The sequence below is a fragment of the Pavona decussata genome, unplaced genomic scaffold (assembly GCF_977016875.1).
Source record: "Pavona decussata unplaced genomic scaffold, jaPavDecu1.1 SCAFFOLD_175, whole genome shotgun sequence".
NCBI classification, from domain to species: domain Eukaryota; kingdom Metazoa; phylum Cnidaria; class Anthozoa; order Scleractinia; family Agariciidae; genus Pavona; species Pavona decussata.
In genome coordinates, this window is record NW_028145586.1 from 2,332,501 (window position 1) to 2,455,000 (window position 122,500).

General features: G+C 39.3%; 9 protein-coding genes across 11 annotated transcripts in view; 4 read left to right on the forward strand and 5 right to left on the reverse strand.

Moving 5' to 3' along the window:
- The first annotated feature begins 20,027 nt into the window (after window positions 1-20,027).
- Window positions 20,028-22,854, forward strand: LOC146463647 (uncharacterized). The gene is made up of 2 exons (XM_085084117.1): window positions 20,028-21,326; window positions 21,379-22,854. The coding sequence occupies exon 1, from the start codon at window positions 20,703-20,705 to the stop codon at window positions 21,084-21,086; it is 384 nt and encodes a 127-aa protein (XP_084940243.1). The 5' UTR covers window positions 20,028-20,702; the 3' UTR covers window positions 21,087-21,326; window positions 21,379-22,854.
- Window positions 22,855-40,729: 17,875 nt separating this feature from the next.
- On the reverse strand, window positions 40,730-48,892 carry LOC146463648 (cation channel sperm-associated auxiliary subunit theta-like). The gene is made up of 6 exons (XM_085084057.1): window positions 48,718-48,892; window positions 46,717-46,820; window positions 44,875-45,058; window positions 44,231-44,316; window positions 42,311-42,389; window positions 40,730-41,125 (listed from the first exon to the last, which is right to left on the reverse strand). The coding sequence occupies exons 1-6, from the start codon at window positions 48,830-48,832 to the stop codon at window positions 41,049-41,051; spliced, it is 645 nt and encodes a 214-aa protein (XP_084940183.1). The 5' UTR covers window positions 48,833-48,892; the 3' UTR covers window positions 40,730-41,048.
- A 2,304-nt stretch (window positions 48,893-51,196) lies between these two features.
- On the forward strand, window positions 51,197-55,056 carry LOC146463649 (uncharacterized). 2 transcript variants are annotated; one of them, XM_085084188.1, is made up of 4 exons: window positions 51,197-51,552; window positions 52,524-52,532; window positions 53,003-53,653; window positions 53,770-55,056. In XM_085084188.1, exons 1-4 carry the CDS (start codon window positions 51,288-51,290, stop codon window positions 54,909-54,911), a joined length of 2,067 nt encoding a protein of 688 aa, XP_084940314.1. In that variant the 5' UTR covers window positions 51,197-51,287; the 3' UTR covers window positions 54,912-55,056. The 2 variants fall into 2 exon arrangements, with proteins under 2 accessions (XP_084940314.1, XP_084940312.1); XM_085084186.1 differs by lacking the exon at window positions 52,524-52,532 and having other exon boundaries at window positions 53,012-53,653; window positions 53,770-55,033.
- Window positions 55,057-61,304: 6,248 nt separating this feature from the next.
- LOC146463650 (protein Abitram-like) lies at window positions 61,305-64,257 on the reverse strand. The gene is made up of 5 exons (XM_085084046.1): window positions 64,184-64,257; window positions 64,032-64,083; window positions 63,421-63,624; window positions 61,958-62,027; window positions 61,305-61,860 (listed from the first exon to the last, which is right to left on the reverse strand). The coding sequence occupies exons 1-5, from the start codon at window positions 64,248-64,250 to the stop codon at window positions 61,735-61,737; spliced, it is 519 nt and encodes a 172-aa protein (XP_084940172.1). The 5' UTR covers window positions 64,251-64,257; the 3' UTR covers window positions 61,305-61,734.
- Window positions 64,258-64,259: 2 nt separating this feature from the next.
- On the forward strand, window positions 64,260-75,668 carry LOC146463651 (trafficking protein particle complex subunit 5-like). The gene is made up of 7 exons (XM_085084045.1): window positions 64,260-64,372; window positions 64,456-64,544; window positions 74,415-74,541; window positions 74,759-74,816; window positions 74,968-75,027; window positions 75,166-75,230; window positions 75,347-75,668. The coding sequence occupies exons 1-7, from the start codon at window positions 64,304-64,306 to the stop codon at window positions 75,443-75,445; spliced, it is 567 nt and encodes a 188-aa protein (XP_084940171.1). The 5' UTR covers window positions 64,260-64,303; the 3' UTR covers window positions 75,446-75,668.
- LOC146463652 (cell division cycle protein 20 homolog) lies at window positions 75,573-83,471 on the reverse strand. Its single transcript, XM_085084043.1, has 7 exons — window positions 82,905-83,471; window positions 82,511-82,642; window positions 81,012-81,199; window positions 79,904-79,998; window positions 78,521-78,755; window positions 77,822-77,947; window positions 75,573-77,291 (listed from the first exon to the last, which is right to left on the reverse strand). The coding sequence occupies exons 1-7, from the start codon at window positions 83,338-83,340 to the stop codon at window positions 76,998-77,000; spliced, it is 1,506 nt and encodes a 501-aa protein (XP_084940169.1). The 5' UTR covers window positions 83,341-83,471; the 3' UTR covers window positions 75,573-76,997.
- A 133-nt stretch (window positions 83,472-83,604) lies between these two features.
- LOC146463653 (uncharacterized) lies at window positions 83,605-86,280 on the forward strand. The gene is made up of 2 exons (XM_085084044.1): window positions 83,605-83,751; window positions 85,706-86,280. The coding sequence occupies exons 1-2, from the start codon at window positions 83,617-83,619 to the stop codon at window positions 86,144-86,146; spliced, it is 576 nt and encodes a 191-aa protein (XP_084940170.1). The 5' UTR covers window positions 83,605-83,616; the 3' UTR covers window positions 86,147-86,280.
- A 5,503-nt stretch (window positions 86,281-91,783) lies between these two features.
- Window positions 91,784-102,795, reverse strand: LOC146463654 (uncharacterized). 2 transcript variants are annotated; one of them, XM_085084072.1, is made up of 11 exons: window positions 102,612-102,795; window positions 100,846-100,952; window positions 99,503-99,573; window positions 99,369-99,414; window positions 98,442-98,627; window positions 98,288-98,343; window positions 97,290-97,455; window positions 97,161-97,194; window positions 94,574-94,625; window positions 93,376-93,489; window positions 91,784-92,334 (listed from the first exon to the last, which is right to left on the reverse strand). In XM_085084072.1, the coding sequence occupies exons 1-11, from the start codon at window positions 102,688-102,690 to the stop codon at window positions 92,253-92,255; spliced, it is 993 nt and encodes a 330-aa protein (XP_084940198.1). In that variant the 5' UTR covers window positions 102,691-102,795; the 3' UTR covers window positions 91,784-92,252. The 2 variants fall into 2 exon arrangements, with proteins under 2 accessions (XP_084940198.1, XP_084940199.1); XM_085084073.1 differs by lacking the exon at window positions 102,612-102,795 and adding an exon at window positions 101,124-101,307.
- A 3,823-nt stretch (window positions 102,796-106,618) lies between these two features.
- Window positions 106,619-122,500, reverse strand: part of LOC146463655 (rapamycin-insensitive companion of mTOR-like) — a 36,866-nt gene continuing 20,984 nt past the window's right edge. The window contains exons 29-41 of the mRNA XM_085084064.1: window positions 122,181-122,249; window positions 121,545-121,621; window positions 120,192-120,270; window positions 119,102-119,211; window positions 117,319-117,406; window positions 116,568-116,660; window positions 115,586-115,692; window positions 112,061-114,154; window positions 110,786-110,960; window positions 109,635-109,871; window positions 108,493-108,704; window positions 107,612-107,750; window positions 106,619-107,108 (exon numbers count right to left, since the gene is read on the reverse strand). Of these exons, the coding sequence (XP_084940190.1) occupies window positions 107,073-107,108; window positions 107,612-107,750; window positions 108,493-108,704; window positions 109,635-109,871; window positions 110,786-110,960; window positions 112,061-114,154; window positions 115,586-115,692; window positions 116,568-116,660; window positions 117,319-117,406; window positions 119,102-119,211; window positions 120,192-120,270; window positions 121,545-121,621; window positions 122,181-122,249 (3,516 nt within the window). The 3' untranslated portion in view covers window positions 106,619-107,072. The remainder of the gene's footprint in view (window positions 107,109-107,611; window positions 107,751-108,492; window positions 108,705-109,634; window positions 109,872-110,785; window positions 110,961-112,060; window positions 114,155-115,585; window positions 115,693-116,567; window positions 116,661-117,318; window positions 117,407-119,101; window positions 119,212-120,191; window positions 120,271-121,544; window positions 121,622-122,180; window positions 122,250-122,500) is intronic.

A 122,500-nucleotide genomic window follows, 5' to 3' on the forward strand; every position in this document is an offset into this window, starting at 1 on the left:
TGGACGACGCCTTATACACTTCAAACGCCGGGAAGAAAAATTGTTAAAGGTTTTTTTTTTCTGTTTTCTTACAAGAACAACCGGCTAACATTTGACTAAGCAAATAAAAAAAGTCTTTCATGTACGCTTTAAGTTATTACATGTCATCCTGTACTACTACTGCTGGTCTGAAATGTCAGCCATCTCCTCCCCCTAACCCACAGGGCGCGCAGGTTATTGAGAAGGAGACAGCTGACATTTCAGACTATACTACTGCAAGTCGATCGGAAATGACCTATTTTGGGAATTTGATTAATAACAGAAACTTGGGGGGTAATTTTTCATTTATGGCCGAATGAAACGCTCACACTCAAACTTAAATTGCTATATTACTGTGGTCAGTCAGGCAAAATACAGCCAACTGGCTGGGAAAATAATAAGAGGCCACTTAAAGGAAAAGAGACGGTGCGGCAGAGCACGTATTTGAACTGAGAAACTTTCATGCGTGAAATCCAAATTTTATTGAAAAACTGTCAATTATCTCGCGCGCTCGTTGGCCGATTTTTAGAATAATATCTGACGGATGAGTCGGAGAGCTGGTGCAATTGGCCAAAGTTTTGCCAAGCAATGTCCTAAAAGCCTTATTCTAGAGCTAACTAAGAAAACTACATGTTTCTATAAATAACCAAATTTTGGAGACTTCAACAATATACACTTTCACACAACGCATAAACATATTCTTGCAACCATGACAATCCTTAATCCTTCATTAAATTTATAGAGAGAGATTTTGAAGTTGTACCAGATTACGCTTTGGTGACTGAAAAACAATCCTAAAAGGTTTATTCTCAAAGTAAAATACATGCTTCTAAAATTAGCTTGATCTGTTGCTTGTCAACAAAGCACATACACTTACTTCCGTGACCATAACAATCCTTAACCATTGATTAAATTAGTAGAGAAATTTTGGAGTTGGACCAGATTGCGCTTTGCATGGTGAAAAAACAATCCTAAAAGGTTTATTCTCAAAGAAAACTACAAGTTTCTATAATTAACTTGACCTGATAGTCTTCAACACTATATATATATATGCACTTACTCCCGTAACCATAGTAATCCTTAATCATTGATTAAATTGATAGAGACATTTTGGATTTATGACAGATTAGCTTTGGAGAAAAAACAAAGTCCTAAAAGACCATTCTAAAACAAAACTACACGCTTCTATAATTAATCCTGAACAATAAACAAAAAGAATGAAGCACGCTTGGTGCCAAGCGGTCTTTTTAATCAGAACTGAAGATGGAATAGAATTTCGAAGAATTCAACTTGGGCAACGTACCATACTGAAACTTCAAACTTGTAAAAGGTACTTACTTGTATGTTCTATTCCTTTTCTGCAGTTTGTTCACTGGTAATAATCTCATTTGCTTTCATCTTCATGTCATATTTCTCTCAACTTTACTAAACAATGGTGTATTTACATAAACGTGTGGAATGTTTTCTCTCTTTCCAATGTAGACAAAACATTATCTGCCTATCAATTTAATTACCCTCATTAAAATTTATCACTTTTAGTTAATAAAATTCCTTGAGACGTGCAGGCTAAACGTTTGAACCAAAGCGTTTGTTGGTGAAGTCTCTCAATGCCCAAGGACTTATTTAAGGACTAAACGTTCTCTTTGGATACCACGAAAATTGCTATCATGACAATCGACCTTTTCAAAATATTTACGCTTAATTCACTTTATCTTCAGTCTAGAAACTGCACTGCTTTAAGTTCAGACGTAATTCATTAACGATTGCAGGATCACAGAAACCACTCGACAACGCAACCAGCCGACGGTTGGCTGCTCATAATCAATACACAGGAACAGGGAGGCGGTGAAACAGCAGTCAGCAGACAATTGGAGGGTATTTATCTACGTGCTGTGTTGCTGGTGCCTCTGTTGACTCAATTCGCAACGTTCTGCAATTGTCCCCGTATCAGAGAACCTAGTGAGAACTTGGCAATCGATACAGGGTGCACGGACCTCTTGGAAAGGCTGACAGCGCAACTTGTCCTCCACGGAAGGTTAATAATCGTTCGTAGCCGACAAGCAACTAATAACTTTGAGAGTAATCAAGGCAAAGTAGAGAGACATGAACGGCGCTGTTATCCACCCTGGTGATAAGGTAACCATTGCTTTCTCTTTAAATGATGAAAAAGATTTACCCGACATAAAGGAAAACGCGATTCATCGCAGCAAAACAGTACCTGATGGAATGAACTTGAAAGATCAGCCAAACCTGAAGAAGAAGGATGGCAGACCTTCACTTATTTCGCGGCGAACCAGCTCATTGTTGAGTTTGAATATAGAAGGACTTTTGGTTGTGCCCGAGTACGAAAAGAGACTCAGGAGAAGGTCGTACGGTGGCCGCGAATCCGACAAAGATGCACCGAAGGAAACCGCTGTTGATCCCTCAGATGGGATGCTGACCACGTCGCTTTGTACAACGGAACTTTAATTTAAACGAAAATCAAAATGTCGCGTAAAAATCTTAGTTGCAGGATACTCAAAAAACACATACCTATTCAGAAACAAAGTTCAAAATCTTTCATTTGAATGATCACACTTAATACACAGACATAAAAGTTAGACATACTTAACAGCGACAGGAAAGAGCTGCTCAGCAGTGTTTATTGATATGGTCACACTTTCAGGACCCAGACTCTAAAGATAAAACCGCCTTACAAAACATAGTAAACAGTACCTAAAGAAAGTACTGCTCCGTAGCTTTCATTTGAATGGTCACACTTTGGGATTTCATCCACAGACTCAAAGTAATTACTCATGTAAACAGTTCGCTGTGGAGAGTGAAAGCTTTACGTTGTAACTCATTATGGGTTATGCAATATTGAAAATGCAAACAGCTTTTGAAACAGTTTAACTCGCTCGGTTCAGCGTAAGGTTACCATACGATCAACTTTCTGCATTATTTATGGACCTTAAAGATTTGTGTTCACTTGGAGGAAACCGAGATGAAATGGATCAGACCGCAACCGGAGGAAGTAGCAGGCTGGAGGGCTGTAATTTGCAATTGATCGTTCACTGTCAGCATCTCCACCGCATACCGACAGTTGGAAGCACAGAAACTTTACTTGACCAAAAGATTAATTGTGATACAGAGCAAGGACGCATTCAAAAGACTACGGAAGAAGCTGCATATTCTCTGGAGCAATTGGACTACGAAAAACTTTAAAGAGAGAACCATCAGAACAGTCAGAAAACTTTAAGGAAACAACATGGCCACCCGGCTCGTTTGATCTTGACGAAATCACTAATCGTGTTTTGCTAATCCCTGCTTTGTTGATTTTTCATTTATTAGTGAGCTGCAGACGCCATTTCTCTTACTTCAGCAGTCTCGCATGGCTAGCAGTGTAAATATTATGGCATGAGGCGCTTGTAATACAAGGATCTGCTTCTGGCGCTGTTTCTATTTTGCGGCTTAATGAGATGAAGCTGTTCAGTTAATTACATTTTTGTGGTGAGGTATGTACGAAATTTGTAAATCATTAAGAAGGAATGAACGAATTTAGATCGCTATTGAACGTTGTATTTGTGAATCAATTGATTAGCAACTTGGAGAAATTAAAATATCAAAATTCTGGCTTAACCTCAGCGGGGTTGCTTCAGTTTCGAGTTCTGTATTTCTTAGCGTTCAGCTTGTACCAGCATTTCATGCATCAACTCTATTGTCGCGTCGCAGTAGCTTTACAATTAAAACAAATAAAAGAAAATGAAGTTAGCTTTCTGGCGGTTTCATATACTATAAATGCCACAACTCGTTCAAACGGGGCCTGCATGCTGTGGAATATTGATTCCCACTGAGACGGGAAATTACATATAACGGTAAATTTCACATCGGGGGTTCTACTTAATGTGTTGAACATAATAGGACGCCCTTACAAGACTATTAGACTGTATATAAACAGTTTTCCATAAATTTGGATACAAATATTTTGTTGGTTTAATGAATTAACTGCTGTTTGTGAGTTTTCATCGGACCATTGGCGTGAAATATCCACATTTATTTCCTTAGAAAAAATGTTCCGCATACCAGCTGATTGCGCATGGCTACGTATTTAACCTGTGATAACAAGTGGTCTGATAATTTCATTATCATTGTTATGCATGTTGATTCTGCCTTGATCTTAAAGACCTTCAGGCCCGTTTGAACGGTTTCAACATTTGCCCAACATTCGTTCGACAAATATTGAACGGTTGTTGGGCAAATGTTGGATGAACGGAGTGTTCAAACGGTTTCAACGCCATTCAACATTTTCAAGAACAAAGAAAATGTTGAATCGATGTTAAATGAAAATTTGAACCAATTTAAATCTAATTCAACACACTTTCAACAAGCTTTCGACATTTTTTACGCTTTCAACAATGTAGAACGACCTGTTCTTGAACGTCCCCGACATTTGGTTCAACAACTGTGTTGAACGCATGTTGAAGCAAATGTTGAAACCGTTTAAACAGGCCTTTAGTTATACTAATTACATTTTTAACAAGTGAGAAAATTAATTTAAGTAGATGAACGTAAGGCAACTTTATACTAATGATCGAAACTGCAATAACACTGAATTTACTTTACGGATTTCAATACTTGAATGACACAACAATATTAAATACTCAGTCATCATAGGCTGCGTCATAGAGCAAAGTGGATCCGACTCGTAAACAGTATGGACATTTCTAACCAACACTTTTCAGTTATAACTAAGTAGGCACAGATAAGAGGAGATATTAAAGGGAGATAACTAATTCTTGGTGAATGATCCAGGCAAAGCTATATGCAGCTATTGCTGGTTGTCAGTTATGGATGCAACAAAATCTACGAGATTCAAAAGGGTTGTTACTAGAATGGATACACCAAAACAAGGTTGGAAACCTTACGATCATTCCAATAATCACCGGCTCCGGATCCAAGGATTTCATCTCCATACCTATAACACTTAGGTCCTCGTCGTTAACATGTGGATAAAAACTAAACCTATATTCTAAAAACGACCTCTCAGTGACAAGGGGAGAGGCCTATTGTTCCTCCTTGGCCAATCTCGTCCACAAAGCCCGCGCACGTTATGGGCCAGCGGAGTCCACACGTCCACGGGCTCGTCTTGTTTCCTTGGTGCTGGCCAAGAACGCAGCCCCTGGGAACGAATATGTTTGGTTTATCAACAGAGTTGATGCCGGCTGAACTAAAGGGAAGGAGATTGTTCCTTACCGTAAGTAAATAAGGTAGGTAAAGTCGCCCCACGAACCAACGGAGCTTAGCCCGGTTTCTGTAGCGTGAAGCAACTAGGACTATTGCTACTCACCCTTGGATGCGATTCTACCCCATCGCAGGGTAACCCCCTGAGCGGTTTTTTATACACCTGGGCGATTAGAGCTAAGTTAGAGAGACAATGTGGAGCAACGTTTTATGTCTATTAAAGACCGGAAACAAAGCTAAACAACACAGAAATACAGAGACCAGCAGAGGCCTCGAACCACCGACCCTCTGGTTAATTCCGACCGTCCGATTAACCCTCTGATCAATGCGGACTGTCCGCTTAATAGTGCGACATGGTAACCACTACACAACTGCGCCTCCGCACAACACCGTAAGTAAATAACATTTAGAGAAAATAAATAAAAAAATAAATAATATTAAAATAAATGGAATTTCAGTAGCACATCCACAGAGTGGATAATTAGTTAGGTATGTAATAAATATGTTAATAATAAAAAAACTTGCGGTCTTTCGTACTCAGAAGGCTTTTATCAAACCCAACAATTATTCCCGACCTAATGACTTATGTTTAATCCCGCGGAATTCCTTGTTTATAAAAGGAAGTTGCACCAATTTGTACCTTTAGTTGTTAACATATAGTTAAATGTACGAAAACATCTTTTTTACTAAGGATTACTTAGGTTTTAATGCTGTTATTTATGACTATCCTTCGGTCTCACGGACTGTAAAAATATCGTATTTTGGAATTGCAAAGACGCGTACGTGTGCTCATAAAATCAATAGCTTTTCCTTTTTGGTTTGCTTTCATATTTGAGGCAAAACTCATGCAATTCAGGAGGTCTTTTTAAATAATAACAAGCTTAGTCTCGAGACAATAAACTTTGTATAAAACAATACTTCGACAAACAATGACTTTCTTTTGTCAAGTACTTCCAAAAATGTAAACCAATGGTATACTTGAAAAAGTACTCGATCAAAGTCTTTCCCTTGCTGTAAGCTAACATGCCGCCATACTGTGTGGGCGATAAAAAGCTTATGCCGGGTTCTTATTAACCCAGGTATACATATATCCCCTGCGATACGAGAATTGTCCCTGGTGGCTTCTCAGGTGATAACAAGGTGTTACAGCCCTTGAAATAATCTTTAATTGGTCCGATAATTGAGTATATAAAAATAGTTACAACAGACTCTTCAATGGCGTTTCGTTTTCAAATTTTGTGATAACAGTAGTCAAAGAAAGATTACCTGAGATATCTTAGAGGTACAAAAGCCCAAAGTAGTTTCCGTAGTAATTATATAATGAAAAAAAAGACAAAGCGTAAGTTTTTTGTCTTTTGGCGGTAGATGAGAATGAAGGCATTCAAATTCCAAATGATGCGTCGGCTAGGCTTACTATTATGGTAAAGCTAATTGAGTCCAACAGGTTTTGAAAGTTGATGATCCGTGGACAAAGCAATCTGTCATTTGTTTATCAATTGCTCGAGTCTCGTGCACACATACGGAATTTTCGTAAACTGATTACGTAAACATTACAAATACACGCTCAAGTCGAAGATAAGCCAGTGAATCCTGGCGCAAATATGACGAAGGAAGGATTAAAGCACCGCTTTTCGGAAACTATCATTAAGCTGGGACGTGGGATGAGTTGTGTACAATCACAGGCTGTTTCTGACTGGGACAAGGACGGCGAGCCGCCTTTCTTGAAACGACGCGTAATTGCAAACCTAAAGGAGGTTGAACCAGTTATAGAAGACTCAGGATGTATAGGAGAAGACGAGGAGAGAGAAATACTGGACACTTTTCAGCCCCAACGGATACGAAGAAGCATTTCGTTCACAGGTTTTGGGGTACACGAAGTTCAGAGACTGAGACGTATCGCCGAAGATCGTAGCTCAAACGAGAACCCCTGCTCGGTTGTAACCGAGACGCGACGAAATAGATGTCATTCGTTCGCTGGGGTTAAGAACAAGAAGCTTGTGGAAGTTACACGAGGGTTGCAAGATACCTCTGTGGTAGACGGACTGTTGACTACAACGTTCTGCTCCACCGAACTTTGAAGAGTAGACAACGGGACAGAATTTATGGCTTTTTTATGATAAACGAGCTCGTAGTCAGTTAATAAGTGTACGTGTACGATACAAGAGAGAATACAGTGCCTCGTCTGGGAAATAGGAGAGGTCACCCAGAAATAGAAGGAGTATCTTCGGTTACAGTTTTAATGATACTTTGATGCTACTGTACCGTAAACAGTGTCCAAAGGAAACGGGTTTCATTAGACTTTTGTCTCTATTTTCGGCGCACATAAAAAGACGACTTTGGGCAATTCTAGGGTTTCATGTTCGCGTCTGGCGACAGGTTCAATACATTTTGAGTCACTGAAACTCCATTGCATGGACGCCACTGGTACTGGAGAAAGGTAATTGCAGGCGATAATCAAGTGCTGGTATCAGGGATTAGACTTTTGAAGGGCGAATTGTGAAAGTTCAAGCGCTAGCGTGGGATGATCTGACTGGGTAAACTGTTGTTGGTGATTCTTTAAGATGAAACACACAGTGTTAACATTCATTTGACAGCTATTCCGCAGTACCAGTTCCTGTGAGCACTGTTCATTGTGCCATAAATGTGGTGCTATTTATTATGCGGTAGAAGGTGTTTCCAACTTTTGAGTCTGTGGATGAAATCCTAAAGTGTGACCATTCAAATGAAAGCTATTGAGCAGTACTTTCCTGTGGTGCTGTTTATTATGCTGTACAAGGTGGTTCTTACTTTAGAGTCTGTGGATGAATTCCTAAAGTGCGACCATTCAAATGAAAGCTACTGAGGAGTACTTTCCTGAGGTTCCTTTTTTTACTGTGGTGGTGTTTATTATGCTGCAGGAGGCGGATTTCAAAGCCTGCCCTTGGTGTGGTCATTCAAGTGAAACCCACTGAACCAACTTCTTTGTTATAGTGTCTTGTTCTTTGACAGTCTTTTGTAAAACGAAGGTCAGATCTTACGATAGTTTTAAATTAAAGCCAATTTTGGCATAATATTGAAAGGGATAATAGAAAATAAACTTTTGCATACATTTGTCTTTCAAACACCCCGGGGACAGACACCGAACCGCCGGTACAATATCGCAATCTAATGCACGGTCGATCAGGGAATACCGTTTCGTTAATCTGTGTATAGCTGATAAAAACGGCAGATCAAAGTTTAGCTGCTTATCTTTGAATTTATAAATATGTATTATAAACAATAGATAAGTTTTCGAGGAACTCAGTCATTATGTAGACAAAACTTGTAGCCTGTAATTATATGATCATAATTTGTTTTATCAGAGTCCAAAAATACAAGTTCATTATGGCCTATAATAAGAATAAAAGTATTCATCACCTCAATACAATTGTATTGATTGAAATACAATTCTCTTTGCAAGTGTTGTACTAGGAACATGGACACTCGATGACAACATCTTACTTGTTCCATATCTCAAACTGACCTAGGACACCTTATGTGGTTTACACAACGTCGTATTCCTCGAGTGTGGCGCTTCATTCAGAATTTGTTCCCGGTTTTGACTCAATAATCATAAGAATTGGATCTCTCAGGTCTAAGTTAGTGGTCATTTTTCCGTCACATTAAATGAAGGGGCAACCTACACCGTACGAGACAACCCATTCATGTTCAGGAAAGATTGGGGGGAGGGGACGGTGGGGGTTAGTAGACGGAGGCTATTAAATTATTTGATCTCTAAACGGGGGGCTTATTAGAGAGACCAGCTCTGTGGTCGGTTTGGTTTATTTACATGTAAAGTGACGTCTGGCACGTGCATTTCTACTACAAGAGATACGGCAACGGAACGTATTCAGAACAGTTTATTTGTGGGTTGTGTGGTCCGCTGCATCCAAAAGTTTCTGAGTAGAGCTTTTGTGGTAATTCCTCACGTAACTCCTCATTTCTTAGTTCTTGGCTTGAGCTAATTTTGGCCCGCTGTCAAATTTGCACCTTGAAGAAGAGGTAGTCATTATCACCCTCTTCACAAACAATGAAGCTAAGGGACCGTTCATTTTTTATGAGCATGGGGGGGCTGGTGGGATTTGGTTAATTGCCACTACGAAACTGTATGCCCCCCCCCCCTAGCATGCAATTTTTTTCCACATGCCCCCCCCCCCCCAAGCAGAAACTATTTTTTTCTGATGACCCCCCCCCCCCCTCCCGCCCAACCAGAAACAAATCATACTCCTAACTTTAGCAAAACGCTTATGTACTGTTTATATCAAAGATAAACGTAATTGTTACTGTGATTTCTTTTCAGTACTATTAAAAAGTTACCGTTCTCTGCTTAGGTAGACTGTTCACAGTCCCCCTATTTTTCCGTGGGATTCTCGAGACCGGTATGCTTCGATGGAGCTGCCGCCATCTTGGTTTGTAAAAGCGAGCGCGATCTGGGGAGACTGTCTAAACTACCGAGGGGAGGGGAGTGGAGTTATCCCCAACTATACTAACACCCACTCCCGCTCCCCTCGGTAGTTTAGACACTCTCCCCAGATTGCGCTCGCTTTTACAAACCAAGATGGCGGCGGTTCCATCGAAGCATACCGGTCTCGAGAATCCCACGGAAAAATAGGGGGACTGTGAACAGTCTACTGCTTAGGTAAAGATTTCTCTTGTTAAAAAAAAAACGTTTTATTGATAGCAACACGTTTACGGCAACGGCAAACCCTAAATTTCCATTTAGATTCTTATAGGAACTATTAAAATAATCAAGCAAATGTTTAACGTGTAATTACTCCCCTTCGAGTAGAAACAATACACGTACAGATCTGACTAACAAAATACGGATCGAAGCATACCAATCAACGATTACGAGTCATATTAAACAGAAAAAGAAACAGGGGACACGCAGATATCAGGCGCGCAGGTGAGGGTTAGATAGGGGTGTTTGTTGAGCGCCGGAGGCGCTCTTACTAGGGGGTCCGGGGGCATGCTCCCCCGGAAATTTTTGAAAATCTAGGTTCCCAGAAACCTCATTTCCTGCATTTTTAACATTTTAGGCAAATCACAAATTTGTTTTACAGCAGCTTTTTAAGCTATATACATCATTTCTGCGGCATAATTGTCTCAACTTAAACAAGAAAGTTCAATGTACATTCTGCGCCCTGTCAAGTTCTGATAGCAATTCGATCTGCTGATAGTCATACACCAAGCTGGTAAACTGCATCATTCTCGGGTGTAGGCCTTCAAACAAATTGACTATCTCGTCAAGATTGACAGGCATATCATATTTGATATGCATTAGAACCAGGGCGGACATTCTACTCTCTCGCATGGTACACCTCATGTAGTTGTTCAACCTCCTCATTGTGCTTTTTCTTCCGCCATTATTGATCTTCAAAGGGGGTTCGTTCAAACCCCCCCTCCTACACGCCTGGATATTAAAGTACTGCTATTAAAAATGACAGTTACAAGCTTTTCTGAAGATGGCCTACGGCTCAGATTTACCGTCAACTGAAGTCACCAACAACAGTTCTATTACTAAAAACTCATCTGGATGTTCACACTAGGCATACTACTGAGTCTACTGATAGTCCTGGGTTCAAATAATTTACTAATCAACAGTCTTTATAAAAGTGAGTACTATTAAACAGAACATTAAACAATCTATTGATATAGTTCCGAGTACAACCACTTAATAGAAAACTGCTCCCCCACGGATGATTCAATAGTGAGACTGTTACTTTTTTATTTTAATTTGAACTTGCACAAACATAGGTGTCTACTTCAGTTTATATTCATTATTGCTTTTCCAACAGATATGCTTCATTTCCTCAGTTGTTGTTAATATGAAATGCAGATTTCGACCTCAGTATGTAAAACAAATTAAAGGTAGTTAGGAAAATCGTATTAAATAAAATTGAAATAATATTCAATTTCTTCATCTGTTTTTGTGTTGAGCCACTTTCAATTTCCCCTACTAGCCAATTATTGCTGGTGACCCCCCCCCCCCCCCCCTCTTTCACTCAATTTTTTTTGGTAGCCCCCCTCCTTTAGTGCCATTTTTTTTCTCGTGGCCCCCCCCCCTAAATCCCACCAGCCCCCCCCCCCCCCCCATGCTCATAAAAAATGAACGGTCCCTAAGGACACGTAAAACTTTAAATCACCACAGCACAGAGATTTTGTATCTTTTATCGGTCAATGTCGTTTCGAGATTTTCACTTACTAATTACCTTTGGGCTTAGAAAAGAACTATCACTGATCTGTAAAGCTTGCCGATGAAAATACTTCTAGGCATGATAATTAGTAACTGTATCAGTGAATTCATTGTCTTTCGCAGCAGGTAAATCACTTATCTGTGTATTAATCAGTTGCCCTCTCATCAATTTGTTAACAGGACAAAAACGGAAATAATAAAATACTGTATCAATCACTGGCTACAATAGAACAAGATTAACATGCAAACAGAATTGTGCATAGATGTTGCATTGTGCACACAGAAGCAACTGTCAAAAACCTAAAATAGAAAGCTGTGTAAACGACATTGGATCTTGCCTATAGTCCGTATTTAAGCGACACGCTTTAACTTAGGCTTAATTTAGTCGAGGTTTTTGCTCGCAGTTTCTCGTTTCCTTATCAGCTTATCAGTTAAATTAACTCTTTCAGACGTGTGTAACATTAACAAGGCGATACCTGACTAAGGTCGAATCAATCCCCAGAAGGTCTAGTTCTTTTGAAATAATCTGTTTCCTCTAATTAAATGATGGATCAGAAAATTAACTCTGCAGTGTTTGTCAATAAAATGCTAAAGTCAACCCATGAATTTCCCATTGAGCGTTAGCCCTAGTGAAACGGAAGATCGCACGAGGCATATACGTTTGATTTGAAGGAAGTTTCCTTCTTCTCCACGCACCTCTCGCTTTGCGCGCGCGCCAGTATTCCACACGCACCTCTCGCTTCGCGCGCGTGCCAGTATTCCATAGTTTTCCCTCCCCACACACGCAGGCTATTTTAGTACTGGAATTTGTAAGGCTTACTTGACCAAGTCAAATCAATTTCGCTCTGTTTATTGTTCATGTTGTAATAGTATCTAATTGCCTCCTGTTTTTTCTCCTGCCATAGCTCCTATCCAAAATATCAGTGACAGCAGACTGATCCAAACGGCGGAGGTGACGAGCTTGATAGAATAAACAACAAAGGCTAGAATAACTCAAATAAAACAAATAGCTGAGATAGAAAATATTAACGGCAGACTGATCCCAACGGCGGAGGTGACAAGCTTGAGAGAGCAAACAACAAAAGCTAGAATAACTGAAATATATTTGTTTTTTAAAAAAACAAATTTTTTTGCCCGATATTTCGGTTTGCAATACAAACCTTCCTCGGGGGCTGAACGAAAAAGAAAAGTGAGAAACATAAAAGGAGATACCCTGAAGAAGAAAAGCGGTGCCTATCGAAAAATTTATAGAAAAATATATTTCCCTGCCGTTCTCTTTTCTATTATATGTTCTACAATTTGTTGCTGATTGGATCCTTTGCTACAAGATCCGGTACTTTTATTTTGACGCAATGGTCCTTCCAAACACATGCGCAGTAACTAGTTTTTACTGAATATTTTCCCGCGCTTTGGCATGGGCAGGTTGCATGTTTTTCCCGCGCTTGGGACAGGCCGACAGGTTTCTTGTTTCCTCGCGCTTGGGATGCATTGCGCGTTTCCTCGCGATTTGAACAGTTTACGTGTGTGCCGAGCTTGCTTTCATTGCTTGTTGTGATTGGCCAGACGCTCTAAAGTAGTATCTCATAATTTCCTAAATTAATTTATTACTATCTGACGTCATCGTTGAGATATGACTTTTCTCACAAGGAAGAAATCCTTTGGATTCTCTATAATTCTGGCGTTTGGATGCCGTTTAACACAAAGTTTTGTAGTTACACAGTACAGTAAAAACCCGCACATAAGAACCTAGTGATATAAGAACCCACAGGCTGCAATTGGGCATTTAAATACCCAAAAATATAAGAAGCTGTTCAGCCTGGCAAAGAAAAATAGGTTCTTATACAAAAACAATCGCTCCAATTTTAAAGGTCAAAATTCTCTATTTTAATTGTGTGAGAAACTTCTGACAAAAAGATATTGTGTAAGTGTTTTCTTTGATTTACATTTGTTTGGGTTTTCACTAGAAATATGTTTTCTATAAGCTACAGTGCAATATAGACGATTTTGTATTAGTAGTACAATTTTTCTGGCAATGGTTACACTACGACAACCTCTGAAAAATAAGAACCTATAAGAACCTAATCAGCCTGAATTGTGAAAAACTACCCTAAAAAATAAGAACTTGTTCAGCCTGACCTCGAAAATTCTAGGTTCTTATATGCGGGTTTTTACTGTATCTTGAAAGATACGTAGTATGATATCATGATACTGAGAATATTATACCTCTTACGAAATTACTACATCTAACCTTGTTTAAATCATAGTGTGAACGGAACAGTCTCAAATAGATGGCTATCGGTAAAATATAAAGCGCTAATTTTTTTTTCTAAAAATGTCCCTTTTGCAGAAGAGTCGGTGAGCTAAAATTAAACTTTATTTTTTGTGAGGTATAATCTGATTGCACTGCCGGATATCATAAGATGTGGTACAAGAGGCATTGTTTCATTTTGGATATATTCCACTGTCCAGACGACGATTGAGACATTTTCCCCTTCTTTCTTCACAAGTTAATTCCAGTTGTGATGGCAGCTTTCCTAAACTCTTTCTTTTTTATAAGAATATATCTTATAAGAATATCGAGGCTGAAATTTGCGAAATTTTAAGAATAAACCTGAGGCTGAAATTGTGAAAAGAATATAATTTCGTGCGTTGAAAATCTGTAAATACTTAACAAATCGACGGCAGTTTTCTATGGTCTATACTCTTATAGACCGTAAAATGACGTCAAAAAATGTTCAAAACTCAAGTGGAACCACGAGCCGCAGGCGAGTGGTTTTCACTGCCAAGTTTTGGACATTTTATGGCGTCATTTTAAGGTCTATAAGAGTATAGACCATAGAAAACTGCCGTCGATTTGTTTTTACAATAACATGGAAAAAGTACGAGCGGAATTGGCTATTTTTTTCGTTGAGAAAGCCCACGCGTTACATTTGACGTCATTTTTATTGTCTGTACTCTTATAGACAATAGCTACGAGCCAATCAGCGCGCGGGAATTTGGACAGTTATTGTAAAAAAATACAATGATATGTTTTCACTGAACTGTATAAAAAAAGTACCCAATATATCCTTAAACGGAAATGTCATAAGCTATAATTAAGAATATTACAAGAAAATTTCAGCCTAAAATCGGCAGAAAATAGGAATATTCAGCCTTGGCCGGAAAAACAATATTCTTATAAAAAAGAAAGAGTGTACGTTCGGTGACTCTGGTCCCACAACTGATTATGGTATGGAGTTCATTAACTCGCTTACCGTGATCAACGACAGTCCATGTACGTCATCTAAAGTATATTTAATGCATTAATACTGACATTGCTGCAAGCTCAGTTCTCCCTCCTCCATAACCCAGCTTCAAAATACAGCATCAATTACCTCCCCTAGAGATCTGTAATCAGATCTTGGCTGAATATTTGTTTTGTTAATCACGGCCGATGGGCGATTACGCGCCACAAAATCGAGCCACTAATCAATAACAAGATTACCCAGCGATATGATCCATGATCCAGCGTCAAAGCTCCGTGGAACACAGCGTTGTTGTTAGTAATCCGTCTTCAAGCTGCGTTTCTTGTGCTCCCCAGTTTGTAAGCGGAATAGAACTAACTCTTCGCAATTTTATCTTCTCGTATTGGCCGCTGTCCGCCTCATCAAGAAATTGCTTGAGCTGTCGTAAATTGCTGAGCGAACTGCTTCGCTTTCGTCCTGGTTTGGGTGGTTCCTCTTTATCATCGGCTACACTCGACGAATTTTTTTCCGTTGGATTGTCATTGCCATCTTGATTTTGAGGGCGCGCTCTGCGTTTGTTTTCGAAAACGCTGTTATTAGATGAAGCATTATTGCATTCTTGTGCTGTATAAATTGTCTGATCTGGGCTCGTTTTCTCCATATTTCATGCATACAATAAGTAATTGCATTCGACTGCTCTATCTGTTTGACATTACAATTGGAACTACACACAGATTTTCAACAAGCTGTTCATGTTTTAAAGTCTGTGAATGAAGGCGATCAGAATGGTAATAATAACAATGATAATAATAATAATAATACTAGCAACGCTTTTGATTAATATAATTAAAATTCTATTCTTTTGAAAGCGTTTTTTTTCACTGAACGCATTATTGAGTCAGAGTGAATGTCAAACGCTCTTTTGTTCCAACGGAATTACCATCGTAATTAATCCCTTTTTCTGTATTGCTTTCGTCATTAGGTAATGTTAAAATCTCTTTGTGGATAAATCATCAACGGTGCGCCTTTGTTTCCATATTTATGCAAAAAAAAAATTATAATATCGAAAACAAGACTAGGAATACTGTGAAATGCGGCTTCTAAGCACCGAGCCAGAAACATGAACACAGCACACCACTGCATGTAAGGTGCATAATTCGGCATCATCTTTTCCTTGGATTCGTTCCACATGATCTGAACAATTAAGTTTCTACGATTCGGACAGGCAGAATGATTCAGTGGAGGTTCTCGTGACACCCAGTCTGATTTTATCAGTTACCATGTGGAACATCAAACTTGGCACTTGAAGAAGAAGTGGTAAATTATTGAAAGAAATTCCCAGGTTTTTGACACAACTGCAACTACTTCAAGACGCTGTAAAAAAAATTGCGAAGGAAGAAATTGTTTTTTCGAAATCACAAAGGATTCTGATGAATGACCGTGTGAAACTGTTGTTTCCTAATGACAGGTAATCAATTCTCTTCCATTTTTCCAATTTGACAAACATTTTTTCCGTTGTTTGTGGAATTGGCTGTGTTCTCGAGGGAGTATAAATAGATTGTTTATAAAATTAATTAGATATTATGTAAGTTCGATTGAGACAAAACGAAATTTAATTTCAAGCTCGAGTGACGCTCGTGATAAACGTAAAACCGCAAATCTACTCTGCAAAGAATCTCTTCGATTCAATTGAATAGTTCTGATCTTCATCAACTGACGACTGTCTGTTTGTTTGTTTGTTTGTTTGTTTGTCGTGTCTTTTGTTCTAAGACTTCTCCTGACAACCCTACGAGTGTTTAATAGGCCATTTCACAGTTGTGTGTTTAGTGACCTGGCCTTGGATTGGAAGCGAGGCTGGGTGTGACCTTGTTTCGACACAAACCTCACTGTTTTTCATATGTAAATGCAGACCAGTTAGCATAAGAACAGCATGATCTACCTATGAAAGGCAGTGAGGTTTGTATGAAAACAAGGTCACCCCCAGTCTTGCTTCCAATCCAAGGCCAAGTCACTAAGCACACAACTGTAAAATGGCCATTTTCACACAGTTGAAACACTGCTCAGTAAGTTTCACATGAACGGCCACACCTTAGGCACTCGTTCTCAAACTCAAAAGATAGAACCACCTTGAACAGCATACACTGCCCAATTGTTTCATCTCACTGAACAGGCTACACTTACACATTTCTTCTGCTAACTAAAACGTTGAACATCTTGTACAGAATAATGAACAGCACAGCAATGCTCAGTTGTTTTCATCTGGAATAGTCACACTTCAGGATTCCTTCCATGATCAGAAAAGTTATGCGGACATTATGAAACGGCAGTATTTGAATATGCAAGAAGATGGGCTAAGAAAAGAAGCTGCAAAAATGAGCGATTTAGATCAAGATCTGATTTACCATCCGCAGAGTAATTAAGTCACAGCAAAAACTGTTTACAAACACAAATGGGGTTAAACAGTTGAAAGAAAAACAATCGATTTGCGCTCTTGAAAAATACCGTTTTGAATCTTGAGACATAACATATTCCCTTCGTGTAAAGACCACAACAGTTGTAGCTTCTTTTGCTACTATAAGAATTCAAAGATGGTATATACGCATCCGAACTGAATCAAACTAAGTAATGTACTAGTATATACCTTTCATAAAGTTGGGCTCCGCGCGACCTCCATTTTGAATATGAAGACGTCACAGGCTTCACTTAGTGCAGCAATCTGGTCCCCAGTGTCAATGGCGGTCGCCATTTTGAACTTCGAGAAGAACTTGGGGACAAGTTTGTTAGAGTAGCAAAGATCCAACCTCGATCCCAGGACCTCTTTAACACTCACCTCTCTTTGTATTTCGCAAATCGCGAGTTAATCGAAAGATTAGTCGTTTGACTTGTTTCTACACGAACCTCGAAAGACGTTTTTATTCAAATGCAGAAATAGTTTATTTTAAAGCCTATAAGGTAATTTTTAGCATTATTATAAGACAAGTTTAACATTATTTGCATAACTTACAGAGTGTTTAGCCGCGCGGATTATAAACTTCCTCTAACATCACGTCAGCAGTGTTAAATGTCGGTCATGAAAGCAAAACATTCATCCAAATAAACAAAAAGTTGGCCAAACATCATCTAACGTAGGGTGTTAAACGTTCTAACAGTTGTTGAACCAACAGAAAATTGCACGTGTACAAAAATGTGAGAATGTTTAGACGGACCTTTTGTCTACTGCAGACGAGTTGTTCTCTGGGATCGGGTTGTTTTCATGGGTACAAGTCCCTTTTTTTGGATTTCCAATAAAAAGGGATCACTTACATTTTGCAAATGAATACACCCTAATACGTCTAGGCGCGGCGCTTAAGACGGAGGCGAGCGAGAAGATTGTGGCGGGTTTGATTATTATCACTCATTGCTATCGTCTAGTTTTCTCAAGACAAGAGACTATACTCCATATTGTCTCTCTAAAGTATCTAGAAAGTGCAAAGCCCGAAATAAATGGTGGCAAAGAAAAATAGAGAAAACGGAGGAAAAAAAGTCACTCCTTTTCGAGGTAGAATTCTCCATTTTGGATCACTCGGAGCTTACATCGATGGAAACCTTACTCAATGGTTCCCCCCTCCGTTAGTACTACACAGAAACGGCAGATGGCCGGAATTGAAATGAAATGCAACTTGAAAGATAGTCCCTTTCTTTCAAGCTTTTCCTTTGTCCGTACACCCAGCGGACAGGAATTAATTTTTATGAAGGTTACGACTTCTTTTGAGAGTTAACATGTTTGGCATGAAAGTTCATCCTTCTTCAGTACAGGCAACAGAACCCGCTAGCTATATTGTATCCTTCTTGTATTTATATCACACCCACTAGCGGGTTCTGTTGCCTGAAGATGGATGAAGTTTCATCCGAAACCTGTTTACTCTAAAAAGTCGTCACCTTCGTAAAAATCTATTCCTATGTATTTTGGAGAAAACCGCTCAAAAACTGATCAAATTTTGTTCTTCGCAGGAGAATTCGAAAAACTGCTCAACATTTGCTTCTCCATGGTGCTCTAAGAACAATTTGACGTTAGAGAAAAGATAGCTTGTCAAATATTTGAGCGGTTTTCACCAAAACACAGAGAATCTCCCTGATAATGTCCCTTTTAGGTGCTAAGGATTCATCACAAATCAGTCAACTTCAACACGCTGTTTGCTGTTTGTTTCACGGACCGTATCGCCACCGTTACAGCTCTTATCAACTGAACATTGTCGAAGGGAACGTTTAAACTCAAGATCAGTCACGATAAATCACATGTACAGCTATATAAAAGACGTGCCGGATTAATTTGCGAATTATTACCGACTATTAAACAGAGTGGAAGATAATTGACTGTAAGCGAAAACAATTGAAAAACAGGGAAACACAGTATACTATTCGCCATAACGTTTAACACGATAAAACTTATTTTGATTATTATCATGTTAATAAGTATAGAGACAAACTGAAACAATGCACGCTGCTGGTCCAAAATCTCGCTAATGAGGTCAGAAATGAAATGTTTCAGAATTTAATAACATTCCTCCCCTACTATGGCGTTATTTTCTTTGACAAAATTGAACTGGAACAGGCTCCTATAGCTCCCGCGCCCCTCGCCGTAAGTCTGCTCTGTTTAACTTTTGAAATGGAGAATCAACAGGTGTTCCTTCAAATAAGCTATAATCGTATGTCCCACCCTAAGAAATTCGATGTATAGATTTAAAAAAAAAACACACACACACATTTTGGCTTCCCCGGGGAGAACCTATGGTTTCAGCTAACTTTGACGTTGTAGAGTAGGTCATTCGCGAAAACTGTTGAGCATCACTTTGCTGTGATCTTGGTATTTTCATTTCGCAGTAAAGTCCCCTATATTGGAAGTGGATGTAGATAAATTCCTAAAGAGTGACAACTTATATTAATTTCAGCTTTAATAGCACCCCTTCTTGATGCTACTGTAACTAGCCCTCTGACATCCGGTAACGATATTTGAACTTTAGTACCGTCGTGTGTACAAAGCCCAGTCGAGTCGATAAAAACGAAGTACATGAAAATAATCATGTAGTTTTATATTTAGCTAATCATTAAAACATAACGGTTCTCTAAATAATAAAAGCAAGTAGGATAATAAGTTACACTTCATTTCCTCTAGTCCGTAAACAAATTAGACAATGGCAGCTCGATACCGATACATGTATTCCGTCTGAATTTTCCTTTCCTTTATACCTCATCCTTCACTACTGTAAATCTTCATCGTCTGGATATTTTTCAACTTTCGTGAAGTTATCAAGTAAACGTTTCTTCGAGTCGTTTTGAAAAGAATTTTACGAGTTGAAAAAATAACTCCAACTAGCATGACTCAGGCTATGTGTACACTAAACGTAATGAGCTGAATCAACGAGAAAAACCGGAAATCAGACGGGGAGGCTTGACAAAAACATTATTGGTGTGTTTTGCAAGACGATAACACATGTTCCTCAAAGGATAGAGATGTGATTAAACTTCTCACCCGAGAAGATATCTGCGATGACAAATCTAGATATAAACCTGTTAGGTGATAAATGATAATAGAAATTCAACAAACAAGTCCAACCTTATGTCTCATTTTTTTTCGAGTTGCATTCTAGAAGGGACAAAGGGGGTCCGACACAATGCTTTTCGCTAATGAAGATCTATTTTTGCTGATAGTAATGTGACAGTAATTGTCTCCATACTAAAAACAGAACAAAAGAGCATTGATGTTTGCAAACAACTTAACTGATGTGATTAACAAAGATTAGAAATACACACAAATCGTTAGCGTGCAGTACGGATATACTCCGCTTAAGAGTGAAAGCTGGAACAAGCTGACGTTGAAAACTCAAGCCTTCTGAAAACTTCGCTTGATCAAGCACGAAGCTTGCCGGGGTGGGGTATCCGTGTCCTAGTCTAGACGCCAACAAGTCGGCGCAGAAGAAAGAGTTTGAAGAAGTTCAAGTTGAACTGAACTCGTTTCAAGTGAATCTTGGCTTTATTACTGACGAAGGATGAAGTCTAACGGATCAGTAACGTCGCCCACTCAAGCTGCCATGTTAAGCGTATCGCAGGGCATCTTTGCCATGTCGCTCTCTGAAAAGAACTGCGTGACCTTGCAGCAATCAATCAGGTCTTGCAAGGATACAAAGGACACACCAGTTACTGAGCAGAAGATAACGAAAGAGTCGTTTGGGAAAACTCAAGAGAACTTGCTCAAGAAACAGAGGAACATACTGGGAAGACGAAGGCATTCAACGACACCCGCACCTGTGGACAGACAGACACCTCCGCGACCTCGAACTTTCCGTAATGCGAAATCACTTACGGAGATTGAAGTTGACACAGAAATAATCGACGGACTGTTTACAACGACACTGTGCTCCACGGAATTGTGATACACATTGTATGAATAAATCACGCGGGAACAAGACTCGTGAATTCTACAAACAACTGAATCAACGCTGGGTGATAAACAATGTGCAGAATTCAAAGGCGTGGAACACATTGCAAGTAATAATTCAATAATTCTACCAGGTTAGATTAAGCTTATGAAAAGAAGGATTCAACAACGAGAAAATTAAAACTAAAAAAAAAAAAGGAGAAAAGATTAACCGCGTATAGCAAACGTTTAAAATGTATTTAGACATGAACTTTGGGGCAAAACGCGCGCATATTCACGATGTAAAGATAACCAGAATAGATAATAATCAGTATATTTTATCAGTAACAGTAAGATCATTTGTTTTCATGCAAAGTGTATCATGAATACAATATCTCTATTCAAGACAGTATATTGGGAGGTTTCTAACAGTTCAGTAAATAAATTAGCAACCTCTATTCACGGAATGATGTGAATAGAAACACAATTCTTAAAACGATGGAACTAAAAACATTTAAGGTTATCAAGTTCTTGACGAACAACTGTTTGGTAAACATTCAACTTTCGTTTTCCGAGAACTTTTATTAAGTAAAAGTTATTCAATTTATACTTCAATGGCAATGTTGTTAGCTGTATAAAGGAGCACAACGTGACTCCAAAGAGTGGAAAAGAAAAATCCTTAAGTGAGATCAGCTATTGGTTCGTAAATTGTTATCATATTGGAAATGATGTGCAACCATTACACCATTACTAGACATAGGTTACCAGCTGCTGGAACAATTAAATTGCAAACCAAGTTAAAATTGGACTAAAGCTGTTTCTTACTTCTTTGTCAAAAAGCCCTTTGCAAACGCAAGTTAACTTGTTTTAACACCAGTCGCAAAAACGTTTGCTCGACATTCTGTTATTAACATGCTGTAACATGACGACAAACAAACTTAAAACCCTTCAAGTTAAAAAAGTGACCAGCATCAAAGTTCTCCATACAATTTTCCGCACTACTCAATCAAGTATACCGGTTATGAGAATAAAGTAAATGATCACCAAAGATGATCATGACTTGATGTTGAAGCAAATGAAACTCTCCCAACTTGTGTCAAGAGAAATATGTAACGGACAGTGAAGAGAAAGTGCATGTCGAATCCAGCTGCAAAGTTTCCACAAACCAAGTTAGCGATGGCAAGAGTCTGTATATGAACTAACTTTGTCATGAAAAGTTGCCTTCAGTTTGCTTTCATCATATGTTATGTGCCTTTGCCACAGTAAAAAGCGTGATTTAGCTTGCGTGTATAAATGGTCTCCGTGCTTAAGTAAAAGAAGCAGCCTGTCGCCAAACGCTTTGTTGTTAATTGGAGGTCATTAGCACCTCATCCACGCGACTCCCTTCATCTCCCAACTCACTTCAGCAAAAAGCACGAAATAAGTTTCACTTTTAGTCACGCAACTGAATCACGAAGAAAGAAAATACTAAAATAAATCTGTCAATGATCAGCAAAGATGAAAAAATAGCTTAGAAGAAGTGATATCTGGTGCTGTTCAATTTAAACCCCTGGTGCGGTCACCGACAGTGTTACTTGCAAACATACTACATCAGTGTGTGTTGACATCTATTTTTGATGCACGGCAGACAAGTGGATAAATTCCGGTATCTGCCTGACCGTTCTAGAAGACTGCTCTTTTGAGATTTTTCGACCAAATGTGTTAATGACAAGGGCTGTTGATGTTAAATATCTTCAACAAGCTCTCGAGAGCTGCAAAGAATACGCAAGCATTTCCGTCACTTAAACACTTTCGCGCAGAAAATAAGTACATACAAATTCAATATCGATGATCTATCTTATCAGTTTGAGTTCTTATCCGAAGCCACACACAAACTCACATAAACAAGACGCAAATACCGGCAAGCCTTTGTCTTTTTAAAAAGTAACGCATTTCTTGTTTATGGTCAGATGGTTCTCGCTTGGATAATTCTAGTATTACCCAGACATTAACGATATTCCTTTTTAAATTGCAATTTCTGCAAGTGCACGAGGTTAATAGGGCCTTATATCTTGTGACACATTTAAGGTTTGGCACGAAAAATCTACTCGGAATTAATGCAAAACCTGCTTTAAAGATCAAGTTTACAACCTTAAGGAAACTTTCAAACTACTTTTTTTTTCCTTCTAGGTTTTACTTAAGACTAAATCAAGCGTGATTAAAATCACCACAAAACCTTTTCGTGACTATTACATTTCAGACCAGTTTTTTTTTCTCTCGTTAAGTTAATTATAATACGTTCTAATTGGAAGGATTTTATCAACAAAGTACCCTCCGTATTTAAATTTTAATCGCAAAGCTACCCAGACATTCTTCCACTGCCAAGTCGTTTATCCTCCAGGTGATTTTTCAGCGGTACCCATGCAACAAAAACATTTATGCAACTGAATACTTAAAATGTTGTCTTGTGTGTTACCAGACCGTTTTCTGCCCTTTGAAAGATATTTGTGTGAACTAATACAGATTGATCTGTTGGGATGCTTCAGCTGAACTTTTTTCGCTGCAGAACGTAATAGGAAACGGAATTTTATTCGCCGAATTTACTATGGCTAGCTGTTGTTGGTTTTACGAAAATGCCCAGCTACGGTGCGTGTCCCACAGCAATCGCAGGTGATTTAGGTACATTAATTCGTGCGGAAAACATCTTTTGTATTCATTACATAGTATTTTAATCAGTTTTCATTTTGCAATAAGTAGTGCAATAAACTTCGAAATCTATCGCGTTTTATTCCTTTTCACTTCATGTTTGTTTAATATTTTAACCCCAATGCAGTTTTTTCGGCAGAGCCCGCGCACGTTTTAGATCAGCATAAATTGAATGCTCTTTTGTGGTGCACGCTGGTGAAAAGGAACGCTCTATCTGGGAGAGACTTCAATGTCATTTCGTGCTCCTGCGCATGCGTGTTCAACCATTGCTAAACCTCGTTACCAAGGTCTTTCACTTCACCCAACCACTTTTCGCAAAGGAACCTTGGGTGTAGGTTGATACGTGTTTCTCTTGAATACGTATCCCTGGACATTTCGCTAAACTGGCTAGCAAACATCGCTGCATGTTTTAAAGGGTCATAAATAACATTCTGGCATTGTCATGGGAGCGACTGAAAATCACGTATGTTCGTCAAGGCGTGCTATGCCTAACGATACAATGTTCAACAAGACAATAAAATCCGTACGTACGTAGTAAATATGATCACCGGTGGACGGCTATAAAAATGTGATTGTATTTACTGTGTGGTCGGATAATAGGTTTTCCGAGATTAAGAACATAGCACATCATAAGCTTTTGTTATTAAAAGCCAAGATCTGGTACACGGGGTATTAATGAACATTAGTCGGATTAACAGGGTTTTCGGATAAGAAAATGCCTGCATGCCGTTCTGTTTATGTCTAAAATAATACGCGAATAAAGGGATGGTGGCCAGTATTTACGATGCTTTCGTAAAGGAAATTACACTGTTAATAATTACATCCAATCATAGAACAAAGTGACGCAAAACCTTTTGGGCCGAATGAGTGCCAATGCAACATAATTACTGAAACGTGATGTTGTAGTCTTAACGTTGTAGCACGTGTTTGCTAAGTGCTGTCGTAAGACTGAATTGTTAGTCAGCTGAAAACAATCCAATGCAGACTGTACATATACATGACTTTAAAGATGTGCTGAACGTGCACTGCACGCCAGAATAGTATTTCATCAAAAGCTACTGATGGCAATAACAAAATAATAAACATCACTGTTCGAAGAGATTGAAAAGGGTGGGTCTCCGTCATTGTTGCGGCGTGGGGCTTTTCATGTTTATACACGGTTTGGGAGGGGCAGCTACAATAGCATGTGCATATTTACATGGTGATGAGCGATCTCACTTCTTAGTTGAATTAAAACGCCCATTGGGCATCTATATTTGAATTTGCGCCATGTAAACAGTGCACTACAAATACAATACAGAATCCGCAGAAAACTTGATTAGAATATCTACAAAACTGGTCTGTTGAGCCTCATGCAAAATGCTGAAAGGTTAAGAATGTGTCCACTCAATTAACATTACGCTTATCACAACAATCTCAAAGATGGGGTTTAATCCTTTAGGTATAATGATGGCTACATTCACGTTGCCTTCCCAGATTTCAATTAAAAAAGAAGAATGTATTCAGTGGCAATATCTTAAACCAGTCGGGAAGGTTGTTATACAGCTCGTAAAAACCCTCCCGGTCAGTTAGAAGCCCATATTTCATACCGTGAGTATTAAACAACGATTTTATGCCGTGACTGTTTGCAGTGCATGTCTACTTTTCGGTAAAGTTACCCTAACTGACAAATGAAAGGTCAATTGGTTAAGGAGCTTTCTAACGCTGATCGCGCGGCGGATAACGGAGGAACATGAGCCTGACGTGAGGATAACAAGTCGTTCTGGGCCGTGCCTTGGTTATTTTCGCGTGCAGATATTGTTAAGTAAACAATCGCGATATCACGAACGATTTGCCTCCTGTCTGTTTCATTGTTAATGCACGATGGGGGCAAATAAATTGATATATCTTTCTTAAAATAACTATTAACTCGGTTGAAGTATAGAAAACCCTTAAAATAATTATCAGGCGCTGTTGTCATTGACCAGTTCAATTTGTCTCTAAACCTCAAGCCAAGGATGTGGTGAGGAAAGACAAAAGACTATATTAGCTTTCGTTGTTCTGTAAGCTCAAGACTTCCCATTTGCGTGTGGAGAGGAAAGGATTCCTAGTCGCTATTCTGGCAAATGAATGACATGTGTCGAGGCTTGAAAGAACAGCCGTGGTACAAAAAAGATGACAGTTGCTAAAATTGGACAGTATTTACGTAAACCGGTTCGTTTACTTGGTTAGAGAGCATTTTCAAGTGCTGGTGCAAAGCTCTGGAATGCTCTTTCCCTAGAGCTGCGAAACTCAAGTTCTGTTGACATTTTTAAATTGAAATTGAAAACGATTTTTTATAGAAATTAGTCCCTTAAAGTGTCCTTCAAGGAGTTCTCTAACTTTATTTATCTTTGGTTTCAATCATGCAAAGCTTATTCGAACATTTATATAGAGAATGCGCTCAACAAATACTATTATTATTAATTTCTCTCTTTTGCGTGTGAGGAGGAGCGAATTCTTTTATTCTGACAAAAATGACGTGTCGAGGCTCGAACGAACAGCAGAAGTACTAAGAATGTGACGGCAACTACAAACACCCAATTTTACATCATCCTCGAAAACCGGAGGTTTGCGGTTGTCAATCGTTTGCTTTTTTGTAGCTGCAAAGGAAAGTAGAATTTTGTTTTTTCCTTTAATTCACGATTTTTACAAATTGCAAGGATACGATAAGTGTAGCATTGATCGTGCAGCTTAACTTGACAGCACACTGATTTTAACAATAGCGGACTAACTTGGAGTAAAAGCAAACGTAAACAACGCAAACGGTCAGGCAGGAGCCCATTAGAAACTCCTGGGTCAGTACAAAGTACAGGAGGGGGTAATCCCTATATAAACTACATATCATCCGTACGGCACAGAGGGTGTGGTTTGAGGCAGTAAATAAACAGATAAATGACTTTATTTAAGTGCAATGTATTTAGCGCAGAGTACTAATTGGGGACACTTTCCAGATCGAATTGGAATTGAAATGTTGGTTTTTGAGGAGAGGGGGGAAAAACCAGAGCATCCGGACAAAGTCTTCTCGGAACAAGGACGAGAACCCCGGGACGAGAACTAACAACAAACTCATGATCAACCTACATGTGACGCCGAGTTCGGAACTCATCGAACCCGGGTCACACTGTTGGGAGGCGAGTGCACTCACCACTGCGCAATCCTTGCTACCACCAAAGTACAAGACTTAAATAGGGTGTTTTTCCTAAAAGGCTTGGAAACTATGAGAAAGTAAGGTTTAATATATGATGTCAAAACCATGAAATCATATAAGGTTTAGTTTTCGAGATCTGGTAGGTTCCATCAGAAATTTCTATAGGCATTTCCTCCCGGAACTTTGTCGGTTAACCACTTGCTTAGCTTCTTTTATTTCATCTTTACTATCAGTCTAACTACAAAGGTTAACCCACCACTGTAGATGTTTTAAAAATAGGTAAATGTGGCCAGAACCTGAAGATAAAAATGACACAAGGTTGGCTTGAAAGGCCTCTACGCTGGGTTGGTCGATCACGTAGCGGGTATAAGGAGTTCAAGACGGAAATCGTTCTTATGCACTATAAAGCTCAACTATATCTAATCGGATCAGTACAGTTCTTGCTATAAAGCTAAAAAGAAAAAAAAAAAAAAAAAAAGAACTCGCTCACTTGACATCATTTTACAGTTTTGAGAATTCTTGGTGAGCGTGTGTACAGTCCACCGACGTTAATAGAATTTCTGCCGGTATACTACTTCGTCATCATAACAACCTTTACCTGAATCAGCAGAATCCAATTATCGTACACTCCCCTAGAACGAGCTAAAAGGAGAAATAACGACGACAGTGGGAAACAAACACCATGGGTCAGTCTAGCTTAGGCCCCGGCTTAAGACAATCAGTGGACCTCCAAATCTGTGTATAAGTGGTTTATTTTAAGTAGATAAATAGTTTTCTAGCCTTGGATACAAGCCTTCTTGTAACCGTTGGCAATAGACAATGTTTAGATATGATTTTTGTCAAAATTGAAAAATGGATTAGAACGTGGTTTTGAAAAACACCGTCTAAACTGTCTTTTAATAACTGACCCTAAATTTGTATTGCTTTCAATTCGTAGCTCACGCTTCGGGGTTTCGTTCAAGGACTCAAACGCTAGAAATACATTTGCATAGATGGCCGTGTGACGTTTGAAGTCAGATAAAAGCCCGAAACTTTTTAACAGATTAAGTACGGACAGGACATACCAGCTTGGTTACCCTTATCTCAAAGGATCTTCAAAGATGGGATTGACATTCCTTAAAACCCGATAATCTCTTTTGGTTCAATTAAACGTCATAGGGAAAAACAGAATAATGGGGTGCAAATTCATCTAGACAGCTCAATGACGACCTAATCGGTTATTCCTCTGCAACTATTTCCTGCGTCGAGTCTGTGAGAGCACGTTTTTGTTAGTTGTTTCTTTCATAGCTATTTTTATGAAGATATAACCATCCACAGGATCCACAGGGTCAAAAATCTCGTATGGTGGGTTAAGAACTCAATTACAAGGTGGAATAATGATTAAGAAATAGTGATTTGTGTGTAAATCATAGCTTTAAAAACTAATGTTTCGAGAATGCACCCTCAACCAGTGAATTTGTCAATTGGAAGTTAAGCTGCTGATTAAAAACCTTTTCAATGTTGATCGAAATGAAGATAACGAGAATCTGGAGGTTGCTAACGTGACCTCTCTTTCGTTTCGTTTTTTTCGTTCTTTTCATGGGTGGCAAAGAAAAAGGGAAACAACGTCGAACTACCACGAACAAATTCCCTGCATCATTGTATTGCGCAGGCTGCGTATTGATCTGGCAAACTTCTTACAGCCCTCTAAATAAGTTTATTGTACTTCATTCGTCAAGAGAGCGAAAATTTCTCTCCATTGGCGGGCCAGTTCACGGCAGGTTGAGCAAAGCAATACCTTACAACGTTTTCTAGTACAGTCGAAACTCCGCGAACGGATATCGCCCGTGGGCGGAAACCTCTCCGATGCTAACCTTAATGGTCCCATTTTAACACAAAGACAATGTACTCTTAATCCCCCGTAATCGCCCACCTCCACTAAGCCAAATGCGGTCCCAAGTGCAACAGAAAACTCCACTTACGGGAGGGAGGTCGGTTTGCTGACAGCCGATTCGCACCAAGTTTTGGTCGATTCGAACCCAACTTAGTTTTGAAGCACTTTTGGAAAGGGTATTTTCATATCATTTAACGTGTTTGCGAAGCTCGGTTATTTTTAATCCCTTACGGTTTTCGCTGCGGCAAGCAGAGGAGAGGTCACGTTTATTTTAACTGTTTACTTTACGAGGAGTGCTCGTGAGATAAGTGACCACTGGAATACTGTTGATTTTGCAACTTCCTGAGCATCGATTGATCTCAAGATAAAGAGAACCTAGAAGTTACGAGACGGTTCCATGCTTTTCGTGTTGTCTTGATTATATTTTCGAGATAAACAACTTCAGTCAGTCCACGAAGGAATTCCCTGTTTTCTTGTTAACCATTTAGATGCATGCTGTGTAATAAACGCCTTTAAGCCTTCTTAAAATAAGCTTGTTAGGGTTTATATGTGGTTACGCAGCAAGCGAATTCCCGCCATTCTTGACCTAGCTGATTGCATGATGGGTAAATGAATGACCGTCTATGACGTATTGAAAATGTCAGAAAAAAGTGGAACGTGACTCTAAAAATAGAAGTACGGGATAGGAACAAGGATAAACGAATAAAATTAAAGAGGTTGATGTTCCGTGCTCAGTAGGATAAACACATCTCAACATGCAATTCATAAGCGTGGAGGAAGCCTTGGGTTCTGCAACACCATTCAAAACCATGTTCAAGACTTTGAAGCTTTTGGTGAAAAACAAGGACAGGATGACAGCCCGGGAAAAGAAAAAGAGGCGACATAACGCGATTGACAAAGATCAAAGAACCAGTAGTGACCTTGTTATGTTTCAAACTATCATCTCAAGAAGCAGATTGGAGACTTCACAGAGCAAGACACCACAGAACAATCCAAACACGTGTCTTCGTGTAGAAGAAAGAATTGTGCAACGAAAATTGTCTCTGCCTTGCGGGAAAGTTGAAGAAGAACTGTTTTATAGTCGGTGCGTCGATGTTAGGAGCTCGGAGTCCAGACATAAGACTTTGCTTGACCTTTATGAAGAAAAACACACACAAGAGAAGATATCAACTTCTCAGTTTCAACTATTCAATGCGTTGAAGGACCATTCAGATACAAGACTTGTCGATGGGCTTTTAACGACAACTTTGTGTTCGACAGAATTGTAAAAAGAAAGCGGTTTTAAACCGATTAACGACCATTAATAACGACAACTTTGTGTTCGACAGAATCAAGTGTAAAAAGAAAATCGTTTTTAACCGATTTTAACCGACTAGCAAACATTATCGTAAGTTGAGTCTCGTTTCGCTGGCCGTTACGAACTTATCTCGAGAAACAGTGGAATCAGAGACTAGAAGACTAAAAGGTCCTGGCAGTATTTAACTTTAACAATACGAGACGTAAGACGTGGCGTAATGCGTGAAATGACATTGTAAAAATATTTCTATAAAGTTAGGTAAATATTGCCTGCTTTTATGATGAACATAAGGTAAATTTGAGCAGAAAAAAAAACCGGCGTTTAACTTTAAGCCATGAAAGTGACGTTATACAAGGGTGCGGCCTTTGATTGGTCGGTGGACATTTACATGATGTTTTTGAGCGCGCAATCAAATGCGATATGAGAAATAAACAATCCTTCAACAAAAATTGTTTCTTTGTTTTTCGCACACAGGCCTTGCCGGAATATAAGTTTTATTCTCGGCAGAGCACTCATGCTTGGGTTTTTGACGGGAAGATTAGAAATTGTATGGACTCGCTATTTACCCATGCGTGGGGGGAGGGGAGAGGGGTTGGCCAAAGGAACCCCCCAAAAACTGTACTAGAATTTTCGCCTCCCCCACCCCACCTCCCGGGAAATGAGTTCACGTTCAGAGCCAACGGAACGCGCGAAATGAAAATATGTAGCGGTGTTTTGTGGCTTTGTGCCTTGCCTGTTTTCTGCTCAGTTCACAAACGTTGCTGCATAGGTCTCGTGTGTTGGGGGAGGGGGAGATAGGGCTAGCCACTCGCTTGTGGTTGCCACGCAACGAACGACTGTTGGAATTGTCAAAAGCGGTTGTTTCGCGTGAATAGTTACACGAAAAAATAAATACTATTTAACTATTTCGTGATAATTCCAACTCGTTCAACTTGAAGCGGAGTTGCCCGGCCAGGAGCTGAATTGAGCTCACTTTCTTCATAAAACTTTGAAGGCAAAATAACGATTGTTTTGCCGATATGACGAAGAGATGTACCAATACTTCTAATGCCCGTGCAGAACTATTTTAGTTCGGATTTTACGGACTGGCGAAATATGAGAATGCTTGAAAAAGACAGTTTGTACTTGTGTTAGACGGCGTTCTACCTTTACGATCGCCTGTGATCATGATAACAGATCACAAGCGACAAGTCTCTTTGATATAAGATGATCGCAGAATTTTTGGTGACAGATTTTTCGACCGTCTGCGATCGTTGACGTTCATGTGAAAACCACTTAAATCAACCGTTTCAACATGAACGTGTGGCCCTATAATAATTCGTTATAAAAAATTAAATTTAACGCCGCATTGGAATCGAACTTAATATAAACTTAGACAATAACAAATTAATTAGCGAAAAAGTAAACTTCTAAATACCTTGTTTACTCGGCGAAATGACGTCGCTCTCCTCGAGCCCAGCTAATCCGTCTTCGGCTATAAAAAAAAGCAAGCCAACTTATTGCCTGAATAGGAATCCAGTTCCCTTCTGAGTACTTCATATTTATTCAAGCACCAAGCTATCCACACAACATATCTAAGTACATCACAAAGAGCTTCAAAACTTCCTATACAGCTAAATAAATGTTAGTATTTAAAAGTTTGAAAGCTTTTTTAAGCGATCCATGTTTTGATTAAAAAAATCATGACAACTCTGCTTTTGCTGTGCACGTGCGCACGCTTTTTTTAAACAAAGTTTTATGCATAATAAATGAACCCGAAACACAAATGACAGTTTGTATGTAATTTTGAACTGAATATTCTTAGCAGTAAATAAATCTATAACACGTTCTAAAACCATCGGGGATATTCTAAAACGGCGATTTTCTGGTAATATTAAGCTATTTTAGTCATTTTCGTGCCATTTCCTCTCCAAAGAGTTTTAAAGGTGGCAATATTTAACAAAAATGCTTATTATTTTGCCATGTTTTTACTTCATCCGGTAAATATTAGCTCATTTTATCATTTTCCTTCCAATTTAATACAGTGAAAGGAAATTTATTTCAAAATGCTTAACTTTTCGCCCGTTCTATTCCAGGTTAGACAGTTGGTATACCTTTACGATTCTAGAATGCAAAGGTACATGGAAATTTCCGTGTACCTTTACTGTTCTACAATGCAAAGGTACATGGAAATTTCCGTGTTCCTTTACGGTTCTAGAATGCAAAGGTAAATGGAAATTTCCATGTACCTTTACGGTTCTAGAATAAAAAGGTACACGGAAATTTCCATGTTCCTTTACGGTTCTAGAAAGCATAGGTACACGGAAATTTCCATGTACCTTTACGGTTCTACAATGCAAAGGTACACGGAAATTTCTATGTACCTTCACGGTTCTAGAATGCAAAGCTTTGCGGTTCTAGAATGCAAAGGTACATGGAAATTTCCATGTTCCTTTACGGTTGTAGAATGCAAAGGTACACGGAAATTTTCATGTTCCTTTACGGTTCTAGAATGCAAAGGTACGCGGAAATTTCCATGTACCTTTACGGTTCTAGAATGCAAAGGTACACGGAAATTTGCATGTACCTTTATGATTCTAGAATGCAAAGGTACATGGAAATTTTCATGTACCTTTACGGTTCTAGAATGCAAAGGTACACGGAAATTTCCATGTACCTTTACGTTCTACAATGCAAAGGTACATGGAAATTTCCATGTACCTTTACGGTTCTAGAATGCAAAGGTACACGGAAATTTCCATGTACCTTTACGATTCTAGAATGCAAAGGTACACGGAAATTTCCATGTACCTTTACGGTTCTAGAATGCAAAGGTACACGGAAATTTCCATGTACCTTTACGATTCTAGAATGCAAAGGTACACGGAAATTTCCATGTACCTTTATGATTCTAGAATGCAAAGGTACATGGAAATTTCCATGTACCTTTACGATTCTAGAATGCAAAGGTACACGGAAATTTCCATGTACCTTTACGTTCTACAATGCAAAGGTACATGGAAATTTCCATGTACCTTTACGGTTCTAGAATGCAAAGGTACACGGAAATTTCCATGTACCTTTACGATTCTAGAATGCAAAGGTACACGGAAATTTCCATGTACCTTTACGGTTCTAGAATGCAAAGGTACACGGAAATTTCCATGTACCTTTACGTTCTACAATGCAAAGGTACATGGAAATTTCCATGTACCTTTACGATTCTAGAATGCAAAGGTACATGGAAATTTCCATGTACCTTTACGGTTCTAGAATGCAAAGGTACACGGAAATTTCCATGTACCTTTACGGTTCTACAATGCAAAGGTACATGGAAATTTCCATGTACCTTTACGATTATAGAATGCAAGGGTACACGGAAATTTCCATGTACCTTTACTTTTCTAGTATGCAAAGGTACATGGAAATTTCAAAGTGCTTCCCGGCCACGAAATATAAAGCTAGAAAAGTATAAAATGTCCTGTCATAAAAATTTATATTCAAGTAAACAGTGGTACTGTTGTTAAATATACTTTATTTTGTTATTAAGCATCTTGAAATTGAGTGGTATAAGATTAAATTATGCTATATAACAATATCAAATGTCGCACATCCTACTGATAAGCGTCCATCGAATTTTCGTCCCCGATATGTCTCGATGTACTTCCACCTCATAACTTTTAACAACAACAACAACAACACAAAGTTTCGTAATTGTCGAACAGGAACAAGTTACTTTTTTGGATGGAATAACTGCATTTACTCCAGTGACATATGAAGAAAGGAATCACATCCTGAAGAAGTTTATTGTTTCCTTTAGTTCTAAATCAAAGGTTCAAGATTAGATGAAATTACCTCATACGTGATGCTCAGTCATCAGTTTAAACATATCATCATTTAATATATTGTATAAGAATAAGAGCGAATTAAAAGAACGAAATTATTAGACCTGTGCTCCATTAGCCAAGGTTATAAATACCTATAATGGTTTCGACTGAGAAAGGTGGTCAGAGATAACAGGTAGTTGAGGCCAGGCGCTGGAAAAGGTATGATAGAAAAAATGTAATGTTGCCTTAGAAGCCGTTTTGAGTCGGTGCTAATCAACTAGTCTGTGTTCTCTTTTAATCATCTGGCTTCAGTTCCTTTGGCCTTCCTTACACGATCTTATAATTCGGACATAGAGCACGTGTGGAACAGCGGCCTGTATCGTTGATCCTATCGAGAAATCAACAAACAAATAGCGTTACATTTGATGAAAGTTTAGAGTGAGGACAGTATGACGAAATGTTCTCTATTCAGCAGAGCTCCTTCATAAGGAGCGAAAAGTCGGAAATGGCTTGATGTTCGCCTCCGCTCAAGTGCGATGGCGTCTGCGGAGTTGAGAAAGACAAGTGGGTTTCTCAAGGGGCCACACAAATTTTTGTGCGAGTAAATTTAGCTAAACGCAATTATCCGGGTCAAATAGTTTACTGTGAACTAGAATCTTTAATTCCGTAAGAAATGGGTTTGAATACAATTAATCACTTACCAGCCAGACGGGTTAGCATCTATTCATGTCAGTATTACGCCAACTATATTCTCTGAAGAAAGGAAGTTACCACTGTATGTTGTTCCAGCACAACTCGTTTTTTCGGGCGCAATTCTCTCAACCGTTTTCTTAGTTCACCACAGTCTCGTCAGGAATGTTTCGGTAACAAAAACCGGATATATGTAATGATTACGCTTTTCAATAGAGGGCCTTGTTATTTTAGATTGACTGAGACCACAATGCGGCCTCTGCTATTTCCGTTGGAAATGCCTGCTCGGACAGACAGCACGAAAATGTTATTTCAGTTTTAATATTTCAAAGCTGAAGCTAATCTATTTCCACTCTCTTGAACGACGGTGGATACTTGTCCTGACATAGCTGTTGGACTATCTTAAATGAAAAAGAAAAAACCCTGGGTTGGTTCAAGATGACCATGTCCGAACAAGATGGAACATAATATTCAGAGATAAACAGCGACACGAATTGCGGTGGATACGCTTTACCTTCTTCACGGTAGGAAAACTACATTATTTCTCTGGATAAGTTTAACAGAGTTCGTAATACGGAGTTATGTTGTAATTACGTTATGGATCATAACATTCCTTTCGGTCTCGCAAGCAATTAACTAGTAAATACAAATGTGAATACGATATATTTCAGGGACACCCAACGACAGTTTTCTCTCAGATGCTTTAAAAAGCTATTTGGGACCATCTGGAGTGCCTATAAATCTCTGTAGGCTCATTTTAGACAGCGCTATAATATTTTTATCTGTTCGGTCATTCTAGGGCAAGCTGAGTCTTTTCGAAATTATTAGGGCATCTTTGTCCATTTCCCGAAAACCTTAGGTCATACTTCCTTTCCGAAAATCTTAGCTGACCTTTCTTCGGTACCCGAAACGACATTTTTATTAATCGGAAAACACTAGGCGTTAAATTTCCCTTATCACGAAAGTTCGAGATGTAAATTCTCTTCAGAAAATTGTAGGGGATGAAGGGCCTTCCGAACAGATAATTTACCGAAACGACCTGTTGGGTGCCCCTGATTTTTTCTACGCAAAAGTATAAGTTTAGAGGTGTCTCGCGCCCAAGCGATGTAGCGCGTCCGATTTAAACTAGCTATAGTTACATAATCCCCTGTATCAACTGAAGCTTATAGAGCTGGCTATTAAACTATACCAAAAAAATTAAAATAAAATGAATTGTTGAATCTTTACCGCTGTTTTCTCGAATCAATGTTTTCACTTGAAGGGGACACTTTAAAGAGCTAAAACTCAAAAGGGAATTTCTTCGTTTAATTTCAATTATGGACACTAGCTGTAGTTTAACATATAATAAACAACAAAAACGTTTCTGCCAATTTTTAAGTTCGAAATATTTTTTTCCCCGAGAGCGATTTTTGTTCAATCACTCCACATTTTTTTAATCGTATTTCGTAAATGTTCTGTAACTTTTCACACGCAGACACGTTTGCTTTGGGTCCGGAAATTGAGGAGCAAATTAAATTAGCGAAAAACAAAATTCGCTTTGACCTGTAGCTTTCAAAAGGTGATTCGGACGCTCGCATTTAGAGGTCGTGAAAAATTGGACAATTCATTTTATTACAAAATTCTCGGTATAGTTTCTATAGCCAGCTCTACAAGCTTTAATTTGATATAGGGGTTTAGGTATCCACAGTTTAAACCGGACGTGCTACATCCTTTGGGCGCGAGAAACCTCTAAAGGCCGGTAACCTTAATGTGCAATGGTGTAGAAGAGACTTGTAATATTGCCATATTTTCCCATTACTTTAAATGTTATTTCGTACGCGTTTATCTGCTCGACCACAACACGAAATATTATAGGGCACTAATTTTTTTCCTTGCGGTTTTAAAAACGGGTCGGTTTGCAATCCACAGGAAACGTGCGGTTGGTGCGGGAATTACCTTCCCATAAAAGAAAAACTTCACATTACCTTAGCATTCAAAAAGAAAACCTTATGTGTTGGCGAAATGTCGAGAAGTAATAAAAAAAAAAAAGCTTGAAAATGTAACGAATTGTTTTTTGTTTGTTATTTAAAAAAGAAGAATGTTTTTGCTAAATGTTTGGGATTTTTTCAATCAAGTCGCTTTTAGTCAACCGGTTCGGTAGAATACAGCATTTTATTTAAGCGGACCATAGTAATGTCATATTAATATTATTTTCAGGTGCAGTTTACTTTCATTGGGTCCGGGCAGTCGCGGACATTACACCTCTCATTAGAAAAAGTGTTGTTCACGCGGCTATGAGTTAGTACGGAACTTAAAACTGCTGAATCTGTCAAGATTAAAACCGATGCGGGCAGTAAAAGCTTGTAGCAGAAATTAGTGACGATGCTTTACCATTGATTTAGGCCACAAATGTTATACCCAGATCTGGCCTTAGTTATTCAAAGAGCGGATAAATCGTTATGTACTGGATAGTGGTACATAAGCATTTGTACTGGCTAAGACTCGCGGTATTACATACCCGATCTGAAGTATTGATCATGGTTATACCAGAGGCCTTCTTAAGGTATAATATCCATACCCGAGACCTACGGTAAAACATCCATACCCCATCTTTATCTTTTGCTAAAGGTACACAAACATTTCCATGTACCTTTCAACATCCTTTACTCAAGGGTAAATAGAAATTTCCATGTACCTTTCTTGTCATCTTTTGCTTAAGGTACATGGAAATTTCCATGTACCTTTCGAAATCTCTTGCTACAAGGTACACGGAAATTTCCATGTACCTTTCAACATCTTCTGCTACAAGGTACACGGAAATTGCCATGTACCTTTCGAAATCTTTTGCTACCAGGTACACGGAGATTTCCATGTACCTTTCAACATCTTTTGCTACAAGGTACACGGAAATTTCCATGTACCTTTCGACATCTTTTGCTACCAGGTACACGGAAATTTCCATGTACCTTTCGACATCTTTTCCTAAAGGCACACGGAAATTTCCATGTACCTTTCGACATCTTTTTCTACAAGGTACACGGAAATTTCCATGTACCTTTCAACATCTTTTGCTACAAGGTACACGGAAATTTCCATGTACCTTTCGAAATCTTTTGCTACAAGGTACACGGAAATTTCCATGTACCTTTCGAAATCTCTTGCTACAAGGTACACGGAAATTTCCATGTACCTTTCAACATCTTTTGCTACAAGGTACACGGAAATGTCCATGTACCTTTCGACATCTTTTGCTAAAGGTACACGGAAATTTCCATGTACCTTTCGACATCTTTTGCTAAAGGTACACGGAAATTTCCATGTACCTTTCGACATCTTTTGCTTAAGGTACACGGAAATTTCCATGTACCTTTCGACATCTTTTTCTACAAGGTACACGGAAATTTCCATGTTCCTTTCGACATCTTTTGCTACAAGGTACACGGAAATTTCCATGTACCTTTTACCATCTTTTGCTAAAGGTACACGGAAATTTCCGCGTACCTTTCGAAATCTTTTGCTAAAGGTACACGGAAATTTCCATGTACCTTTCAACATCTAACACTTTTTATATGTATTTTGCCATTTTTTTAAAAACTTGGCAAATATATCATCTTAAATTGTGTTTTTTGCAGTAGGAAACCTACATCTTAATATTTTGTTGGAGTTTTTGGACAATAATAGCGAGACATTGCGATTTTTTGCCATGTTTTCACTGTCTATGGCAGAAAACAACAACTTCAGTTCAATTCATGCCACTTCCTCGTCGGCACAAATTTGCACTTTTTTTAAAATGATTACCATGATACATCAAAGACATCGATTTCTGGTAAGAAAAGATCAAAATTCACTTATTTTTGAAATGTTGCAATTTTGTAATAGTTGGCAATAATACATACGAAAACATGTTTTCTTACCATAGTTTCTGACAATATGGTAAAAAAATGATAAAAAACCCTAATTATTGCCACAAATCAGTATTTTTTATGGAAGAGATAATAACAAATTCCTTCATTTGTTCCAAAAAATGCATTTTAGAATATCCCCGATGGTTTTAGAACGTGTTCTATATAGATTAGCAATAAAGAAATCTGTGGATTTTAAAGTAAGTAACAAGAAAGATTACCCGATGCTGTTTGTCACCGCTACTATCTTTCCACGCAAGCTGACCAATTTACATCTATCTCTCCGAGAACGCTTATTAAATAGGAGAAAAGTTTGTGTTTTGCTTGTTCTTTCCGAATTGGGCGAAATTATCTCAACATTTTGCACAAAAATAGTTTCCACTCCCTTTGTGCCACGTCGTACTCATAACAGAATAACACAGAATTGTTTTTCGTAAAACCAATACTCACATACCTTGTAAATTTAACGAATTCACTCCATCCACTCCACAAGATGGATAACACTTCAAAATTCCCGCCACTGGAAATTTGTGACGCGAAGTGATGAAGGTCGGGTTACAAGAGCGCGGTCAGCACTGGGAACAAGGGTCAAATTAAATACGCTCGGGAGAGGGCACAGTAGTTTTGTCCCCAACAAGATGGTGGGTACAACAAAATCTTACATGAGCTATTTAGTTACAGGCAAATAAAGCAAAGGTGGAACTCATAATAATCACTTGAATTGACCTCAGTAGTATATCTTCTAAAAAACACCAAGGCTAACTTCACGGTTTGGGAAATATATTGATTCCAATATTTCGAAAGGCACGGTCTCTCTTCTAAATTGGTGAGCTTACGCAACAGGACGGATGACGGAAGGGGACGGTAAATTATCGTTGTGTGACCAACATGACATCTTAGTACCTTCACAGTTTTAGGCGATTTGCGACTAAAACTGGTGTTCTCTCATCTGTTACAACGCGAAGACCACGAGAGGAAGGAATGTTACAATCTAGAGTCCTAAATACTTGGACGCCACGTTGGTCACAAAAGGACAATTTGCCGTTCCACTACATCAGCCGTCCTGTTGCGTAAACTCCCTATTATAAACTTTTTGGGAAATTTTGGGGAAACATTGGAGATTTTGGCGTGTTTTAACATAAGCCCTCAGCTATCAAAATTTTGTCCTGGCGTTGCTAACAGACCACCACGTATTTTCTACCACAACGGCTGGCAGGATAAAGCTCAGAAGTTGTTCATAAATTTTCCAGAAAAAGTACTGAAAAATTAGTCTTCGTCCACAGTTCAATTTAGGTTGCTTGCGATGTGTGGACAATGCTCCCCACCATAACAATGTCTCATCAACATCAAACCCGTTGGAAGGACACGCGATTTTCTAGGCTGTGAACATGCTCCTAAGTGGGTTTTTGGGCGAAGAGCTCCGTCTGCGAACGAGAAATATTCTGAGAAGGAATTCAGCTTCACAGCTAAAAACTTAATGAATAACACATGATTTTCTAGCTTGCTACTTTTATCTATTTAACGTCCTTACGCCATGTACATGTACCTAACTTAATTATTTACAGACAGCTAAAAGCCCCGTTCACGCCAACAAAACATGTTTAATTAAACCAAGTTTAACAAAATGAAAATTGCTAACAGCAAGCTGAACCATTGGCTTTGCCATAGGATTCAAGTAAACTTTAACTTGTGGTCTCATTTCTGCTAAATCTGTAGTCGACAAAAATCCAAAAGCAGCTTTTATGAAGGAAACAATTTTAAACTGTGTTTAACTGAACATCTTTTGGTTTTTATTGGGGAGTTCGAATCATGCCTTAGCTTTCAAGTTTCTTTTCGGTCTCCTCGCCACTTTTTCTTTGTAACTTAAAGGGACACTGTCACGTCGATTTTGCTGTATTTTGGTCAAACCTGCTCAAACATTTGACAAAGAACCTGTTTTGTAACATGAAATTGCTCTTACAACATTGGGAAAGAAACATCAAGGTTTTTCTCGTAGGAAGAACAAACCATAATCAATTTTTAGCGACTTCTCTAAAATACACAGGAAGAGCTTGAAAAAATTGGCCAATTTTTTCAAGTTGCAATCCACTTCCATCCTAGCCATCCGTAGCCAACCATAATTAAAAGTAGTTTTTGTGCACTAGTAGGGTTATTGTTAATAAACCTCTACCATTATTTTAACGATTCCATTGAAATAAATGCGTTTTTAGGCTATTCATATAGTGACACTAAAAATAGGTGATACTGCTCCTTTAATAGTGTCTTGTTTATAATTTCGCTGTGTGGCAAAATGATGAAAAAAAATAAAATAAAAAAACAGCACTTCGTCGCTTTTTTATTTCCAGGCAAGGTACCGCCAGATGAAACAATCTCAACCCGGCAGCTGCAGATGATTCCTGTAAATGACTGAGAAACAAGCACTTTCCTGGAAACAGTGAACCAATCGCCATCAAACGGATGCATTACTTTTTTTATTCACAGAATTTACATCAGCGGAGCATAAGAAAATCATAACTTTATTTTCAACTTATTTCAGCCATCCAGCCCCCTTTTTGTGGAATTCATATCATGCAGTCACTAAACTGGTTCAGCTACATTCACTTCGCTGTTATTGACACTTCCAACTTCAACCGTAGGACGGTGACGAATAACATCTGACTTGATTTAAGGATGATAACAACTTGGGGAGACCTGCACCGTCTGCAACGTCTTATATGATTGGTCGAGAGAACAAAGAACGAACAACAGAACAATGTTCCCAACCCTGAAAACAATGCAGCTGCAGGTTATTAGGGTCCAGTGAAAATAGAGCTTTTGATAGGAACAAGAGACATTGGGATCGAACAAGAGCGGGAGTTCACCTGATGTCGAACATTGACGTCATAGTTGCAATCCAGTTTTCTTGTTTATCATAAATAAAACTGAAATAAATCAACTTTGTTTACCAAGGGTGTCACTTAACAGTCTGACGACTGACAAACCTGTGGCCCTCGGATTCCGCATCGAATTGGAATTTGGAAATGTTGGTTTTTGTGGAGGGAGGAAAACCGGAGAACCCGGAGAAAAACCCTTGGAGCAAGGACGAGAACCAACAACAAACTCAACCCACATATGACGTTGAGTCCGGGAATCGAACCCGGGCCTCATTGGTGGGAGGTAAGTGCCCTCACCACTTTGCCATCCCTGCTACCCATTTTGCTTTTGTTTATTTGTTGTATACGTGTCTCTTGTTGTTGTTGTTGGTTTTGTTTTTACTACATCAATCTCAAACTTAAATGAAAAGTTAGCTGTGGGAAACCCTTCATAGTAAAGACTGATTAATACAGGCGATTTTTGCTCCGAATTTCAAACTGCAACGAAACTTGCATCAAAAATCTTCGGTGTCTAAATTATTGTTTAAAAAACGAGCAGGAGTGTTTTATCGGGTTTAAAACCACGAGGCGCCGAGTGGTTTGAGACCTGATAAAACACGTGCTGCGAGTTTTTTGAACGGCTTCACAGACATTCCTGGAAAAGCGTGTGTCAATAGAGTTCATAACAATTATGCTTTTGTGAACGTTGGAAATTAGCATACGAGAAAAACACCGCATACTAATGAGGAGGAGGTTTATCGATATAAAGTTACTGCACGTGATGTATTATCGACCATTTGATGGGCCAATGGGCTTATGAATTATTAATGAGTTTTTGAATGGACTTCAAGGCACACATAAACCTTGGATTCTTTCGAGACGAATCTGATAATTTAATGGTATAGGAAGGCTAAGGTTGTAGCTAGGGAAAAAATGAATACTCATTACGCAATCATGGGGACTTCACAGGTGTGGTTCAAAGGATACGATCCTTAGAGTTTGCTTTGACGTCAAAGTAGTTGAGGTTGAGGTTTTCTGCTAATCTCTTCGCCAAAACACGCAGCTTCTAAACAACAATGAAACCAACAAAATGATTTACGACATCATGACATATCGCTCTTTTCAGATGGTAACTATCTTAAGGCCGATTGAGACTGTACAACTTTTGCTTACGACTGTTGCATGCGATTTAAAGAGCGCGCGCTGCTCGGGTCACGCAAAAAATCGCACACAAATCTCGTCATTCAACATTGCCTGTATCTACGGTCGTCGTAGGATTTTAAAACATGTTTTAAACTCCTACGAAATTTTTTGTGACGTACACGAGAGTTGTAAGCGAGTTGTAGGTTTGATTTACACGAAACAATTCGTGCTGTACGCCTGTCGTAAGATTGTTGCATGCAACAAAGTCGTACGATAGAATTCATCGTACCGAAAAATATGGCGACTGGTATATTTACCCATAATTCTTAGCGTACGAAAACCCTAAAAACGCTCATAAAGACGCACAGAAGGGTTCATAAAACCTCAAAACCTAGCATACACAAAGTTGTTAGTACAGAAACGAATTCTGCAAAAGGAAAATGGTTTTCTATAGGCCTAGCGGTTGTGATAGGTTCGCAAGATATTGTAGCAAATGTGTACAGCCGCCATCTTTTTTTGTATGGTGGGATTGGTCATCCAGAGTGGCCTGTAGATAGAAAGTTTATTTAAAAATCACTTTGCAGCCTGAATGTCTCATCAAAGATACGTATATAAGACTAAAACTAAAAACTAGAAACCGCAGTCCAGATAAAGTTTAGCTAAAAGTCAAGTTAAATTTCCTCGACATAGCAAATATAAATGTATTCTTAGTTCTATCAATACGAAGCCATGGCACTTTGTACGCAAAGGGATTTATCAATATGAAGGATGCTACCCATTCTAACTCCTTTAAAGTCGCGCATTACACGTTTTTACTTTCCATTTGGCTAACCAGTTCGAACAAATGGAAGGCACCCTTACAGATCAGTGAGAAGAAAAGGCTGGAGAATCTAGGCTGCGAACCGCCGGGCTTTCTAGCTGGAATTTTGTGTTTAAAAGTTGACTGCAGGGTTCCTTAGCGGGAAGTGTAAGAATTTTGTGTTTAAAAGTTGACCGCCTGGCTCTTTAGCGGGAAATGTGAGAATTTTGTGTTTAGAAATTGATTGCGCCATGACCAGGCAGCTTTCCGCTTGTCAGAACTGGCCAGTCAAAGCGGTCATTTCGTAAACGGAATGTATCAATTTTTAAGGACAAACGAATTTCTTCAAATAACGCGCACCATTTTCGGAGTGATTATTGTTCAAGATTTTGCAGCACCATCCCTTCAAAACGATGCAGCTTGGCCTGCTTACGGGGTAAAAAAGCTTGCCGGGCAAGTACTTTATGGTAAGGTACCATATAGTCACCCACATAACCCTAATCCTAACCCTCCATATAGTCACCCTTACCTTACCATGAATTATATGCCGCTAGCTGGCTTATATGTAAGATGTGTTATTGCCGGAGGGATGTTTCAATCGAAGATGTGGGAGGTCATTTTTGGGTGGGCATGTTTTCCGAACAAACCTTTTCATTTACTGATTAATAAATCTCTCTCATTTATTCACGATCACCAGGCTTAACATATTCCATCACATTATTTTTCCTTTGCACATATGCCACACATTGACATTCCAATCGTAGCAGTATGTAGGATGTTTGTCCTAAGCTGTCCTATGAACCTAGTTTAATGGCCTTAGCTCCCACGAGTCTCCTGTAGCTCAGTGGTAGAGCATCCGAACTAGTAATCGGAAAGTCTTAGGTTCGACTCCTGATAGGAGCACTCAGATTTTTTCCGAGTATGCCTGTGTCATTTACTGATTAATTAATACATCATTCTCAAACCTTATCATTCTTGGAGTAAGAAGTGATCTTTTGTTCTGTAACGTGAAATCCATTGAATACAACATAATAGTACATCTCCCCAGCGCCTAAGAAGAGAAATGGAAAAAAAGTGAAAAAAACCGTAGCAATAGAATAACTGCAATAAAATAACACAGTTTTTTTTGTTCGAAATTGTGACAGTCCATGATACATGTACATCAGAAGATACTCGCGTGTAGCCTCCTGATCCTACACAGACGCTCTTTGGGTTCGTCACGCATTCTACGTGACTGACGTTTAGTAATTCTGAGTGGAAATCATCATCAGAGTCAAGTTGACTCCAGTGATGATAATTTACCCACTTATAAAAATGACTCCGTGTTAAATCCATTAACAATGCTCCAACAGTAGTCAAAATCTATAGTGGTCTAGATATATCCTAGGCCAAAAATACACCATAAAAAACGTCTAACAATTCTGAACATAACCTTGTAGATTCTTTGTACAAAGGATTGGGGAGGGGAGGGAATGTTGTTGCAGATGTCAGGTGTAATCAGGTCCACATTAGCTCTCTCAACCCCGTTTGTACTAATTCTTTCTAATGAAAACTCAACTACCTTGATAGACTTTAAAGGAGAAGACCAAAAGTTGAAATAATCGCTTACCGTGTTTTTGTGCTTTCAGTCTAATGTAAACATTGTGGAAATTTCCAGTCGTCACCGAGTTGTCATTGATTACACTCATATACTGGGTACGCTCTCCGTCCAGTACGCATGTACGATGACCGCAGTTTTCCCAGGCCATCAAAGCTGACACTGCAGCAATGAGGACAAGGAACAACATGTATTGCTGGGGAGAGAGGGACAAGAGAAAATATTACGAACCGCTCGTGCGCTGAGCACTTCAATTTTAGTATTGTTATCGTGCTGTTAACTATTATAATTGAACAGGCTCATACAGTAGCTTTTTCAACCTTAACTTTACGTAATGTTTAAAAAACTCGCAGCACGTGTTTTATCAGGTTTATAACCACGAGGTGCAGCCGAGTGGTTTTAGACCCAATAAAAGAAGTGCTGACAGTTTTTTGAACGGCTTCAAAAACATTCCTGGAAAAGCGTGTGTCAATAGAGTTCATAACAATTATGCTTTTGTGAACGTTGGAAATTAGCATACGAGAAAAACACCGCATACTAATGAGGAGTGTTTTATCAGCTGATAAAACAAGGCATACTAATAAGGAGGTTTATCGATATAAAGTCACTGCACGTGATGTATTATCGACCGTTTGATAGGTCAATGGGCTTAATTATTAATGAGTTTTTGAACTACTCCTAAAACATTAAAAGCTTTACTGTCATGAATCACTCGTGTTAGTTTCAAGTTGTTCTAAATTTCTTTTTTATTTATTTTATCTAGTTCAGTTTTTAGATCAATAGAAAATGATCTCTTCCACAGTGATTCGATAAATAACATATGCTAGTAACTTGAAAATTATGGTGTAAATAAAAATCCATATGAACCTAGTTTAATGGCCTTAGCTCCCACGAGTTTTCGGTAGCTCAGTAGTAGAGCATCCAAACTAGAAATCGAAAGGAGCACTCAGATTTTCCTTTTTCCGAGTATGCCTGTGTCACTGACTGAAAAATTCATCTATCAACAATCGGTATGTTACCACCTATTTTGCTGTCAGCGGTCACAATTTCTTTACGTGCGCAAGGATAGTCTGCGCCAGTCTGAAAATGAGAACCATCTCGTTCCCAGAGCCCTCGTTACCCTTGTCCAGCGGAACGGGAAACGAGAGATTCTCAAGATTCTCTCGTTTCCCGTTCCGCTGGACAAGGGTAACGATGGCTCTGAGAACGAGATTGATTTACGATATGCAATAGCCCACTTTGAAAAAGAGTGATGGCCTGGGCCGAGAGTAGCTGCCCAAGCGATTGTGGGAAGGTTTGGGGGGACGTTGGCTATTATCTTCACATTTTTGCGTCCCCCCAAACAATCCCACAATCACTTGGGCAGTTACTCTCGACCCAGGCCATCACTCATTTTCAAAGTGGGCTATATTCTCTTCTATTTAAATTTAGTATAAATCTACTAGTGTTCTATCACGAATGCCGTTCTCTGATTGGCTACGCTACTCGCTATCGCGATAGATAGTGAGTAGCGGTTTTCAACAAAATGGCGGCCGCTTCGTCGCGTTTTCGAAGTGTCTGCGATGAGAATATAGATAATTTACTTGTTTAGTTTTGAACGAGTAGTAGATTTATACTAAAACAATTAAATTATTCGCTCTCGATTTCTATGCGTGATTGCTGATTCGGGCTGCGCCCTCATCAGCTATCACGCTATAGAAATCTCGAGCCCATAATCTAATTGTTAAGTATATACTTGGGTGGCCCTCACCACAATTGCTTGTACTAAAGTAGTTATAAAAAGTTTCACAAATGACACTCAACGCTTTGCAAAAATTGCAAAAAATGAACAATCTCTATACATCAGATACTTACGCTAGCTTCATGGGCAACTCCCCACGCAATCAAAATTACTATGGAAACCACTGACATGAATATCCCCATGTAGCATCGTCGCCGACTCAGAGTGAGAACAAACTCTGGAATTCAACGAGTAACCCTCAAACAATGTTAATTCTTAGGGTAAAGTCTAAGAAACAACCGTGGACGATAATCCTGCTGGTATACGTTGGATCAATTGTTAATCTGATCGGCTTAACAAATGCAAATGATGTTTTAAAGTGTACTATATTTCGGCTGGCCAAACCAGCCTTTTTATACTTGTTATATAAGCTTATGTCCCAATGCAAATTCTCATTGTACCTGAACAAAGTTGGTTTGGTCAGCCGAACTGTACACTTTCACATGTAATTCTACGTTGTATCGGTCTCTGCTTCTCTCATCGTTTTAATTCTTAGGCACTGTTTACATGGAGGGAGGAGGATCCTAGAAGGCGAAACAACTTTTCGTTTGGTTTACATGCAAAAATTTGGTTTACATGCAAAAGTTTGGTTTACATACAAAAATTTCGCTCGGGATCGTTACCAAATGGAGAAGGAAAAGAAGAAAAATATCGGCCTTTAGTAGCTGAACGCTAGCGCCATGTTTTTATTTTATTTATTACCTTCCGAGCGAAGGTAGTTTACATGGTGCTAGGATCTTCCTAGTGCAAGGGCCAAGTAAGACCTTTTGCATGTAAACTGGATACAGAAAGTATATGGCGATAGGATGATCCGCCTTGTAGGATCTTCCTAGTGCTAGGGTCAAGTAAGACCTTTTGCATGCAAACTGAATACAGAAAACACGGCGCTAGGATGATCCACCTTGTATCGGGCTTGTAGGATCTTCCTCCTTCCATGTAAACAATGCAATCTATCTTTTAGCAAGTAATCTAATGTAATCCATCTGTTACCATCCAATTAAAACAATAAAATAAACAGATAAATAAACTAAGCGTTATACCCAGACACTTTCTAAAGTTTCATTTGAATGTTTTTGAAACTGTATGATAAAGACGAAAGGCAAGTCTCCTTTACACTTATCCTAAAACTCCGCAGCGAAGAAAAGCTACAGAAACCTTGCTTCCATACGCAAGATTCATATAGGACCAAGCCGAAGCACCTCAATTTTACATTGCATTTTATCAGAGCGTTCTTCAATTGAGCGCTTAAAGTATAAATTCACGTTTGTTTAATTTTGCGTCACTACGATCTGTGATTGGTTACCAAAACTCGCGCCACTTTCTCAACCAATGAGGAACAAAACCAAAACCAAACTTCCCCTGGTCGTACGCCTTTTCCTGCGCTTGGCGCCGGTTACATGTATTTCCTTCGAGTTGGTGATTGGCTCATTGCGTTGCGTCTGTTGTGATTGGCCGGAGAAATTACATTGGTTTTCTTCTTTACGGCAAAAAGGAACATTTTGATTGGTTCTCTGACGGATCCCACTGAATTGGGCTTTTCAAACCGCTTAGATGGACATGACTAACGAATTAATTTCACTGACTTATGCTTTCAAAAAGTAATTTTTAGTTAAGACTGTTTTGTGTGCGATGAAACCTTTTCCTGGGAGTCTAGATCTTGCAAACTTTTTACGTAAAAGTTTTCGAAAATGACATAAAAGATGTTACTGCTTACGAGAAGAGAAGAGAAAAGAGACCAAGTGAGTCGCACGCGAAAATTTCCATTTTTTCTTTTTTCCAGTGAAGCGATTACGCGGGCGAAGCGAACGCGAGTTCGCGCTCGTCAAAATCCCTGCGATTTTTTATCTCGCTCGAGCGCTTGACAATTTGATGAGAAAATAGAAGGTATTTGAAAAGGTTAACAAGTAGAGCTAAACGAGACCACTCGCAGTTTAACCGTTAAATATACGTGGTTCGGCTGCAAACACAACTTTTCTATATGGAGTTTTTCAACAGGTTTCCCAACTTAAGTCTGTCGTGTGCAGGATTGAAAACCGTCACCTTTATGTTCTCAAATTATAATAACGGTCACTTACTGTTTCTTCCAACTTTCTCAAATGGATAGAATGGATTGGAATTGAGGCGCCTGTTGAAAATAACTTCCGGCTTTTCAAGGATTTCAAGCGTTTTAAGAGTCTTTTTAAAACCCATTTTGCTTTTTCTTGTTGTGATCGTTGGTGCTCTGTGGTGGCATAACGACCTTTGTGACGTCATTTGTAGAATGGCGCGCGCGGAACGTCATGACAACAATCCTTCCCAGGATGCTCTCAGCCTAGTACCCAGGCGTTTCATTCTCGTGCACTCTAGACCGATTCTATAGACTCCCAGCGATATGGATAGGATAGGATAGGATAGGATAGGATAACTTTATTTACACACGGTATAAATAAAATATGTAATTTTCCAGTACCCTTTATCAGATCTGAGGGGCCCGTTTCTCGAAAGTCCCGAGAACTTACCGGGCCCGATAAGTGTCTTTGGTAATAAATGTTTCTCAACAGAAGTCAATATTTGTTAGCTTTGAATACTAAATTTTAAAATTTTATAATTTTACGAAAGCATCGGCCAAGTACCATGTCTGTAAACACTGTGTAATCGGCGAAAAAGCGTTTAAAATATACTTATCGGGTCCGGTAAGTTACCGGGTTTTACGAGAAACGGCCCCGGGCCTCTACAATTCGTACCCATTTTCAGACCGGGGTTCTATAATCCATACCCGATTCTGTTAAATCCTTACCCGTTTTCAGACCTTCAGACCGAAATGGTTAAAATCTATAAACCATGTTTTCACATAGTATATTACATCTTGCCTTTACATGTTCACATACTTGTTCCTTTCATATAACCGAGCATTACAGTGATGCTACGTGAAACATGGCTGATCCACTTGGTGAGGACATTCCTTGCTGTCTGTTTAGTGTTACATGTTAATTATTTGGATCGCCGTTAGTTGATCCTAAGTGAAATCAGACTCTCCGTGTTGAGTGAGCTACCCCATCATGTCATAAGAATATTTCATATCTGGTGATTTGCTTGCGCGCGTGTATCCTGAACAAGTAAACACTGGATTGCATAACTTTACTGTAGATTATTTATAAATCTGTCAAAATTTTGACGAAAGAAAGGTAAAAATACCACTCTCCGGGCCGTCATCGACCAAACACGCATTTCCCCAGATACGATTTCTATTCCTTTTCGGCTATGCAAAGATTATTAGAATATAAATGCAATATGCAAAATTTAGCGAATTGCTCGGGTTCCAACATAGAAAATTTTCTTCAAATCATTTGAATTTCGCGCTAAATAGCGTTTTACCGAATGAGAAAGCTCATTTGGAGATTATAACACCTTAGTTCAACACGGGAGAAAAACGGCTCTCGTTGCCGCGGCCTATTGTTCTCCACCATAGTTCTTACGCGAAGCGTTACTTAAAGCTGTGCTATTCTGCCCGCTTCTAATGAGGGTTTCTCTCTGGTGAAGCCGTTATCACGTCGGCCCGTCTTGAATGGAGGACACCGGGCTTCAAGTATTCGCCGACGAACCATATTTTCGCATAGTAGGATATATCTTGCTTTTACACGTTTACTTACTTTAATTTGTTCCTTTCATATAACAGATCATTACAGTGATCCTATGTGAAAATATGGCTGATTTAATTTGTTTCAAGTCTAAAACTAATCTCGTACCCAAATCCCTTCCGCCTGACCGTGAGAGATCTGGGCACAAACCATACAAGTGGTCAAAATTACTATACTCGAACAGGACCCACCAAACCACAATAGATGGTGGTATCTGCGTGCACCCCCCTTCCTCAACCTCAAAAGCTGGTGTCTTTATTGCATAGCCACCCCTCTATCCAGCCGTAAAAATGACAGTGAGATTCAAACCTCACTTTTCTTGTTTATCTTGCAATTCTGACTCTTGCTAACTGAATATTTGTGTCAACTCAAGTTTTAAGCCAATAAAATTTTGTCAGTAATGTTCATGAGACAGGTGGGTCCTCTTCAAACAAACTTGTTATGACAAGTTCCATTATATATCAGGGTCTAACCCCCCCCCTCCCCCAACACACCCCACTTCTCTCCCCACTCCCGGTTCCCAGCCACAATCCGGACTGACATATATGAACCTCGAAGCCCATATTCACAATACAGAACTGAAACATTGTCAGATGGATAACCTTTTTAAAATACTGTAAAGGGAATAAACAGCATCGGTCATTAACCCTTCAAACTACTGAATGGGATATCACCGTTCATAAATGACAAATTACGTTTGTATTTCAACAGATATTTTACAGTGACGTGATAAAAGCGCAATCCGGCAGTTGTTTTCTTCCTTTAGTTAGTGAACTCGTTTGACCTCAGTAAAATGATATACTTCCTGTTGTTGTGAATGTACAAAACAAGCCGAAACACGATCTGATATATATTGTGAATTCTTAGTCTTAGAAGTTAATCAGTGAACCTCGCACGAGAAGAAAGGCTTAACATATCCTAAGCACGAACTACACCACAGTGAACGGGTCTGAAGGCCGGCAAAGAAGACAAAAAAGTCCTCTGAAAATATTTCAATTCCGAAGTTTTCCGTGGCAGTCACGACAACGATGAAAAAACAAGATCAAGAAGAGAAGCGTACAGACAGATTCCGCAGCTTGTGTTCCATGTCTGGCTTGCTGTTGTCTGTTGTGTGTTGTATCGCACTTATTCACGTGGAACTCAGAATACAAGAACATCATCGACTGATATCACACTCAGTAACAACATGTGATCAGTTAGAGACACAAATCCTTCGTAAAGTACAGCAGAATTACGAAATATGGCAAGATGATAAAGGCGGCCATTCACAAGGTCAATGGCGGGAAACAAGAGGTAAGTTTGGCTCCTGTTGTTGGCATTTTAAAAACATTTTAATTTCACAATGTACCGGTGTTCTCAGGGACAGCGGAGCCTATTTTCAACTGGACGTAGGAGGGGGGAGGGGGGGGGGGCTTGAAAACGAGCGCCAAGGTCGCGAGTTTGTAGGGGGGTCTGGAGCCATCCTCCCCCAGAAAGTTTCCGTCAGTTTTTGTATAAGATTGTAGCTTTGCAAATTCTCCTCACAAAATAAAGCAAATATGATTCAAACACTACTTTCATCTAGTGAATACTTTTATGTATTTTACGTCTTTTCTCAAATAACTTGTAAGCATGAATCGAATTAACGTTAACGGACGCAGTTTACTATTCAGTCAAAAATGTTACGAGATACGATCCCTTGCTTAAAAATGACTCTGGACTGACAACAATAACTCAATAACAGTAACTTAATTTCATAACAACTATAAAATGGCGTTTTACAAGATATTATGACAAGTTTTGGTCCATATTTCAATGTTATATGTCGGTAGTTCAGTGTAGCAACGACACTCTCAGTTATGGCCGATCACTTATATCTCAACACAATAGTTAATGAAATCCGCCATCGTGAATTTCCCAAAATTTCTCTTGCGATTGTCTTTAAGCTATACAAAATCATTGGTAACCGGTACCAGGCAAATGCCATCCAGTCTTGTCTTGTGGGTGTTTGGGATAGAAAATGAGTAAAACGTGCCTGATGCATGCATTTGGGAACGAAGCCAGATTTTTCACTCCTCTAGCGGTTGCAAACGAACGCTCTCCTGTTGAACTGATGGCTTACAGATTCTTGCTACTTGGCCAATTAAATCTCGTTCGTGTACATTCAAAGATTTCGCGTCGCGTACCACTCGCGCTTCGTCGTGCTTCTTGTAAACAAGAAATGCTAGCTGGTTGAAACGCTCTATTATAGCAGATGTTAAGCAATCTAATGCTTCAAAGTATAGTCCTTGGTAGTAGTCACGAGCTGTGCTAGGATGTTGTGGCGCACTAGTGTCCACCGCATAACGTGATTGGCCGCGTCATTGTCTTGGGAGTATCTTCTTTCTCCTTTATTCTTTATACGTACCTCATACTAAAAAAATAAATAAAATGTTGTCCTCGCAAAACGTAGGGGGCGGGGGGGGGGGGGGGGTGAACTACAGCCTCCCCAGCGCTCCGCCGTCCCCGGTTCTTGTCTGTCTTTAAACTCGGTTTACTTTTTCTCATAGTTATGCAAAGATTTCCAACCCGAAGTTTCAAATTTGTCGATCCAATTAAGTCCTTATTTGAAGAGGAACTCGGAGAATTGTGGCTCTCAGCCAAGACAGCGTTCAAACATTTGAACCTTGGCTCGGTTTTTGTAAACACTTATCCATTTGTCATTCTTTATCTCTCCCTATTTTAAGTTCGTTTACACCTCTAATATTAACTTAAAATTTTCAAGGTGATAAAGCCATCTGGTCAAGACAAAAACGCGCTCCACCCAATGATTCACAGCAATCTGTCCAAACAGCTTTTGAAGTGAAGCTGCTGATCAAACAAGAACTTCGTCTGCTGCAAAACCAAATCTGTGCCAGAGATGAAAGACTCTGCCGCCCAGGACCAAAGGGTAACGCAGGACGACGGGGGAGAACCGGGATCCGAGGAAGACCTGGTCCTCCAGGGAGACCCGGGCCAGAAGGACCCCCTGGGAAACATGGACCAGAAGGACCTCAAGGACCAATGGGCATAAAAGGTGATCTCGGAGTGCCGGGTGAAACTGGTCCCGCTGGACAAAAAGGACTAACGGGGGTCAAAGGCGCCAAAGGTGAGCCGGGCCAGTCCATGTCGGGTCCCTGTTTATTGCAGCGTCCTGTTGAAACGACCGTCAATGAAAGTCAAAAAGCCATATTGCAATGTGCAGCAGAAGCTAATCCATCTCCAAAGGTCACGTGGTCGAAGCTAAATTCATCGCTTCCTGCTGGACGTCACGTGATTGAGCCCAGTGGCGCTCTGATTGTGAAGGACGTTAGACCTAGAGACGACGGAGTTTACAGCTGCAGAGCTGAAAACGTGTTTGGAAGCGTCAACGCCTCAGCGAAACTAACTGTTCAGTGTAAGTTGTTCAGTATACTTTTCTCCGTACGTTTGGAAGTCTTTCGAAGTGAATCAAACATATATTTTCTTTGTTCAATCGGAGCTTTACATCATATGTTCAATTTTTTTTTATAGTTGCTCCACGGATTTTATTAACCAAAGAAGTCTGGGTACAGGAAGAACAAAACTTCACCATCGTCTGCACTGCTATTAGTCATCCACAGCCGAGTATCACATGGTCCAAGGGAATTGGTGGTTTGCCAGAAGATAGAAATAAAGTCATAAAAGGAAACTTAACGATCTACAAAGTGGAAAAGAAAGACAGAGGAACATACATCTGTAAGGCAGAGAATATTCTGGGATCAACAACAGCCTTGGCTCAACTCATGGTATTTTCTCGTCTGCGGTTCAAAGTCCGCCCTCCCCAAGAGGTGATTCCTTTCATTGGTTCAACTGTCCGTCTGCCGTGTGTGGCCGAGAGTAACCTGAGACCTACAGTCACCTGGACAAAGGAAGGCAAGTCTTCACTTCCTGTCGGCTCAGATGTCCTATTGAATGGAACACTGGTTCTTCAAAATATCAAAAAATCTCACGAGGGAAATTACACCTGTAGAGCGACTAATGCACTGACGACAGTAGAAGCTAAAGTCAAAATCAATTCTCCAGTTAATGCTGCTTCCTGTTCTGAGATAAGGAAATACGGCAGCAGTGTAAGCGGAAATTACGTCATTGATCCAGATCGCACAGGAGGTCTGGCACCATTTACAGTGTACTGCGACATGAGAAGCAAGAATGGAGTTGGCGTGACAGTCATCAGTCACAACAGTGAAAGCAGAACGAGCGTGGATGGATATAGCGGTCGAGGTAGCTACTCACGTGATATTCGTTACACAGGAGCGAGTCTGTCTCAGCTGGCGATTCTCACCAGAGTCTCTTCACACTGTGAACAGTTCATCAAGTACGAGTGTTATGGTTCGCTTTTACTTTACAACAACAGTCCATATGGATGGTGGGTGTCACGTGATTCAACTAAGATGACGTACTGGGGTGGAGCATCTGTTAGTGGTAAGTGCGCATGCGGGATGACCAACTCATGTGCAGTCTCCTACTATGGTTGTAACTGTGATAAGAATGATCGTGTTTGGCGTGAAGACAGCGGTCTCCTCACTGACAAGACACGTCTTCCAGTTAAACAGCTCAGGTTTGGGGATACTGGTAGCTATAGCGACGACGGTTACCACACACTAGGAAAATTGAAGTGCTATGGCATAGCATAAAAAGTGACGTTGAAACGTTATTTCCAGAAAATTTCAAAAAAAGTTGGTACAAGAAAGGTAATCCTTTTTTACTGCCATTTTAGCTTATCATTAATGTATACAGCTGATATAGAAGAAGAGTTATAAGCAGTAAGTTTAACATACAGTAGAACCCAAAAAAAATTGGCCGTATTAACGGGGTGGCCGTATTACCGGCGCAGGGTCAAATTTCATGACTTCATGATTTCATGAATTTAATGACAAAGTATATCGCATTCGCAGTTACTGAAAAACTTGTTCTCTTTAATAAACAATGGGAATGTCAGGATGTAAGGAATTGTACAAAATGCTTGAACTTAGTAGAATCAATCGTCTTTGTTGCGAAGCACGTTGACTTAATCGCTTCGTAATTTGCCTATTAAAAGCGGATGTTAGCGTCAAGATTTACTGTATTTCCTTTTGTCATGTTTGTAATGAAAACAGGGCGGAGTGTTGCTTTCTTTGTAAAGTAAATCGGTTGTTTGATTAGAGTAAATGACAGAGGTCAATGAAATTGACGTGTCACACGGCAGGCGTTTTGGTTTTCTAAATTTAGCGTGAGTGGCCGTATTAACGGGTTGAAATTATAAAGGATTGTACTGTTTGGGGTGTCAAAATGTGGCCGTTGGCCGTGTTAACGGGTGACCGTATTAACGAGGGTTTTTTTTATAAGAAATTGTATGGCCCTTTTGCCGGGCCAAAATAAATTGGCCGTAATAACGAGGTGACCATATTACCAAGGTGGCCGTAAGGCGGCGTTCCACTGTAGATACAACGTATAAAACAATAAAGATGTGGAAATAGGGAAATGTTAGTTTTTGTGGAGAGGGAAAATAGGACTACCGAGAAAAAACCTCTCAGAGCAGGGACGAGAACCGCCAAGAAACTCAACCCACATCTAACGCCAAGCCTGGGAGTCGAATCCGGGCCACATTGGAGGGAGGCGAGTGCTCTCACTACTGCGCCATCCCTGCTCCCCAAATTCTTATTCCATCCTGAATCTGAGGGTCACAGGTCTGTTAGTTGAAACAGACTGTTACGTATCACCCTCGTTAAAAAGTAGATTAATAGAACCAAAGCTGTGTTGAGCTAACATAAAGCTGAATCATCGTCGCTGACCGCTGACTATGAACATTCGAGCTCGTAGTTAGTTGAGCGTTAGTTGAGATTTAGCTGTAGAAGAGCAGTTGTCGTCACTAGCAGCAGAGCAAGACAAGTAAAGAAGAAAAGAAAATGTAACTCATCGTTACAGCCTAACATTGCCAGGCGGACCGTTTTGACCTGGATTCTCTACAAAAGGCTCGTAAAGCCAACTTAACTGACAAGGCAAAGATACTTGAGCCGCTTGGTTTAAATACACGCGACAAGCTGCATTAGTGGCATTTAATCCATCTAGCTATTAACCTATAAGCTTTACTTTTTCATTTTTTTAAACTTTTATATAACGGTATTGTAACGTACTTGCTCGGCATTTTATTCTTGTAGAATCGAAGAAGAAGAGACCCGAAGGTTTGTTTTCCAAACCAAAAGATTGGGCAATTTTTAAACAGTCATATATATATCCAACATTTTTGTTTTCGTCTTGTTTTTAATGTCGTAAGGATTAATCTTGCTATCTACAATTTATTATCTCAAGTATTTTACTGATCAAGCTTTGCAAAAGATCCGGCATCTCTCAACGTCTTGTTGCTAATCATTTTAAGAACAGTTTCTTGCCGGTCATCATTTTTACAAATTACAACTACTAGATTTGATATTTACTGAGAGTTTTAATACCCAGTTCAAACATGCTAGTGCAATCCAATCCCTTATTAGGGATATTACTCTTGAACATTTGTAAATTTACCCCAATTTACTCTTTTTAGTACAATAGTATTTCTTGTAATAAACCATAAACCGTTGATGTGGTTGTGCCAAATTTAGATTTTTAATTTGAATCTCATTTGGTGGACAATAATTCTACTGTACTTACCATGTAACAACATTTGCCCCTGTCCACTTCACTGCCGCAGTCACAGGGAAAGTCCTTTTTCTGATCAATTCCACATCCGGGTTCTGAAGGAGAGTCTGGTACACGTCTTCTTGGAGTGACGTCAGCGGACAAAACACCACCAACTCATCTGGAAAGAGAGAAAAGTAAACCTAAAATTCGACAAACGTGTTTAAAGGCCACCTTAGCTGTAATGAACGTACCTTTGCTAGGCAGCTGACTTGCTATCAAGTCTTTCGTCCGTCGAAGAAAGAATATGCCAAAGTTATCTTTCGATTCTACAAAACAGTAACAAAAAAATCCCAAGGCTTAGAAATGGTATTTAGCAGACAGCAGCTTTTTGGCAGTGCTCATCCGAAAACTCGCATTAAGATTGTTTACCAAGGAGCGGTGTAATCTTTGGTAGACCGCCCTCGAAACCGTACGATGTGAAAATCGTCAAGTCCTGAACAAGAGATAACTTTGTTAATTGCCTCGGCATTGAAAGAAGGAAGAAAAATACCTTCCTAGCTTTGCTAAATCCAAAGCAGTTTAATGCAGAAAAAGCGCCAAAGAATATTATGGGTTGAACGGGATTGGACTAGAGGACCTTGGGGATACTGGCACAAGTACTATTTCCTTGAGCTGGAATCCCTTGGAACCAAGGCATACATTAATCTGTCACTTTTAGACTGTACATTGTCGAGTTCTTCGATTTTTTGTCAGGTGATCGCCAGTTTGGGGATTTCCTTTACTTTAGGAGGCTCGTTACCCTAGTGATTTCTATGAAAACGTTAAAGTTAACCGTTACTTTCAGAGTCCATAACTTTAGCATGGTGGGGAAATTTCTTTATCTTGAGATACATTTAACCGTTTCTTTTGGGGTTGCCCTTTTCATGATTTCATTGTCAAACGTCAAAAGATGTACTTTCAGGCAGGGCTTCTATCGTGGAGGGTGGGAAAATTATTTTCTCTCACGAGTCACCACTTTTGGGATTTCGAAGAGAATTTAGAGCGTATAAAATGGTATTTTAATTGAATATGAGTCTGTTTGCCACTAATGCCTCTGTGCTGGATCGAGATTCTTATTTCGGTAGAAAAACGTGTTCTGCTGTCGGCTTTAACTACTTCGTTTGCTGAATTAGAAAACAGTCTATGAAAGCGCGGAATAAGGTTTTAATTTCGTTCCATAATGAAAGCTGTGCTCTTATCTTCCAAACACCTACAAAGACTCACAAACGTTTATTACTACCTTTGGCATTCGCTTCTTTCTGAGGGACCTCATTCTCCGTTCTTTACTATCTGTGTACACTTACTTTTCCTGGCCAGTGCCAGTCCTCTTTTCGTTGCATCATATCTCTGCCGTTCTCTGATTGGTTTACCAAACTCAAGGTTGAACTGTTTAGCTTTTCCCCAGACTCCCCGGGTTTGCCCAGTCCAGCACGCACCAGAATTCTCCCAGCTTGTTCTGAAGTGGGGTCCCTGTGAGTCCGTATCTATATACAAACAAAATTCAAAAGGGAGGTGTTACTGTGCAGCCACAATCTCCAGATATAAGCACTGGATCAGACTGGTGGTTTGAACTCTAGGCTCTACAAACGAGGCCACTGGAAGTGCTTACAGAATTGATTCAAAAAATGACTGCTGGGACTTTCATCGTCTGTTTTGTTTTGCCAAAATACTCTTAGTCACTTCATGTTTGGTAACATGTGATGGCCCAACATCCCATTCTGATGGGAATAGTAACACTCCTAGTGACCACATGCTAGGTATCCTGTGTGATACTAGTGTTCTATCCAAGAGAAGTATTGATGCTCCTAGTTACTTCATGCTGGGTATCCTGTGATGGACTAGTGTCCTATCCCTATATCCGGGGGAGTATTAATACTCCTGGTCACTTCTTTCGAGCTGGGTATCCTGTGATAGACTAGTGTCCTATCTGGGGGAGTATTAATGCTCCTAGTCACTTCTTTTGATCTGGGTATCCTGTGATATACTAGTGTCCTATCCGGGGGAGTATTAGTACTCCTAGTCACTTCATGCTGGGTATCCTGTGATGAACCAGTGTCCTTGTCACTTCATTCTGGTTATCCTGTGATGGACTACTATGCCATGCAGGGGAGTTAATGGGGAAGAGGATTACGTAAAAAAAATAAGAAAAGGCCGCTAAAGAAAACATTTGTACTTTGAGAGCTCAATGCTGATATGTGTTTAGTGAGTCTGAGAGTTTAATAAATCATTTCATGATTACTAAAAAGGTTTATGGAACCATTAGATGAATCGGTTTTCCAGATGTCACGCATCAGTTTCCACATAGCTCGCTTTAAAAAACTTGAAACAGCAAGAGCTTCGAGGTACATGTATGTCAATGGGCGTAACGACCACAATTTGAGCCCATCACCAACTAAACAAAGTTACCTATACCAAATGATTTTACACCAAATTTACAATATTGCAACACTTGATCCATTGAATAATACCGACCCCAGTAGTGTGCAGGAAATGTGACATACATGAGGTCTGTAAGTTTAGTATATGGCCATGATCGCCATGAGCCTCCCAAAGGACCAACCTGGTTCCCAGGGTCTCCCTTCTGGACACTGGGAACAAGGTTGCCAAAGGAGTTCAGTGGTTTGAACATCTTACTTGCATTGAGTGCGGAAGGTCTGAGGTTTGATTCCCGTCGAGGTTTTTGTTTTAAGAAAATCAGGGCCCAGTCGAGAAAGCAGGATTAAGCTAACCCGGGCTTACTGTGAACTTTGTTTCTGGCTGAAAATTACCAATCAACAAACTTAAAATTTTTACAGAAGTATTTTGCCTAAAAGTTTTGATTCATAACTTCCTTTACAATGACCTTAAAAATAGCTATTGAAAACTTTTAATGACAGCGAGATGAAAGCCTTGGTTAACTTTTAACCTCTGATTAGTGTAACTCAGATTTCTAACAACCGGGCCCTCAGGCCCGCGACAAACTAAATTAAAAAGTTCTGTACAAAGATTTTTTTAAATTTGAAAAAAAAAATAATAATAATAATTTCATTACCTGAACTGTCTTTCCTGACTAAGTTATCATGTAAAAGCAACATTAATTTTAATGTACTTATTGTGGAAATATGGTTTACAAGCAAGGACTCAAACCCCGGTCTCCTACATTCAAGGCAGATGTGATAACCACTGCACTACAGGCGAACCCACAGTGATAGCGGACGAAATAGCACAGCTTAATGTTATTACATCACTAAGATCACTGGGTTGCTCACTCAACACGAAGAGTCTGATTTCACTTAGGATCGACTATCAGCAAGCTGAATATTCCAATTAATATGTAATATGAAAAAGACAGCTGTCTTACTAAAGCCATGACATCGCCAGGGATTGCTCCGGTGTTTTCCGAGAAGTGTTGAAACAGGAAGCGAACTCCATCTCGCTGATAATCTCAAAGATAATGGTTAATGGTGGCTGGGACCTACAGTGTGATGTAAATATAGACTCACAAGTTGTACTTCCACTAAAGGATGACTCAGGGGCAAGAATATAGTAAAAGGACGCTTTATCATCATCATCATCATAATCATAATCAGTTATTTATACACATGACGCCTAAGAGCTAATAGCTCATTCATAATGCATACATGTCAAATAAATATTAATAATAATATAAATAATAGTAATAATAGTGTCAAAGTAATATACATTTAAGATAAAGCAGTATTTACAATATAAAACTTATTCCAGTCAAAAAAAATTACCTAATAACTTACTTATGAAAAATATATACTACCCAACGGCGGTAGTTAGAGAAGTGAGGGTACATAAACAGACCAAAGAAAACCCATATGAAAAGCCAAAACAACAGTGCTTCAATCTTAAAGCTTAATTATCCTTTGGTTTCTGAAGTTGGTTTGTGATGCCATTAATGAATCGGCTTCGGTTTAAAGTTAAACACTTCAGGGCCCGGTTGTTCGAAAGCCGATTAACGCTAATCCCCGATTAAAAATTAACCGAGGTTTTCACCTCGCTCTTAAAAAATGTTTATAAAAGCTTATTTTACGCTAGTGGTGAAGAAAAATCTAAGTCAAAACTGAGGAACAAAAATCCTTTTGAAGATTCTTTGTTGATTAGTAATTAAACTCATAGCCAAGTTCATGTTAACCCAGGATTAGCTTAATCGGGCTTTGAACAACTGGGCCCAGTATGATAAAACTAATGAACTCCTGGCGACAAAACATTTTCTATATTCTGAATTACTGTTTGTGTAAATTTATTTTTGAAGACCGGGTTTAATTGATTTGACAATGCGATATAAGTACCCAAAGTGTCCAGAATTACCACAATTCAATATTTTTATGGGAATTCAACGTTTAAATCACCGCCGCATCTCAGTTGAAATTCCAGAGTAGAGTGAATCCATGACGCAGTAACACGTACAGCTCACCGAAAAGTTATTCCACCATCCATTGCAACATCTTAATATAAATTGTGCATTTTCCTATAAATAACTTCCTTTAATGTCATCCAGTATTAAAAGCTGAATGCACTACGTCCTGAGAACACAACACTCTTGCCTCCTTCCCCAAAATGCTAATATCTGAAGAAAAACAACTTTCTTTCTGATATATAATTCTGGAGTAGTAACACCATAGTCACTTCATACTGCATAGCCTGTGATCCATCCAGGGGGGAGTAGTAATACTCCAGGTCACTTTATGATGGGTATCCTGTGATGAACTAGCATCCCATCCAGGGAGAGTAGTAATTCTACCAGTTGGATCAAGCAACGGAAAGAGGTTACACCCTGGTCATGCGAGGTGGACTTTCTGTGTGCCATTACTTTAGCTATATACCATTAAGTGCTTCTCTTTCTTGTAAGAGTTTCTCATATTCCTCTTTTGTTAGAAGTCCATCCAGGATATTCTCAATGAGTTTTGGAAGAACAACTGCAAGATAGCCTTCAGTTTCTGGCTGCAGATAAAATAAAAAAATAAAACATAGCTGTAGTCACATATTTAACAAGAAAGAACAGAACTACCCAAAAAATAGGAAAAATAAAATAACAAACCTTTTGCAACAAGAGATCTGGATTGGAGAGCAGTCGTTCATTCACTTCAACCAGCTTTCCTTTAACACAGCTGAAATAAAGTAAACTACGACATTTTTAATTATGTGCACAAAAACAAACAGGTTTTTTATTATACAAATAACCAGCTAACTGGAGTTTAAAATTACGAACATTTGGTCTGACCAACTTAGTTGATAAGATAATTTGGATGCTGTAAAGAGATTCAAGAGCTGGTGTTTCAAGCCATAGCCCTTCATCATAGCAAATCATTCTGAATTGCTCTGATTCATTCCAACAAAGTGCTAGTACTCGAAGCATTAGCTTTCAAAGCTCTTTATTGTGGCCAAATTACCGTATTAATAGACCCTTCTCCAAAATGGCAGCCAGAAATTCAAATAAGTTAAAATGAAAAACGTATACCAGCACTAGAAAGAGCATCTTAGTAACCCTGGAAAGTTTCAGCATATCAGGTGTAATATCAGCTGAGAAAATGTAAGTTGAAAAATGAAAAATTTACGGGCATTTGTCTGTAAATGCAATCATAGGGGGCCCACACAATGTGTCTGTGTAGGCGATTGTTATTATATAGTAAATACACTGGATTTACCGTTTGCTTCACCTATAGCGATATATCGCTAACTATGTATATAAAGCAATGATAAATAAACGTTGAATTACCTTATCCGTGGTATATAGTCGTCCTTTTACCTCAAAAGCGGTTTTTTGAGCGATTTTGAAGGAGTTTGAGTTCGCCGTTGACTGTTCATATATAAGAAGGAGAAGGGAGGAATCATTGTTTTGAAAGGGTTCCAGCGCCGGAGCGATTTTTCCCCCAAAAAACGCATCGCTCTGCTTTCAAACTTCACAGCATAAAGGTCAAAAGATTTTCGATTCTTCTCGTACCTTCCAATCGAAAATCCATCCAAACGGCCCGGAGCTAGTCCTCGAAGAAAATCAAAATCCCACAGTATTCGAGCGACTGGAATGCGTAGCAAAATTTATACGTGCCAGCCACAAACCGTCCGGCCGATTGCCCCTTTCTGATTGGACGATTGTTAGACAATATAAATATATACCACAGATAAGGTAATTCAATGTTTATTTATCATTGATTAATATACATAGTTAGCGATATATCGCTATAGGTGAAGCAAATGGTAAATCAAGTGCATTTACTATATAATAACAATCGGCTACACAGACACATTGTGTGGGCCCCTATGATGCAATGTAAATGTAAATGCACAGATTGAAACTGAATTTAAGCTCTAATGGCAAGTGATTTCTACTGTGGTCAAGAAGGGACTTCAGACTTCCAGCTTCAGCCTTAAGGTGGAAGAACACAGTCATAAACTTGAAAAGCCATACAGATAGATAAAATGACAATCCCAAAGTCTGAAGTCCCTTCTCCAGCAGATTTCCTTGCAGCATAGGCAGAATTTTACCTCTTAACATTTACCTACCTAAATAAAGAATATTTGTCACCACTGGAGCATGTGACCTCACAGATTAAGGACTCTGGTAGAAGATGCTGAGCTCCTTTCTTTCCTTTTCCTGATACTTTGTTGTTTAGTCGATTCACCTTGGGGCTCACTTGGAAATTTACATTTACTATCTGCTCGCATTTCAGCAGCGGATGACTGGGTGCAATGGTAATCACGCATATCCTACAATGAAAAGAAGGATATTATACAAAACATTGTATAATGTGGCTTAGTATTTACAATTTTCATGTTTTTTAAATTCTGTAATTAATGGGCTTGGTGCGTTGGTGTATTACCGAAAACTTTTCGTTGTTTTAGCTCAGATTCACTAGAGCTCTTACATGTGACCGCTATTTCCTTTAAGAAACGTTGCTCCAATGTTTCATCCGCTGCTTTGCATGTTGCTTTGTTTTGTGATTAAAACGTACGGAAATCTTACCCATAATCATACCCTTTGGTTGCAAAGCACAACGCAAAAATTTAAAGAAAAATATATATGTTCACATTAATAGCATAATTTCAAGGAACAGATGTATGTATCAGCCTAACTTTTAGCCAGTTATTCTAAATTACATAAAACTTCGGCTTACTTGTTTGAATGCTGCAATACGCATTGATCTTCACAAAGCTTACCTTTAATGTCTGCAATGAATATGAACATTTCAGGGCAAAATGATGGTTAATTCCATCTTTGTGATTAAATAAAATAACAGAAATGTTTTTACTAGTATTAAAATCTAACCTGTCTTGTAGATACGCGTAAAATACCGATCAACAACTGTTCGTCTTTCTTCAATTCCGTCCGCCATCTTGTTATCTGAGGTACCAAGCCTTCTAACCTAGCAACCAGGCCAAAAACAAGATGGAGTCCGTCAGAAGAAGTCGTTCTACAAATATCCTTGAAAAACCACTCAGTAAAGGAAGAAACGAGGTAGTATAACGCTTTAAATGATGCTTTGAATTCTTCATAATCGGATCCTGTTATTGATGATCTGGATTTTTGCTCCTTTGTAGATCAATGTAAGCACTTTCGGTTTGTTGTTTTCCGAGATGGTCCAGTATTGCCAAAACAGAGTACACACAGTTCCTGAACTTCAAACTAAGTAAGTTGTATTGTACTAAAACGTTTTTTCTTCTGCAGTGATGCCAACTCTTCCGCTTTTTTGCCTCGTCTCCTGCTAACCCGCCTTAGTACAAAAACCTGCCGCTTTCTATGTCCACTATAAATATTGAAAAACAGACTTCTTCCTTGTCTTTTTGTGTCACACTTCCACTAGATAAGATCGAACGCGGATTGTGCCTTTTTTTTCTCCTTTAAACTTAATAAAATGTTGAAATTACGGAGGAAAGGGTTAAGCCCCCATCCCCTCCCCCATGGTTCTGCTGGCTGCCCCTGAAGATTTCTAGACGTCTCCCGATTTTGGTACTCTGGGAGTTGGCATGTATGCTTCTGTTCTCTCTACCAACCTGAAGTTATGTCAAATATATAGGGCATGGATTGTGGTCTGAAGAGAGGAAAGATTTTAGAGTAAAAGGCTGAAATATAGAAAATAAAAACTCAGATATTTTGGCCTGAAATAAGGCTAGAGTTTAATACATATACCCAGGAAAAAACAGGGTGGTACCCTCTCCAATCCCACAGTCCACCCCTGATGCTCCCCTTCCCAATCCCCTCCCCCCCCCCCCCTCCACCAACCTTTTCCTCATGAGGGCACTCTATCTAGAGCGCGTTATTTTCTTGATGGTGTCACTTTATTAAAACCACCAGAATTTATTTTGTCTTCCCTGTCTTTCTTTTAAAATTTTTTGTTAATATAGAAGAAAACAAGAAAAAGAAAATGGTTTCATTTCTGGTAGGCCCACTGTGCCCCATTCTGTAGGGGGCCCAAGATAGGAGCACCCAAAAGATATTTGAACTTCTTTGTACAGTCTGTTCAGAAGGGAATGAATCCACATGTCAATAGACCTTACTCCAAAATGGTGGCAACAGATTTGAATAAGTTAAAATTGAACTTAATGAAAAACTGATACCAGCACTGGAAAGAGCACCTTTACTTTAGTAACCCTGCAAAGTTTCAGCATATCAGGTGTAATATCAGCTGAGAAAATTTTTTTTAGTTTTTCAGAAAGTCCGGGTTCATAAACTCAATTAGTGAAAAAAAAAAAAAAAGTGAACAAGTTATGGCGATGGCTGACTTTTCGCTCGGTTGGTTAGTTGGTTCTGTTGTTAACTTTTGGGCATGCGCAGTGAATGAGTTTTAAATTCAATTCGTGGAAAAAACGCACAAACATTTTTTGTTCACGACGCATCAGAATTATCTTATTCAAACTGTAGAGAATAATTTGACAATCATTTTAGTGCGAGAATGGAGATTTTTCATTGAATCTGAGCAAAGTCATAGTTTTTTTCGTTTTTTTCCATTAAGTGGGATGTCTTTTAAGAATTTAAAAATAATTTAATTTAGAAAAAATTTAATTAAAAAATAATTTAATTTAAAAGTAATTGTCGGCATGGACTTTGAATAAACAAGACACTTTTTAGAGCTTTTACGTGGCATGCGTTGATGTATGTTTAGCACTAGTAATCTTCTTTATTGTAGGCCTCACCAATTGAAGGGCTCCGTGGAAAAAGGGCGTAAGTGACGATTTTGGCCATTTTTTTAAATGTCATCCAAATGAGCTGAAATTTTGCATGTGGCCTTTGATTTAATAGAAAAACATTGCCCTGTATTTTTTTTCGCAAATTTCTGCTTCATTTTGAAGAAAAACCTCAAGAAAAAAAAACGCGTCGGCGTTCTTTGCATTCTTTTATTCATAGCGGAAACAAGAGAAACCGATTAATGTCTTTGTGTCGTAAAATCAACGGAGCGGGAAATATGAAGTTCGATATGAATGACAATGGTATTATAAACCTCTATTGCAACAGTTTAGTTGGTGTGTGCGGCCCTGGCACACTCGGTTAAGAGGGTACAACGCTGTGTGCGGGAGGTGCCCGGATCGATGTGTGCGTACTGATACTGTTTTTTTTTTTTTTCCACTCACGTTCTCTTATAATTTTTTTTTTACGTTTTTTCTGTTGTTCCTAAGTTCGTTCAAGACTAGGGGTTTCTTATCAAGTATTATTACGCCCGATGCAGCGTTTGTTCTTCCTCGAAGGCAAAAATTGCACCGTTCGTTGTTGTGATTAGCTAGTTCACATTTCCTTCCGTTTTTTTTTTCGCTTATGTCAGCTTCGTTTTCTTGAAAAACATCAGCCAATTTTCCCTGCCAAATTTCCTTTCCGAAATAGCGGGAAGTGTAGCGTGCCGCTTATCGAAGAAAACAAACTTCGTTGTGGGTGGCTATCAAAATGTCTGGCAGCCGGTGAACTTTTCCGGCGAACCGCTCATAAAATGACCGACAGCACGATATCTTTTACAAAGTCAAGGCACTTGCATTTTGTAAGTTAAATAATGTTAAACTACGTTTTCTCATTGATAGCTAAAGAAGTAAGTTTCCAATTTGTAAAAAAAAAAATAAATAAATAAAGTTTAAGTTGTTTGTTGTTGTTGTAATCTAATGCACTACCATCGCGCTACCGAAGCGCTCTACCGATTTATCTTTTTTTCTCTCTCTGTTTTAATTATATATTTTGTTGTTGGTGTATATGTAACTGCCAGCCCAAACGCCACACATTAAATAATAACATTATCATGATGACAAGAATAACGATTTTCCTTTTGATTGTTGTCCTTTTGTTGTTTGACATTTTGGACAACTTAGACGCGGTCGACTTTTTCGAGGTCTGGATGCGTTTGGGCCTCTAGATAAAGTTCGGAAATTCTTCTGAGCTTCCGATCGCACGCCGAGAACAATAGAATTACGAGGGAAGAGAATCGTTGTCTATCTGCTGTATTTTGACAGTGCATTGACCCTTACCTTAGGCTTGGTCAATACACTTGCAAGAAGAGAACTCGACCAATATTACCCCAATATGAACCGAACAAGAAACTTCAAAAACTTCACTAGAAGCCGCTGGAGGGAAGACGGGCCGCAGAAGGGCTGGATGCATAACCGCCTTTCACATGTCGAATGCTGGGCCTTTTTTTTTTGTTTTTTCCCGCATTTATGTTTTGCTGATTAACTAGTTTTGTATGTGGGCTTCGTTTTAGTGAACAAATATTGCCCCGTATTTTTTTCCGCTGGTTTGCTCTTCGTTTTCGAGAAATAACATCTGCCGGCAAAAAAAAATCAGTTTTCCTAGCGGCATCTAGTGGAGATCTTTTGTTGAACTAGCGCTATTGGAGCCGCTAAGGATACAAGTTGCGTCGATAGCCAAAATAGCTTAAGTAACAAAATATGTATGCCATAAATATTCGAACAGCTGGCATTTCCAGTAAAAGACTCAGCGCGCGATGGAAACCTTAAGTTCAGCTAAATTCACATTGCAAGACGGTTTCGTTGATTCAAAGCTGCAATCGTGATTGAGCAAAACAGCACCGGCGATCTTATTTCGGCTCAATAATGTTTGTTTTCTTTTTTAATAGCGACCTGTAATCGACAATAGCTATGTAGTTTCGTTCCCGAGATATCTAATCAAAAGTACGGTTATCGAACCCAATCGAACATCGTTCGTTCGATTGCCGAATCTAGTCGAACTTAATAACACAGACGAACTTACAATAAAGTTTTGCCAATCAGTTTTGCTGACATAGCCGACCTATGTCGAATTTTAGGCCGTTTTCGATTTTGCTCGGATTTGCCCGAATTTTTGCATGTGATCTGCAATTCGATTGAAAAACATTGTCCAGTATTTTTTTCGCCGATTTGTGTTTCGCATTTGAGAAATAAGGTATGCAAGAAACTGCATAAACTGCACACTTTTTAAAGGGAGTATAGTGTTTGATTATTTTAAAGACACTAGATTTGGTAACTTATTCCAAATCTGTGCTCCCCTAAACTTCAATGAAACTGAATTTCCATGATTTGTCCTTGTACTGAATCAATATGTATATTGGAGGTTGACATGGTATCATGACTACGTATATTTTCATATATCTTATTTATTAAAATAGGCAGACAGATTTGCATTAAAGTGTGAGTACATACATACTTTCAAGTTACTTTTTGAAAGCTTACAACGAATTTTTGTCACAGTAATCACGTTTATACATTTTTCAAGTTTACTTTGTCATTAAAGTTTATTATTTTACTATTATTTTATTATTTCCGGTCACAAAAGAACCAACAGAAGTGTCTTTAACAAGGTGCTAAATGGAACGTCCAAAGGCCAATCCAAACAGGAAATGTTTGGCGATAAAACGTGAAAACATTGTTGAGAGACCGAAAACATTTTTTCCATCCGTAATTATGTTTTTGGTGACGTCGATTGTGACAAAACAAAAAATCGACACGTGTAAGTCTATCTATAAGTCCACGTGTTATCAAGGGTCGCCAATTAGTGGTTCCTTACTGCTATCATCCTTTGAAACTTAAAAAAGGTTTTAGCTTCAGCACCTTAATCCTTTTAGTTTTTCATTTCGATTATCCAACGGGCAACATTCAGTCGGAATGGACTCAATGCGATATCACAAAACCCGCGTGGAGGGATTCCTTAACGAAATAATTTTTCTCTCCACAATGGTCTTGTCTCCAGTAACGAAAACTTTAGCTGAGACACTGAGAAATCCTGCCTTCGAAGGCAAGGTATCTTATTGCTCCGCACGTTCGGCGATAGTGAGAGGTAGTTTTATACGCTATGTGAAAAAAGAAGTGTTAAAATTGAATGTTATTAGTTTTCTGTCAGAGAAAGCAAATCTTACGAAAAAACAACAACAAAGCATGTTCACATAAAAGGTATTGTTGGCTATGGCTTTTCTTTATTTTGTGGCTCTGAAAAGAGCCGTTTGGTGCGATGTTTCATCGGGGCGGTTTGAAACTTTAAATAATCGGTGTTAGCTCTTAATTTGATTTTTTTTTTATTTCCGCTAAATTTGGTGCGGAAATAAAAGTGACATTCCTGGTTAATAACGTTATTGTAATCTTGACAACTGACACACTGTTTGTTGAAAGGTTTCCATTTCAGTCTGACAACAAGAGCCGCTACGCGCTAAGTCTTTTCAATAAACACTTGTTTCCCTTTAATCGAGAGATGTGGACAAAAAATCAAAAATTTTTCAGGTGTAAACGCACTGAAGTAATTTGTGAAACTTCGCTTTACTGTAACCGTTCGAAATCGGTTAAGCGCTTCAGAGAAAGCCAATGTCTACATGTCTTTGTAATAGCAACGCGAATGCCTTCTGCGTTAAAGTTACATAATATTTAGACTGTTTTACAGCGGTTTTGTCAACAATAAACCAACGATTCAACAAAAATAAGTTCTTGGAGCTAAAAGCCGGTCTTTCTGTAAAGCAAAGCTTAATTGAAAAAAGAGTAGAAGCGACAGAAACGATATTTTTGGTACATTCAAGTTGATCTGATTTTGGTTCGTTAACCATCATAAAGAACTACATCGATGCCTGTCAAAAACATATCACCGCTGTGTCAAATCCGTCGAGAAGTTGCGTAAATACAAGTAGCCAATGGTTAAATTTATTCATAAGATGCAATTCCGTGTAATACCCTCGGAGTACGATCTCTGTTGGATTCAAAACTGCAAGTGCGACCGCACACTTGTCATGGGTAAGAAAGAAGTCAAAAGCTTGGCAGTTAACACATACTTGTGAGTCCTCCAGTAAGTGAATTTTTATCCAAGTAGGCTCTGTTACTGTGTGACGGGTAATAACTTAATATTTGAAATAAATGTGATGGTATATTTTCGAACTAAATATTTATTTCGTCCTCATTTGTCTCCCCCTACGTTCCAAGATTTGGCTGAATTGCCAATGTCGTGTGAAGTTTGTCACTGGTAGTGACTGATTACAACGCATGCGTAAAAACATGAGAGTCAATGTATCAAAATAACAATCCCACAAGGATGTCTTGATCTGCCTAGCCGCTAAATAAATACGTAGCTTGCCTACTTTAACAAGTTGGCGCGGTATCTTACGGAAAAAGGTGATCGAGTGACAGGTTTGAAAATCAAAAAGCAACTATTCACTTCTGCGTGGATAGCTTCAAATGGCTTCCAAAAGTAAAGGAGGGTCACTCACGAGATTATCTCGCACTGTAAGTTTGCGCGTTTTTTTTTTTTTTTTTTTTTTTTCTTCTTTTTCCTTCCCCAAATCCATAACATAAAAAATTTTTGTAACGGGAAATAGATGAGCTGTAATGATCAGTACTTAATAGTTCTCGGTTCGCACGTGATACACTGATCAGTTAAATCAAAGACAAATATTACGGCACAATTGAAAGTTTTGTAAATAGCCCATCAGTTGTCAACATCCATTAAAGCTCCTAAAGACGAAAACGAGTTCCTGTCTTTCACGAAACCAAGCCGAAAACTATTCCTCGTCTTGTTTTACCTTGGAAAAATATTGCTCTTGCCACTAAGAGTCATTGAATGCGGGACGTTTCGCTTCTTGTCGCCCATTGGTTGTTGGAAGCGAAACAACTCGCTTCTTTCACCTGGCAAAACAGTTTATTTATTGTGAGAGTGGATGCGAGACGTTTCGCTTCTTGTCGCCCATTGGTTGTAGGAAGCGAAACAACTCGCTTCTTTCACCTGACAAAACTGTTTATTTATTGTGAGTGTGGATGCGAGACGTTTCGCTTCTTGTCGCCCATTGGTTGTAGGAAGCGAAACAACTCGCTTCTTTCACCTGACAAAACTGTTTATTTATTGTGAGTGTGGATGCGAGACGTTTCGCTTCTTGTCGCCCATTGGTTGTAGGAAGCGAAACAACTCGCTTCTTTCACCTGACAAAACTGTTTATTTATTGTGAGTGTGGATGCGAGACGTTTCGCTTCTTGTCGCCCATTGGTTGTAGGAAGCGAAACAACTCGCTTCTTTCACCTGACAAAGCTGTTTATTTATTGTGAGTGTGGATGCGAGACGTTTCGCTTCTATCGCCATAAGCAGTGGAAGCGGGACATTTCGCTTCCACGACCACAATAATGGAACGCACGAGTAGCTTCAAAAATCACATTATGTTAGAAGGAATTCTTTCGCATATTATGCTTAATACTGCGTTCCCAACAAATATGAAGGCGAGATACGAGCCCGACGCGTTCCTGGAAAGTTGGTTATGCTGTTTTCAGCCTTCGGCCATACTGTCCTGTCGGCGATGAATTACTCGAATCCGTTTTTATTTCCAAAACGTACGCTGTTAATCGATTTCGATCTACCTGAAAATTGCCGTGTTTCTTAACCACGATAGTGACTTTCAGGAATGAACCTGGCAAAATCAAACAATCGCGTGGAAGTGTGGCCAGCTGAGGTGAAAGACGGCGACTTAAGGAATTAACTACATAAAATAGAAGGTTTAGTGAGCTACAGGAGAGCTAAAATCACAGTCTAAAAATGTACGGTGTTTACGTTCTGGCGTAGATATAATAATCATACAGTGGGATTATGGACACTTTCTACTGATGGATTCCGACCTGGCAACTGTTACAGGTACGCAAGACGTTTTTCTCTCCCCAGATGAAAGAAAAAGCCAATTGGTACATATATATCTAGTCGGTATATGGGTTCCCAACTCGGTTCCCAATTCAGTTCCTAACTCGGTTCCCAACTCGGTTCCTAACTCGGTTCCTAACTCGGTTCCTAACTCGAAAGATAGGTATCCTCTCCCAACTCGGTTCCCAACTCAGTTCCTAACTCGGTTCCCAACTCGGTTCCTAACTCGGTTCCTAACTCGAAAGATAGGTATCCTCTTGTCACCGATGGCCTATCCTAAACTAGTAAGCTTTAGAGACTTAACTTTTTTATATTGGCTTTAATCCTTATTTGACCCCGAACGACCTCTGATGTTGGAAAAAAAAAAGAAAAAAATAAAGAGAAAGGAAAAAAATAAAGAAAAAAAATGACCCCGACCCCGACTCCGACCCCGCGTTTTACTGACACCCATCGTGCTGTCGGTCATTTTATGAGCGGTTCGCCGGAAAGTTCACCTGCTGCCAGACATTTTGATAGCCACCCACAACGAAGTTTGTTTTCTTCGATAAGCGGCACGCTACACTTCCCGCTATTTCGGAAAGGAAATTTGGCAGGGAAAATTGGCTGATGTTTTTCAAGAAAACGAAGCTGACATAAGCGAAAAAAAAACGGAAGGAAATGTGAACTAGCTAATCACAACAACGAACGGTGCAATTTTTGCCTTCGAGGAAGAACAAACGCTGCATCGGGCGTAATAATACTTGATAAGAAACCGCTAGTCTTGAACGCGCTTAGGAATGAGAAAGAAGGTAAAAAAAAAAAAATTATAAGAGACCATGAGTGGAAAAAAAAAAAGTTACACACGCATCGATCCGGACACCCCCCGCATACAACCACACACTACATCCTACCCGCTTTACCGAGTGTGCCACGGCGGCCGCACCGATTTCTTCCTTGCAATAAAAGGTTTATATTACCATTGTTATTCATATCGAACTTCATATTTCCCGCTCCGTTGATTTACGAAACAAAGACATTGATCGCTTTCTTTTGTTTCCGCTATGAATAAAAGAATGCAAAGAACACCGATGCGTTTTTTGCTTAAGGTTTTTCTTCAAAATGAAGCAGAAATTTGCGAAAAAAAATACAGGGCAACGTTTTTCTATTAAATCAAAGGCCACATGCAAAATTTCAGCTCATTTGGATGACATTTAAAAAATGGCCAAAATCGTCACTTACGCCCTTTTTCCACGGAGCCCTTCAATTTTTTAACCTAACCTCCACTTCGCGATTGAACTAACTGAATAGTTTTAGTCAGAAAGAATGCGTGATATTGCGTTGCACAACTTGAAATTTTCCCGCCAAAAAATATTTCTCGCCAGAAAATGTCTTGAGCTGAATAACTGAAAAGGTCACTGCTAATCATAAATTTTTGCACACATGAAAACTCAACATCTTTCATCATATTTTTGCTTCTCATACAAAAGTATTACATCAAGAAGATTAGTTTGCTAAAAAAAATAGTTTGGCTGTCAGTTTTTATGCGAAAGCGGAAAGTGCCATGTCATGCATCAGTGACGTCGTAAACAAAATTATGCGAAAGCGGAAAGTGCCATGTCATGCATCAGTGACGTCGTAAACAAAATTATGCAAATTTAATATAATAATTTCTGGTGAAATGAACACTTTTAGATCTTGTCAGCTTTCATAGAGGTTTCAAAGGGAAAAAATGTTTCATTTTCGCAATTTACAACTGGTAATTTATGGGAAAGCAAAAGGACGCGGTCGATAAATAATTCTTATTTAGCAAGAGCTTGTCATATTTCATTATTTTTACTTGAAGATTGCCTAGACTGAACTCCAAAGGAAAAATTTCACGCATTTATGTCGGGTATGAAAATGTAATGCGATACTTTGTTCAACAGATTTCCCTTTGTGAGATCAGCTTGAAAAACAGCTTTCGGTTCACACAAATCTACCTGGAAGTTTAAAAAAGTATGCATTACAGTAATTTTGTAATTTTAATTCCCAAAAAAACTTCACTTGCCTATCGGGCAAGTGATGGTCAGAATCCACCAGCCCGATCGCAAAATCCACTAGCCCTGGACTGTGGAACACGAATTTACATGAAGTAGCTGCACATAGCGTGCTTCTATGAACTTTGAATAAAAAAAACTTGAAATTTTTTTAATCGGCGCATCAGAATAATCTTGTTCAATCTGTAGAGAATATTTTATAGTACAAGAATGGTTATTTCTCGTTACATAATCGGGCAAAGATATAATTTCTTTTAGCTTTCAAGGACGTTTCCGTAGTCGTCTTAATTTCAATTGCTGATGTGTCATCTGCATTCACGAGTTGGCTCGCAGTCCGCCTTTGATTTTAGAGATGAATTGAATGACTGGCTAAATAGACTGATGGCATTCATTGATGGAGATGTAATTTGTATCAACAGGTTATCAGAGCTAGGCCAGCAAGTTGGCTCCAGAGTCCTTGATGTCTTGGTTTTACGGGAGAAGGGAATGAAGCGGGAAGTTAGAGTACTAAACATTCTTCTATTTGTCAAGTCAGTTTTATGGAAGGTAATCTTCATGACCATTTAGTTATGATTACACAAATATGTTTTTGTCTGATATTATGCTAGCCTGATTCTCAGACGTCCCAGGTCGTTTGTAGAGGGAGAGAAGCAAGGGGGCTGCGAATGACCTCGGACGTCTGAGAATCAGGCTAATACTTTTATGCTAATCAGTATTTCATGTAAACAGCAAAACAAATTTTGTTTCTGTTATCTCTTTTTAGTCGCTCTTTGGCAAAGAAGCAGATAAGCTGGAACAAGCAAATGACGATGACAAAACTTGTATCCTTTTAGTGCCATTTTCCTCTCAGAGAACGGCCTTGGAGCATTGGATGACAACACAGGGAAATTGACAACATGGCTTTCAGTCAGTCAGAATTTGTGTGTGCAAAAATATATAATTGTATTATTCAACCCTTAACACTGCTTGTAGATTACATTATTGAAAAAGAACCACTGGTTAACAAATTTATATCAGTTCCAAAAGATAAAGGTAATCAATTCAACAGTAATTTCTTTTAGTAGAGAAAGGAGCTAGCTATCATGCTAGTTTGATTTCTTTAGTGTTTCTTCAAACATAAGCTGGAAAATTTAAATAATTTGCTTTGCTTTTCTTGTGATTTCTCCACAGGAAGTCTAAACTGCACGTCTTTTGTTGCTGGGATAGTAGAAGCTGTGTTGCATGGATGCAACTTTGTAAGTAATCTTCTTGCTTGTAATGCTCAGGTATTTTTAGATTCGAACTCATTATAAACACTTAAATTGCAAAACAGAAATATTTTTCAGAATTTATTTGTCTGTTCTTGTTGTAGCCCGCAAAAGTAACAGCACACTGGCACAAAGGAACAACTCTAATGATAAAGTTTGAAGAATCTGTAATCGTAAGAGACAAATCAATGGATGGAAGATGAAAATATATGTCTTGGTACATTGTAACATTGTGTAAAAATATTAGTGTTTGTAAAAATACAAATTGTGCTTATGTTTAATTGGATGTAATAATCAGTAAGAAACACTACACACATACAATAAAACTGCATAATATTTTATTGAAGAGGAAGATTTAGACTTAAACTGTGCAACAACTTTAAAGATAAAGTACAAATAATCTATAGCCAACACTGCACAAAATGATTTTGTGGCCTTTTTGTTGTTATTAAATTTAAAAAACTAAACCAAGGAAAGTGAAGGGCTCCAGGCAAGTATACATATGTCCTCAGAAACTTTCCAAGCCAAAGAACATCCTTAAAATAAAAAAAATAAAAAAAAACTAATTGGTAACTAATTGGATATCCTAAATCATTTTTTGGCAATAATTTGTTTCCATGTAGACGCAAGATTTTTTTAAAGAAAACAGTCAAAAGTCACTGACAGCATTCTTGCCTGCAGTCCTTCTTGTTGTTTTAAGAGCTAAGAATTTTTTTTCTTTGACATAACATGACAAGCAAGTATAATACATATTCTTACTACTATCTCATCAGTCATGATTTACAACACAATAAACATGCCACCAAAAATATTTTTTGTTTGCTTGTTGAATATTTACAGCATAACATCAACAAAATGGTTTCTTTATAATTTTTGAATCCTATGAAGGAATAATAAATTTATTTAACCGACGCAAGTTCAACAGCTTTTCAATATTTGCATGTCAATATAATTTAAAAAATACTACTAATTTTTTTATTTACATGGTCTGCATTTTTACAACTTAGACAATAATTGTAGAAACTATGAAGCTCAAACATAGAAAGATTTGGCTTCTAAACTATTGCAAGGCTTCTAACTAGAAATAATATTAATTAAAGTCTTTGTCCTGCAGATTTGCTCGACTCTAATAAAGTCTGAAAAAGTCAATAATGGGTGCTTTTTCTAACATCTGCAAAGAATAATAATTGCCCCAAGGACACCCAAATACACATCTTGATTCCCTCAACACAAACCATATTTTCTGTATCGCCAAACCCTGTTATTACATACACCACTGGGACCAGGAAAAGTGTCCATATTATCAGTGCCCTTAATACTGAGTTTATTTTTATTGCTTCTTTCAATTACATGCAAACTCTGAAGTTCAATACCCAACTAATGACTGTGTTTTCGCTGCTGTCAATCCCAATTATGGCAACAGCCAACAAACCTTGAAAAGCAGAAACAAACAAAATGGATCGAAATCTACCAATCACAACCAACAGACATGACCTTTTGACCCAGCTGAAATGAACACCTGTTTCCTAAGGTCCGCTTAGATGATTGATTGCAGCGAAAAACATAAACTGTTGGTCAAGGTTTGAATTTCAGAGTTTGCAGGTTATTGAAAACCGCAATACGGTAAATGTCCGGGGCAGTACTGAGAAAAGTGTTTGTAATAATGAGGTGTCCCTATTAAGTCGGGTACTGTAAACTTAAATCTATTAAAACTCAATTTTTTACTATTAATTATAAATTATTACATTGAACAAACTACCGAATGCCACGATGAACTAATGAACTACTTGTTGGGTTTGGCTTTGACTTTGCCTTCTTTACTGGATCAGTAGCAAAACACTTCCAAAGTCGGAGTGTCTCATCTGCCGCGGCGGAAACAACTGTCTGTCCGTCCGGACTCATGGCCATGTGAAGGACTCGACAGGAATGTCCGGTCAGTTCTGTTACTTTTGTCATTGATGGGTATTTCCAGACGGTCAGTTGGTTTTGTGCGTAGCCATGGCTGGACACCAGTTCCTTGTATTCTTTTGACCAGAGAATGGAGCAAACCTGGTGGTATCATAAAAAAGGATTTTAATCTTCCAAATTCAAACTAAACAAGACTAAAAGAAGGATTAAAAAACATTTTCATCTTGTGGTTCAAATAGGACACATCTGCGCACAAAGCTCTGTTTTTTATTATAATAAATTATTATAATAATATTATGGGTGACAAATTACTCCTTAGTTTTGGCATGCAATTCCAGAGTTAAAAAATAACTTCACAAAATTGCTATGGCAACGTTTTTCAATACAAATAACGATAAACAAGTCAAAAACTCACGACTGTGAACGTAATTTGTCACCCATGATATTTAAACGTAATCAAATGTTATTCATACTAATTCACTTGTTTTTTGTGCAGTTATGGTAAAATTTTCATACCCTGCAATTGGCCACTTTGCAATTGGCCGCTTTAGGCGGATCTTTCACATGATGAGATCACATTCAAACCCTTCAATGTTGTTGGTCTTTAAATTGGCAGTGATAAAAATGGTGTAATCCAGGGAGTAGTTAGACACATTTCAATAATTGATTACCTGTGAATGAGTGTCAATGCTGTTGAGGCAGTTTCCTGCACCAACATTCCAGAACCTGATGTTGCGATCAGCAGTTCCACCACCACTAGCCAGTACATTACGTTGAAATGGACACCAATCCAGTGCCTAGAAATGCCACACAAAATCCAAAGTTTGAGGTCACTTTAAATGTAAGAAAATTAATTATTGAAAATAAATACAAAACTGTAAAACATATTGCACTTAAATTTACAAAACTACCGGTAAATGGTTTTTTTTTTCCCAAATTGAAGCTTAATTATCTCTGAAAATGTGTGGTTGTAAACCCTTAATTTTATTTTTGGCTTCGAATAACCGGTGCTAAGATCTGCTTTCCTTGTGTACAGTTGTAAACGTCTTAAAAAAGGAGGCACTGTTCCTAAGTGGTTATTAAGTATTATTTTTAGTTAACTATGGAATAACCACCTTTGTGCACACAGGCAATAAAAGAATAGACCATTTCTGAGTTGCTTTGAACCTCATTACGAAAGCGAGGATAAGTGCAAAGTTTTTATTATGAAAATTAGTTTTCATTCATGTGCAAACAAAACTAATTTTCATATGAAATGCTTTGCACTTAGCCTTGCTTTCATAATGAGGTTCACAGTAACTTGGAAATGGCCTTAAATCCCAAAGAAACAGTTCACCTAGACAAAGAAAATGGTTGCAAAGGTTACCCACCTTGACAGCAGCTTGATGTTGGTTGAAGGTATACAGAGGAGCATTGCTGTTAGTGATTGTATTGATGCTGGCATCCCAGATCAACAGCAGGTTATCGTTTCCTCCGCTAGCGAGGTATTTTCCATCAGGGGACCACCTGAGCCCACACACTTCTTGGGAGTGTCTGGAAAGAGTAGCAACATGGTGATCTGCCATTCGGACATCATGGTGGTGTATCGCTCCGTTTCTGCACCCGCTGAAGAATAAAGGAATTAATTTAAAATTAGATTAAGGAGGAGGCAGTTTAACCGAGTGGTTAGCTGGAGTTGTTTCTCAGCCCAGAGTTCAACTCCTCAGATGTGCTTGAAATTAACCAACTGGTCTTCCTCCTATCAGTTGGGATTTTTAACCATGTTATGTTCAATTTAAATTATTTCTAGCACTCGTGCTATAAACACTATCAAGGGTAAATAAAGGTTCTGATGAGTCAGATAAATAAACCGCAAACTGTAAGCTCAACAATTTTGTTTTGTGGTTTGTGGGTTTTTGTTCTGGTTTGATCATGTCTGATTGGTCATGAAACACTCAGCAAGCATTAATAAACAGTAATTAAATCTTAGGAATACCCTAGGAAGTATAAAACTTGATGAGAAAAACCTGAGAATCCTAGTTAACGGATTAGGGAAAGTTTCTGTTTTGGAAATTATGTAACAAACACGTCTATCTATTCTTTGTTTTCCGTTTTTTTGTCCATATCCTTGACAGCTCAACTTCAATTGAAATTATGAAAAATTAAATTCAATTATGGTACAGGCAAGAGTGATGGAACCCCTTCTTGAAAAAAGAAGACAAAAGTAGATCTACATCCATAATAATAATGATGATTATAAGTTATTTGTCCTCCCTCCCAACAGAATTAAGATTCCAGAACTATTTCTCGTGTTCATGGTTTTTTCAGTCACACTGTTAGTAAAAATTTTCCAAATAACTATACCACAATCCCAAAGAACATGCATGTCTATTTTTACTAACAATAGTGACTGTATCAAGGTAATGTTGAACAGTCACAGCATTATTGTGCTTTTCAAGAACACGCGGACTCTGAACTTCAAACTTGAACCACCCGTTACACTTTTCACTGCTGTCAATCACTGCAGAGGACCTCTTAGAAAACAAAAACGTTTGGGTCAACACGGTCAGAAGATCAGTTTGTGCGCTGTGATTGACAAATTTCAATCCACTTTGTTGGTTCCTGTATTTTTGTGGTCAGTTGGTTGTTGCCATAATAATTATTATGATTGACGGCAGTAAAATGGGTTTGAAGTTCAGAGTCCGTATGTTATTAAAAGGCACAGTAAGTGTTTTCAGAATTTATTTTCCATTTTGATTTTGCTGCATTCTTACCTTGAAAGAATGTAGGAATTCCATGAAAGACAACCAACCCGACCAGTGTGACCTGCCATGCTACGCATACGTTTCTGAGCCACAACATCCCACAACTGTAAATGGAAATAGAGCCATTATGTGTCTGTCACATGTTTGTTTTACAAAGTAATTCTCCTATCTTGTCCCCACACTTTTCTTATAAAAGTACTGGGGAGAAGTTATTAAAGTTTCAAGAAAGTTCACCTTGGGTGATCATATCCTTAATTCTCATGACCTCAGGGGTTGAATAAGCATTGTTATTACATTATAAAGGAGAAATTTGATGCTGATCATTTTTACGGCTTAAAGGGTTTAGTAACATTATCTTGATCAGCCAATCGTTTAATCAATCTGATCAAAAGACACAAAAATTGTTCAAGAGAGCAGGAGTTTTAAAAGTTTACGGTAAGGGTCATGGGGATTTGATGTCATCTCAAAAACTCTTAAACATTTTGTTTTAATAACAGAAACTGAAAAATAATATTGTTTCAGTCTTGTTATATATTACCACCCCAGTGTACTAAAAACTGTTGATCAGTGTCTCCGACCACAGACAGACTGGGTTGAAGTGGATTTACAACTTTGTGAGATGGCAATAAATTAAGGCCAGCAGCTACATGTAGTTTTCTATAAACAGTCTTTTCTTAGCATTCACAGTTCAAGAAAAAATCTGTACCCACCCCATGGAAGGTCATCAGAAATTCCTAGGGGGAGGGGGGTCTTAGAAGCCAAAATTGTAGAAGCAAAGTATGAAGCTACATGTAAACTGGAATTTCCTGGTGGGAGGAGAAGTGCAAAACAAAAACCCTTCTGTGGGGGGAGTATGGATACTTTCTGGAACTGCACAATTTGCAAAGACATCACAACACCAAGACCCCTCCTGACAAAAATTTGAGACTACCGGACCCATATCCACACAACAAGACTAAAATTTTGCAGATATATTTTTTGAGATACCAATTGCTTCTCCAAGTACCATTGGCATTCAAGGTATTTCTATTGTACCCTTCAACTAGTATAAGTGATGATCATGAAGCTAAGTCTTTAAACAAGAGATCATTCCATCTGGAAGGGAGCTGGCACCAACCTGCACAACTCCATTACTGTCTCCAATCGCAAGGTAATTGCCTTCCTTAATCCAAGCCACAGAACCAACATAGCAGTCACTCTGACAAAGCTGTACGATGTCACCTGTCGCTGCATTCCACAGATACACAAAACCACCCAGCGCTACAGCTAAGTGATTGTTACAGCTCCAGTCCAACAGATTAAGATCTTAAAATAGAGTAACACACACTCCTTAGTTACAACTCCAAAGTCCTCCACAAATTTGGAAACTGGATGGTGCAAACACAATGTTTCAGAAACATAATTTGTTTCCTAGATGTTTCTCCATTTTTGTACACACAGACCATTTGTTGAGGAGGCATAGAAACTAGCCTATATGGTACTATCCGCACACAAATTTTAAGTTTCTTGATGGAGTCGCCTCTTCTACATTTCCCTTATGGCTTCATCACTCATTCTGGCAGCTCCCATGCCCCAAAAGCCTCTTCCAAGCATCATATAGTTGGGAATGGCTCAAAGAAAATATTGTGATGCATGCAAACAACAGAGAAAAGGAAAAATATATCGCAAGCGGTTTCCTCGCCATTATTATTTGCATGGATCACAAATTTCCACACCTAAGTTCCCAATATCTGGATTCCTGGAACAGGCTAGATTTTCCATCAATGTAGTTTGAATTTGCTTTGACATCGAAAAAAATACCCTCACAAAAACTTTAACCATTTAATCCCCAACATCAACATGCAAATTCTCCTAACCATTCTCTGTACAAATTGTCTCATCGTACTAGTTGGGAGGATTTGTTTGAACATCAAAACATTTCATCTTTGATGATCATTTCCTTTCTTAATGTCATGTGACCTGCATGTTTGATTAAGTAGTTGAAGGGGTGTGTGGAATAAGGCCCTTGTAAGTGATTTTTGACATAAGGTGAAATTTTCCTTTTGTTTCATAAATGAATACAAGGTAATTTGAAAGGAGAACCTAGCAGTCTATCAGAAGTCACTGCTTTTTTCCAGGCACCCCTTCAGTTGTAAAAAAGGATATTTTAACTGCTGGTCACTCTTGGGGCTTTAAGGGTTAACTGACTTTTTTTACTTCTTCACTCTTTACAGCAGAACTATATGTAGCTTAGCCAATCAAGAACGGTGGAGAAACCAGTTTATATGCCAATGGATAATTTATACCTGCACCTGTCAGCTGTTTGTTTAGCTGAACTGATTAATAGAAAACCAACAGAATTAGGTAAGAGAAGATACGATCACTGTTAAAAAAATGAAAAAGAAGAGGGAAATCTTCCTTTATCAAAGTTGTTTGATAAAATAATTCTCTCCGCACGATTCAGCTAACTTAAGTGGCGCGTTGGTGTATATTTAGCTGACCTTGACATTGGAAAACGAATTGACCTTGCATTGAAATGGCTTACTATATGTTTACTGGCTTACAACATTAACTTAACTAAATCAACTAATAATGATCACTTAAATAAACCTTTTTTCTTCTACACTGTGAACTTACAATAATCATCAACGAGATCAGGAGCATCAAGAATCCTCTCTGGAACCTGAGGAATATGCCTGGCGTTTTTCTTTGTCGATGTGGCAGGAGTTTTGTTCTGGCTGTACAGCACTCGAAGGTCATTCAAGTGGCCTGAAAAAATAAAAATCACTTATGTGAGAAATCGAGATCACTTAAGAGAATGGCAGACCCCTAAAAACATCTGTCATTTATAATTTTATTCGGAGAACCGAGAAATGGGCTTTAAACGAACAATAAGCAAGCCGACTTTAATTTAACAATGCCAGTCGCGACCTTGCATAGCTTTGCATGCATGCATAATTTCAATCGCTTGTTTTATAAGCGATCAAACACGATCCGAATTCATAAATATCTGAATTCATCAAGCAGTTACCTTCTCTAGGTGTCGGTGCTTTATTCTTAAACGCTAGAATCCTGGCGTTCGCTTCGTTTCCACCAAGGTTTTCTGCCATGTTCTTCTTGAACTCAGCTTTCGAAGGACTCATGCATTCATTCTCTTGATTCTCATGATCAGCTGATACCATTTTATAGTAGTTCGCTTCGAAGTTCATGGCACTTCGATTGGGAATGAATCTGTCTTCTGATGGCGTCTTCGCTTTTCTTGGTGTTTTCTTCAATGATTTTGGCGTCTTCGAAGGAGTCTTGCTGCAATTCAATCTCGAAGGGTTGCGAGTTGGCGTGGAGGAAGCGGCGCTGGAACATCGGCGCTCAGCTGATTTTCTCTGCCATCGAGGGACCGGTCCTCTGTTCATCGGACCGTCGAGTCTCAGGAGATCATTCACCTCAGTTTCAAAGCTGAAATGCGACATCTTCTTGCAAAAAAAGTGGAATAAATTTGCCTCATAAAGAGCTCGTGCGAAATATTTTCACTTTTCTCAAAACTCGTGCAAATCGTACAGATTGAAAAGGACGCGGTAATTTTCCTCCTTGCTTCTGATTGGACAATTATCACAACACTCACTGTGATTGGTTATCACCTTGACAGCTCAAAACAGCTGATCGCTTAGTCGTTGTCGTGGCAACAGCATACTTGGTACTAGTCTCCTCGCGCCCAAATCTTCGATATTCCAGAAGATTTCCACGAAATGGAGGTCTGGCAGTTCAGTTTGGTTCTGTTTGTTGGTTTGGGCGCAAACATAATCGAATGCACGGATTTCCACTCTTTTACGGTAAAAGACTTGCAGGGAAATGTTGTTCCAATGAGTGTGTTCAAAGGAAAAGTAAGTTTTATGACTGTTTTGCGCGATTGCGTGACACATCAGCACAAATTGCGCATTGGATATCAGAGCTTAACATTTTATGCTTTTTAAATTCTTTTAAAAGGAAAACTTCATGTCGTCTAATGTCATGAATTTTAAACGTAATTTTGAGTTAATTTCTTTAAAAATCCATGCAAATAATAAACAGAACCTCGTTCGAAGATCTTCGACCTTGATAAAAATACTACCTCGTCGCCACCTCTTCAGATTTATAAACAAAGACATCATACAGGAATTAACCCGAGTATCAGCAAGGCGTGATACTCAAGGTATAGAGGAATGGATGAAACATACAACCTCTGTTATGCATGAAAACCTTGATGAATGCCCCATTTGTTAGAAGTTCAACGCACTATTGCAACGAAACGTGCAAAATGACATGTTGGAAACAAAACAACGGCATATTGTTTATCTAAAACGTCCTATTTGATCTATACAAAGGAGTACTCGAATCCATTTTGGCACCGAACAATTAGGATTTATATTTTAACTTTGCACACCTTAAAAATGGTGTTTATCACCCTTGAGGTTGATCTCTCTATTTTTTTTATTGGAGGAGGAACTTTGCTTCAAATAATAATATTATTGACTCTCGACTCAGGTCATAGTTGGGAGAGCGGTCACAGTATTAAAAATAATTATTATTCAAAATAATTATTATTAAAAAATATAACTATTATTGCCTCTCGACTCAGGTCAAATTAGGGAGAGGGGTCACAGTATTAAAAATACTAATGGGTGCGAGAGACAAACAATAACACCTAAGTGTAGTAGTGTTTGATTATCCTAAATGTTTGTACAGTCAGTCGTAATCAGTCTGAAAATATACTTTATTCAAGAGTGTAAATAGTCTCCTTCGCAGCCGTTACAGGGATGGAAGGCATGCTTCCAATTTTACTGTTATAGGGTGCAGGGTGGTAATTTGTGGCTGAAATCTTTTCTGGTCAATTTTGTTCTGGTTCCTTACCAAATTACAGGGTTTTGTTTGGAAAGAATTCTCACATGCAGTGGAACCCCACTAATACGGTCACCAATGGGCAAAAATAATTTTGCTGTATATTTAACCGGTGACCGTATTATTAAACAAGGGTTTTTTTTTTACAAGAAAATGTATCGTGGTTTTGCCGAGCGGCCAAAAAAAAAGTGGCCGTAATAACGAGGTGGCCGTAAGGCGGGGTTCCACTGTAATTTGCAATAATTAACCCTTTAAAGGGGCAGTATCATGGGAGATTTAATGGTTTTGGACAAAAATTTACTAAATTTAAACTTTGAACACTGTGTTAATTAATTTCTAAATCACTAATTGTAAAGAAAAATTAATAGTGATTGTACTCAGAAGAAAGGTTGAACCAAAAATATAGTAAAACGATTTTTTTGTGCGTTACGACAGCGAAAATTGAAAACGTCGGCCCGACGTTTTCAAATTTGAACCCATTTTTTTTGGTCATCTGCCGGTAAAAATATCCGTGGATAGTTTCTTTGCATTCTGATAGTCTTTTAATGGAATTTTGGTCATTACATCTTGGCTGCTATCAACCGAATAGCGTCTTTTCGATTTTCAATGTGTTACTAAAAATAGCGTGATACTGTCCCTTTAAGCTCCAGTGGTGACCACATCTAATTTCTCCTTACAACACCACTGTTTGATAAACATTTTAGTCAGGAGAATAAAGGAAAATAATCAAAGATAAAATGCCTTGATTTTTAAACAAAATCTCCCAACTGGTACCATAGGAAACATATGGAGGACAGTGAGGAGAATATACATGTTGAGGAGAATGTAGATGTTGATATTGGGGTGCGGCTGAAAGGGTTAAGGAGCTAATTTTTTGGTGACTGGAAATTTATATCCCACAATTTATTTTTTGTGATGTCATCACTTTTAGTGTTTAACTGTTGGGTTTTATACTTACAGATCCTATTGATTGTCAATGTTGCCAGCGAATGTGGCTTTACAGATCAGCATTATAAAGAGCTGATTGAACTCCAATCCAGACTCTCTGACGAGGATTTCAGTGTCGTGGCATTCCCGTGTAACCAGTTTGGCAATCAGGAGCCCTTGAGAAACAGCGGCATTGCACGATTCGTCAAAAACAAGTACAATGTGAACTTTCCAGTTTTCTCAAAAATCAAAGTAACAGGTGAAGATGCTCATCCTCTTTATAAGTACCTTTACGAGGATGTGAACAAGGCACCGCAGTGGAACTTTGGAAAGTATCTTGTCAACAGGGCCGGGAGAGTGATTCAGTTTTGGAACCAGCAGGTGTCGCCAATGAGTGTGATCGATTTTATTAACAAGCACCTGAACATGGCAATGACTGATCAATATGAAGTGTACAGGGTCAAGGAACTCTGATGAACTGTAGTCAGTAGAGACATGATGTAATTTCAGAAGTAATATATCAAACATGAGAAAGCGTGTTTCATCAGATATCCAAACACTGAGAAGTAGGTGGAAAAAACGAGGCGCAGCCAAGTTTTTTTAAACGACTTTGAGGTGTTTGGATGTCTGATGAAACACACTTTCGAGTGTTTGATATGGCTTCTCAAATGATCAATAATTCTTGGAGAAATTCAAGGCTAAAGTTGGCAAAATTTTATGGCAATTAGAATCACATATCCAAACCACGGTCAGGGTAGTGATTTTCTTTGTTTTCTTTTGGTGAATTATTAATGAGTTTGAGAAGGGTAGTTCAACTTGTAGCTAAGAAAATATCCAGCAGATCCTATTGAATAGTTCAAGATATCTACAAATGGTGAAATTTGGTAGTATTTGCTCTCAGTTATTGGAAAAATAACAAAGGATAAAGTTGTAATTAGTTTCCTCAAAAAAAAAAAGGTTTGAGCTAATTTACTGGTTAAAAATATAGTAATTCAAACAATAACTATTTTTGTTAACCTTAATATTTTTGTATTTGACATCTTTCATATCAATAATATAATAATACAGTAGAACCCCGATAACTCCAACTCGGATAACTCAAACTCACTTGTTTATGTCCCTAGGGACCTCGGAGTGTCGTAAAACTCTCTTCGGAACCTAAAAAGTCTCTCAGGGGATGTTTTCGGACACACTGATTGGATTGGGGGCTTTTAAAAGAATATTTGTATTTCATCCTAATATCAAGTTTTTTCCAAGGGGTATTAAGTCCATGACCAAAATTGACCAAATTATGAAGTCAGCATTTTTCACTTCTTTATGTCCCTTGCGATCTCAGTGCGTCTTATACTCCCTTGGGAAACTAAAAAGTGTCTCGGGGACGTTTTCGGACACACTGATTTGATTGGAAGCTTTGCAAAAAATATTTGTATTTTGTCCAAAAACCAACTTTTTAACAAGGGGTTAATCCATGGTTTTGGCCAAAAATGACCAAATTTTTAAGTCGGTATTTTTTCACTTGTTTATGTCCCTAGGGATCTCAGCGTGTCGTGAAACTCCCTTGGGAATCATTTTTAACTGCAAATATCGTCCTGACAAAGGAAATTCTTGTTTGACTCTCACCGTGACTTTATCTTTTGTGGGCTATTTCTTTGTCCCTAGTCCCTTGGGAGGTCTAAAAAGTGTCTCATGGGACATTTTCAGACACACTGATTCCATTGGAAGCTTTTAAAACAATATTTCTATTTCGTCCAAAACTCCAATTTTTTCCAAGGGGTAAGTCTATGGTTTTTGGCCAAAAGGTACCAAATTTTGAAGTCAGCATTTTTCACTTGTTTATGTCCCTAGGAATTTTGATGTGTCTCCAGACTCCCTTGGGAATCATTTTCAAGTGCAAATAATGCCCTAAAAAAGAATTCTGTTTCTGTTTAACTCTCCATGATACTGACATCATCTTTTGTGGGCTTTTTTTTTGTCCCTGCATGGTCCCTTAGGGGGCCTATAAAGTGCCCCCGGGGACATTTTCAGACACACTGATTTGATTGGAAGCTTTTAAAACAATATTTGTATTTCGTCCAAAAATCGACTTTTTAACAAGGGGTAATAAAGTCCATGGTTTTGTCCAAAAATGCCCAAATTTTGAAGTTGGCATTTTCCACTTGTTTATGTCCTAACGGATCTCGGCGTATCTTAAAATTCCCTCGGGAATCATTTTAAAGTACAAAAATGTCCTGACAAAGAATTTTCTGTTTAACTCTCACCCTGACATGATCTTTTGTGGGCTATATTTTTGTCCCTAGTCCCTTGGGAGGCCTTAAAATTGTATCACAGGACTTCTTATGACACACTGATTCGATTTGGAAGCTTTTAAAAGAATATTTGCATTTCGTCTCACCCTGACTTCATCTTTTGTGGGCTATTTCTTTGTCCCTGGTCCCTTCCGAGGCCTTAAAAGTGTCTCAGGGGACATTTTTGAACACACTGATTCGATTAGAAGCTTTTAGAAGAATATTTGTATTTCGTCCGAATATGGACTTTTTCCTAAGGGATTAGTCCAGGGTTTTTGGTCAAAAATGGCCAAATTTTGAAGTCTGCATTTTTCACTTGTTTATGTCCCTAGGGATCTCAGAGTGTCGCAAAATGCCCTTGGGAATCATTTTAAGTTCAAATAACCCCCTGAAAAAGAATTTTCTTTTTAACTCTCACCCTGACTTCATCTTTTGTGGGCTATTTCTTAGTCCCTGGTCCCTTGGGAGACCTAAAAAGTGTCTCAGGGGACGTTTTTGGACACACTGATTCGATTGGAAGCTTTCAAAAGAATATTTGTATTGCGTTCAAGAATATACTTTATTCAAAGGGGTTAGTCCAGTGTTTTTGGTCAAAAATGCCCAATTTTGAAGTCTGCATTTTTTACTTGTTTATGTCCCTTGGGAATCATTTTTAAGTGCAAATAACGCCCTGACAAAGAATTTTCTGTTTAATCCTCACCCTGACTTAATCATTTGTGGCCTATTTCTTTGTCCCTGGTCCCTTAGGAGGCCTAAAAAGTGTCTCAGGGGACGTTTTTGGACACACTAATTTGTTTCGAAGCTTTTAAAAGAATATTTGTATTTCGTCCAAATATCGACGTTTTTCTAAGGGGTCAGTCCGGGGTTTTTGGTCAAAAATGGCCTCATTTTGAAGTCTGCATTTTTTAATTGTTTATAACCCTAGGGATTTCAGAGTATCGCAAAGCGCCCTTGAGAATTAGTTTTAAGTGCAAATAACGCCCTGACAAAGAATTTTCTGTTTTGCCCTCAACCTGACTTCATCTTTTATGGGCTATTTCTTTGTCCCTGGTCCCTTGGGAGGCCTAAAAAGTGTCTTAGGGGACGTTTTTGGACACACTGATTCGATTGCAAGCATTTAAAAGAAAATTTGTTTTTCGTCCAAAACTCGACTTTTTTCTAAGGGGTTAGTCCAGGGTTTTTTGGTCAAAAATGGCCAAATTTTGAAGTCTGCATTTTTCACTTGTTTATGTCCCTAGGGATCTTAGAGTGTCACAAAACGTATTTTCTGTTTAACTCTCACCCTGACTTCATCTTTTGTGGGCTATTTGTTTGTCCCTAGTCCCTTTGAAGACCTAAAAAGTTTCTCAGGGGACGTTTTTGGACACACTGATTCGATTGGTAGCTTTTAAAAGAATATTTGTATTTCGTCCAAGAATTGACTTTATATTCAAAGGGGTTAGTCCAGTGTTTTTGGTCAAAAATGCCCAATTTTGAAGTCTGCATTTTTTACTTGTTTATGTCCCTAGGGATCTTAGAGTGTCGCTAAACACCCTTGGGAATCATTTTTAAGTGCAAATAACGCCCTGACAAAGAATTTTCTGTTTAACTCTCACCCTGACTTAATCATTTGTGGCCTATTTCTTTGTCCCTGGTCCCTTAGGAGGCCTAAAAAGTGTCTCAGGGGACGTTTTTGGACACACTAATTTGTTTCGAAGCTTTTAAAAGAATATTTGTATTTCGTCCAAATATCGACGTTTTCCTAAGGGGTCAGTCCAGGGTTTCTGGTCAAAAATGGCCTCATTTTGAAGTCTGCATTTTTTAATTGTTTATAACCCTAGGGATTTCAGAGTATCGCCAAACGCCCCTGAGAATTATTTTTAAGTGCAAATAACGCCCTGACAAAGAATTTTCTGTTTTGCCCTCAACCTGACTTCATCTTTTATGGGCTATTTCTTTGTCCCTGGTCCCTTGGGAGGCCTAAAAAGTGTCTTAGGGGACGTTTTTGGACACACTGATTCGATTGCAAGCATTTAAAAGAAAATTTGTTTTTCGTCCAAAACTCGACTTTTTTCTAAGGGGTTAGTCCAGGGTTTTTTGGGCAAAAATGGCCAAATTTTGAAGTCTGCATTTTTCACTTGTTTATGTCCCTAGGGATCTTAGAGTGTCGCAAAACGTCCTTGGGAATCATTTTTAAGTGCAAATAACGCCCTGACAAAGAATATTCTGTTTAACTCTCACCCTGACTTAATCATTTGTGACCTATTTCTTTGTCCCTGGTCCCTTGTGAGGCCTAAAAAGTGTCTCAGGGGACGTTTTTTGACACACTGATTCGATTGGAAGCATTTAAAAGAATATCTGTTGTTCGTCCAAAAATTGACTTTTTTTAAGGTCAAAAATGGCCAAATTTTGACGTCTGCATTTTTCACTTGTTTATGTCCCTAGGGATCTCAGAGTGTCGCAAAACGCCCTTGGGAATCATTTTTAAGTGCAAATAACGCCCTGACAAAAAGTTTTTTGTTTAACTCTCACCCTGACTCGGCATCCTCTGTGGGCTATTTCTTTGTCCCTGGTCCCTTGGGCGGCCTAAAAAGTTTCTCAGGGGACGTTTTTAGAAACACTGATTCGATTTGAAGCTTTTTTAAAAAAGAATATTTGTATTTCGTCCAAAAATCGACTTTTTTCCAAGGGGTAAGTCCATGGTTTTTGGCGAAAAATGATTAAATTTTGAAGTCGACATTTTTCACTTGTTTATGTCTCTTGGGAACTCGGCGATTTGTGAAATTTCCTTTGGAATCATTTTTAAGTGCAGATAATGTCCTGACAAAGAATTTTCTGTTTTCTCCTTCCCTGACTTTATCTTTTGTGGGCTATTTCTTTGTCCCTGTTCCTTTGGGAGGCCTAAAAAGTGTGTCAGGGGACGTTTTTGGACACACTGATTCGATTGGAAGCTTTTAAAAGAATATTTTTATTTTGTCCAAAAATCGAAGTTTTTCCAAGTCACAAAACGTCCTTGGGATAACTCGAATTCTGATTCTTTCAACTCACCACTGATGTCATCCCATTGGTTCGTCCTGTCATCTTATCGGTAAAAAACGCTGGAATTGACACTTCTAATAAAAGCAATTTTATTTTAATCAGTGCAGCATTTTCGATCTTTTTGTCAAACCGCATGTACTGCCCGTTAAGCTGTCACATAGAAAACAAAAAGTTCATAGTACAAGTTTATAATGTTCACATCTCAAGGCGTTCCAATTCTTTCTTTAAAATGTTTTTTTGATCCGAAAGCCTCAGCTTACATGGGAATTACAGTTTCTGATGAGAGTAAGTTTAATTTGCCCTGGGTTGTATACGGAAGTGCTGATAGTCAATAAACTATAAATTATTTACATGAAAAGTCGAATTTTCGATCTACCCTGATAACTTGAACCCCCGGTAACTCGAACAGTTTTTCATCTCCCTACAGAGTTCGAGTTACCGGGGTTCTACTGTACATGTAAGGTACACGTTTTTATGTGGGAGAGTGGTATTGAAGTTATATATATTTTTTACAAGCGTTTTTAAGCTTCTTTTTTTCATTTTCAGCCCAAACACTAAAGCAGAAGGTCTACTTTAATAAAATGCCTTACTTGATATTTCTGAGAATTTGATGATACACGAAGACATTACATCCTACGGTTGGTCAATTTCCATACTCTCCTCATCTGCTTCACAAAGTATGAAAAATGTTTTGGTGATCATCGGGGGAACATTCCATTTTATGGGAGATTAAAAATGTTGGGCCAGTTATTTAAACAGAGTCTAACTTAAGCCGCGGCTTAAGAGAATCAGTGGGCCTCCAAATCAGTTAATAAGTGGTTTATTTTAAGTAGATAAATAGTTTTCTAGTCTGCGATGCAAACCTTCTTGTTACCGTCAGCAGCAAACAATGTTTAGATATGACTTTTGGCAAAATTGAAAATGACTTAAAATGTGGTTTTGTTAAACACCGGCTAAACTGTTTTTTAATAACTGACCAAGTATTGTTTCATTGTGTAGCTGAACTTGAATGAGTGTCTGTTTACATTTATCTATGGGGGGTTAAAAATGCTGTCATCTTTGTGTGGCTGGGACCATGAATGAGTGTCCACTTAATTAGGAGAGATGTCTCCTAAACAGAATTACTTCGGTATGTATCTCTGTGGTAGAAGCTTGACTGGATTAGGTGTCCATCTGCTGGAAGTGTTCATTGGTGCCATATCGATTCTTGAGTAGATGAATAAGGTTTTCTCCTTTTTCCCATCTTGAATTAAGCATCTCTGATCAATGACAGTCACTCAAGCTGTTGGGCCTTTGTTTATAACCTGTTCTAGTTGAAGTAAACCGGGAACAAGGCACTCAGAGGACACCACCACCACCCTGTAAGGATCAAGAATGAAACATCAATAGGTCAAATCAAGGGTACTATTTAAGTCTGTTACCCTTGGATACAATAAAAAAATATACAACAGCTTTTTACAATGTCAAACCTCTTTCTATCTCCTGTTTACCTTGGATACTGGTTTTATTTTATGGCTATCTTGGGCACCCACCATCTCTATCATTTTTGAACAATGACCGGACATTAATTTTGCTTTGCATACATTACACCCGAGAGACACTGGGAACTAGTGGTGGATCGACATCATTGACCAATAGGCGCAATCAACACTACTAGGTTCTGCTTGAAAAATGGCGATAGTCGGTATTGGTTATTTCAATACCATAGAACGCTTGCATGCCTATGTTTTAAGAGAACAGGGTTATGTTGTGCTCGTAGGGACCTTCAGTAGATTTGAAGACGAGTACGACTTTCAAATTTTAAACCAGTTACGCTCCCAGAACTCTCAACTCTTTCCCGTTGTTTACCAGCAAATAAGAAGAGTTAAGTAACAAGATCGATTTTTGTGACAAGTGTCGACAGCATAGTTTATTGAGGGACTGGTTATGAAACTTGCCATGACAACAATGGTGCTGCGATTTATGTTGGACGGGCCGCGAACGTGCACAATCCTTTGTTTTAACGTTCACACTGCAGTTGAACATCTTAACAGGAAAGTTTCTGTTGGCCAGTTGCTCCAACACATTACAAAATCTGTTGCGCGGTCTATGCACGGTCAAGGGCAAATATGTTCACACATAACAAAGAAGTTTGTCAGGCTTCATAACCATTGCCTTTTATTAACTATGTCGACAAGTAGTTATATAGGGAGCGGTGGACAAAAAAAAACGTTTTAAAGAACACAGTATAATTCTATTCGAGTGGACGGACTAAGGACGATTATTCAGGGAAACGTCAGACAGGATTCCAATTCTTTTCTAAACCGTAGCTAAAAACGCCTTTGCAAATAAAGCTACAATCAACTTGGTACTATGCGAAAATACTTACGTTCTAGGTCCTGGGAATAATTCTTTTCGTACCTTGTGTTTTGTAACTGGGTGAGATTTGCAGACATGGCGGCCGCCAATCCTGCTATACCGTCTTCGCCCTTCTCTTCAAAGATGCGTATCACGGCTTGGGAAACATCCGCATTGCTAACGGAGGAATGGAGAAACATTTAAAACGAGCGAATGTTTGGTTTATCAACAGAGTTGATAACTGACGGTTAATTGGCCAGCGAAAAGAGATTCAGTGCTGACGTTTCGAGCGTAAGCCCTTCGTCAGAGCGAATTCAAAAGAGCGCCGAGCAGATGAGAATTACACTTTTACCAAAAAATTTTGTGTCTGTATTAAAAGACTATTATAAAAGATTCCATTGTTGATGTTTTGTACTTTGACAGTTTCTTGTGTTTGTCGGGAATTAAACTTTTGTGATTTGATATGCTGATGTTTTCGGTTTAGCGAACGTTTTTTGTCCATTCCTATAAAACGCGTTCCTCTACCTCTGATCATTTTTATACTAAGGAATCTCGCATTAATGCCACACGAAATGCATTCTCGCGTGTTGGGGTCAAGATTTGGAACGGGATACCTGCAACTCTAAAAAAAAGTACATAAAAATCTTTTAAAGAATCCCTAAAAGGAAAGTTATTTGATATACTTGAAACCGTAGACTCCTATATTGAAATGGAAACGATAATTCACCAAATGAAAAACTGATCATCCATATCCTTCTCTTTGCCAGTATAATCTGATTCTCCTTTTCCCTTTTCATCTCTTCTCTATGTAATATTAATGATAATAAAAATTTACTTTAATTTATTTTAATTCTGATGCATAGCCTTGTCTAAATCTGCCGTTATGTAAAGTTTTTTTTCTGTTTTCCAGCGTGTTTGTTAGATACTGTAATTTTTTTCCATCATGTTCTCGTGCTCGTCTTGTCTCGCCTCGACTAGCTTTGTGGCTATTCCCTTATGTAAACTGAATTTATAAAAATAAATTGTTGTTGTTGTTAGAAGAGTATACATTTCTGAAAGTTATCTCAGCTATTAAAAACGACAACTAGAAGGCAGCATGTGATTCGTTCCTCAGTGTAGATATAAAAGTCACTCAATGGTAAGCTATGACTGAACACATGGAATCAAAGCTACGGCCATCGTAATGTTTCATGTGGTTTGTGTGTTGTTTTGCGGAAGTCATTACTTCAATATATAGCGCGCGAAGATATTTCATACTCACCCGACTTGTAGTATATCGTCTGATACGTTACTCGTGGTCGGCAAATTGGAACCTTAAATGATGAAATAATGGTTGTGATATAAAGACAGGCTGGAAAATGATTACAACATGTTATAGTTGACAATTAAAAAATACCACTCTTGATAGACTGCTGTTACCACTGGGTTCAAGTAAATTTAAAAGATGCCATGATAAGTTTATATTGTTAACGTCCAAATTTAGTAACACCGCGGATTTCTGACACACACTGGGAACGACATTAGACGACAATCGACAAGTCTGCACACATTACGAGCCTATGCTGGAGATCAAATCATTCACAACCTCGTTCCCAGGGTCCTCTCCCTTCCTCCGGTCCCTCGGGAAAGAACCCTGGTAAAGGCTGGCTTCGTGGCACCCAAAATCTGGGTGCTTGACAACATTTGCCGTTAGAGAGGAGAGGAAGAGAAAGGACTCCCAATGGCTTCTATTTAGCAGATTTAAGACGTTCCACTAGGTAAAGCTGGATCGAAATCGGACCCGTCAAACTTTCGGCCAATCTCAGTACTTCCCGTCTTCTCCAAGATACTTGAACGGGCTGTCCACCGTATGGTCTACAACTATTTACAGGAGCATAAGCTTCTTTCTCCTCTCCAATCTGGCTTCCGCCCATTTCATTCAACATCCACATGCCTCACACACGTGACAAACACTCTGCTTGAAAACATTGACAAAGGACTATTAACTGGCCTTATATTTTTAGACCTAAGTAAGGCCTTTGACACCTTAGATCATAACATCATGCTAGATAAGTTAGCTTTACTAGGAATGAATCGCTCCGCTGTCCAATGGTTTAGGTCCTATTTAACTACACGCACTCAAAGTGTTTGCGTAAATGGGCTCTTGTCTGAACCCCAGCCTATACCTTTTGGGGTCCCCCAGGGTAGCGTACTCGGTCCTTTACTCTTTATTATCTACATAAATGACCTACCCTTGGCGGTTCAAGGTTGTAGTGTTGAGCTTTATGCTGATGATACACTTATCTATTTTGCGAGCAAGTCTGTCAGTGAAATTCAAGCTCGGTTAACTGATGGCCTAACTGATGTCCTAAGCTGGCTTCATGCTAATTTTTTAATACTTAATCTTGAGAAAACGAAGATTATGCTTGTTGGTACCCATCAGAGGACCGCAGAGGCTGACGATCTAGTTATAGAAATCAATAACACGCGTTTAGAAAGGGTGAACAAGTTCAAGTACCTTGGGGTCCTCCTAGACAACACTCTATCTTGGAAGGACCACATAGAATATATTGGTAACAAGATCTCGTCAAGATTAGGTGTTCTGCGTCGAGCGCGTAAGGTTCTCCCCAAGCCAACTTGCCTAATGCTCTACAATACTATAGTTTTGCCATTATTTGATTACTGTTCGCCTGTCTGGGACAGTTGTGGGGCTGGAAGCAAAGATTACCTAGATAAGCTAAATAGACGTGCTGCATGCATTATTGAAGGTCGATCAGTCGGGGCTGAGGAATTAAAATCAACACTTGGTTGGCCCAACCTACAAGCGCGCAGAAATTATCTCAAATGCCTTTTAGTCCATAAATGTCTTCACGGAATAGCGCCTTCGTACTTACTTTCAGAGTTTAGGCACGCGCATCTTTACCATGACTATAACACCAGAAGCCGTGATTTGTTGCGCCCTCCCTTCGCAAAAACTGCTAAATATCAGGGGAGCTTCAGAATAAACGGTGCTCGAACTTATAACACCATCCCGAGAACCATTAGACAGGTAGTGGCGTTCAGTAAATTTAAAACCAAACTAAAGTGCCACCTTAAGCAGTAACGCCCGCGGTACATGCTGCATTTATAACTTAATTATTTTTCTAGTTTTTTATTTGCTTTTTTTTTGTTTCAATGTTTTGTGTTTTGTCTTGTGCTGTGTCAGGGCTCCATTTAAACTAGCTCTGCTAAATTGGATGCCCCTGGATAAATATTGAATTAAATAAATAAATAAAGTAGTTTATGGATTAGTTTTGCTGCTTGGATGTGCAAATGCTCCAGGTCATTAAATAAAGACGATGAACAGGATCCCCAGAGAGCAATGCAGTGAGTGATACTTGGAACAATGCCCTTATAATAGCTTTCTTCAAGAACACAGGTACGCAGGCCTATCTTTGATTTCAAGAATTTTAGTTTCCCTCCAAATTTAGAGTGGAGAGATTTAGCTTGGTGTTTCCAGTTCAACTTGTGGTCAACTAAAACTCCCAAGTAAGAAGATTTGGACGTAAAATTTATGTAAGAGTTGCCAAACTTGAGAGCTTGAATCGTTCTGAGCCAAAACTTTCGTAACGTTTTATCGCTGATTGTTTCCACAGAAATTTTGTTCCACCCGAGATCAATAATGCTTTATTATAAAAAGGAAAAGACGGTTTACAATTATTCAACGAGATCTGAGGAGCTTGTACTTCATGAACGACAAAATATGATTCAACTGCGTATTGTCTGAACGGAAACTAGCTGACTCAGCCTGTTTAGGGAGTCTGAGGGGTCAGCCGGCCTCAGTATTTCAAGGGCTTTAACTATGTAATAATTTTTTATCGGTATCTTACCTCGTGTAAGGTCTTTATCGTTGGTGAGAATTCCCTGATATATCAGAATATGCCAATAAAATTAGTCACGAGCACATATTTTTAAAATCTGAAGTTAAGAAAAACTGATTTAAAAAATGACCTGCTTACTATGATCCGAACATGAGGAAAAATTCTCTTCACAGAACATCTGAGTGCTGTCAAGAGGTTCTTGTCGTTACCAGGCACGATGATGGCGTCGAATTTAGATCCACATTGTTCCAGGATCTCCAAGCCCAGGGTCCCCAGGCCTTCCAGCATGGTAGGGCTGTGATCACTACGGAATAACAAGTTGACTTTGAAACTCAACAACAGACCAATCAGAAATTGCAACCACTTTTGTTACTGCGCATATGTTCTGCGCATCTCGAGATACTCGGGTTTCCTATGGGTGGTGCCTACTAATACAGGGATATTTTTGCGCGGTTTAAAACTATGCAGAGAAAGCAGAACTTAGCAAGTGCTCTTTGTATCCAAAAAGAAAATTGGGGGTAACCATGAATTTTTCAGAGATAACAAAGCTTCAATTTGGAAAAAAACGCCACACATTCCTTTATATTTAACAGCTTTTTAGAATTATTGTTGCTTAATTATCTCTAAAAAAATGCATGGTTACCCCCAGTTTTCTTTTTAGATTCCAATAGCCCTTACTAAGATCTGCTTTTCCCGCATAGTCATAAACTGCGCAAAAATACTTCTGTATTAGTAGGCACCGCCCCTAATGAAAACGAGGAGAAAGAAGAAGAGGAAATAATTAACAATAATGAATTATCCTGCGAAATCGTATGGAATATCACTTGATCCTTAGCCGACGAGGCCGTTTGCCGAGTTGGCTAAAATCAGGAGATATTCCACAAATTTGAGCAGGAAAATTGTTGAATTATTCAACACATTGATAACAGAGCACAACTTTATTGTACAAAAAAAAGGAGACGATATTTAGTTTGATATTTTTTCTCCCCGAGACACGAAACTACGAATATCGCAGGATACCTGTTGACTGTGGACAACGAATATTTAGTGCACCATGACCATATTTGGGCAGTGTTACAATGTGTTGAATAATAATGGGAGATAACTGCTTTGAAAATAAACTTCAAGATAATCACCTGTCTATGTATTCAAGTCTAACTCCCCTGGAAAGTTCTGCGGCGCACCTCTTTGCCTAAAAATACAGAAAATATAAGGATTGCTCTGCAAAATGATCAGTCAGATTTGGAAATCATGATGAACCCAGCGCGACGAAAGTAACTGTCATTTTACCTCTTGCAAATCGTTACCGCAGCTTACGATGACCCGCCCAGGTTGACTCCATATTTGTTTCTGTATTTCACTGCCAAGTGGAACAACCAAGGTCACTGGGATGCCAAACTTAGGACCATAATGGAAAAGGGCTCGGATAAAGGGCCTGCATTCTGAAGCTGTGATAACGCCACGCCGTCGCTGATCCTGTAATCACAAAGATGGACCTTCATTTACAAGCAAAGGAAAGGGTATAAGATGAAATAAAAGCTAGATGTTCTACATGTCATGGGCGTTTCAATTATAGTCGTCTTCTTTTACAACAATATTAGAGAGTGTTTAGTGAAACACTCTTTTTAAAAATTTATTGTGTGAACGTCTATGATGGTATGGTATCTCACTCCACAGCTTTACACCAAATCTGGAGAAAGAATGCTTTTGTTTTTACAGTGTAGAGTGTTAGACATAAACTTTCGACCGGGGATGGATGATCGTGTATTGCGTGAATGCATACAAAACGCGTTCTCGACCTTCTTATGTTATTGAAAGATGAAATGTTTCATCTTGTCGCCGTGCAGCACAGGACAAAAAAAAAACTGAGCTGAGTCTCTACAGGAATCAGACCCAAGACCTTGAACACACTGGTTGCATTCACCAGCTACTGAGTTTTTGGGAGACTAGTGGTGAGCGAGGTCATTCATGATCTGAAACTTCCCGCATACTGCTTGGAAATTAATTGTAAAGACGAGCAGAGATTGCTCGCGGTTTCCTCGCTTGGTCATGATCAATCCAATGCTTGTTGGAGCACGCTGGCTAAAAGAGACTGCTTGGAATGCGTACTCGTCTCCAGGACTCTCGCATTTTTCAATTCAACCGCTGATCAAAAAAATTTAGGCGTTGAAATGAGAATGACTTGCAGTCTAAAAAAAACTGTTTTAGACTTCTTACCTCTGGTAAGATCAGAAGAGAGTTTAGCACTGCCCTGTCAAAGTAACTATAAGTGAAAAAAAAAATGGTTGATGGATTAAGCAAAAAAGTGAATTGACACAGATTATAAATGGAAAACTAAAAATGGATAATACCTGCCGGTTGGTGAGAGATTTTCTTCCTTTAGGGTGACTTCAAAACCAAAATCAACACCGAAGCAGGTTTTCTGTTAAAGAGATACAACAGTAAGAAATCTGTAGATCTGATGCAGTGACGACAAAGCATGAACAAGAAGGAATGAAATGATATTTTCTTTTATAACCATTCAAATATTTTCGTTTCCCTGTGAAAGATTCTTATTTCTTTTATAATCCAATAAACAGTTTCATTTGCCTGTAATTGGTTAAAATGCGTCACGTGACACATCACAAGATAATGCATTATGGACGCTAAGCGAATCAAAACTTTGGAATTAAATTCCAGAGTTTTAATTGGCTAAGCGTCCATAGGATATCAGCCATTATACCATGCCCGAGAAAGAGCGGCCATGAAATCGTCTTCCGGTCGATCTTGTAAATAAAATCAGCAAGATTTACCAATATCTCTTACGCTTGTTGAACATGAGATGGTTATCGCTCAGCTTATTTCCAACGCTTGTTTGCAGCATAACTAAAAAAGTATTCACTGGAGGAGGTTAATACTGCGGTTCCTGAAAACGACTGCGTGGGAGGCAAGCACCCCCTCGGATTAAAAAAACAAAAACAAAACAGTGTTATTTGTGCTTCAACATTTGATCCTCGGAACTCGTTGGCGTAATCGGGGAGGGGGAGCGATTGAAGCGAGAAAAAGTGAAGGGGAACTGTTCCCCTCTCACTTTTTCTCGCTCCAATGGCCACCCCCTTCCCCCTTCCCGATTGCGACTGCCACGCAGGCTACGAAACTCGAGTAAAAGGAAAACTGTTCATTTCTCGAAAACGACAATATCCGCGGTCAAACGTCGGCTGACATTTTCGCGTCAAAGAAAGGAAATTAAATATATCTCGTGTTTTGGTTTCCGTTTTAATAGTACTTTCATGTCCATCCTCTGGCCAACGATAACGGGATCTTCCTTGGGTCATTATCTGTAAAACCTTGAGGAAGAATGGCTTTGCCTTTCAAAATTTTGGATCCTTCAATATATTTCCCTAACCAAGAAATCAGTCTTGCTTTTATATCATATTTGTTCTCAAGTTTTTCCCTTTTTCTTTCGAATAATTATCCTCAGTAAAAAATAAACAAATGTCATGCCATGCATTTCATTTCAAAGGTGAAAGGAATCAATCTGAATTACCTAAAAAAAACCCTCCTTGTCCTTTCCCCTTGTCCTTCTCGTTTATTTGTTGACGGTCCTAAATTTTAAAATGCCCATAATCGTATGATCTTGAAAACGGATAAAACCAGCAAACAAAAGAAAGTGAAGTTCATATCGTTTAAGCGACAAATAGGAAAAGTTACTCACCGTACATGGCGTAGACTGATAGAATTCATCGATTCTCAATTTGTTCTTGTATATGTCAGATAAAGACACTTCTTGTTTTAATTCAGTCATAGTAACAGGTATCTTGGCTAAAATATAAACCAAAAAAAAATTAACCTCAAAACCGAAACAGTTTCAAGGCAGTTTCGTGGTCAAGGACCGCGTCGTTAAGTGTTTCCTACATTCACGTGACTTTTCCCGCGCTTGGTTTCATTTGCCTGTTTTGCTTCAAGTTCTGATTGGTTCCTCGTGATGCTTACCTTTGCGTGTGATTGGCTCTTTGCTATCTGGTCACGTGGGTATAAGTTCATCGGGCGACAGTCATTAGCAAAATGCTCAAGTAAGAAAAAAATTAACGACGGCGCGCTTTTGAGTAAAAAGCTGTGGATTAAAACACGTCACAATAGTTGAATTTTGCGCTAAACGTGCGCATTCTCAACCTTGTTCCTAGAGGACTCTGGGAACGAGGCTAGCGCCATAGTTGTTAAAACGTAGTCACAGAAACATGACGTCACAATAGCAGAGAGTGAAAGGATTTTGGTTAAGAGGTTTTAAGAAGGGTTGTGACTTATCTAGGATCAGTTAAGCTTTAAGTTCAGTTTTCAGCTGGTAAGTGAGCCTAGTTCTTAAGTATATAGTTTGTTGCGCCTTGTTCGGTTATGTTTTCATCAATTCTCCACCCATCTCCATATAAGCCTTTCATCTTTTTGCGACGTTAAAAGTAATGAAGATTTTCTAGCACTTGTGACGACGAATTCAGCAAATTTAGAGCGGATTTCACAAGACGAATTACCAATTTAGATAACTGTTAATTTTAAAACGTGTTTTAAAAAGCGAAAATTGTCACTCTAGTTTGATGAGTCAGTAGTGTTAATAGGAAAAACGCAAAATTTAGACCAGAAACGTTAAGGAAGTATCCTTACTGTGGTATTAGTTTTGGAAAGAGTTTAAATTCTAAAGAAAGTAGCATTGTCTTTTTAATGAGTCGATACTAAATTCACTAAACGTCAAACTGCATTTGGGAAAACTCCAGAGGTCGAAAGAAAGCGTGTTTTTACACTCAAAACTTTCGTTATTGCATGGATCCTATTGAAACCCGAGCTGGTGGTCTAACATCTTTCGTAACCTTCTCTCTAGCGTTGTGAATGCGAACAAAAGGTTTACAAGTCAAATGGCAGTTCGCCAACACACAGTGGCACACAAAATGTTTAACGATTAACGTTGTTGAGAGTGTTTCTGTAAGTCATGCGTATGCGCGCATGCAAAGCAAATGTAAAAATGGTTGACGTGACTTGCATCGGACGATTTTCCTTGACCAATCAGATTGCAGAACGTGATTGATTTTACCAAATGTTTTTTTTTCTCTGGGTACGAAAGTCCATGTTCTTTTATTTAATTTGAAACTAATTTGAGAAGAGCATCAGATCTCTTCCATTTGATTGTTTAGCAGTGATTGTCAACACGTTACTGATTTTGGATCACAGGAGCGGTCAGGCCGCGCTATTTCTTGGTAGCAGTTTCTCGGGACGTCTGCCAACCGTTGTTGTGGCGCCAAAACACGCCAACCTACATCAGCCTGTATCGCCAACACAAGTCTGCAAACTTCAATTTCTCCTTTAAACCTATATAAACTGTTCTTAAATTCCTTGCCCTGATACCAACTGGGATTTTCAAACTTTCCTTCGCTAACAGTGTTATGCTTCAACTTCCTTTGAACACATTGCAAATTATGTTGTAATCCAACTTACCCTTCTGCTTCTCGTGCGAGAATTTTCCAGGACCAGCGACCAACATTCTTACACTTTCGTCGGTACATACAGCAGACATCTTTAGCCAGAAATAAAATTTCTCATCAATGCTCGCTCGCTAACTCTGTACTCTCTCCACTGTGAAGTTTAAATGCGTCTTGAAACTGTGATTCCTTTAATTAAAAGCATGCCTTAACATTAAGAACTTCCGTTGACGCAATGCAAGTATTGTCACTTAACGACCCGATTCGGTGACCTTTCAAAAATAGTAATTCACGTGTTTTCTCTTGTTCACTTATTCCCTGAGCAGGCGTTGACTTTGAGCTCCTGCTCCAGGGCACAAAAAGAGAAACTCGTACAAACCTCCATCCCAGCTCGGGATTTTCTTAAAAGCCCGATCTAATATCCCACCAAATTTATTTTAGATTGTCTGGAAGTATAAATCATGATTTACCACACTGGACTTCCGCAATAAGTGCGTGATGAGGCGTGACAAAAACAAGCCACTTCTCGTTGAAAGAGCTGAATGAATAGAGATTTCGAATCACGCTTACGGCAAATTAAACGGAAAACATGATATTCACGTTCGTGTTTTCTTGAAAAAAAAAAAAAAGTCCATAGATGAGAATATTGCAAAATAATTCTTACCTCTGATGCCAACGCAAAACGACTCAATTTTACTAAGCGGCAAATGTACGATAAAGATGGTCACGTGTTCATTTCTGCCGTTTGGCGTAAAAAGCAGTTTTAAATCTCTCCAATGACAACAGTAAAGCTACCTGACAAAAAGTTGAAGCCTGAGTATTTGTTACAATCAATATAGTGGTAAAGGAATAACTCGATATTTAGAGGACTTAGCTAGTATTCATCGGTCACGTCTTCATATACATTAGCGCTACACGTGTTTAGTGCTGCACATGTTTATAAAAATAATAGAACTTCAGCAGTGTCGGCAGAGAGTAGCTCATGCCCCGGAAGTACAAGTGCGTGATGAGGCGTGACAAAAACAAGGCATTTGCAGTGGTGGTGCTATTTGTTATACTGTCCAAATTTTGAGACTGCGGATGAAATTTTGACCATTCAAATGAAAGCTACTGAGCAGTACTTTCCTGTGGTGCTGTTTATTATGCTGTCCAAGGTGGTTCTAACTTTTGAGTCGGTGGATGAAATCCTGAAGTGTGACCACTCAAATGAAAGCTACTGAGCAGTACTCTCCTGTGGTGCTGTTTATTATGCTGTACAAGGTGGTTCTTACTTTTGAGTCTGTGGATGAAATCCTAAAGTGTGACCATTCAAATGAAAGCCACTGAGCAAAACTTTCCTGTGGTGCTGTTTACTATGCTGTACAAGGTGGTTCTACCTTTTGAGTCTGTGGATGAAATCCTAAAGTGTGACCATTCAAATGAAAGCCACTGGGCAGTACTTTCCTGTGGTGTTGTTTATTATGCTGTACCAGGTGGTTCTATTTTGAGTCTGTACATGAAATCCTAAGTGTGACCATTCAAATGAAAGCTAGTGAACAGTACTTTGCTGTGGTACTGTTTATTATGCTGTACAAGGTGGTTCTAACATTTGATTTTTAGAAATATAGAGGGCCTTCGCTCCATTAATTCCCCGGAATGGGGTAATTAAGTTGAACGCGACCTTAATTAATTTTAACTTCCAAGGGCATCTACAGTCGAACCTCTTTATTACGGACACCAAGGGGACAGGAATAAGTATCCGTATTATCGAGGTGTCCGTTTTAGAGAAGTAGACTTTATATGGATTTCGGTCTCTCAGGGACCAAGTGAACTGTCCGTAATAGAGAGGTGTCTGTATTATAGAGGTGTCCGTAAGGAGAGGTTCCACTGTATTATGAAGCTATTTATAGCGTTCTGTCCTAGAAGAAACAGGCGAAGCGTGAAGGGAAGCGAAAGTCTGCTATTTTTGGGCCCGCTGTTATTTATCAATAAGTAAACAGATCAAGTGCCCTGGGAGTTTACAGCTCAGTGGCCAAATGAATCCAAGTCTATTCCTATACTCGTCTCATTGTACTTGTAATAAAGGGCTACTCGTAGTCTAAGAGGCTGTTTACATGGAGGGAGAAAGATCCTAGCACTAGGAAGATCCTACAAGGCGGAACAACTTTTCGTTTGGCTTACATGCAAAAATTTCGGTGGGAGTGGTTACCAAGTGGAGAAGGAAAAGAAGACAAATTGACGGCCTTTCATGGCCTTTAGCAGCTGAACGCTCCGGCTGCCGCCATACTTGTTCTCTCTTGTTCCTAGTACTAGGATCTTCCGAGCGAAGGTAGTTTACATGGAGCTAGGATCTTCCTATCTCTCAGCTAGGAAGATCCTAGCACTAGGGCCAAGTACACCTTTTTGCATGTAAACTGAATACAGAAAACATATTGCGCTAGGATGATCCGCCTCCTGGGAACTTCCTTCCATCCATCTAAACAGCCCTTTCTCAAGAATTGATTATAAAGCATCAGCAACAACAGCAAAATCCTGCAAAACTCACTTGATTTACGCGCGTGTTAACCCCAAATTCCGTTAGGGCCTCTTTTGTGAAGTTGCAATCAGATTGAGATAAGTCTTCTGTAACTAACCAGCGAGCCATTACATCACAAAATATACTAGTAATAGTTCTCACTAAAGCTGCCCCCGCTTTTTTTTTATGGTGTGATGCTTTGTACAGGGTATGTTGTATTTTGTGTAAAATGCAGACTGAACACTGCAGACCAGGGGTAAAATGCAGACTCAATAAAATTAAATTTTGTTCGGTTGGGCAGGTTGTATCCCGGAAAGTATTCATTCATTTTAAACCGTGAGAACTGTTTTCATTTTCTACGATTTTTTCGCAAGCGCTAAATTCCTTCCTCGTTATCTGCGCAACAGAAATCTTTTCATATTTGAATTCTACACTTACTCAGCTTTCTATAGAGACAAAAATGAGCTCGATAGGACATATCTTTACCGAGATACGAATTTTTGACTTTTCTGTACTTGGTTTGTTTACAACGTAATTAATTCACGGCAGACGGTACATCCATCGGCGCACTTTAAAATTCACCGATATATTTCGAAAGCACATCGTCAAATGCATTTTTTTTTTCAAAACTAAAACAATTAAATATCTTGTTGAGCGGTTTTTCTCTTTATTTCGAAGCGAATTCTTGGAGAAATAATTTTTGAAAGTATTGGAACAAGTAGGGCGCCGTCCCCAAAAGTCACGCAATGAAATCCTAAGTTCTTTTCGCAAGCCTCAAATTCCTTTTTCTCTAACAACGCTACATATATCTTTTTGGAATTCTACACTTACTTATTAGCTTTCTATACAGACCAAAATCACTTCGAGTGTTTTACAGTCAACCCAGGTCGCGCGTGAACGATATTTTTGAAATTTGAACGGAGTTTTGAAATTTACATGCCAGTTTTCAAAATCGTCAACGAGATTTCAGAGTTCCCGTATAAATTTTCCTAGGCATTTTGAATCTTTTTTTTTTTTCGGAACGATTTCGATTCCAGAGAGATGTCCAACATTTCATTCACACGTCGGACATTACAAAGAGAAATTCGAATGTTCATTTCATTCTTGGAATTACTGCATTTTACACTGACCGGTGTGACCGTGTCTTACGGTCAAAGATCGATGAACAATATATAAATTTGTGCGAGTCTATTCTTCAAAGACCTCGATGAGCGATGCTTGTTGACACAATTTTGACTTTAACCGAATGATCTATAAAGCTATAAGCACTTATGACTTTCCTTCAGCCCTGGCAAACCTCGTGGTGAAGACTCCGTTCCCAGCATTCTTCGCTTGTTTATTGAAATCCTCATTCACCCCCAGCGAAGATTCGGCAATCCTTTGCGAACTTTTTGGGCAATCCTTTGCGAACCGTTTTCTCCAAAATCGAGATTTTTTCTCGACACACCGAAATTCTATACCCTATACGCGGGGAGTCCTAATGTGCCTCCTCGGGTTTTGGCCGTCTGGGCCAAAACCCTGCGGGGGCAAAAAATTTACTTTTATTTTATCTGTACAGGCCGGCGAGTGAATTTTTACAACATTAATCGACCCTTCGTATAACCCAAGTTTTCCTCCTGTTCAATGCCGATCCTAAACGTTGACATTTGTACAGTCGAACCTTTATTAAGCGGTCACTAGCCATTCCCCTAGGATCAGTGTATCGGTTGAGGATGACCGCTTAATACAGTTCAATTACTATCAGCGACACTGATAGTGCGTCTATGCATGAATCATCTCTTTTTATTTCAAAAACATCGGCAGCAAGTCATCCACAGCTGAGTGAAGCCTTTCCTGTTGTGTTTTGCTGTTTCCAGGGCATATGGCTTTGTGAAATTCCCGACACAAACAAGGTTTGGGCTTTACACGTCGGTCACGTGATCTTCTCACCGATCAAAGCACACCAAGTGAGGCTTCCTTTCAAGCAGACGAAGAGGTGAACTGTTATTTACTAACAACCAAGTCCGCCTGCTCGATAATCTAAAATGATAGAGAAGTCATGTTGGTTTCCCTGATACTATATGACCAATATCCCTTGTTGCTAAAATGAAATGTTAATTTCTAAGGCTTTGTCGTCAAAGCTTGACGCCTCTCAAACTGACTATAACGGTACAAACCTTGCAGGGATTCATGTTTTTAAGAGGCAGTCTAGGCTACGTTCACTCTACATTGACGCATACCGTACCAGATGTTTTAGTTACAGATCAAAGTTGTACCAGTGCAACTTCGATCCGTAACAAAATTCGCACGGTTATACCATACGTTTACTCGAAAATTAAGAAAGGTAGATAGATATCAGGATACGGATTTGATACCAGTATAGATCCATATTAAAGTGTACCATGTTTTGGTGTAGGTACAAGACTTGCAATTGTATAGAGCAGTCCGCATAGAAGGCATAGTGTCAACAAAGTTTGTTACAACGTGATAAAGCTTTACTCTGATAAGGATCGACATTATTCTTTAACCCCGGTTTAACTCACCGGATCAAAGTTGACATTAGCAAAGAGTCCCTGAATGAATCTTCTAATGTGAATCTTGAACTTGTACAGACCCAGGATGTCTGACACTTCACAGTATAGGCAAAGGTCTTGGAACCAATACGGAAATTTCTCTTTTAACCTGAAACAAAAACGAAGAATGAAAATTAAACACTCAAAACAACACTCAATAAATAACAATTCCACGACAACAATATCAATACTTATTTCCTTCTCGTAGCAGGAATAAAAAGCGTGAGAAAAGTAAATGTTTATGCTGCAACATTTGTCTTAATGGTTTTGGTTGGTCAGTACCTTGTAAATGGTAACAAGCGCGGGAAAGTCGCATTCATGTCGGGTGCCTCATTGGTTGTAATCTTGTAATCAGTAGAAGCGCGGGAAAAGTCGAGTTTATATTTCGTTTCTGATTGGTTCTAGTCAAGTAACCGGTAGCAAGCGCGAAAAAAGTCACGATTAAGTCTCGTCTCTGATTGGTTCTAATCTTGTAACCGGTAGCAAGCGCGGGAAAAGTCACGTTTGAGTTTTGTCTCTGATTGGTCCTCATCTTGTAACCGGTAGCAAGCGCGGGAAAAGTCACGATTGAGTCTCGTCTCTGATTGGTCCTAATCTTGTAACCGGTAGCAAGCGCGGGAAAAGTCACGATTAAGTCTCGTCTCTGATTGGTTCTAATCTTGTAGCCGGTAGCAAGCGTGGGAAAAGTCACGATTAAGTCTCGTCTCTGATTGGTTCTAATCTTGTAACCGGTAGTAAGCGCGGGAAAAGTCGCAATTTAATTGCAAGCGCGAGAATAGACTATTTTGCTTTTGCATCTGAATGGTGGGGAAGACAACAGCTTTGCGTTGATTTGTCAATGACCTACTTACTTGACAAGCTCTTCCTGGTGAGATCTGGAAGCCACCACACTGCTCAGTGAAGTTACAAGTCTCAATACCTCGTCACGAATCATTCGCTTTCCTTCGGGGGTATGCTCATCAAGTTTGTTTTTGTTCGCTGGTGTGTTGTTGACTACACTCACGGTGGATTCACACGTGGACGCCGCGAACGATGATTCGCCAGCTGAATCTGAGTATTCAAACTTGAACAGAAAGAAAAGCAAATGAGAACAGGCGGCAGAGCTCGCAAAAAGGATAACTTTACAAGTGGGCGCATGGATTTGCTTTCTTGAACACATTAAATCTGAGCATCTTTTGCTTTCCCTAATAGATCACCCTCAAGTACTGTTCGCGTCTGGCGCGCACTGCAATAGAATGTTCGTTTCTTTGTCTTTTCTTTGCAATTTCCGAAAACTAGCGACTACTTGCAAGGTTAAAGGGGAAGTATCATGGGGTTTTTGATATCTCTTATTAAAAATGATGTAATAAGACCTTCAGTCAGCTGCCAAATAATTCTAGAATGACGAGAGGGAAGAAATCAACTCAATTCTTGAAACGAACAACTCGTGATCTGTTCTAGCGCATTTTGGAAACAAAAATGCGAGAACTTGACAAACATTAGCCTAACATTTTTTCAAGTTTCAATCCATTCCGGCTTTCTCCGTCTCTGGTCAGAGGCACTAATCGACAGTTTTATTGCACTGGGGTGATAATTTATAACAAACTTGACACTGAATTATTTCTTTGTTTCTGCTGACAGACAAACATTTTTGGTTTTGAAATGACAGCAAGTTTGCGTGATACTACCCCTTTAAGAGGATTAGTCTCTAAAGAGTGCTGCGTCGGTGGGGAGAAGAAACGAATGTTTGGTTTATCAACAGAGTTGATAACTAAAGGTAAATTGGCCACCGTTACGAGATTCGAGTGCTGACGTTTCGAGATTTAGCCCTTCGTCTGACGAGCCGAATCTCTTTACGGTGGCCAATTTACTTTAAGTTATCAACTCAGTTTATAAACCAAACATTCGTACTTGCAAGGTTGTTTAGCTAGTTAATGCGACTCTAGGCCAAGTCATTGTAAATGAGTCCTGTGAATGTAACTGGGGATAAAAATATAAAAATAAAGATATCAACCTTTGCTTCCTGTACGGGTGTTAGTCTGTTCCACTCTCCATCAATCATTTGATCCGAGGACTTGCTTCTGTTTCTCCCAGTCCCCGCCCAGTTAGAGTGCATGCAACCGAGGCAGCGTGACTTGTTGTGACTGAAAGGGTCTTCTCCTTCTTTGGCGTTAACCACAAACGGTGGCGTCAGAGTTGGAGTGGCAACGAAATTGTCTGGCCACGAGCCTTTAAACTCGTATGGTTCTGTCTGTTATGAATCAAACAGTCAATATTCATTCAGTGAGACAAGGAAGTAAGATAATGAATGAATAAGAAAGAAATGGAATGAAATTATCTTTTTGAGTGCCAAAGGGCGGACTTCTGTCCTGATATACTTGGTTTGCCGAGGTCAAAAACCTCGGCGGGATTTGAACCCACGACCTCTGGATTTAGATCACCAGCGCTCTAACCAATTGAACTACGAGATCAGCTGGGAACTGGTCGTGGGAATTAGGGTATTGAATTCGCGGCAATGGCGCTCACACACTTTGTAGTACAAGAATGAATAATTTGGTGTAAGACTGATGCACAGTTGGAATATTAAGAACAAGAAAGTTTTAATAGCCCCTTCTCCAAAATGGCGGCCGAAAATTCAAATAAGTTAAAACTAAAAACGTATACCAGCACTAGAAAGAGCGTTTTTACTTTAGTAATCCTGCAAAGTTTCAGCATATCAGGTGTAATATCAGCTGAGAAAACGTGAGTTGAAAAATGAAAAATGTATACCCCCAGTCATACAAACGTCTGTAAATTTGTCAAATTTCATCTTACATTTCCTAAGCTGATATAACATCTAATAAGCTGAAACTTTGCAAGGTTACTAAAGTAAAGGTGCTCTTTCCAGTGCTGGTATCAGGTTTTCATTCAGTTCAATTTTAACTCATTCAAGTCTGTTGCCGCCATTTTGGAGAAGGGTCTATTGATAAGCAGTTACAAATAGAAAGCTGAAAATGACAGCCTTGAACGGGATTCAAAGCTATGACCTCTGCAATACCGGTGCAGTATCTGGTGGCAGGTGGCATTAGACCAGAGCTTAAACATTTGAGATAATCAAGTTTATGTTTTGACTTAACAAAACAAAGGAGTAGTTAACAAATGGATACCAGGCCCCCCGGTACTCACCTGGAAGAGCGTGCTGAGATCAAGAGGAAGACTAAGACCAAGGAATTCGTTTCCAGTCTTTTTCTTTGTGGGCGTGAACTGAAGAAAGTCAAACGCACTGGAAATACTGGCCACACTGTCACGCTTGCTATAGCTTGAAAAATCTCCTGCAGACATGGAGCGCGTGAATACAAGGCTGATAGGAGAAGAAAAAACCGGAACAATAACATGTTTAGAGGTCTTAAGTTGAAAGCAACTGAAGGGGATTATTGTGTCATTTCAGAAACATCCAAAACATGTCTTTTTTTTCTTTCAAAAGAAGCCTAAAAAGAATGGTCCAGTTTGTTATAAATTACCACATCAGTGCAAAAAATGAGTACGCAATTGCATACATGTGTTTAGTGTAAGGTAGTTTTCTCTCTATTGAATTTTTGTTTTTGCTATTAGCATTGTCTTTAATACTATCTCCTGACTGAAAACTAAGTGTGTTACCGTTAGGGGAACATTTTGCAAAATTCCTTTAAGTTTTATTGGGGGATGGATTGCCTCTGCACATGTAATTCCAATGGGTGATTTTGTTACAAACAAGGAATGTAGAACGAAACGTTTTTCAAATTCCCGTGACACTTGCCCTAGAAGTCAAAATTTAGAACAGATAACTGAGTGTGAATCAGCAATGAAATGATTCTAGCTGGAAACAGAAGAATTGTAGAATACACGTAACTCTTGTTGCACTGTACATCCGCCTACACCATCCTCGCTTCTAAACCGTGAAACGTAATTCACAACTCTCGGAATGGAAACTTTCCTACACGTCTACACCATGACAATTTATTTCCACGCCAACACTGTGACAATATAATCGGTATTTTTATAAATGTTGCAACTTTTTTTATAGTAAACATTTTTCGGATGAAACTTCATCCTTCTTCAATTCAGAACCCGCTAGTGGATGTGATTAAGGCGTGACACCTGCTAGCGGGTTCTGTACTCAAGATGGATGAAGTTTCATCCGAAACAAATCAGGTTGCAACCTTCATAAAAATTATTTCATGCCTGCTGACTCTACAAAAAATTTACAATCGGCATTGTAAAACAACGAACACGCACACATTTCTAGTATCCTTGAAACGAATTCAATTTTTTCCGAGCGTGTTACTAGCAACTCAGTGATATTTCGTGATATTCCACAATTTTACCGAAATAAACTCAAGCCGAAGCAAAAAAAAAAAAAAAGAAAAAAAAAATAAATAATAATAATAATAAAATAAAATAAACAATCAATCCTTAACTCACCCTGTTCTTGCCGCACCAAAAGCGTTCACTTTAGCCTCCAAGTCACGGTTAAAACTTCTTTGACGCCGTAACGTGCTCAGCGCCGTGTACCCAAACGCATCACGCGAACTCGTATACGGTGACGCTTCTGGACTCGCGCATGAATTTCGGCGTGTATCCCCTGACACCACTGTGAAATTCTCATTTGACCCCACTAGTGTGTTCCTGTTCTGAATCCTTTTCGGGGTTGTACTGTCAACCGAGGAGTTCCCGCTACTTGCACTGCGCGTGCGCTTCGCACGTGACAAGTCCCCGGATTTAAGTCCCAGTTTCTTTGCATAATCCGCCTTCTCGAAAGAACCGCCTCGACTTCGCGAGCTGCTCACGTCCGATTCCTCGCCACTAAGCTGACTGCTGGTCACCAAAAGTCTGTCACGTCTCAGTCCACTCGCCTTCGCGCTATCCACGCTCAGGGCTCTTGCTTTGGTACCACCGCCCGCGCAAAACACTATCGTCTTGTCGCTCAAGATCTTAACTTCAGCCAAGCTCTTAGAGCTGCCGTGCAAATCGTTTAGATTCTCCATGGGCGAAACATGAATCAGCTCCACGTCAGATCTCGAACGGCTTTTGTTAAAGATCTTATTAAAGTCTGTACTCCCGCTAAAACTGGAGCTGCGGGTTTCGGGTATAATCCCGAGGGACGGACTGCCAATGCGGCGCTTCTCCGTTAAGCTCGTACTTCTTTGTCGCGATTCAAGTTCGTTCTGCAGTCTCTCCGCGCCAGGGAAAAGTTTTCGCTCGTCTCTACCATTACCCAGTGGACTTATGCTGTTCGGGGAATCGCGCAATGGCCCACTTGAGTAATGTGAAGGTGGCGACTCATAGGAGATTCCGCCTTGAAGGCTCTCTCCAGACGAGTTCAAAGGTCGATCTTTGTCATCAAGCGTCTTAGTAGAAGTATCGTCGGAAGTGACGCTCACTAAACTCTGATTGGTTGGGCTTCCCTGCTGTAAGTAGCCCCCAGTCTCACTCGTGCTACTCGTGCGGCTGCGCGAAGAAATGTACATTTCTAAAAATTCACCGCTGTCCATGCTTGCACTGCTCAGGTTACTTCCGGTTCGGTTGTGCAAGGGCATTGTAGTAGACAAGTCAGTTGCCTCGCTCTCACTGCGGCTTCGCACTTCCGGTTTAACAGACGAATCCGCGGGAGTCTCAAATATGATCCGCCGGACCTCGCCGTCTCTATCGAACATTCCGTCCATGTGAACGGAATTCGCTTTGCTAGGGGCGCTACTGGTGTGTTTATGAGTAGGCGTGAGCTCATGATTATTCGGCGAGAGGAAATCACCGCGTTGATGTTCCCCAACGGCTTGTAACGAAGACGCGACCCGGTCTACGTTTGACAATGCCCTCCGTTTACCCTCAAACTTCTCGTACGGGGCAACCTTCTCGCGAAAACTCCCGGTATTGAAATTCCCCTCGCTGAAGTTTCTTTTGTGGGCCAATTTTGATTCCTTGTTCGCGAACATTGTCATGTCAAACCCAGACTCCGCATAAAGCCGCTCTAAAATTCCCCCAGGGGCCGGGAGCTGGATGCCATCACTCGGGGGCGGAGCATTTGAGGGTGATTCCTCACCTAAATAAACTCCGCTCCTCTCATCATAATGTCCGCGCTCTTTCGTCACGATCATCCGCCGCCGCTCAGCGTTTTTATACCACTGAGACAATATTCCGCCTTCATTAGATTCCTCCCGCGAAGGCTTTCGAGCGGGTCCCTTATCCTCTCCCAGATAAATCCCGCTTAATTTGTCATACGCAGTGGACCCCTCTGCGTCCTTTTTGTCCTCTCCTAAGTATATCCCTCCAGCGCGCTCGGTCTCGCTGATGCCACCAAGATACCCATACCCAAGGGACGAGGAAGATGAGCCCGGGGTATTCAGCGGTTCACACCTTAAATAGCCAAATGGGATGACTTCTTCTTTGTTCTCGACTGTGTTTTCCATGACAGGCCAAACGTCCTCACCCATGTGTCGCACACTCTCCCACTCCAACTCACGAAGGATGTCCGCACCCTCACGGGTCTTTGCGATCAAGCCAAGAACGTAATAGCAAGTCCTGTACAAAAAATATTGAAAAATAAATAAATAGAGCGGTTTTCAATTGAGTGTCGAAAGTAATTTCGCGTTTCCTTTGGTTTTGCATTAATACGCTCTGTGACAGGTTAACAAAACTGGCGCCACTTTCTCAACCAATTAGAATCCAAACCAAAACCAATCGTGTTTTCGCTGCACGCGTTTTCCCGCGCTTGGCGCAAGTTACATGTATTTGCTTCAAATTCTGATTGGCTCGTTGTGTTGTTTACATCTGTTGCGAAAAGCCAGAGTAATAACTTTGGTTTTGGTTTTACGATACTAAATTAAAAACCGCTCTTATTCGCCAATAATGTTCACATGCTTAAACCAAGATTGACCGGTCACTAACTCGCTTGTTCGATCGATCGCAAAATCAATCAATTCATCGATAAGTCAGTCGGTCTGTTAGTGAGTTATCCATTAAAGGCAGATAGACGGAAAGGTAAACAGTGATATATAAATTAATGTTTGGTTTATCAACAGAGCTGATAACTAAAGGTAAATTGGCCACCGTAAAGAGATTCGAGTGTTGACGTTTCGAGCGTTAGCCCTTCGTCAAAAGCGAATCAAGGAATTGTAAGTTGTATTCGCTCTTACGAAGGACTAACACTTGAAGAAACGTCAGCGCTCGAATCTTTACAGTGGCCAATTTAAATTCAGCTATCAACTCTGTTTTTAAGTACAAAATTCATCAATTTCTACTTGCGGTTAGCCTGCGTGGCAGACGCTAGAAAGGGGAAGGGAGAGGGGAAAATTGGGCGCGCGAGAAACACGCGGCGCGAGGAAGAGGGGGAAAGGAAGCTTCCTTTCCCCCTCTCCCCCGCGCCGCGTGTTTCTCGCGCGCCCAATTTTCCCCTCTCCCTTCCTCTTTCTAGCGCCTGCCACCCAGGCTAACTTGCGGTGCTTGATGATGAGGATGATTATGTTGATGTCTCGTCTTTAATCTTTAAAATCACTAACTATTGTTAATTAAACTTTACATTCGCTTTTCTTCTTGTTCTTGTTTTTCCCTCTTATTATATATGCGTATATATGTGTATGTATAATTATGTATCTTCTACTTATTTAATTTTCTCTTATATAGTTACTTAAAAGAACGAATGCGCGTACTTATCTACTTACTTATATTTATATTTACTAATTTTTTCTAATTTTATTCATGTTTGTAATAATTATTAAGTTACACATCCCGCCTTGATTAGCTCTGCAATATGCGGGCTGCGTATTCCTGTAAAAGATATAAGTATATTAAATAAAGTTGTTGTTGTTGTTGATAAACCAAACATTCGACATAGCACCGCAATTTCATTAGAAACTAGCACCCTCAGTATCTAAACAGTGACATATACAATTGACAAATCTGCACCAGATTTGACAAATGGCACTCGCAAAACACCAACAATCAGCAACATACCCCCTGATGGCAAAGTTTCCGCATTCCTCAGCCAAATGAACAATCTCTGGGATGATGGCTTCCTCCACAAGAAAGTTTATCCCCCAGTTCGTGGAGCCGACATGTCCCTGGAAAACAAAGAAGCATCGAAGCTACTCACCAAAACAAAAGATAATTATTATAAAAAACGTTTTATAGTCGAACCTGTATTAAAAAGTCATCCTCGGGGAATGGCTAAGTGACTGCTTAATACAGGTTATTCCGAAAACACGCCAAAAACAATAAAAATGACATTTTATATAACATTTTATAACTTAGTGTGCAGTTTATGCACTAAAGCGCTCACAAAATCACTTAGTTGGTTAAGAAACTGCTGCGATAAAATGGTATGACAAAGGAGAACATGGTATAGAAACGGACTAATAAAACATTTAGTATTTTAACAGGGTCCGAAATTGCGACTGACTGGTCGCTAATGCGACCAAAAATTAGGTGTTGGGGACCAAAAATTTAGAACTGGTCGCCAGCAGGCGATTTATCTTTCGTCCCATCGGCATTTGACACTCCAAGGTTATAGGGCTTTTTCTAAAAGAAAACATAAAGCTCCCGTGGACAGTTGTAGTAAAACGAAGCGACGATTTTACGATCGCCATATTTACCTGGCGCCATATTGTTTTAGCGGCTTCTCCCATTAACTACAAGATCCTACAGTCAGTATTGTAGGTCGTTAGAAATTGAATTGCCTGCCACGCTATTAATTTGTTCAGCGCCGTATTTGAGTGCTTTCCTTATAAAACAGGTGAAGAAAATAGATTGAAACAGCTCAGTTCCTGTGACTTTTAAAGGGTGACCGCCACCAAAATTGCAGTGATTAAGGGACGTAATTTTCGGGATTTTGAGAACCGGCCGCTAATACGGTGTCGCTTAATACACGTTCGACTGTATTTAACAAAATACAAATACAGAAAGGGAAAAAAAACACTACCATGTATGTGCTACTTACCAAAGCCCACAAAGCTGCCTTGAGTTCAATAACGTCTTCTCTAGATTTCAGCTCCAGTGTCCTTACTGTGCTCGCAAATAGTTCTACGTCGTTCTAAAGTGGAAATGAAACGTCAACGTAAACCCAGGACCAACACATGGTCTACAAATCTTAATAGTTTCTGGATCTAAATTAAATAAAACTGCAGCGATTTCGCTGGGTTTGCTTTGTCGGATTCCATGAACAGGACACATTGTTCAATTGCCTTGTACCAACTCTCCACGGGATGCCTCAAGCTATAGCGGGGCTGTTCTTAAGAAGCGAACATTTCAACGACATTTGTTATTGGGAATAAAGCTCCCACTCCCCCGTCTATTATGCCCCTCACTTCTAAGCTTTCCCCAGTCCCTCTACCCTTAATTCCTTAGGACGAAAATCTAATATGCTCCGAAAACGAAAAAAGGAGCGTAAAACGGCAAGTTAAAAAAATAATAATAAATAATCAATAGCTTTCGCAGATTGGCTCTTTTCATCCACTGTTTCCAGGTCGAATTGGAATTTGGGAATGTTGGTTTTTGTGGAGAGGGGAAACCGGAGGCAGTACCCGGAGAAAAACCCTCGGAGCAGGAACAAGAACCAACAACAAACTCAACCTACATATGACGTCAACACCGGGGTTGGTGTCGCCAACCTACTTTTCAACAGGAGATGCTAAACTGCAGCAGTTCATTTACCACGCTGAATTCATTGATGAATAAAATGTGTGACTTACGGTTTTCTGCAGAAGTTTAAAGCCATTCTTCTTTTGAACCAACTGTCCGTACAAATGAGGTGGGAGGTAGGCGTCTTTTACCACTGCCCTGTCACAGAAAAACACAAGTACAAACAATAGACCCTTCTCCAAAATGGCGGCAACAGATTTGAATGAGTTAAAATTGAACTGAATGAAAAACTGATACCAGCACTGGAAACAGCACCTTTACTTTACTAGCCTTGTAAAGTTTTAGCATATTAGGTGTTATATCAGCTTAGGAAATGTCAGATGAAATTTGACAAATTTACAGACGTTTATATCACTGGGGGTATACTTCACACCCCCATCATACAAACGTCTGTAAATTTTTCATTTTTCAACTTACATTTTCTCAGCTATTACACCTGATATGCTGACACTTTGCAGGGTTACTAAAGTAAAAGTGCTCTTTCTAGTGCTGGTATACGTAATTTTAACTATTTGAATTTTCGGCCGCCAGTTTGGAGAAGGGTCTATTTCTCATTCAACCTTTGTGGAAGGCGAAGGGGAATAATTCATACTATTAAGCCATCAACAAATTGATTCCTATTATAAAACGAATCCATTTTTGGAAGACCCAGACACACAATACAGGATTATGAATTTATGTTTAACAACTGCTAACGGCAACAGGACCTCGCTACAATGGCCGTTTTCTGACAGAATTTCCCCTGTAACGAAAAGGATTTCAATGGAGGTTTTATGTGAATGAATAACAAGTTGGGACAAGGAAAGATGGCCGTTGTAGCGAAGTTTCCGTTATGGAGAGGTGGCCGTTCGAAGAGTTTCGACTGTACTTAATGAAGTCACAGCAGGTAATCATCCACGCAACAATACTTTGATTAAGGACGGTGCCTACTAATACCGAAGTATTTTTTGCGTGGTTTATGACTATGTGGGAAAAGCAGATCTTAGCAAGAGCTATTGAAATCCAAAAAGAAAATTGGGGGTAACCATGCATTTTTTAGGGTTAATTAAGCAACAATTATTCTAAAAAACAGTAAAATACAAAGCAATGTATTGCGTTTTTTTCCAAATTGAAGCTTTATTATCTTTGAAAAATGCATGGTTACCCCAAATTTTCTTTTTGGATGCTTGCTAAATTCTGCTTTCTCCACAAAGTTTTAAACCGCCTATAAATACGCACCACCCATAGGAAACCCGAGTATCTAGAGATGCGCAGAACGTATGCGCAGTAACAAAAGAAGGCACCGTCCTTAAGCCTGCCGCACACTTGAGGAAAGAGCTGAGCAAACTGCCTTGCGAGGAAATCAGCTCAGCTTTTTCCTGTGCGGTTGAGTTTTCGTGAGAATTTCGCCTCGCGAGGCGAAATCTCAAATATCAAACATGATAGATATTTTCCTCACGGCCTCACGAGGCGAAAAACTCACGAAAACGCAACCGCACACGTGATGAAACAGCTGAGCTAATCGCCTCGCGAGGCAGTTTGCTCAGCTCTTTCCTCAAGGGTGCGGCAGGCTTTACAGGCCGCACAAACTGGCCATTTTCTCTGTTTTTTTTTCTAGCAATAATGATAGCCTATGTAAACGGCCCTTTAAAGACACCCTTGTAAGTGGACTTGGAAGTGTCTTAACGAAAGAAATATTTCAGACAAGATGACATCAAGTTGCCAGCACAAACATCACAGGCTGCCTGTGCCAGATACTTTTGTAAAATACTTTACCGTGGAACTAACATGTCTGCAAACACAATCATACCATTTTTTCTTTCAACAGAAGAATGTTCTACTTTACAAACTCACTTCTTGTTGGTTCTCCTTATCAAGGTGTTTTCATCTTTTTGTTTAACATATGACGTCAGCGACTCGGCCAGCAATTCTTCCACCCAGCGGACATACGCGTTGCTGTAGTGCTTCAAAATGAATGAAAAAGTCTTAAATCGTTGATGACGAAAAAAGGAGCGCGGATACAATAGGCTACATTTTGTGCAAGTGATAGATCAGAGAATTAATTCTGCAGTGTATGTTAAAGAGCTAAAGTGAACCCATGGATTTCCAACTGGGCTGAGTTGCTCGAAGCATGGTTAGCGCTAACCATTGGTTAAGAGGTATTAAAACCTATAGGTTGTCATGGCATTTAACCCGGGTTAGCGCTAGCCATGCTTCGAGCAACTGGGCCCTGACCGTTAGCCCTAGTAAGGAAATGTGAGATCGCACGAGACAAAGAAAAAAATCTCCGACCTCGGCGGGTATCGATATATCGAACCCAAGACCTTCGGATTTGATCGTCCGTTGCTCTATCGACTGAGCTACGAGGACAGAGGGGAGCAAGTCATGGGCGATTACGGTGGTAATTCAGTGCGGCAATGTGAATGCGAAGGGTACAAATGAATGTTGCGCTGCTAGCACTAAGAACACAAATGATGGATCAGAGACTAATTAACACTGTAGTGAATGTTAAAGTGCTAAAGAGAACCCATGACCAAATTGCTTCTGAAAAAGAAAACGACAAAAATGCGACATAAGTTGCTCAAGGCTTCCAGGAAGTAACCTATCTCCAACGGCAAATCCCACCTTTATAAGCGATCACCATAGAAAATTGCTTCTTGCAAGCATCCGGTGGAAGTGACTTTGTGTTCATCGCTTACATCCCAGGGACATTGGGAACTAACACTCGAGAAGTAAGGTGGGGGGGGGGGGGGGGGAGGGGAAACGACATTGATATCAACATTCCGATATTATCGATAGTAAGTTCCGTTTGAAAACATATCGATATTCGTCCTCTGTTATTTCGATACCACACCAAACAACTACAAGCCAACCGAGTTCTTTCTAGGATAACACAACATTTCAAAGCATGAAATAAACTCTTCAACATGTTAACTTCTCTTACCGATCTCCACTGGTCCATCAAAGTAATGATGTATCTCCGGTTAGACAGGTACTTCAGCCCGCTCTCAACAGAGAGAAATCTGAAACAACAAAAACAAACTCAACAAATACTCTTTTTCGAGTAACACAAACTGGGTGAGCCGCCTAGCACCCATGCAATGCGATAGAAATGAAATAAAATTATGAATATTGAGTGCTAGAGTGAGGACTTCTGTCCTGATGGTTCCCTGAGCTTGCTAGATCTGTGAAGGAAATTTGTTTCAAAGAAAAATCTTTGACCACAGCGGGACTTGAACCCACGACCTCTGTATTAGATCACCAGCGCTCTAACCAACTGAACTAAGAGGTCAGCTGGGAGCTGGTCGTGACAATTGAGGTATTTCATAGTAGGATAGTGGACATAAGTCCTCACGGCACTCAATAAAAAGTATTTCAAGATGTACTCAGTGTTCTAAGATTTCCTGAACTAGACGAACAAACAAACAAACAAACAAAAAACGAAGAGTCACAACGACCACGCTTGTAGGTGTGAAACGCTGGTATCCCAAAACAAAATTGCCAACCCCCCGGCACTCATTTAGCGAATTGGAGATATTTTGTTTATTGCAGGAATTATTTTTGGTGAATTGCAGATACTGGTGCTTTAGGTAGGAAACTCAGTTCATTAATTCTTGTGATACCAACCAAGCCAAGTAAAAAAATGAGAACAAGCCAAGGATAACCTCATGGAAACCAAACGATCAATCTGTCCAGTTGTTACAGCTCGTTTCCTTTAGACTTTACTATTCTTGAACCACGCTTTTGGATCAAACGGTGATACTAGAAGATTCAACATTGGAGTAAATGCTTGCAGGATAAAAACTCCACAGGAACCCTTTGTGTGATTCGTGAAAACGATCTCCGAAATTACAACACACAAAAAATCATTCCATTTAACAAATCGATGGCAGTTTTCTATGGTCAATACTCTTATAGAAGATATAACAACGCCAAAAAATGTTCAAACCTCAAGTGGTTTCACTGCCAAGTTTTGAACATTCTATGGCGTCATTTTCTGGTCTATAAGAGTAGAAATTTGCCGTCCATTTGTTCTTTACAACTACACGAAGAAAGAACGAGCGGAATTGGCTTTATTTTCCGTTGACAAAACGCGCGCGTTACACCTGACGTCATTTTTATTGTCTGTACTTTTATAGACAATTGCTACGAGCCAATCAGCGCGCGGGAATTTTGACAGTTAATAGTGAGATCCCTGGAAATGTCGGAGATGACTGGAACACTTGAATTTTGGGGGCGTCTCGGGCTTTGGCACGTGGCCAAGGGAACTCACTAATGGACAACAAAAAACACCCACCTTGTAAGAAGACGAAGGCCTTTCTCTCCCAAGTGGAGGAGCACAGGACTAAGCTCCACAAGGTATTGCAGATTAGCCTGTTAAAAATGAAAAAAACACTGTTACATAATCTTAGAATGTCACTAGACAAAGTTCTGTATCGTCACTAACTAGCGCACTGCACCGGTAACGCAGAGGTCATGGTTCAAATCACGCCTGAATTTTTTTTCAGGTTTTCTTTTCATAGCCGCTTACGTTGCGTACATAATTTCGAAAGTCTCTCCTTAACTCTTTCCTCCGTAGCTTGAATATATGAAAATTTCTCACTTCGAACCCGCATCATTTTGCTTACTTCGCTTACTCTCGCCTTGCGGACACCTTGATAATACGGACAGCAGCTAAATCCCCGGTAAAAATAAATTACAGACGTTTGACTGAAATAGATTCTCGCTATTACGGACTCTCGCTAGTAACTTGCGGTCCCGAGGGTGTCCGCAGTAAAGGAAGTTGACTGTATTCACAAACTCATTTGCTAAATGGTAGTTTTTTTTATCAGAGTGTTAAATACAGAAAGGCATGTACAATAGGCACCTGCTAGTTGTGGCCTGTTAGACTACGTAGGCTAATTAGCCTTCATCGCACTCGTGCCCAGCTTACCTCATCCTCACAAGCCTCATCTAACACGTCAGCAGCTTCCATGGCAACGTCAGTGTCGGTGTCATACAGCTGTTAAAATAAACGTAAAAACAGTGCTTATGGTATTTCAGTCAATTATTCCACTATACAACAAGACTTTGAATAAGTGAAATTAATTTACAACAGTTCTAATATCACAATGTAAGAATAAGTATAGCCTGTGAAGCGAGCGTTTTTCGTGGAGTTTTCTGCACTATAAAGCCGATTTCCGTCTTTTAGATGCCCGCGAAATGGCGCTAGAGCAAAAAGGGAGGGGGGAGGTGAGGAGAGAGGAAGGAAAC

Excerpts from the sequence above, each read along its gene's own strand:
- LOC146463647 (XM_085084117.1), top strand. The coding sequence starts at position 20,703 with ATGAAGTCTAACGGATCAGTAACGTCGCCCACTCAAGCTGCCATGTTA.
- LOC146463648 (XM_085084057.1), bottom strand. The coding sequence starts at position 48,832 with ATGGGTTTTAAAAAGACTCTTAAAACGCTTGAAATCCTTGAAAAGCCG. Across the intron at positions 46,821-48,717 it reads TGAGAAAGTTGGAAGAAACA|AGTTTGTTCTCACTCTGAGT; the intron begins GTAAGTGACCGT and ends GTTGAATTCCAG. Across the intron at positions 41,126-42,310 it reads CAAAGCAAACTCTAAGGATC|ATGTTATTCGTCACCGTCCT; the intron begins GTATCCTTTGAA and ends AAATCAAGTCAG.
- LOC146463649 (XM_085084188.1), top strand. The coding sequence starts at position 51,288 with ATGAAAAAACAAGATCAAGAAGAGAAGCGTACAGACAGATTCCGCAGC. Across the intron at positions 53,654-53,769 it reads AGCGAAACTAACTGTTCAGT|TTGCTCCACGGATTTTATTA; the intron begins GTAAGTTGTTCA and ends TTTTTTTTATAG.
- LOC146463650 (XM_085084046.1), bottom strand. The coding sequence starts at position 64,250 with ATGGCGGACGGAATTGAAGAAAGACGAACAGTTGTTGATCGGTATTTT. Across the intron at positions 64,084-64,183 it reads TACGCGTATCTACAAGACAG|ACATTAAAGGTAAGCTTTGT; the intron begins GTTAGATTTTAA and ends TATTCATTGCAG. Across the intron at positions 61,861-61,957 it reads CAGATCTCTTGTTGCAAAAG|CCAGAAACTGAAGGCTATCT; the intron begins GTTTGTTATTTT and ends TTTTATCTGCAG.
- LOC146463651 (XM_085084045.1), top strand. The coding sequence starts at position 64,304 with ATGGAGTCCGTCAGAAGAAGTCGTTCTACAAATATCCTTGAAAAACCA. Across the intron at positions 74,817-74,967 it reads AAATGACGATGACAAAACTT|ATTACATTATTGAAAAAGAA; the intron begins GTATCCTTTTAG and ends CACTGCTTGTAG. Across the intron at positions 75,028-75,165 it reads ATCAGTTCCAAAAGATAAAG|GAAGTCTAAACTGCACGTCT; the intron begins GTAATCAATTCA and ends ATTTCTCCACAG.
- LOC146463652 (XM_085084043.1), bottom strand. The coding sequence starts at position 83,340 with ATGTCGCATTTCAGCTTTGAAACTGAGGTGAATGATCTCCTGAGACTC. Across the intron at positions 82,643-82,904 it reads AGCACCGACACCTAGAGAAG|GCCACTTGAATGACCTTCGA; the intron begins GTAACTGCTTGA and ends TTATTTTTTCAG. Across the intron at positions 79,999-81,011 it reads ACAGTAATGGAGTTGTGCAG|TTGTGGGATGTTGTGGCTCA; the intron begins GTTGGTGCCAGC and ends TTCCATTTACAG.
- LOC146463653 (XM_085084044.1), top strand. The coding sequence starts at position 83,617 with ATGGAGGTCTGGCAGTTCAGTTTGGTTCTGTTTGTTGGTTTGGGCGCA. Across the intron at positions 83,752-85,705 it reads TGAGTGTGTTCAAAGGAAAA|ATCCTATTGATTGTCAATGT; the intron begins GTAAGTTTTATG and ends TTATACTTACAG.
- LOC146463654 (XM_085084072.1), bottom strand. The coding sequence starts at position 102,690 with ATGTCTGCTGTATGTACCGACGAAAGTGTAAGAATGTTGGTCGCTGGT. Across the intron at positions 97,195-97,289 it reads TTCCTCATGTTCGGATCATA|GGAATTCTCACCAACGATAA; the intron begins GTAAGCAGGTCA and ends CTGATATATCAG. Across the intron at positions 92,335-93,375 it reads ACCCAGTTACAAAACACAAG|GGTGGTGGTGGTGTCCTCTG; the intron begins GTACGAAAAGAA and ends TGATCCTTACAG.